Here is a 129,364-nt window from a genome sequence, read left to right on the forward strand (position 1 = left end):
GGAAGTTCGACACAAAAACCCTCTAAAAATAGAGAAGCTCTGGCAAAAGCAGCAGCCCCTCAGCGTGCATCCAGCGCACTGCGGGTGACGCTGAAAGCCAGCTCCCGCGTGCTGGGACAGGGGCTGGGGCGTCCCGCGGGTGGCTGTCCCACCTCCTCGGCCTTTGCAGATGTAAGGCACGTTCCTCAGGTGGGATAAGACCTCTTACAGGGACGTGACGCTGCCCTGAACCCTCGAAAGGGTGACCGGGATGACTGCGCACAGGACACCCCGTCCCCGCAGCATCCCAGCAAAAAGGAGGCCGGGGGGGGAGCGAGGCCCCCCTGCAGCCCCTGCTCACCTTGGGTTGAGTTGGACGCGAGCCCCATTCCCGTAACTCCCAGAGTTAAGCACGTAAAATGTTTTTCAGTCCTCCTTCCCCCAGTTGGTGTCCCAGTGGCCCCCAGCAGGGCCATGCCACCAGGTCCTCCTGCAGATGCTCCTGGGCTTTGGGCCAAGAAGAGCAGAGATCAGCCTTCCTCCCCAGCCAAACCCTATGACCTTGGGTGCAAAACCCGAACTAAGCGGCTTTCACACCCCGTCTCACCGCTGTGCTTCTGCTTGTGGGGAGAAAGTGTGTCCATGCTGCGGAAAGCCAGGTGGCCCCCGAGCACAACGTGACCCCGATGGCAAAACCGGCCCCAAGGCTCGTCCCCGCGCTGCCCTGGAGGAAGTGAATTAAGATTCGGGTGAATGAAGAGACGTCAATCAAGGCACGGAGGGGAGAGCCCCGTGGGCGAAGCTTTGCAGGTGCCTGGGGAGGGGAAATGCTGCAGGGAACGACCGAGACATAAATCTGATGGGAGGGATGCCGGGACGGAAATTAATCGCAGCCGCAAAGGAGAGACTCGCCGACCACGAGGAGACTGAGACACCGCTCACGGGAGGCTGCGGGGTCCCCCTGCACCCCCAAGAGGAAATCCAAGGGGCTGGACCCGCACGATGCAGGAGGAGGCACAGATTTACCCCGTGCATCACGCAAAGGCTCCTTTTCCTCTTGCTTCCCCCGAGGTCGAGCACGTGTCCGGGTGTTTTTGGGGTATGGGTGAGCCCATGCGCTATTTCGCTTCCCTGCAAGCTGCTCCTGTGTTCAGCTGCATCCCGTGACACCCACCACGCTAAGGAAGGGAGGCTGGGGGTGATGAGGACAGCCTGGACCCCCTCTGCCTGGGGAGGGTGATAACGGGATGGGGGGACGTGGCACGGCCCCAGCACTGCTCCAAGACAGACCCATCCCAGCCCACCCGTCCCCAAACACATCAGCACAGTCAGCAGAGGTGTGATGCACGTAAAACCGCTCTCCCAGGACAGGTAACGCTCGTCTCCTGCTGATCCAAAGCTCCTCCACACCCAGGGCTTGGTGGAAGCCTTCACCAGAGGGTGGCCACATTCTTCCCCTTGCACCCTGGGCCACCAGGCGTGGGTGTTAAGGCGGACGCGCACCGTGCCGTAAGTTCTGCTACAAACCCCTGCAGCTGGAGAAGCCCTGCGAGCAGGGACGAGACATCCCACCGCCACAAAGCTCTGCCCAAGCCCCTTTAAAGCACCCAGGCAGGTGGTTGGCAGCCAGCCCAGAGCTTTCAGGGCTCTCCACCTGCCCCAAGACAGCACCACACCGCCAGCACCCCTCTGCCAGGGGGTGCCCAGCAGGTAAACCCGTGCTGACGCCCTGCCGCCTCCAAGCAGGGCTCCGGAAACACTTCGGCCGCGTGCGCCCATCTCCTGGCTGAAACCAAGGCAGACCCCAAGGGTGGAAATCCCTCCCTGCACTGCGGAGGTACCAGCCACATCCATACCCGCTACGGATGCACGGGGACACTTAGCCCAGCACCATTTGGCATGGGACCCGTGGTTTCCCTCCCCACCGCAGGGCTGTCCGTCGGGCCACTCTCCCACCCACGGCCTCAGGAGCGATTATTTCTGGATGCAGTCCTCCTGGCTCTCCCTCAAAACCAGGGCGACGGCAAAACCACAGCCCCCAGAGCTGGACAGCGAAGGGGAGGGACCACCATCTGGGGTCGGGGCAGCTGCAAAGGTTTTGTTGGTGGTGCTGGGGAAGCCGGGGCCAGGCTGGGTTTGGTGCCTGCTGTCTTCAGGCCCCGTGGAGCTGGAAGCGATGCGCCTGCACGCGGGGACAGGCACGTCTGCAGCAAGCTCACACCGAGCATCAGCTCACAGCCCTCTAGAGATGGCTTTGTTGAGGACAGACACGAGCACCCCCTCATTCCCACACCGCCCCAAACCACTGGGTTTTCTCCATCCTCCAAAAGGGACGGGAAATCCTTCACTGCCACGCGCCCTCTCCTCTGGGAGCGCAGCTGGCGGAGGCACGCAGAGCACGGTCCCTTCGGGGTGAAGCTCAGCATTTCTTTGGCACCTGCGCGCCCAGCCGGGCACTTTCCAGCCCCTTGGGGCTGTCGGCGTGCACGACCACCCCAATGCACCGCACACCCTGCCCGTGATTTCAGCAGCAGCAGGGTAGGCCAAAAGCAGCCCTTGGATGCTGGGTGTCAGAGGGGTCCGAGCCTGCTCGGAAGTAGCAGCAAAACGCCGCCAGCGAAGCTCAACCTTTCGACTGCATCTGCTCAAACTACATAAATGCTGCATAAATGGGTTTAGAGGGCCTTATCTGATGGGATAATCATTGGGTAGAGGAGCGAGGCTGCGAGGAGACAGCTGGTGAGCCGAGAAAACAGACACTGCGCAGCTCGAGCCTTTGGCTGGGTATTTTTAGTCCCGCGGGGCTGCCAGGCGCAGACTTGCTGGAAACAGGTTTGTTGCCAGTGCAAACGTACTTTCTTTACTATCCCTCCCCCCCAGAACGATGCTTTCCCCACTCTTTGGGATGGCAAACCAGCGCAGCCACGTCCCACCTACCACCCGCTCGGAGAGGCTGGTTTGCAGCGGCAGTGCCTGGGTGTGGAGCAGCCGATGGAGAGCGCGGATTTTTTTCTTGCCCCTGGGTGGATTATTTGCTCAGCACGACCCCGTAGCGAGCCGTGCTGCCGGTGGGATGCTTGGCACCCACCCGGTGCCCCCCAGGGAACCCAGGGAGCGCCCCGGCTTTCCCTCTTACACCAGGATGAGAAGCACCCCCAGCACCTAGCCAGGCACAAATCCGCCTGCGCACCGAGGCAGGCGAGCTTGTGGTTTTTCTCTGAACAGCTTCACTCTCATCTCAAAGGAAAGGAAAAAAAAAAACAAAACAAAAAGCCTTCATGGCTCTGTCAGCAAGATCATCACCCCAGCAGGCAGCTGGCAAAGAGGGTTTAACGTGCACCTTGGAGGCAACAAGCTTGCGGAGATTGATCATCGCATAAAAACGTCAGTTTGATCTTTTCCGCTCCTAGAAAATCCTCGTCAGCCGCCCAGCCCGGCCTCGAAAGAGCAGCGCGGCGCAGCCCACACCAGCACCCGCAGCTCCCAGCACCCTGGGGCTTCCCCTCCGCACCGCCCGGCCGAGGAGGGGGCTCCGCCGCCCCGACCCCTTCCCAGCCAGGCCTGGGAGGAGGAAGGAGGGTGAAGCCCTTTTGCTGCAGGCTTTTCCTCGCAGCAGGTTTTTTTTGTTTTTTTTTTTTTTTTTTTAACGTTTTCCTTGCGATGCTGCGTTAAACATGGTTACGGGGACGGGCTGTGAAAGGGTCGTATCCTGAGATTTCCGGCAAGCCCGTCCCCCCATCGCTGCTCCTGCCGCTGGAGCCGTGTCCTGGCTCGAGTGCTGCCCACCCTCCTTGAAGCCGGGCGCTGTTTTGGAGCAGCCAGGGCAGCTCGAGCCACCGATCCCCCCCACCCGGCCCTGACCCACGGGACAGGCTGCGGACAGCGAGTGGGGACATCTCCATCAACATCTCTGCCACAGAGCGGCTTTCCGTTTCACCTTCGGTGGGAGATGTAGTTAGGGGCCGAGAAAACGGAGATTATTCCTGGGCATGAGACAAAGGGGATGCTGAAATGCCCTGGCTCAACAGTGGAAACTGCCATGTTAAGCACGGCAGGTACAGCCTCATCCCGGCGCGGCTCCTGGGTCCTAACATTTACTCCCTTGCCTCAGGGGAACCACTGGGGCACACTGTGGCCTCTGGGGACCTCCAGTCCCCAGAGAAGGACAAGGAAGATCCAATATACGATGGGGCCCACGTGGCGGTGGCCCCCCCACGTGCCCCAACGCAGCCCTGCTGATGGCAGGGTACTGCGCAGATGGTCCCCAGCTGATGCCGAGGACAGCCTGTGGCCAGGACAGCCAGGGGTAAGCAGGGAAATGGGGGATTCTGGCTAGAAACCAGGTGCCAGTTTTTTAGCGGTGATGGATTAGATTCGCATCCTGAAGGGTGAGATGGGAGAGTCACCGCTGCCGAGCTCTGCGCTACGGATGTGACTGAGCCCTGAGAGATGTAGCGGTGCCTCCTCTCCTGCCTGGCCCCAGTCCCACGTCTGGCAGGCACTGGGATCAGAGGTGAGTGAAGGCTTTTTGCTGCATACGTGTGAAGTCACCCGATGTCCCCATGCCTGCAGCAACGTGTCCTTCGTTCCCCTGGGGTCACAGCCCAACTCAGCCCTTGCTGGGGACGCAGCAGGACAGGGCACTTGGGCAGCGTCTTCAGGGTTTGGAGCCTGTCTCAGAGATGGCAGGGAAGCATCGGGTGCCCCTAAAGCACCAAAGGATCCCGCAGACAATCAGAGGACTGCTGCTCCCAGCATCTCACCTTAATGCTTGCACTTTTGCCCTGAAGGCTTGCTCCAAGCCCAAAAAGCGATTCCCATCCTCAGCCTTTGCTTGCTCCAAGCTGCTAAATCACAGGAGAAACAGGGAGGCAAAATGTCCGGATCTGGCTGTTTCTTTGCAGGGAGAAGTAAAGTGTTGGTATTCAACCGATATTTATAGTTCCCTGTGGGAGGGGAGGCATTACACACAACTTCCAGCGGGTATTTTCAGAAAGCCACCTGCTCCTCGCCATTGTGCAGAAACACAATTGTTCCGCAACAAAAAGCTCATCGGAGCATGAGCCGAAATCTCCGCAGCGTCCTGCGGGGCAGGCACGGGGTGCGTGGTGCAGAGGACGAGCACCCCAAGAGGGGCTGGCACCACACCGTGCCCAGCCACAGGCACCGATGCGCAGGGCACGGCCCCTCTCGGAGAGCATCATATCGGTCACGTTACGGTTCCTGACTCGGCCTCTCTGTTTCTGGACGCAGAACGGTCTCTGTGTCCTTGCCTGACCCCAGAGAAAGGCGAAATCTCCCTTTGTTGGTAGGAGGAACGTGGCACGGGAAGGGACTGCTGGGGCAAAGACACCAACACCCAAACCTTTGTGCTTTGGGGTAAGATGACAGACGGGAAAGAGAACTGGAGGGGCTCCAAGCCGGATGATTCCTCCAACAAGTGGGATCCCGACGCCTGGCCAAGAGACTCAGCGAGCCCAGGCTCACTTCAAACTTCATCCTTGGCTCTGCACCAGCCAAAAACCCAAACAAGGGGAGAGAGAACAACACGTCTGACGTTACTGCTAAACCTGTGAGGATGCCAGCGTGGCCAGGAGCTCACAGGGGAACCCAGCAAGCGATGAAGCAAGGAATATTGTCATTGCAGTAAGGCCACGAGCTGGATTTCACCCTGCTGCAGACCTGCTGCTGAGGGGTTACCCAGAGCTATTACAAACGCCAGCCAAATCCCCCAGATCCTACTCCCACAAAAAAAAGCCACGACGCTGGTTACGATCAGTTCCTCTTTCTGTTTTTCTGGTATCCGGTCTCGCCATCCCCACCGCCCCGCGTGCACGTGGCTGGGTCACTGGTTTTGAGTTTGCAGCCAACACCTGCAGCCCCTGGGAGGACAAAGCTGGCTTCGCTCTGACTTCTGCTTCCCTCGGGGTTAGTTTAAACAAGCAGCGGGGGGAAATGCAATCCTTCGTCTCCTCCAGCACCAGTATGCTGAGGTGAAGCAGCCCCTGGAAGCAGTGGGATCCCAGCAATCGCACTGCTTTCCAGCCCAAGGTGGGCTCAGACTTCTCTGAGAGGGAACGCGCCACGGGGAAGCACTCCGCAACCCCACGGGGAAAATCCTGTGCTTGTCACAGAGGCAGCACCGCTGCCAAGTCCCCTCGCCTTTGGGAGAGGGAGGCTTCGTGCCTCAGTTTCCCCATTAGCAGGGGGAAATCCTGAGCTGCTGTCGGCAGCAGGGACCGAAGGGCAGAGCCATGGGAGTGACACCGAGACTCAGAGGGGTGGCTGGAGACTTTCTGTGATTTCACGCGGGGTTTTGCCACGGGCACATCCCTCCCGCCGCCGTGACGTTTTCGATGAGGAGTCATTTCACCCGCCAGCCCGACGCCCTGGAGCTGGGGGCCGTCCTCCTCGCTGCCAAACCAGCACCCACGCGTGCTAATTTATTCAGCGCCAGGGGAAGAGCCACCAGCACGAAGGGAGCTGCTGAAATCTGTGCCACGGGTGCGCTCGAGCCCTGAGAAAAGATAGAGGAGCCCCCCCCCCCAGCCAGATGCCAGTACCCGTGTTAATGCTGGCAACTGGGGCTCGTGTCCTGGCCCTGGGGAGGTGGGAGGCTGCAGCCTGGAAGAAAACCCCGCTGCAAATGCCACGTGCATCCCGGATCAGTGGCCTCTCACTGGCATCTCCTCCACACCCAGGTGCATCGTCCTCCTGCTGAGCACAGGCTGCAGATTTTCGGTTGAGGAAGAGCCCAGGGATGTAATTTGGACAGCAAAGTGGCAACCCGGGCTTTTAATGTGAAATTTGGGAAGGATCAGCACGTATTCAGAGCTAGCAGTGGACAGACTGGGGAAGTGCCCAGTGCTGCTGGCTCCGGTTCGGACTGCGGCAGATTTGGGAACACATCCTTGAATCTCACCCGGGGGGGTTCCGCAGCCAACGCGGCCTGAACGGGAAAAGCGACGGCCCGGGAGCACGACCACGGTGAGGCCTCCAGAGCTCAGCAGTTCACCACCAACCGCTTCAGCATCCAAGCAGAGATAATGGCAGGGAGACCCCAAGCCCTCCCCGAGCCCCCCATCCCACATGCAGGCAGTCCAGGGGCTTCCCCAGATGCACCAAAACACCACTTTCCTCCACCCTCCCAAAGCACGGGAGGTTTGAATTCTTCCTGTCCAAGAAGAACACCAACGTCTTGGCTCGGGCATCGGACGACCCCAGCCAGAGGCACCTCGGATGGTTTCGGTAACCCAGGAGATGTGGGGGCTCCCCCTGGCATTCACCCCCTCTGCTTTCCCTTCCTTAGGCTAAGCGCAGGCTGACACCATTCCCCCCCTGGGTTTCGCTTTAGCAAGTTATTTAACCCGTTTGCCGGTGGCAGAGCTAACATGAAGCACTTTTTGCCCAGCTGCAGACACTCCTCGGTGGGGAGCGGGACCCCAGCGTGATGCTCAGCTCAGTGCAACCGGGCGCCAAGGCTGGCGGGGCCAGATCCAGTGCCAGGACAGCTCCACGGAAAGGAAGAAAACCCGTTCCATCTCCCCACACGGTTTGGAGGGAGCAGATGAAGCGGGCAGAGGAGCAGACAGGGCAGGCCCGGGCCCGGGAAGCAGCAGGCAGAGATGCAGCTGGACTGCACCATGGCCCCCGTCTGCCCCAGCCCAGGCCAGAACCCCCCCGATCCCGCTCCTGCACACCCGAGGGCGCCCCGACAGGCACAGAGGGCGCAGGCAGCCGCGTGTCAGCTCCTGGTGTCGCATCCCTGAGGTTTATGGCGAGTGACACAGGCAGAAGCAGCCACATCCTCGGGCTCGCGGGGACATGCGAGGCCTCGCGGGGACATGCGAGGACGGCGACATTTAAAAGGCGGCTGGGGGCAAGGCGCAGACACTCGAGCTCCGTCTGCTTCTGTGTAACCCACGTCAAGCAAGTCCACGTCTCCAACCCGCACTCCTCATTATATAAAATCAACCCACAGACGAAGCTCCCGGGCACGCAGCCTCCAGCCCCAGGGGCCAGGAAAGCGCCGAGTGCCAGCCCCAGCCGGGCAGCGCCGCGTGAGGGTTTCATCTGCAGCCGCCTCGCTTTTCAAGCCCCATTTCTCGCGAGGAGGTTTTGGTGGTGGCTCTGCCCCTGCGTGTCCCCAAACATCCCGAGGCACTGGCTCACCGTGCCAGCAAAGTGGGCTTCCCAAAGGCTTTGGGAACCGAGCTGAGAAGGGAAATCCAGGTTGGTGCCCTCTGGGAGAACAGAGGAGGCAGCTCAATCCTTATCAGCCACCAGGGAAACCACAAAGAGCACCTCAAAAATACCCAAGCGTGGAAAAGCTCCAGCTGGAGCTCGCTCCTCCTGGACTGAGTCCAGGAGGAAGCGATAACAGATAAGTCCAGCTCCCTCCGGAGATCCCAAGTTCTAGAGAAGACGGGGAAGAATAAACCAGCCGTTGTGAATGTCACCAGCTGCTGTCAGAGCCAGCTTTCAGCAGAGCCCCAAGGAGCCCAGCTCCTCCGGCCCCCTTCTTCCCGTCTCTCTTCATAAACCTGCACCCCCAGCCCAGCTAACGGCCCCCAGATACCCCGTTAGCGGTAGGAAGGTTTTCCCGGTGATCCCAGCACCCACCTGCTCGGCACGGTCCTGAGGGTGCCTTGTCCTTGATCCTGCGCTCCGCACCCATCAAGGGGTGCCCAGCGTGGGGCTGTGTGAGCAGAGGGACCAGCCAGAGGAAAGGCTGCAACCCAGCACCGTTCTCCCGGTTTGGGGACTTGAAAAAGCAGCACAAGCTTCAAACTGGGGGAACTAACACAAAAATTGCTCCAGAAAGCACGGGGAGTGCCGTGGTTTGCGTGTCGTGCTTTGCACCGGGGTAGCAGCTCTTCTCTGTGCCGGCAGAGCTCTCAACGGAGCTTTTATCATCACAGAAAGCAGCAGTGGGCATTAGTTCAGCTCAATTTCCAACTCGCTCCCTCTTAAAACGTCAGCTCTGCAGAGCTGAGCGAGCACAGCCCCGCACCCCGGGGGCAGCCCGGGCGCGGACCCGCCGCAGCAGACCCCTGCACGTCCCACGGCAAGGTCCCACGGCCGTGCCCCGCTCACCCCGAAAGGCTGCAGTGGTGCTGGCCCCAACCGTGCCGTCGTCACGCCTCCGTCCGCCACCCCAAAGGGCACCCAAGAAGCATCCGCCCCCGTTACGCAGAGCGCCTCCACTTTGCGACCCCCCCCGCAAGCACCCGGAGGGGCTCCTGCACACACGATGTCGTGTCCATCCCCGAGCGCTCGTGGCAGAGGTGATCCCAGCGAGGAGGCGAGAGCAGGATTTGGCCAATCCACGCGAGACATCACCAGGAGAGGAGGGAACTGCCTTTGCAGCTCAGTGGGGCTTTTAAGGAAATTAAATGCGGGTTATTAAAGGCGGGCACGACTGGCTGGAAAAGGCACGTGTGCGGTGGTTCCCGTGCTGGTCCCACCACCTGGGCAGGGCTCCTGGGGGCACCTGGAAATGCGGGGGCCAGGAAACCTTAAAATCCCTAGAGGGGGGACGAGGGGAAGGGGCTGAACCCAACGCCACGCACCGTCTGTGCTCAAGCCAGGCAGAATGTTACAGCTCACGAGCTGAAAGGATGCGCGGGGGGCTGGTGCACCAACAGGGTGGGTCTGGGGGACGCTGCAAACTCCCTAGTGTGAGACTGCTGTAACGCAGAAGGAGTCACAAGAACAAGGGGAAGAACGGTGTAAGGGGGATGAATGGACAAAATAAGGGGCCAGGCGACAAACGCGGAGTTCCCAGCTCCGCCAGGACAGAGCAAGGACCATCAAGCACAGCAGCTGAGACACGGTTAGTAAGTTTGGTGACAATGTCTGCGGGCAGCTTTACGTTTCCGACTTCTCTACAGCACAGTTTTGGATTCTGGGCATCCTACAGTGCCCAGCTCCACCAGTGCTGGCCTGGGGACGGTTCACCCCAAAGCAGCCTGTCCCCAGGACCCACCGTGTCACCACCGCAATGCCAGGGCTGCGCCGCTGCGGTGCTGCGGTCCCTCCAGGCAACGCAGGAGGAAAAAGTAACACATGCCAGGGGCTGGTGGGATGCTCAGCCGGGCAGAAGTAGCTGCAGCACCATGCCCTGCCCCGACCTTCCCAGGCTCGGATGTTCCCTGCAGCCTCCAGCCCACCTGAGAGGACCTCTGCCTGCTGTGAGACACGGGCACGTCGGCCGAGCGATGCTCAGGACGCGCACAGCTGGCAGACAGAGCTCCCCGACCGTGTCTGCACGAGGAAATGCCCCGATTCCTCTCAGCCAGCTTTGGAAGGGGCCCGTTCGGACAGCTGCAAGCTCTGCCCTGCTGTAACGCAGTGATTCAAGGCCAGCTCATCCGAAGCGAGGCTCGCTGCCCTGTTTCACCGTGTTAACACCCACATCAGGACCTGGCAGACACCAACACCTCCCCGACGCAGAAACCCACCCAGCGCAGGGGGCTCAGAGGGACGGAGCTCGTCCCGCACTCGGGACCCTGAAAATGTCCCGTGGGGTTTTTAAGGGCTGTCCTCCGCAAGGGGCTCGGCCCTGCTGCAGGACCTGGAGGATTTCAGGCTTGGCGAGCCTCAGGCGCAGCACTCAGGGCACCTCTGGGTCTGCACACCACGTCCCTGAGGCATCTTCATAGGTCCGAGGAGGAAATCCATCCACGCATGGAGCAGACATGGAGCTGAGCCTTTGCCAAGCCCGAGGGCTGAAAGAAGATCAGGACTAAATCTTCCAGAGGTGTGGGGGAGTCCAGTTCCTGAGGCCCAAGAGTGGAATACCTGCCCAAATCGGGCATCACCATCTCCTCTGCCCCCTGTGAAGCACATGGCCACCCTCCTGCTGTGTCTGGCCTGGGGAACATGAGGCAGGAGAGGGCTTCTGGGTCAATCTTGGTCTCGTGGAGGGGAACAGATGGGTCTTCTGGTGGGACTGACATTCTGAAAAGCAATTACACATGAAGACGTCCCCAACAGACTACGCTGTGCTCTGGCCCAGGGCCCGAGTCATCTTGGGTTTGGATTTTAATTAGGCCCGTTTTGGGTATCTGTTCTCTACTTCCCTCCAGATAATGATTTAATTATTACAGACATGTCTTCAAATTAGCAGCTTCCTCAGTGGATTATTCAGCTGGGATCTCCTCAATTACAGAGCCCATCTCACTGCCATCAAAAAAAGAGGCTGAAGAGAGCACAAAGGAAAACCGAAACCCTTCCTGGAAAGAGAACCCACGCGAGCACCCACCTCCCGATCAGGGGCCACTGCCGAGCCCTTCTCCTCCCTTCATCCGTCTCACAGTTGGTGAAGAAGCCTGGCTTCAAAACGCACCCCGAGCGCTTGCATGATGCGGGGGAAAGGGAGAAAGGGAGAAGGAGAAAGGGACGCCCCAGCAGGCGGGACACAGAGCTGCTGCTGGGCGTCCCCTCTGATGGGACCGCGTGTTTGGGGAGCCCCCCAAGGAGAAGGGAGCCCAGGGGGACCTGGCGAGGACCTCGCTCGCTGCAAGGCTGCCGGTGCCGCGGTGGTGCCTGCCAGCACCACAGGGGCGAGGGGAAGGCAGGTGCCTGGTGGGACCAGGCAGAGGATAGGGCACGGCCCCGACAGCAAGCCAGGTCTCCTCCTCGGGCAGTGGAACCGGGCAGGGGCCATGCCGAGGCCCAGCAAGGCTCCAGCCTCGCAGATGAAGGCTGAGGGAATAGCAGAACCGCTCGCCCAAACGAAATGCCAGACACACGTGGCACAGCAAGGGCAAAACCTTCAGAGCGTGGCTCTGCAACACGACGTGGTGCCGACAAGCAGTAACTGACCCATGGAAAAGCCAAGCCCCCGACTATATTGCCGAGAGAAGAGCTGCTTCTGCACTCCAGGACCTGGGCAGGGCATCCCCACGCTGCGGGGCTGCCCAGCGTGATCCCTCTCCCCTTGGCAGGCCAGGAAAGGAGAGGACGCACCCACGAGGGTGCAAAGCTCCAGCCCCACACCGAGACTCCCTTGGGTTCTTTTCCACCAACGCACTTGAACTTTCGACTGCAGGACCCCCAGGATTTCCCTTGCCGGTCGTGCTACAATCCCCACGCTACAGCCAGGGAAGCAGATTTTGCAGCAGCCGCTGGAACAGCGCTGCCGCCTCTCCCTGCTGCGATGGTAGCAGGGGCCGCAGCGGGAAACCTCCGCTGGCTCCTCTGTCACTGCAGCTCCCTCTCCAACACACGAGCTCAAACCAGCCGCAGCTCCTGCCGCTGCAGGAAGAGCCCTCGAGCGCAGCCACGCAAGTCTGCGGCTGGAAAGGCAGCCCAGGGCTCCCTGCCTGAACGCAAGGAAAGCAGGCGGGCAGCAAAAATAGCCCAGCGAAGCAGCCTGCGTCCCAGCTAACGGGGCTCCCCGCCAGCGGTCACAAGCCACGGGGCGTTTTGAGCTCTCCACCCCATCAAATTTGCTAGGAGAGACCGGCACATCTGAGGGCGAGCTGGGTGAGAGAAAAGGCCGTAACGACGCAAACCCGTCAGCTTCATTTCCTTCAGAAACTGGGCTAAAGAAGATGGGAGTGGAAGCGACACAAAAGAGAAAGAGAGAAGGATATTCATTAACCCGATCAAGCCTCCCGGAATATGATAAGAGCGGCAACAGCAGACACCTCCCCTCTGGCTGAGGACAAAGAAAGGCTTCCTAGTTATGAAGAACAGGAAGAAAATCGGAGTGGAAGAAAGGAAATGATGTCTGAAATGTCAGACGTTATTAAAAAGCCTTTATCTACAGCGAAACGATGGGTGATGAGAACAGGGATACGATGGGGAGCCCAGCAGCTGGAGAAGCAGCGAGATGGGGAGGGAGCATCCGAGAAGGGCTCTGCTGCCCCCCAAAAGCTGCCCTGGTGACTCCGGCAGGGGGCTGACCGCTGGAGGTGCACGTGGGGAGAAACGTGAGGACCACGGGGTGCCCAGGGGCCCTGCCAGCCAGGAGGGCAGCGGGCAGCAGCTCCGAGGAGCCCCACGGCGGCGTCGACCCACGGCGGATCAGGGACTCCCCACGGAGCCTCTGTGTGAAATGCCCCTGTGTTTTGAAGCACCGAGGCCCTAGCCCTTCTCCCTGCCACCCCCCCCTCCCCGGCCACGCCGCCTCTGCAACACGTCGCGAGGTCCCTGCTCTGTGCACGGGCGCTACCTCCCCTTCCCAGGGCACCTGCGGCACCGCCAGCGCAGCAAGAACCCGCCTCTGCCAGCAGCACGAGCTGAAAAGCAACTCGAGCGGCCCCTCCGGCTTCCCTGCGAGCAGCAGCCAGCGTGGGGACACCCACACCTGCGAGCCCCTGGGGGCTGTCCCCCCTCCCAAGGAGCCCCTGGGGCTGTCCCCCCTCTCCCAAGGAGCCCCTGGGGCTGTCCCCCCTCTCCCAAGGAGCCCCTGGGGCTGTCCCCCCTCTCCCAAGGAGCCCCTGGGGCTGTCCCCCCCCTCCCAAGGAGCCCCTGGGGCTGTCCCCCCCCTCCCAAGGAGCCCCTGGGGCTGTCCCCCCCCTCCCAAGGAGCCCCTGGGGCTGTCCCCCCCCTCCCAAGGAGCCGAGCCGCAGCATCCACGGCCGAGCAGAGCCGCAGCCGGTGCCCAGGCCAGGCGGCCTCGCGTGGCCCCGGCTTTTTCAGGCCGGCGAGAGGAGCGTCTGGGCCGGATGGGTGGCACGCAGCACTGCGGGCTCTCCGGCTCCCACACCGGAGCAAAGGCAGCTCCAGCCCAGCCCAGGAGGCTCAGCCGGAGTCGCTCCGCTCTGGTTCTCCCAGCGCCGACACAAAGCCCCTCTCCTGCTCGCGGCCGCCGAGATGAGCTCGGCCCTCCCCAGCCTCCCTGGCGCAGCGACGCGAGGAGGTTTGCAGGCAGGAGCGGCTCAGCCCCCCCCCCGCCGCAGCCTCCCCGCCTGGCACCGCTTCCCCAGGCAGCCGCGAGCTGCGTTTGCGGATAACGCCCCCCGAGCGGAGACCCCGAGGCGCAACACAGCAACCTCCCACCCGGCGAGCGCTGGAGGCAGGCACGCACGCTCCGAGCCTTGCCTGGGCTCCGCTTTAATATATTCACAACATGGCCAGAGGTGCTCTGAATCCGACAATATTCGCTGCTCGGAAAACAGCAAGAAGCCGGGGCCAAACTGCGAGCGTCGCCCTGCCACAGCAAGGTCGAGGCGGGCAGGACGCCGGGAGCTGCGGCCGCACGGGGCACGGACTCCTTTGAACTCGGGCTGTCACCTTCAGAGGCTGATAGGGAGATGACAAAGCCGTCACAGCGGCCACCACCACCTTCTCCTCCTCCCAGCACTGCCAGACTGTACGAGCTGTCCACAGGCAGCCTGCTCGGGTTACCGGTGAGAGAAGCACCCGTCCTGTGCCCACGAGTCCTCGCAGGTGTGCTTTGGGTATCCCCAGGCGCGCTCGGCAGCCGCCCTTTGCAGAGGATCGGCCTCAACCCAAGGCGATGGGGACGGAGCAGGGCAGAGGGAGGCTCTGCATCCCCCGGGGATGATCTGCAACGTCTCACGCTTTTGGGAATGATGCCCGTGACAACACGGCATCAGCTCTCCGCGTGTCCACACCCGCCCTGAAGGACAGAGGGGGAAGAAAGCTCGGGTCGAACACAGCAGCTTGGGAAGATCCTTCTGCTTCCTTCTCCAGAACAGGCTTTTGGCATTTCAGGGCCCACCAGGACGGCCCACGGTGGAGTGGAGAAGGAAGCAGGCAGAAGTCCAGGCACTGAGCGACGGGGGGACCCGAAGCAGGTCTGATGGACCAGGGCAGCGCTTCCGATGGGTCCCTGCATCTGACCCCACACAGGGCAGTGGCAGCACCTCCCCGGCACCTCCGGCAGCTGGATTTCCTCCTACTCACAGCAGAGGGAAAAGCAAAACACGTGGCCAATGCCCGCCAGCTCCAGGGGGATGGTGGTTCGGGTCCTCACCTTTCCAGCCTTCCAAAATCTTTTTTTTTTTTTTTTTTTTTGCAAGACTTGGGGAATTATCACTGCTTGCATCCGTGGCTTGACCACACTGCAGCAGGGTGTAGGAGTCGTGGCTACCAGCCAGCCTCGAGCCTATGCCCACCCACCGCTGCAAGCCGCAATTACAGGTCAGAGATGACCTCACCCAGCAGCGTGCTCGTTGATCACACGGACAGGAAAATCCTAATACCTTCAACCCAAAGTCTCCAAAAAGAGCGCACCTACTCGGAGCATCGCTGGTGTTTTACAGCTTCAGCACCTCTCACCTATGCTGAAATTCAGTTTTCCCATCTACCACACCCTCTGCAGCTCCCAAATCCCCCGGTCTGTGCCACAAAGCTGCCCGCAGCTCTCCAGTTTGCTGCTTCACCCCCAGCTCACGGCACATGACACCAGCTCTTAGCTTCACTCGACGAGTTCTCCCTGCCCTGCCAGGAGGCCAGCGAGGTCAAGGGCCTAAAATCTGCGGGATAAAAGCCTGCCTGCTTCTGAATTACACAGCAGTCTGCCCAGAGCCCCGCGCAAAATGAAAACCCCAGCACGGGCTCTGTGTTCACCCATCGAGGAGAGACCCAGCTGCTCGCACCGAAGCCATCAGCCCCCTTCCCTCTTCTCCCCACCTCAAGCCGGACATGCACATGCAAATCATATATTTACCGCAAAGAGGAAGGAACAGGCACGTGGGACACACAAGCGGAGGGTCAGCAGGGATGAAGCACAAAGCACCGCGCTTTCTGACAGCTCCTGGAGCACGCGGCGATCAGAGAGCACCCGGACGGGCCCCTGCCTCTGCTCTCCTTGCCGCAAGGGGCTGGGAGGGCTCCCGCGATGCTCGCAAGATGGGCTGGAAGGGATTTGGGGAACGCCTTTCTCATGCCTTTCCTGCGATGGAAACAGCCCTGGCTGGCTGCTGCCAACACGCCTGGGCAGCCCTTCCCCGGGAAGGTCACCAGCAGCGACGGCATCTTCTGTGCCAACAGCTGAGGGCCCCTTGCTTTGGTGACGGGACGAGTTTTGGGGCGTATTTTGCTTGATGTGGAGGTGCCACATCAGGGATGGGTTTTTCCCCTCCCGGGTCCTGCTTCCCCAAACAGCCCTGAGTAAGAAACCTCGCAGCACAGAGCCCAAGTAATAAACGTTCATTTACTCTGAGGATTGACAGAGCTGCTGCATTATTTAAACGCCAGAGCTCAAGAGCAGAACTTCACCCTCTGTAGCGTAACAGATGTCCTGCACTGAGCCATGCAGCAATATTTAAACAAAAAAATGGTGGCTGTACAATAGCCAAGTCATTTGGAAATTAAAGCGCTGGTATTTTTAGGCAGCAGGAGTATGTGTGGGAGAGATCTCAAAGTGCAGGCTGATGCCATTTGCTGCAGGGCAGTTAGAATTAGATTTATTGACGACGTGTGATTTGAAAGCGACACCAGCGTTCACGAAGAGCCATGCAGTGATCAGCAATGCTGGGGCTTATTTCAGCTTCATTTTAAGAGACAAAATATCTTTATATGCATGTAAACAAAAAGGACATGCGGAACAAAACCCATTTCTGCTTGCAGAGATCCTCAGATTGCCACCTCCAAAAACGGCCACTACATAACTCTTGTAACTAAATTAACAACAAGCAGACGATCAAAAGAAAAAAAAAGCGCTCTTTTTTTAAAATGGCAGTCCCAAAGTGACGGCAATAATCTAGTGATTATCACCCAAGTTGTGACGCTGAGGAATAGGAAAGAGAAATCTCACCTCTCCATCAAACGCCAGCCGCTTGCTGGGTGGCACACGTGGATCTCGGGCAACGCTGACGAAGCAAACCCCTTCTGGACCCAAAAGAGAAGCCTTCTGGCCAGGGGAGCTTGCCATGAAACATTTAAAGGGTTGGGACAAGTTCAGCCCTGCTGCTGCACCCGGGGATGGAGGACACCAGGTCCCCAGCAGGATTTGGGAGGCACGTCCCCGGGGATGCTGGCAGTGACCCGTGCTGGGGAGCTCCCGTGGATGGTGCCGGGATTTCAAGGCACGATGCTTCACCACGCCCCGGGGGGGGTCGGGCTTGGATCTGTACCCCAGGCACCTTGCCAGGAGGGCGCAGAGCCCGTGTGGCCCGGCTGCGGGGCTCTGGCTGCTTTGAACAACCGGGTGGGCTCGCAGGACACCGAGCCGCCCAGGTACTTTATGAGAGCTCGCTCCCCAGAACGAGGATGTCATCTCGCATCCACGCCCCGAGAAATCAACGCTCTCACAAGGTGCTCGTGTGTACGTGGGACAGTCGGGGACCAGAATAACTTCCTCTCCTGGCTGAGCAGCGTGTGAATAAATCAGCCAAGACAAAAATAACCTCTGGACCTTTTTCTGACTCCTCCCTGCAAAACAGTTGAGGGAGGGAGCCAGAAAGAGGTTGAGATGTGGTTCGTACAGCTGCCAGGCACTGGATTACAGGGAAGATTAACTGGATTTTTGAGGCTGTAAACTTTGTACGAGCCCATCTTTCTCCTCACTGTCTGCAACCCCTGGCACCGCGAGGTCTTGCATGGCGAATAGTACCAGACACCACCAAGAAGCCCATTAAGTTCGTGATTAAAAGCTTCAGATCAGGTTTACGACACGCGTGTTAACGGCTTGGCAAGGCTACAAACGCCCTGCCCGGTTCTGGAAGCCAGAAAGGCCGGGCTTTGGCAGGCGAGGCTCCGTCCGAGGACGCACCGCGCTCACGAGGCTCCCAGAGAGGCGAGTGCTGGGGGCAGCAGGCGGCCGAACGTCCCCCCCTTCCCCACGCTCCCACCACCCAAGGCACAGCCCAGCTCCCGCCTCTTGGCTACCAAACCCTCCGGGCGCCGCAGCAGCACATCTTGAACGACGGGAGGTAAAAGCCATCTAATGACGGAGACGATCCATTTCTACCAGGAAAGCGGGGAAGGCAGAGCTTTAAACCAGCAGATGAGCAGCGATTCGGGTCCCTTCTCCCCCGAGCTGTCCCACCCCATCCTGACCGTGGCCCCGCTGCTCTCCAGGGAGGCTGGATGGGAAGAGCATCCCTCCCCGCCGCCCGGCCCCGCGGCGCAGCGCTCGCTATTTAAAGAAACCGGCCGCACGCTGCCAGCATCTCACCTCCCTGCGGAGGAGCCGGGCCCATGCCCGGCGGTTCCTGACGTGGCACTGCCTCTGCCACCCGCCGGCACGCAGCACCGGGGGCTCGGCACCGCTGAGCGAGGCTGGGGAGGCCGCGGAGAAGGGAGGCATCGCAGCAGGCAGCGAAACGCCCCGGGAACTGCCCTCTCCTGGAAATCCGTCGCAGCGGGCAGGGGGATGAGGGAAATAAGCTCTCATCTGTCACTTGTTTTCCTTTCCTCTTTTTTTTTTTTTTGTGTGTGGGGTTTTTCTTTTGTTTGTTTTTTCGGTTTTTGGGTTTTTTTTTGATGCAATTAAAGGCAGCCACCCAGCCGGTACCTCCTTGCGCCTGCTACGAGAAGCATGGAAGAAATTGAAAAATGGGAGCTGAGAAAAACCTGCATTTCAGACAAATTCCAGCCTTGCCAGTTCTGCAGGATCACAGCGCTGGAGACAGCGACCCGTGAGCTGATTTAAAACATCAGGAAGAAAATTCAGGAAAAGGAGAGGCGACTTTGAGCAGACAGGGTCAGGCCCTTCTGCCCACTGACTTCTGGCCCTGTCTTTCGGAGAAGTTTTGGCACCCAGCTCCTGGCTCCCCCCACCTGAGGGAAGGAAACCACAGCGCTCCGGTGCTGCACAGGGGCCGGCGGGGCTGCTCCCAGCACAGCTTTGCCCAAAAACGACGGAGAGGGATGAGAACCCACTTCATTCCTTAGGGTGCCCTCACCGTAAAACCTATTCCGATGGCTTTGCAATGTCCCCACAAGGATTTCAACCTGCCTGAGCACAGTGCAAACGGAATTCGAATCTGATTATATCAGAACTCTTTTTTTTTTTTTTTTTTTTTCAGCAGAGCCCTGAACCATTTTTCCCTGCTTCTGCTCCAGATGGGCCCCGATGCAGACCTGGCCCTCCACGCTGCGGCTGCGGCACGTAATTTGTCCCTGCCTCCTTCCCAAATGCCGACTCGTGGGAGAGCGCCCACGCGCGCGCCCACCTCCAAGCCTTCTGGCATCGTTCGCTCACGGAGAGTCCCCGCAAGTGCTGAAAGCTCCCTCAGGAGCCCGGCTGGGACCCACCTGCAGGGTCCACACCCGAGCTGTCGCCCTCGGCCCCAGCTGACCGTCACCCCCACGCCTGGCGCCCACATTTCACACAAAGCATCTGTAAAGCGGGGGTGGCTGTTGCACTTAGAACCGCTCTTGGAAGAAAAGATGGGCGAAGGATCCAAACCTCCTCCGTTTAACAGCCTGGAGACCTCCCAGCTCACTTTTGGGAGCCATCTGGGAAACCTCAGACTCAGCAAAGCACCCTTTAGGAGAAAATTAATTGTAAAATACGGGCTTCAAGGTTTGCTAAAGAATCCGGTACCTTTCCGCATTGCTGGAAAGCGTTTAAACGGCACCTCCCAGGCACTGACGCCAAAGCCATTCCCCGTCCCTAGGAGTGGAGACCTTTGCAGTTGGGTCCCTGGTTGTGTTAAGCACCCTGCGAGGCTCCAGGGCTGTGTCCCCTGAGGTTTGGTGCCAGCTCCCACCTCTAACACGGTGCCAGGCTCTTCCCAGTGCCACCCAACCCTGTCACCCGCCCCTCATCCTTGCACCACCTTGCACCTCCTCTCCAACCCCACCACCCAGAAAGGACAAGGCTTGCACTACAGGCCCTCAAAAGACACAGACATGGACTTTTTCAGGGTGTTTTTAACTCCATGCACCTCCTGAGAAGACTGACAACAGGCAGGGACCCAAAGCTCCAGCAGGCTCAACCCCCAGCTTCTGCACTTCAGCTGCTGGCGAGCGCCGAGGCGCAGCCAGACCAAGCCCCCCAGCGCGGAGCGAGACCCGCCTGTGCTCGCCGCACAGCCAGAAAGTCGCACGGAGACGGACGAGCCGTTTAATCCCACATCTGGCGAGCTACAGCTGATCCAGGCAGCCAGAAAGCCAGACCCAACCACCAGTCCCACCACCCGTGCCTTGGGAACTGGCCGGTTTGGGGGCTCCCTGCCATCCTCCGGCTGGTGGCTGGGGTCCTGGGCAAGCTCCAGGTCTGTCTCATGGAGAGAGGCAGGAGGAGCCTGCATCAAAGCCGGAAAGTCACCCGTGCACCTGAGCACCAGCAGGCGCCACCACCAGCCACCTCTGCTCGTGGCTCCCTGACAAATCCCCATGGAAGCCCACGGACATCAGTCCCATTTCCCAACCAGCACCCCCCTGCGATGCCCACAGGGACCAACACGTCGCGGCGTCCTCCAGAGAGACACCTGCGTCTCCCAGAACAGCAGAGCTACGAAGACACCAGATTTCCATCTCCTCGAAAGCCCGGGCAGCGGCGCAACCAAGCTCCCGAAGCACACGGACCCGTTCAGCCAGGTACCAACCTCCAGCTCACGCCTTGCCGCCGTACCACCACGACGCGGTGGCAGGAGAACCTCGTTCCAGCGCACGAGCAGATGGTGCCAAATACGCTTCAAGCGAATATTTTGCCAGCACCGACTTGGCCAAAACAGGGCCGTCCCCGTAAGGTTTTGCAGGGCTTTAACAAAATCCGGCTTCCTAAGCCAATTGCTGGTGTAATGATGCAATTTGCGGGATAAACAAGCCCCTGAAGGGCTGGTGTTATTCAGGAGAAAATCCCGGTGTCTGGAGGCAGCTCGCCACGGCCGACGGGAGGATGGGAAGCAGAGCGAGCACAGCTGGAGGTAGCCAGGCTGGCTGCTGGCTGCTCGCTGGACCGATCCAGCCCCGGGCTCGGTGATAACCCCCCCGGTGCTGAGCTCTGGGCAGCACCAGCCCCGTGAGCATCCTCCCAGCGAGCATCCCCATGCGCTGCTCCAGCCCGGGGCTCGGTGTCGGGCGGATGCTCGCAGGGAGGGTGCTCGCGGGGCTGCTCCAGCCCTGAGCTCGGCCCTGGGTGGATGCTCGCAGGCTGGAGACGGCGCTGAGGGAGGCAGGAGGAAGCGGCGCTGGGAAATCAGAGGAGGAGAAGGCCACGGGTAAGGACCGGTCCCATCAGGATGCCACCCCATAAGGCGGGAGCACGGAGGGGGTAAAATGGGGCGGTTTGGGACCACAGCGGGGAGCTGCTTGGGGCAGAGGGCGGCTGGAAAGCAGGGAACTCCCCTCCCTGTAACCGCTCCTGGGTTACAGCAATCGCAGCCCCCCTCACCCTGCAGCCGCAGGGGGAGATGCGGCCACCCCTCCATCCCTCCTGTCCAGCGGGGATGGGGCAGACCCCAGCGTGGGGTCCGTGATACGGGGTGGGGGGCAGAGCCACCTAACCCCGCGGCTCACGCATCTGGCACCGTGGTGACAGCCCAGCCCGGGGGTGGGGATGCCAGCCCCCGACTCACACCCTACCCAAGGGAAACGGGGCCGCTCAGCACATCCCTGAGTCAGGAACCCCCCCCCCCCCCAGGGAGCATCGGGGTGGGGAGCAAAGCACCCCCAGCTCGCAACACCCCCGTGGCCCTGGGGGGGGGGGAGGGGGGGGGCAGCGCATCCCCGCACGGCACGGCGTGGCAGAGCATCCTCACCCCAACCCCACCGCGGAGGGGGAACGGGGAGCGGCAGCTCCAAGGGGGGGGGCGCGGAGCATCCCTCGGGGCTACCGAAACCCCCCCCCCGGGAGGGGAGCGGCACGGGAGGCGGGGGGGGGGGGCGCAGCAGCATCCCCTGCCGAGCACCCCAAGGAGGGGTGACGGGGGCCGAGCATCCCCTGGCCGGCCCCGGGGGGGGCTCAGCATCCCTGGGGGGGGCTCAGCATCCCTCCGAGGGGCTCAGCATCCCCCCCCCATGGGCGGCGGGGGCCCGGCCCGGCCCCGCCCGCACTCACCGAGCACCGAAGCCGCTGGAAGCCGCCGCCGCCGCCGCCCGCCCCTGCGTCGCCGTCCCCGCCTGGCCACGCCCCCACCGGGCACGCCCCTGCCTTGGCCACGCCCCCAATCGGTACCGGGGGGGGGTCGGAAAAGATGTGGGGGGGGGGGGCAAGGATTTGGGGCTGGGGTCCTCCTGGGGAGGGGCGAGGAGTTCAGTTGTGGTGTGGGATGAGGCATGGGGTCAGGAGCCTTCTTGGGGCTGCAGGAGCCTTCCTAGGGGGTAAAATCCTTCCTGGGGGGTAAAATTCCCTCCCCCCCCCGCGCTGTGGGGCAGAAAATGCCCGGGGGGGGGCAGTTTTCCCCCTAAGGGAGTTTGAACCCCTTTGAAGGCAGCAGCCCCACGGTGGGAAGGGCCCCCCCGGGGTCCTCACCCAGCCCCACAGCAGCAGAGCTGTGGGGTGCCCCCCCCCCCAGGAGGGCAGCTGAGCCCTTGGGTGCCCCGTAACCCCCCCAGGAGCAAAGGAGGGCTAACACAGCGCTGCGCCCAACAAGCCCGGTGCATGGAGGCTTCGTTAGCAGGTGAGCAATTAATTTGGGGCCTCTTAAAGCCCAGGTGGCAGCTCCCCACCTTGTGGGGCCACCACACCCGGAGCACCCCGGGGGTGCCCTGCTCAGGACGTGGCAGGGGCTGGGTGCGGCCATGGTTGGCGGTGCCGGTTCCTTTATCACACAGGCACACGGAGCCCATTTTTGGGGGGTTTACCGGATAATTTTGGGGAGGTCTCAGAAGATAAACGCCACCAACCTGTGGGGTCCACGGCCAGACTTGGAAGCAGCCACCTCGGTGCAGCTCTTGTCCCTGGTGGGTGAAACCTCCTCCGTTTTCCACGTGCCGGAGTTTTCCAAGCCAATAAGAAGTCTACTTCTTAAAAATAACGCCGTGATCCAGTCCCCACATAACGATGATGAATCGCGTCGTCCAAAGAAAACATTTTCAAGTGCCTAAGCAACCAAGGAGGTAGGTAAAGCCATTAGCCTCGGGATCTGGTTGTATCAGCTGCCCTCCCCCTTAATTCGTATCAGCTGCTCCAAAAATAGAGGGATACGAGTAGAAATCTCATTTTTGTCAAGGAATGACCTTTTCTGTCAGGGAAAATCAAAACTCCTCTCAATTGTCAGATACGCTCTCTGCTGATAAAATGCTCTTAACGTGTTTTAGGAAACTCTGACAGAAACATGCTGGGGGCTGTGTGGTGCCCACCTGGACAGCACCAAGGGCTTGTGCCCTCCGCCGGCCTCATGCTGAGCACGGCCCTGTCCCAGCCACCCTAAATTTGGGGGGCAGAGCACAGGGCCCCCCCCTCGCCCCACTTAGAGGGAGGGTGCCTGTAGGAATCCCGAACAGCACCCGCTCTTTGCAGCGCCTTCGCAGTTCCCTCACCAGGAGGCGGCATCGCCAAGCACCGAGGATTCAGGGCAGCCCTAAAAGAAATGGGGACGGCAGCAGCGTCGCGCCCCATTGTGGCGGTGGGGCCGGGTGCGGGCTGAGCCCCCCCCCGAGGTGGTGGGGGGGACCCCCGGGGTTGAGGTCGCAGCAGAATGGGGCTGGTGGAGGCCCTGGCTGTGGGGCACCCCGCAGTGCTGGGGGCACAAGGGACTGGTTACTGGGGGGTGGGTACCCCAGGGGTCCTCGTTATTGGGAGGACTGGACAGGACTGGAGCTGGGGGGGGGTGGCTATCACCACAGAGGCCCTTGCTACTGGGAAGATCAGTTAGCCCAGAGATCCTTGCTACTGGGAGGACTGGTGTGGGGGCTGTCACCCCAGAGGCCCTCGTTACTGGGAGGACTGGAGGGTGGGTGTCACCTCAGAGGTCCTCGTACCTCATGACTGGAGGGCTGGGGGCAGCTCCCTCATTACTGGGAGCACTGGGGTGGGGGCAGCCATCCCTGAGCCCCTCGTTACTGGGAGGACTGGGGGGGCCAATTACCTCAGGGCACTGTTACTGGGAGCTCTGTTGTGAGGATAGCCATCCCAGAGCCACTCCTTACTGGGAGCACTGTTGTGGGGGCAGCCATCCCAGAGGCTGTCGTTACTGGGAGCACTGGGCGGGACTGGAACTGGGACTGCTCCCACTGGGAGGACCTCTCACCCCAGCGCCCCCCGTCACTGGGAGCACTGGGGGGGGTTCACCTCACAGGTCCCCGCACCTCACGGGGTGGGGGGGGGGGGGGGGGGAATTACGTCATTAACAGGGACCGCTGGGGGGGGGGGGCAGGCGGAGCGAAGTCCCCCTCCCTCCGCCATGACGTCAGAGCGCCGCGCGGGCGGGTGACGTCACGCTCTCGCGAGGCGGGGGGGGGGGGGGCGGCGCTGTCCCCGCGGCCCCGCGGCGGCCCGGGGCGGGACGGGCCGGGCCGGGCCGGGCTAGGCCGTGACAGGACGGGCCGGGACATGGCCCCGCGCGGCCGCCCCGAAGCCGCCGCCATGCCCAAGCGGGGCGCCCGCAAACGCCTCAAGTTCCGGGCCGACGACGTCTGCTCCGAGCGCGGTGAGGGCCTGGATGGGGCCTTGGGGGGGGGGCGGGGAGCGGGGCTGGGCCCTGAGGTGCGGCCCGGCCTCGCTGAGGGTCTTGGGGGGGGCTGGGGGCGGCGGGGGGGAGCCGGGCCCTGAGGGGGGAGGCAGGGAAGGAGGCGAGCAGGGCCCCCTCTGCTGGAGGCGTGGGGTGAGGAGCCCGCCCGGCCTGTGAGGAGGGGGCCTGGGCCTGGAGGGCGTGAGCTGGGGCTCCTTTTCCTGCTGTGTGCCTCCTGCTCGGCCCGGTCCCCGTGGGGAGAAGCTCCTCGAGGAGGGATCGGGCCTCTCAGGGCCTCGTCTCCCCTCCCTGTAAGCCGTAACCCCCTGACACCCCGTCTCCCGACTCTTCCCGCAGTGACCGTGGCGGATTATGCTAACTCAGACCCGGCTGTCGTGAAATCCGGACGTGTGAAAAAGGCTGTGGCCAACGCGGTTCAGCAGGAAGGTGAGTGTGCGCTGGGGGTCTGTCCTCCCCTGGGCAGGGCAGGAGGGAAGGCTGCCTCCCGTCCTGCTGGCCTCCGTGTGCTGTGGGAGAGCCCCCCCGCCCCCTGGGCCCGAGAACTGCCGGTCTAGCTCGATGCCCGAAAATGAGTCTGCATTTCTCTGTCAGATGCTTAGGAGCCTCGACGGGTTGTTTTTGCAGAAAGCCAGCCACAAACCCAGCAGAATTGCTGAATTTTCGCTAGTGCCTGAAATGGAAGCCCTTTTTTTGACTTAATATTGGGTGTTATCTGCAGTTTGAAACAAAACAAGAACAACAAACAAAAACAAAAAAGTCTTTATTACCTTATTACCTTATACTAAACCGTAGATAACTTTTTATGACATACAAGTCTTTGAACTGGAATAAGGTTATGGTAGTTCTGGCAAATGGTGCTCTGGCTGCAGTGAGGTCTTTTGAGAGCGTTGCTGTTGTTTTCTTGCAACCGTGTAAGCAGGCAGTTTCCTGAAAATGTGTTGCAGTATTTTGTTATCTACTTCCTTCTTGTTTTTTAGCTGCTGAGAGTAATGGGAACGTTCTGGACTAACGCTCTGCTTGCTTTAGAACAGTTGATGTTTAGGGCTCGACTCTTAAATGTAGCTGGTCTAAGGGGTGGAATGGGTTGGGGGTGAGTGTTATTGTATCAGCAGTGACAGCTGAACTCTTTATATGGGAAAACTCTGGTTACGTTGTTGTAATCTTAAAATTGAAGGAGAAGGTGCTCATTGTATGAGTGCCTGTCGTGGGGGAACGGTACAGGGTAGTGATGCCAGTGATTATCCTTTCTACTCACTACTTGTCAAGCTTTTCGTATCAGGGCACCTCCCATTCTCTGCAGTAGACTGGGGGCTTCCCTCTCCCTGTTACATCTCCCGTTCATCCTTACATAGGCTCTCCCTTTGAGGCAGCGTGCTTCAGCTTCGCAGGCAGCAAACCGCGTCACCTTTAACGTCTTGCCCCCTGCTCTGAGTCCTTGCATCACCTGCCCTGTGCAGCTTAATCCCGCTCCTAAACTCCTGCATCCTATTTCTGGTTTGCCTTCTCGCTGTCCGGATGACTCCAGGTCACAGCAGTCCCTGCCCACCCCTTTCTCAGGGCTTTGCAGAGTCATTGGGGCTTCCCCTTCCTGAGGAGCTGATCCTTAGGCCCCCTTCTCGCCATCCCCGGGGCTGTCCTGAAGCCTTTTCTGCTGCAGTCGTGACCGTGCTGCAATTTGCCACCGCTTGGGGACAGCAGGCAGCAGACGCCCCGGGGAACTTCGACCTTTGGCCTCGCTCACCTCTCGTCTTTCTGGCTCCCAGCAAACATCGCCCTGCCTTTGGCTGCCAGGAGGCGAGGAGGGGAGCAAAGGCCAGGTGGAATTTTCCTGAGCTTTTTTCCTTCCCTCCCTAACCCCCGGGGATGGGGTAGGATTAGTGCTGTGAGATGAGGCGAGGGTGCCTCTCTGGCAAGGTTCCGATGCAGCGTGACTCAGTGTGTGAACAGACTTGTGTTGTCAGCCCAGGTATCGTGTCGATCTTTCCTTCCTGGAGTGTGGCAGTGTCTTTTTCTGAACCCTTCTCTGACTCCTGATCTGCTGTCAGCCTCTCTCGTTTGGCTGTTTGATGGCCCAACTTGCTGTCGCGTGTTTGCCATCTGTTTCTCTTTGGTTTTGCCTACAAAGGGTCACGTAGAGAGGGCAGTGCTGTTTGACAGCGTGAAGGATATCGCTACCACCAATGCGTACGGTTTTACAAAGCGTCCAAAAAAAAAAATAATTAGGTGGGGGACAAAAAATGGTAGAATTGGTTTAGCAAAGCACTGCAGCCCTCTGCTGTGGCTGGGAGCCTAGGGATGCAGGCCCTTTTCCTAAACTGCTCAAGCTCTATCTTGAGACCGTCTTTCCATCTGCTGCGTTGCCATTGCAGAGCCTCGCTCTGTGGTTAGAAATGAGAACGCTTCTAGCCTAGGCTTGTTCCTGGTCAGTTCCTTATCTTTTTTTTTTTTTTTTTCCTGCCACTTTATCCCTCTAATCCAAGTAGGGCTTCTCGCTCTCAGGTGGCTCTGCTGACTGTAACTGCCGTGTGTAAAACCCTCTGCGGGTTCTAGGGGGTTTTCTAGGTTAGAAAACTTAGAGCAGCACAGGCCTGCTGGGGGTGGCCAGGTGCCTCTTGGTAGAAGTCCTTTTCTTCATCCAAGCACGTTAGGTAGAAAATCAGCGTTCCTAAATGTGTGTAAGCCTGTATCGCGCAGGCTACTTGCAGAGCGTTCATCGCCCTGGTCTCTTTGTGACAGTGGCTCATGCAGCTGGAACGTAGGGCTGCACCTTTATTTTTCCAGACTGTGCTGTTACTTCCACACACGTGGATTCTTCTGCCCTAATGAGCCCTCAGTTTACGGATCAACTTTGAAAAAGAATATTTCCTGACAGTGATGCATCTAAACGCCTCCCCCAGAGGCGGCAAAAGAAATACTGTATTCACTTGCTGTTTTCCTCATTAGGCCGGAGTCTTTTCCCCTTCGCTAAGTTCTAGGACAAGTGGAATTCCCGCGCACTTGGCTCCGAGTTGTTTTTCTGATGGGTTGCCTATCTTCAGCCACAGGATCTCTTTGTCCCGCCGAGGAGGAAGCACACCTTCGGTGTGTTCAGGGGACAGTTACAGCGTGGGTGGTGGCTTTATACAGACTGAATGGTGGTCATGCAAGCGTGCTCTGGTATGCAGGGCAACACGTCGTTTTCTTCGGAGTTGTAAACAGCCTCAGCTAAAGCAGTAGGATCATCTGCATGATGTGCTGGTGATTATCCGCGGTGGTAGTTCCTTAAAACAAGAGGCTGAATAACTATGTTTCCAGTTCATTCACCTGTGCTAATCTTGCTCTGACAAGGTAATCCTTAGGCCTAGGATTTACTTGCTTGTGTCACTAGAAGGCTTTAATGAATTTAGGTTGCTGTTTCTTAGCAGTGGCTTTGGTTCCACTGAAGTGTCTCCTGAACTCAGATTGCCTTTTTCTCTCTGCTGGCATACTTAGTGTCACTGTTTGTCATTCTAGTAAAATCCCTCTGTGGCTTGGAAGCTTCTTGCGTTCCTTCTGAGGAAGTTCTCTCTGTATCTGGAGAGTCTTGTGACAGCAGCGATGAAATGGACACGAAGGAAAGCATCAGCGGACGAGCTGCATCTAGAAAAAAGAAGAGCAAAAGGCACAAAGGTATGGTATGGCTGCCAGCCTCCCCTGGGGTGCTCTTCGTGGGCTTCCTTAGGATCTTCTGCATGCGTGATGTTAGTGACTTCTATTTACAGGCTACTAATGCGGCTCTTCGGGGGATTCTGTAACGCATCATTGTTTAAAAAATAAAAAAAAATGCCGGGGGTTAAATCTACCCCATTTCTCCTGAGAAACCTGCCGTGACTCAGTCAGATGTGTTGCCTTTTCACTAAGGCAGACCTTGGGGTGTGAAATTAAAGCCTAAGAGCTTGTTGCTTTCAGCAAAATTCTCTCAGCCTTGGAAAACTGCAGCTGCTCTTCAGGAGTTGTGAAAATTTGCCACCGGACACACGTTGCTGTTCTTCGGTGAAAGCATGTAGGTGAAAGCAGTGTTGCTTTGGGGAGGAGAAGAAAAAAGCACCCACAAAAAAGCATTGCCGCCCATGATGCGTTTATTGGCAGGATCCAGGCCCTGTTTTCAGGATGTTTCCAAGGCTGCAGTTTGTTGCAAATGGGCTTCGAGGTTTTTTGTTTTGTTTTGTTTGTTTTTCCCCAACAACTGAGTGAATTTGGCCCTAGTAGCATCACAATGGATTAATTCTGTTGCTGTACTTCAGCAGTTCCACTTCGTGCAGCTGTATGGAAAGCAGTATGCCACAAACAAGTCTGACGCTCATTTGCTGCACTGTGGCACCCTGCAGAATTTTCGAACAACAGGTTGCTTCTGCTGAAGCACAAGAAAGCAAGTTAAGCTTTCCTTAAGAAAGGAATTTGAACTTATTAATACCGATACGAATTTGTGCAACATATCAGCGTCCGTTAAGGACTGTAGATGCGCGGTGTTCCCCTGGGTTTAAGAGTTTAATCTGTTACAGGTGAGTGCATCCAGAGCTTTCCTTGGCAATGGGGGTTGCAATTATCACAGGAGCTTATTACCCTTTGTTATTAAGCTGATAGCTGAAGGTTAGACTTGGCACCCTTGGGTTCTTAAACGCCTCCTTTATGCCACTTGTTTACAAACCTTGTGGCATTTTTTTTTCCTGTCAGCGCTTTGTACAAGTTATGTTCTCTTTCTCATAGCATTGCTAATGCCTAGTATTGTCTAGCCATCCATGTTCCATTGAAAGTATTTTATCTCCTAAACCTGGAGCAACGTTTGTGGAAGAAATGGTGGTGCTAGCTTAAAAACACTGCAGGAGTTAAATGAGTTTGTGAACCTCCAGTTTTGGTGAAGCGGTTCTGACACCTCTGAGAAGAACGGGCCATTTCGTTCATCTCTGAACTGCGTTAAATGTTTGCCATCTCAGAAGATTTAATTAAAATGTGGATTTAAGGAGAGCAGCTGATAAGCCGTTAGAGGTGCAGAAGGGAATTGCGTGCCCTTCCTTGCAGAACTCCTACAAAAATCTTTTGACCCTTTGAACAAAGGAATTGACAACTGCGACATCTTGATGTTCAGGGACCTCTGGTGTGAGGTGTACTTTGACCTGTTAAATGAACCACTTTGATTAAAGAGGCCCGAGCTTCTTTACACTGTGCCTGTATTTGCCAAGTAGCCTTTGTTTTTCCACTTCTGTGTTGTTTTTTCATTGGGAAAGGGTCAAGTGCTGCAGAGGGGTCCAGAAAGGCTGTGGGATCTCCGTGGATCTCCATCCTTGGAGACAATCACAGCTTGGCTGGACAAGATCCTGAACGTTCTGTGACACGAAACTGGTGTCACTCAACCTGCTTTGGGCTGGGCTGTTCAGACTGGAGACCTCCAGATGTCCCTTCCAGCGGAAGTTATTCTTTGAAGCTGCCACTTTGCACTCTTGTGCAACCAGTGCAGCAGTGATAAGCGATGGCATATATCCAGCAAAGGGAGGGTGTTGTGGTTGCACAGGTGGACGAGCTCATACTAACCAAAACCAGGAGCGGTGACAATGAAGTTGTAGTCGCTCGGGCTTGTTTAGATGACTGTGTATTTATACCTGCTGCAGTTACTCACCCTGTGCTAGCTGTATTAAAGTATGTGCCTCTAGATGTGATTTGGTGAAGAGGTTCTTTATTACACTAACGCGCCTTCGTTGTATTTAGAAGACCCCGACAGTGACGGTGGAGAAGAATACCCCATTGACATCTGGCTGCTGTTGGCTTCCTACATTCGCCCTGAAGACATTGTCCGGTTCTCTTTGATTTGCAAGAAAGCCTGGACTGTTACTTGCACTGCCGCCTTTTGGACCAGACTCTACAGAAGGTGAGACTCTAGAGAATGGTGTAACTATTTGTAGGAGCCTTCAGTGGTGACCGGTTCTCTGCAGAGCTGTAAATAAGGGAATATTTTCCTGTAGGCTTGGGAGCGTAGTATTTGCATATTGAAGTGACGGTGTGGGCCTTGTTTGGGAAGCTGTTGTGCTGTACCGCATCCGCTTTGGAAGCGGATCTGCCTGTGATACGTTCCTGTATGCTTCGTGTAAGATCTCAAAGCCTTGTGCGCTTTTCTGCTTGCAGTAGTCTACACGTTCCTGTTCAAAACCGTGCGCTTTGTACGTAAAGTGCTCAGAAGATGCTTGCAGTAAGGTCAGTGCCGTTACCTTAAAGGCAAGCAGTCGTCACTGACAGAAACCTTGCCCTGCCTCAAGCTTTGATCATGGTCACCTTCCTGTATCTAGGATGGCATGAAAGAAACTAATGCATTTAGGAGGTGTCTCGGTGGCAGAAATAAGTTATAAATGAAAGAAAAGAAGAGCAAAGGAGGTCACAGTTGGAAACAAATCCTTCTGTCCAGGTGTGCGTCACTTGGACTTTCCTTTGGGACAGAACACTTTCTTTACATTTCTCTATCTGTTGCACACGAAACACAAGCAACGGGAGTACAGAGCCCATCATAGCTATGGTCATCCTTGCCCCAGTTTTTTTTCTTTTTTTTTTTTTTTGAGTGAAGTTCCCTGGCAAAGTCATCTTTGGCGTTTTCTCTGATCGCAGTGTGGCTCTCGAGCTCAGTCATTCGCGCTGCTCAGGCAGTCGTCTGTAATCACGCAGGGAAGCTCAGCTAACGTGAGTCCCAGGGAACCTGCGTGAATCTGCAGGCCTTTGCCTATCCTACAGCTCAAATACCAACTGCTCTGTCTGGGGAAGCTGTCTGCAAGGGAATTACTGGGGAATTGTAACATCGTGTACTGACGTGTGTGCTGGAGCCCTGACTGATACAGGTGAAGTCTTTGAGACTGTTCGGTCGTTCCACGGAGAGCGGTGCAGAACCCTTGCAGACCGAGTTGACAGCGGGTCCTGTGATCAATTCGGGGTTCAGTTTTCTCAGAGCTCTCTTCTGCATGTCTTCGGCATTCTGAGCCCTCAGTTTGTGTTGGCTTTGTCGTTGGCTTTTCAGGCACTACAGCCTGGACGCGTACCTGCCTCTCCGCTTGCGGCCGGAGTCCATGGAGAAGCTGCACTGTCTCCGTGCGTGCGTCATCCGGTCGCTGTACCACATGTACGAGCCTTTTGCATCTCGAGTCTCCAGGAATCCAGCTATTCCAGACAGTACTCCCAGCACTTTAAAAAATTCCAGAGTAAGTGGGATCGCTAAGGAAGTGGGTTGTGTCTGAGATGTTGCTTTTCTGTTTTTATTCTCTTTCTAAAAGGAAAATAGACATTTAGAACCGTAGAAAAACCCAGGCTTAAGGGATTTTGAAAGGTAATTGGGTCCAAACTTTTGTGGGAAGCTTGGGAGGTAGGATTAACTTGGACTACTGACTTGTGTAAGTGCATTGGTTACCTGTGTCTGCACAGCTACTGCTGCAGAGGATTTTATTTACTCATCCGGGTGCCTAAGTCCTACTACAACAGCTCTGTAGTTGTCAAAAAGGCGCTTGCTTCCTTGAACGTCAGAATTGCTAGGGATATTTGCAGCTCTTCCTTCCTCTGTTACAAATTTGTTGCTGGAAGGAGGTGACAGGAGGGTCAGTGTTGATATCCACTGCTTTATTCGGACACTACCAGTCAGAATACGTCTCTTCTCCACAGCAGGCAGCTGGAGAGATAAGAAGCAACACAGATGGCCACTGAAAGGGAATGGTTTCGTACCGCGTTCCTCTAGGTCATGCGTTGTCTTTGGTGGCTGAGCGGGGGAAGGTAGTGACGTTGAGAGCATGGCAAACGTGCAGATCAAATGTCTGCTTTGGGACTGGGATTGCAGTTGTGTTGGGCTGTAAGGGGTTTGTCACTGGTGTGGGTAGGCAACCCCACTTGCTGTCAGAGCTTGGAGCACTTCTATATCCATTCCTCTTAAATTTCTATCGATCTTTAACTCTGATACCCCTCCGCGTTTCTTGTTTGCTTTTAGCTTACAACTGTCTGATACTTTGTGGACAGCGTAAGCAACAGTGTGAATTCTCCACCTTCCAAACCAGTTCAATGAGGTTTTTGGAGCCAGACAGAAGTGCCTTTGGTTCAACAGTTGTACAGTTTTCCATGCAAAATAGAGCAACCCCATCTCTCTGGGTGTAACATCCCTTCTCTCTTCCTTCTTCTCTCCCTGGAAAAACCATCATACCGCTTAGGGAGCGTTGAGCGGTGACGCCAGCAGGTGGTGCTGCAGAGCAGGAGGAAAGCACGTAGCTCTGTGCGCAGTCAGCTCTGCATCCAGGGCTCTTCATTCTCTCTGATTCCCCACTTAGGGTGTCATCTTTCTTTAAAAATAAAAAACAAAACATTTCTAGGAAATTCTAGCTTACCTTTAGCACTTCAGAGTCTTGTTTCATGGCATGGCTGCTGCTTGGGTCTGATAGTGTGGCTGTAAGAGCTAGAAGCCCTGAGATGGTGTTGTAGGATTGTTATCTTGGAAGTGTTCGTGTTGACATCATAACGGCTTTGGTGCCCCCTGCTAGTGCTTCTACTGTACTAACAGTTCGAGGAAGATTCTTGAAGTGCAGTCTTTTACAATTCAGCTTTTAAAAAAGGAAATTAGATGGCGATGAGGCTTTGTTTAGGGCAGTGGAGGTCTGACCTAACCCCTTGAAGCACAGAAGAGCTGTGCCAAGCCCAGTCTTGCTGTACTACTGCATTGCAAGACGCTGAGCTCCACATGTGTTGCTGTGCACTGACACACCTAAGCACGGGGTTATGGAGGAGGATCTGGCATTGCCTCCCATGTTCTTGCTTTCATGGGCTTTTGTTACCTTTATGGGTCACTGAAACTAACGGCAGACGCCTACATAAACTGCATGTGGCGAGAGGAGACCCCAGTCCCCCATGTTATCGAATCTAGCTTTTCCTCTTTAATTTCCTTTTTTCTTTCCCTAGCCTAGCTTGTGTGGGACACTGGAGCCGTTATGGTGTCAGCAGAAGTGTTTGCCCTTTAAAGACACCCCCATTAATTTTGGTGGAGCGGCAGGCCGTACGGCGCGTCTGAAGGGCAGGACGGCTGACCCGTGGACAACATCCTCTGCCCCTTAGGAGGTACTGACCGTTTTGTGCTTCACTACTTGCCTTGACCAAACAAGTTGCTAGCCCAGGCCGTCTGTGCAGGTGACCGACAAATGCCGCCGATGGCGGAGTTAAACTCAGCAGCACCTGCACGCCTGAGGAAAGAAAAATCTGGAGAACGTTACCTGCAAAAAGTGAGGGTCACCTTCTCCCAGGTGGAGGTTACGTGATGCACGTTTCTGAGCTTGACTCCCCAAAGCTTTGCTGGTCACCTCTTGAAGACCGTTGAGATAAAGAACTTCTAATGACTCTTACGGATGTGACTCAGACTTGAAGTAAAGGGTCTTGTATCGCCTGTAGCTGCTAATTACAGAGGCCCGGAGGTGGAGGATGGCTCTGGCTTTGTTTCATTTGGGGTCGCTCTATACTGGATTTAAAGTAAACGTGTGCTTCCCCCCATCACCCAGCCAGGCCTTCTTGGTGCACAGGAGTTGGCACATGGGTCACGAGGAGTTGTTGTCTTTATCACTAGTACTCTTCCTTTTCCTGCTGACGCTGCTTGAAAGGACCAGATAAGACCAGCTGTGGAGGGCTGGCAGCTGTGGTGTAGAAACATGGCCAGTGATGTCTGCATCGACTCGCCAGGTTGTTGTGTTGGCTGCTGAAGGATAGTCGCTTCCACTCAGTGGTAGGCAGGGAATTTCCCTCCTCCTTGTTCTAATGCAGGAGTTCTGCTGCGACTCCTGCTAGGAGTAGTGCTGCATGCTGGGATGGAGCCTGTGGACCGTACGGTGGTAACTGTGTTAAATTAGAGGACTCTCGGTGTATGTCTGCGTGGGAGGGCAGTGCTGGTTACCTCAGGTGTTGGAGGAGGTACTTCTCTCATTTCCTTTTGAAACAGGAGCAGTAGGTTGATTGAAACTGCTAACTGGCAGCGTTTTTGTGCTCTGAAGTATGGTAGTGCCTAGTGACAGGACTTTCTTTTGACTCTTAAGTGGCTTTGGACCTTTATCATCTGTCACCTCGAAGGTCATACATCAGTCTTGGCATTTCCCCCTGGATTCTCTCCTTCTTGATCCTTGTTCTAAGTGGCTGCTTTGCTTAGTCTTGGTTGGAGTCTGGTTTATTGGGAGTTCTTGGTGGGTGCAGGAACCAGGTGAATCTGTACCACTCGTCTCTGCCTTACCGACGGGACAAATTGCACAGAGATTTCTGTTTAGCAGGTCAGTGGCTACGAGTTGTATCATCCTGCCGCGCTGTGAATTGGCCAGCTTGAGACTGGGAGACTTAAACTGCTGGGTGTGATCTCTGAACATAATTAATTTGAGTAAACGGCTCCTAACTGTTCCTATGTAATTGTGTTTGTAATTGGAAGTCTTAATGCTCTGCTAAAACTTATTTAAAGCGGTGCCTTCAAGGGTTTCATTGTTGTGTATTTCTTTTTTTCTACCTCAGTGTCTGCTTTTCTGGTGCAAAAAGCTTGAAGGGAACAGACAAGAAGCAATGTGGGAATTCAACTTCAAGTTCAAAAAGCAGGTATGAAAGCCGAACTGTCATGAAAGAAAAATCAGAACAGCTCTGACTTTTTTTTTGAAGAAGTAATGATATTTCTGAGTGGTAGAAGGGAAGGTGGAAACATTTTTTATGAGTTCAGACAGTAAATGGAAACTCTGAATCCCTTGGTAAGCTAAAACTCATTCTGAAACTACGCTCGGTTTTCGGTCTATATTACCAACATGTGTCGAGTCCTGTGCTTTTATTTTTGCATTTGATATTTTATTTCCTCGTTGATCCGCTGTAAGATGTGGATTATTTGTCACCCTAAAGTAATCTTATCTTTGGATCGTCGCTACTGATTACCACTAGAAAACAGACTGTTTAAGTCGAGTGGTCAAAACGTAGATCCAAATCTGAAACTGCTTGTCTTACAACCCTGGAAATTCCGCAGCTTTCCTGTCTAAAGAAATGGTGCTTCAAATTCCTTGTCCTGAGCGGTGGCTTTTTGTTGTTTATGTAACGCTGCCCAAATGTATGGGAATGTGGTGAGAACCTGCTAGTCAGAACTGGTGAGAAGAAACCAAAGGCTCCTGCTTAGCTAAATGTCTCTCTTTTCTTTGAAGTCTCCCAGATTTAAGAGCAAATGTTGCAAAGGTCTTCAGCCACCTATTCAGTATGAAGAAGTCCATACAAACCCCGACCAGGATTGCTGTTTACTGCAGATCACCACCTTTAACTTCATATTTGTGCCAATAGTCATGGGTATGACGTTTACCTTGGTAAGTGGTTGAGAAATCCACCACACGGTCTTTGCATGTGCGGTTTTTGAAAGGAGAGGGAAACCTCTTGGTGTTGTATAAATCCTACTGCCGCACCAACCGGACAGTTGTGGGAATCTCGAGGTTAATGGTCAGAGGAATTGCTAAGGATCTCCTCAGTTTAGCTTCTGCAGATCCATCAGCCCTTCCCTGTTTAGGGGAAGAAGCTGAGTTTGTGTGCGCGCGCAGCAGCTGGGAGCAGATTAGTTGTCAGCACCACAGCAGGGAAGAAGTGGGGAGGCAGGAGAAGAGGTATTCCCTCATTAATGAAGTCTCTCGTTGCCTCAAGGCAACAAATTCTGAGAGCAGAACCTGTATGAGCAAACGCTCAGAATGTGTCTGTGATCCCTGATTGCTGGGAGAATCGGTGGCTTTAAAACCAACGAGCTCTGCTCCAGATGGAGGTGTTGTGTCAGAACGGAGCACGGGTGTGGTTAGGTGTGGGACAGCACCTGTGTCTGCTCTTGTAAGTCCTGCAGCTTTGTGCACGTTTGGCCTGTGCCCAAGCGAGGCTCAGGCTAGCCTCACCTAAAAGCAGAGCAGTGAATCCGGACTTCCTCTGACAGCCACTTGCTTTCACACTCACTTCTGGCATTGTTATTTGGGGTTGCCAGTCAAAGAGGACTGGTTTGAATTCAGTGTTTTGGAGTCGGAGTGTAACTTTCCCAGCACGTGAAGTACACCGGATATATACAGCTTCGTTCTTAGCAATTTACGTTTACTTTTTTTAATTTTATTTTTTTTTTAATTCTTCTGTTTATTCATTGCTTTGATTTTCCGAAATGGTATTTTTTACTCCTTTCAGGTAAATAATTAAATCTAAATTGCTTTGTGGAAAACCTACCTGAAGGGAGTCAATCGTTCTTTATCAGTTCTGTGTTTTTAAATGCTGATGTAACCAAAAAGAAGTAATTTTGATACCTACTGTCAGCGATCAGTCTACAATTATCTGGAAACAAACGTGTCTAGAATCTGTCTGCCTCCTACAGCACCTCCTTGTCTCTCTCCTTGCAGTTCACCATCAACGTGAGCACAGACATGAGGCATCATCGCGTGCGTCTGGTCTTCCAGGACGCCCCTGTCCGCAACGGCAGGAAACCGCGCCTTGACCAAGGAGTGCAGGTTGTGCTGGACCCTGTGCATAGCGTGCGGCTCCTGGATTGGTGGCACCCGCAGTACCCCTTCTCTCCAAAAGCTTAGTGCTCTCCTGCGTCTGCAGCAGCCGGCAGGCGACTGCATCTGACAGGCTGAAGAAAATTTCTAGGAACCAGGAAATCCTATTTTTTTCTTAAAATAAATTCTGCAGCCTCCTTGAAAGTGGTCGAAGCTACTGAGCTAGTCTGTATGTATATAACTTCTGGTCAGTGATGAGCAGAGCTGAGTGTAAAGCAGAACCTATTTGTAAACACTTTTATGTAAAATTCACGTTTTATGATTTGAAAGGAGCTCCCTGGAACTGTTCATTTAAAATCCTTTTGGTGCTAATGAAAGTGGTCCTGTTTTCTGTTGTTCAGGAAGAAGCAGGAAGTTTTGCTTTCGAGCTTTAATGTGACCAGAAACAGTTGACAAATGAGATGCATGGGGTTTTTTACTGCCACATGATTGCATTCAAATGCAGTGTGATATTTCAGAGTCTGAAAGCAGTAAGCAAAGCAGCAATGATCAACAATAATGCTGATTCACAGTCCAACAGATGTTTAAAAACCAGCATACATGATCAAACAAAGGCGTTCTTTCAAAGAGGATTTGTAAGGCAAAGGTCTTTCCTGAGTGTAAAGATATTCCAAGTTCTCACAGTGATGTTCCCCTTTGAAAAGAAGATCTAAACTTCTAAAACTTCTCAGAGGTACTTCTTCAGGTACTTTTCAGAGAAGATGGAGGGAGAGGAGATGCAGGGGATAAACTAACGTAACTTGAGCAGCTGTGGAGGACTTGAGTCTGTTTTTTGTCAGAGCAGTGGAGCAGTGTTGGCCTGTTGACACTGGAAAGCCCAGAAGCAGTCAGCGATTTAGTTCTTGACTAAACAAATTAATTGCCGTGAGGAAGAAGAAGCCCCGAAACTTTCTGCAGCCGCTGTGGCTCTGGGGTGCTTGTTAGAATGGTAGAATATCCCGAATTGGAAGGGACCCACAAGGATCATCGAGTCCAACTCCTAGCTCCACACAGGACCAAAAATCAGACCCTGTGTCTGAGAGCGGTGTCCAAACACTTCTTGAACTCCGGCAGGCTCAGTGCCATGACTGTCACCCTAGGGAGCCTGTTCCGGTGCCTGACTGCCCTCTTGGTGAAGAACCTTTTCCTAACGTCCAGCCTGACCCTCCCCTGGTGCAGCTCTGTGCTGCTCCCTCGGCTCAATGGTCACCGGAGAGAAAAGATCTTGTTTGAGGAGGGTGTGGGGTGCTGAGGCTGGGCCTGTGAGGAGCAGCCGGTCGTGTCCGGAGTGAATTGGGCAGGAAATTCAGTGGGTGAGCATCTTGCTGCTGACAGACGTGGGTCTCCTGGAGGAGTGGCAACAGGCAGAGGAGGTGCTGGAGCGTGGGTGAGTAATGGCGGAGGCAGTAACCCTGTACTGAGTTCTGTTGTCCACCAGTGACTGAGCTTATCAGTCCTGTCTGACATCAGATCCTGTCTCAAGCAGGGGTAACAAAGCATTTCTTGTCTGTTGGCCATGTATTCTGTTTGGTGAAGCTCCTGGAAAATAGAGGGTGACTGGAAGGAGCGGGAGTTCTTCATTTAATATGCAAATAACCCACAGTCCCTGTGTAGCTGCCTGGCAGGAGTTTCTCGCATGTGCTTCTGCCACAATGTAAATCACCGCCAAGGACATCTGCCCCAGTCTTGGATCTACATTAGAGCTCTGTGATGTTGACTTCAAACAAATGCATTTGGGAAAACTCCTGCCTCAGTTTCCCTTTTTCTCTGCTGCTGAACAAGTATTTTGGAACTGACAGGTTAGTTACAGTGCAAGAAGTGTGTTACAGCTGAGATAACAAAGCGGGTTCCCATGACAGTGGAGCTTGGTCTGCCCTGCAGTTGCCTTTGGCATGCAAGAAAGGAAAGGGTGGCTTTTAAGTGCTGGGGCTGCTGCTGCGGGGGGATTTTCCATTTAAGCATTGTGCAGTACGTGCATGTGAAGTGGCCGTGCGGAAGGAAGCTGATTCAGGACAGTGCGTGAGTATCAGAGTCGTCTTTGTGGTGGGGCTAGGGATCGCTGAACTCAGCGACAAGCCCCTGGTAGTCACGCGGTGTAGTTCCTCTGCTCGAGAAACTCCTCCAGCAGTACGTGCTCCAGACCACAAATGGCTCTCAGCCCCGTAGCTCTCCCCCCGGCAGCTGGGCTTGTGGCCAGAAGGGGCGGTTTGGGGCACGGCAGCAGGAGGGCAGGGCGCTTCCTGTGCCCAGCAGGCTTGTGGTTTGAAATTTGGATATTGAAATGTGGACGAAGAACCCTCACGGGAAGAGCCGCCCTGCGGTCTGCGCGGGGCGGGGGGGGGGGGGGGGCGGTGAGGCGGCAGGGGTGCTGCGAGGCCGTGCTCTGCCTGCCCACGCGCGGAGCTGCAGGGCACGAAGCTCCCCTGCCCAGGAACCCCTCGTGCAGCTTCCACGGCGAGGCGAGGGGCTCCTGGCCAGACCTCAGCCCTGAGCATGGGGTTTTCCGCCCCTTGCCCCCCACATGCAGCCCTTGCAGGAACACTCTCCGTGCTCTCACCAGGGTGGGACACGAGTGGGGTGAGCTCCTTCCACTCGAGCTCGCCAAAAGCTTTGTGCTCATCCCTCTGCCTCTCGTCTGGGTCACCAGCTGCGAGTGATGCTGTGACAAAACTGCTCCCTGCTGGGGCTCCGGGGAGAAGCTTGGGGTGAGGATAACACCCGCTGGTGGTCAGCATGGGTCCGTACTGCGATGTCCGGTGCCCCGATGCTCTCCCTGGTGCATGGGGCCCTGTTTTACCTCCGCTTTGTTCCGCTCGGGCTCCTGAATAATGAAGGGCCGTAAGCTGATCCGGCACGGCGCTCGGGTTTCCACACGGAGGAGGTCGGGGAGGCTCGGCCACCACCACGGCCTCACCCTGCCCCTCGCCTTGCCGGGGTTGAGCGTCAAGCTGGGTGCTGCGGGGTCGGTGGCCATCCCCTTGTGCCTGGCCTGGGTTTTCCTTGCCACTGGTCCAGCTCTGTGCCCCCGGTAATTCAGTAGGCGAAAGGTGGGAGAGCCCAGCCCCGTGCTGGTTGTGCCCGGACGCCGTGGCCCCCTTCTGCAGCGCCCCAAACGGCCTTTGGGATTCCCCGCAAAGTGCAAGGACAAGAATGGGGCCAGGCTGCGAGCGAGGGGACCTGGCACTGGGGCTGTGCCGGTTGCAAGCCCGGGGCTGGGTCCGGGGCCCCACTTCCTCCTGCTGGGGCAGGAAGCACCAAGCCCCGGTTTGTTCCTGCGCTGGGCTCGGGGCCGTGACAAGAACGGCCCCGACACCTCCTTCAGTTTGCGGCTGAGCAGCAAATCGCTGCCGGCCCCGCTGCAGCTCCCCTGGGCCTTCCAGCACGGGAATGGCCCCGCTCTGAGAAGCCAGGGCCGGTCTGAAGGTAGGAGAGGTCCTGGCCAGCGAGGGGGTGAGGGAAGGGGGATTGTGCTTCGGATAAATGCAGTGGGAGAGAAGCGGGGCCACCGGCACGTCGTCATGTCAGGGGGTCGGGACGCGGCTCTGGGCTGGGGGTGCTGCAGGTGATCGGCACTGGGCACCGTGCCCACGAGGGCTGCCGCGTGTCTTGCACGGCTCAGGGGAAGCAGTGGCGATGCGGGGACGGACGGAGGGTTGGCGGGCGGAGGAGCTGGGCTCCTGCTGTCACAGCACAAGGGAAATGAACGGGGAGCAGCAAGGCGCGACGGCTCTGTCAAGGCACGGTGCGATTTCCCCACGGCGGGACCCAAGCAGTGGATTCCCAAAGGAGTTTGGGGTGCGGGGGCCTGGCGAGAGCCCTGGGGGGGCCGTTCCCACCTATGGCTGTGGGGCCGATGATGGAGCGGGCGGCTGCATGGGCTACAAGCGGTGTCACCGTAGGATGTCCAGTCCCGGGGGAGGCTGGGGCTGCCCTGACCCCGCAGCAGGGCTGGGGGCCCTTCGCCCAGCCTGGCTCGTTCGCTGAGCTCTCGCTAGCACGGGGCTGAGGCCGCCCGCGGACGCTCCTCCTCTGCTGGAGGCAGGTGAGGGCTGGGGTGGGGCTTTGCAGAACGAGAAACCAGATCCCGGCCAGAGAAGCTGCGGACGGCGAGCCCGCACCCACACCCCAGGTCCCCACGTGCCCCGTAAGTCTGTGCCGTCCCTGTCAGATCATCCGGAGCGGTGCTGGGGTGCGAGCGGTCGTCCTGGGGGCCGTGGGATGGGGCTGCACGGGAAAAGGGTGCCCGGGCACGAGGGCAGGGCGCTGGGGCTTCCCCATGCTGTTGGCTGTAGGGGCCAGGTCGGACCTGGCTGTCCCCTTATCAAGCTGCCCTCGGAGACCCCTCTTGCTGCAGGGAAGTAGGAGACCTGTGTCGATCTAAAGCTTTGGCTCCAGGAGTTCTGGGGTGGAGAAATGCGTCTTTTCCCCTCCTTCCTCCCGCTGGGCTGACCTTTGAGCAGGGAGACCCGTGGGGCACAGGGCAGGGCCCTAGGCTGGTTCCCAGGACCAGCGGCGCCCTGTCCCACGCAGCCCCGAGCGGCTGGGATTTGCCCTCGCGGGGCTCGGTGCTGCCCCGCTTTGTCACTTCCTCCGCTCGTGTGAGCAGCGGTTCCTGGCGCTGGGTTAAGCCGTGCCCGTATCTGCCCTGGGCACCCCGCCGGGCAGCGGTGAGGGGCGCTGAGCCCTGCCTCGGGCACCCGGCCCTCACCCCGCTGGGCGATGCAGCCCTTTGCCCTGCCTCAGTTTCCCCAGCGCCACGGGGCAGCTGCAAGCCCCGGCTGCTGCCGTTCCCTGCGAGCAGCCCGACCTCTCCCAGTGCCACAGGCGGCAGCCGGGAGCATCCGGCCTCTGCTCGCAGCCTTTGTGGAGCGAGGCCGCGCGTTTCCTCCTCCTTCTTCCTCTCCGCTGCGGGACGGAGTCAAGGCCGCTGCTGTCGTGGAGCCCGCTTGGCCGCGAGTCTCCTGACAAAGCGGAGGAGCCGCGACGTGCCCATGGCACCGCGGCGTTGTCCCTGCTTGTGCTGATCTCACCGGGCTGCCGGAGGAAAAAACGAGAAGTAAAATTAGGGAGCTAATCATCATTCATTCGTTACCTTCTGTCCTCGGCTAAGCCTGCAGAGCGGGGCGATGCCGGAGGCTCCAGGAGTGTGTGACCAGGGGGGACCAACCGCAGGGACCCGTTCCCTGTGGGCTCCCCTCTCCCTGCTCCCCACCAAACCAAGCCGTGAAGCCGTGCTCGGGAGGCTCTGGGGCTGCCCGGCAGCGCCGTGTTTCCCACCCAGGACCCGACGCTGGCAGCCAGAAACCTCACAGAGCATCAACAGGAGCAGCCCCGTGCAGGGTCGGGTGCCGAGCCTCGGCCTTCCCAGCTCGTCCCCTGGCTTCGGTGGTGAGCTTCCAAGTCCCGCAGGGGAAGGAGAAGCCCAGAGGCATGGGGAAGAGCTGGCTGCAGGGCTGGCCCAGGGCAGGGAGCACCCCAAATCCCGCTGTGCTGCGCCCTGGGCCTTGGAAGAGGTTTCAAACAGCTCTGAGAGCTTTGAAGAACCGGCGATAATCAGAGCGCAGCCATCGCGGCGTCTCCTTTGTCCCCTTCCCCGACACCCGCTGGGTTCCAGCCAGGTGAAGCGGCTCCTCTGCTCCCCTGGGCCGGGATGGGGCTCGTTAACGCTGCGGTCAGCCAGCCCTACAGGTGGGGAGCCGAAAGGGGTGAGACAACAAGGCTGACCCCGATAACGTGACGCCTCGGCTGACCCCAGCTGTGTCAGCTCAAAGGCTGAGCTCCCAAGGGCCCGGCCGAGGAGCCTGGGGGGCGAGCACCCTTCGGAGGCTCCGCTTGGCAGGAAACCTTGAAGCAAGGAAGAGGCCGAGGGGGAAGAAAAAAGGGAAGAGGCCGAGCTTCCACAGCCCAGCGGGAGCAGCCACGGTCCCCCCCCCCCAGGAAGCAGGGCAGGCTCAGAGAGCAGCTCGGTGTGTTGTAATTGCTTATCTCTGAGTAACGAGCAGCGTTCCCGGGTGAGGTCAGCAAGGACGGCGCTGGCTGCTGCGGCGGGGGGGCCGTGCTGTGCACTGACCCATTGGGATGTTAACACCCCCCACCAAAGGATTTTGGGGGCCGAAACCATTTTTTTTTTCCCCTCCAAATAGTCGGGGCCCAGCACCTGCTCCAGGGCAGGGCTGCGGGAACAGAAGTGCCAGCCGCTGCGGTCTGGGGAGTGTGGGCGTGCTGGGAGCATCCCCGGCAGGGCTGGGCGAAGCGCCCTGTCCCCTGCTTCAGAGGCGATTCGTTTCCCCGTCCGTGCTTTGAGCAAGGCTTCAACTTCCCCCGGGAGCTGATGCAGTTTTAGAGAAGCCCTGGGTGAAGCCTGGCAGCTCCCGGCTTTTTCCTGCGCTGCCTGGGAGGGCTTTTCCTCCGCGGGTCCGTGTTGAAAGGCGCTTTCACCCAGACAAGCGGGCGCACTGTGAGCGCTTTGGATGCGCACGCCGCATCTGCCCCGCAGGGCTGGGCGCTCGCCTGCTCTCCGGTTTCCCCTTTTCCAGGGCAGCCCCAGTCGCATTTATAATGGAAAAAACCCAGATAAACACAGGAGCCTTTTAGTCTCCTGCCACGCCTCTGCTGCGAGGGAAAATATCTTAAGGGCAATGTTGGCTCCTTGAAGGTGACTTCCCCCCCACCCAGGGACAGGTTTCTTGTCATTCCAAGCAAGGGACGTGGCTGGGCAGGGGTGAGCGTGGCTGCTGGCAGCTGCCTGGGATCAGCGGTGGTGGCGCGGGTCGGAAGGGCAGGAGCAGGGGCTGGGGGCATTGCCTTGTCCCTGCGGTGCTGGACGGGCAGGAGGGTGCCTCCCCTCGGGTCGCGCTGTGCTCTGATCTGCCTCTTCCTCCCGCAGGCCTCAGCGGGCTGGCCCGGTGCTATGAGATGCTCCCCGAAGCGCTCCCTCACGGCTGCACTCGCAGCCTTCGTCGTCCTCCTCCTCTTCCTCCTCCTGCGTAGGGACAGCTGGCAGGAGCAGGAGCCCCTCGAGGTGAGTCCTGCACCGGTGCCGCCCCCCTGGAGGGGGCACTGGGATGTCCTCCAGTGCACAGCCCCTGCCTCCCTGCCCTACGTGGATCCTCACGGCTGGTTCTGCTCCCTCCCTTGTCCCGTGTCATCCCCAGCCCTGCCTTCTGCCCTCCCTGGTGTTGCTCTGCGTGCTTGGGGCTCCCCCAGAGGAGGATTTGGGAGGGTGGATGGGGGCTCTCCCTTGCCCTTTGCTCCCCCCACCTCGCGTGCACGCGTCCGTCAGCAGCCCGGGCTCTGAGCTGGCCGCCTGCGGCTCCTATCCAGGTGGAGTTTACGGACCTACCCCCAGACACCGCCCTGCAGATGCTGAAGCCAGAAGGGGCCCTGCACATCCTCCAGGACCTAGACAACCTCTCTGCGCCCCACAACGTCTCCTACCACCTTCTCGCTGGCTCCCTGTCACCCCGCAAAAGTGAGTGGCTCTGGGACCCCGGGTTGGGCAGGGCTCTGGCTTTGCGGATCCCTCCCAGCAGGAGGTGGAGCTGGTGGGGCTGGGTGACTGGGGCAACCCCCGGGTGGGAGATGCGCATCGAGCTCTTGGACAGGTACGCAAAAAGCAAATCATGTGCCCTGGGAAGGAGCTTAGGGCAGCCCCGTGCACGTTCATGCCAAAACCAGTGACCCAACACAGAATCATAGAACGGTTTGGGTTGGAAGGGACCTTAAAGATCAGCTAATTCCAACCCCTGCCACGGGTGGGGACACCTCCCACTGGATCAGGTGGGCAAAGCCCCATCCAACCTGGCCTTGAACACCTCCAAGCATGAGGCATCCGCGGCTTCTCTGGGCAGACACATGCACTGTGCTGTACAGACCAGGAATGAGAGAAGTTGCAGCAAATCTGAACAAAAACCACAACTTGTCATTGGGAAAGGCACAAAATTGCCTCATCCCAGTGTGGTCGCATCTTCATGAGGTTCAGAATGGGTTAGAGACATTGCTCCCAGGAGACGTAGCTGTACCATGAAGGCATCCCAGCCCCGCAGACTGTATCTGCACTTCCTTCCCCATGTTTTGGGTTTTTAAGGTGTGTTTTTTTTTTTTTTCCTAAATCTTTCCTCTTTGGAGGAGCCCCTGACTTCTCATCCTGTCCTCTCCCTGCCCGTTGGTACAGTTTTTGGTACCTCCTGAGGTGCTGGTGGCTTCAACTCCAGGAAGGACCCTGAAGGCCTTGGACATGAGGCCATAAGTAGGACTAACTGCGTGGGTTGGCTATGTGGAGAGCTTTTTGGAGCCCCCTTCTTGTCGGAAAAATCTCCCCGTGGCGCATCCTGGGTCTCCCCCTCAGCCTGCTGATGCCTTTCCTTTGCCTTGCAGAGTTCTTGGCGGTGGGGCTGGCGTCAGTGCGGCGGCCACGCGGCTACTACCTCCCGGCCACGCTCATGTCCCTCTTCAAGCAGTCAACAGAGGAGGAGCTGCAGGAGATGGTGGTGGTGGTGCACCTGGCTGACAAGGACCCTGGCTGGAATGCCCGGGTGGCCGCCGACATCACCCGCAAGTTTGCTCACCACATCCTCCTGGGCCGGCTCCTGCTGATCCACGCTCCCCAGGAGTTTTACCCCACCCTGGAGGGCCTCAAGAGAAACTACAACGACCCGGAGGAGCGGGTGAAGTTCAGGTCGAAGCAGAATGTGGATTACGCGTTCCTTCTGGCCTTCGCCGCCAACCTGTCCTCCTACTACTTGATGATTGAGGATGACGTGTGGTCTGCCAAGTCCTTCTTCACGGCCATCCGCAAGGCGGTGGCCTCCCAGGAAGGCACGAACTGGGCCACCCTCGAGTTCTCCAAGCTGGGCTACATCGGTAAGCTCTACCGCTCCAGTGACCTTCCTCGCCTGGCTCGCTTCCTCCTCCTCTTCTACCAGGAGATGCCCTGTGACTGGCTGCTGGTCCATTTCCGCCTCCTGCTCACCCAGAAGGACGTCATCCGCTTCAGGCCCTCCCTCTTCCAGCACATGGGCCTCTACTCCTCCTTCCAGGGCACCGTCAACCGGCTGGAGGACGACGAGTTCGAGGCCGATGCCATGGACCTCCCAGACAACCCGCCCGCAGCCTTGTTCACCAGCATGACCGTCTTTGAGAACTACGAGCCCCTCAAGGCTTACAGCGCAGCAGGGGGTTACTTTTGGGGGAAAAGCCCGGGAGACGGCAGCATCTTCTGCATCGTCTTCCAACAGCCAGCCCGCATCACCCGTGTGCGGGTGCGAACGGGCTCCAGTGAGCGCCAGGGGGACTTCTTGCGCGCAGGGGTGCTGGAGCTGGGCCGGAGGCGACGGGCCGACGGCCGGGACTGCTCTGCCTACATCACCGTGGGCACCTTCGAGAAGGGGCTCTTTGAGCGGCGGGGGCTGGAGAAGGGAGTGCCCAGCCCCGTGGAGTGCGTGCGGATCCGGGTAACCGAGGGCCAGAGCGAGTGGCTCATCATCCAGAGCATCGACATCTGGACCGCGGCAGACACCTGACCGCGGGGCGCTGAGGCGATCGGATTTTGCACTACGAGGAGCTTTATTTTTCTCAGCCCCTTTTCGGATGGGGAATTAAATTATTCAGTCCTGCCGGTCCTGCCTGCTGTCTCCAGAGGGATGGCAGGGCAGCGAGGAGGTGGATGGGGTCTGCCCGGGGACCACCGTGCTGGCCTGGGGGATGCTGCAGCAGGCAGTGCCCAGCCCCAGGTGGTTGGGTTCTGCTGTGGGGCTGCAGCCCCTGTTTGTAGGGCGAGAGTGATCCACGTCTAGATCTGCGTGGTCTGCGTGCCCAGACAGAGGTACCAGCTTCCCCGCTTAGAGCAGGGCCCTGCTTCCTTTGCCTCCTGGTGTCCTTCGTGGCACCTCCTTTTCCCTGGGGCCCCCCCGACCCAAACTCCCCCCCTGGGATCCCAGAGCCCTCTAACGCTGTATGGGGCCTGGGTGCCCGCAGGGCAGGCAGAGCGGTGCTGTGTGAGGGACACGGTGGCCGCATGGCTTCCCTGGGTGGGCAGTAGGAAGCATTTCCTCCTGGGCAGGATGGTGCAAGGGACAGGGCTAATCAGCTAATTAATCAACCAAGAGACTAATTAGCCAGGCAGCGGCATTTTTTGCAACCTCTCCGTATCACACCGTCCCCATCTTAGCTGTCTAACCCACCGCTTCCTGATTTCTAACCTGCGGCTGTTTTCCTCTTATCCCATTTCCAAGCTGTTCCAAGGCCAGAGGGCAAGGGAGGGTGTGGGGGTGCTGCTGCTCCCCGAACCTCAGGAGCAGGGACTCGGGAGTCTGGGTGCTGGCAGCAGGACCCCTGCCACTGGGGATCGCTGATCTGTGCTGCTTCGGAGGGGCACCGGCCACCAGATGGACCCATCGGACCGGCGCAGTCCTTGCACGCCACCCAGGGCAGCTCCCACCTCTCAACTCGTGCTCGGGCCCTTCAGGCAGCTCTTCCCTCTCCCTGCGGCGCAGCTGGCAGGGGCAACGCGCCGTGTCCGTGAGGGATTCACCCCCAGAGGGAAGGACAGGGGGAAAAAGGTAACAGAAAATATGACCTCAGTATAATTCAAAGCCCTGGGTACGTTTTAGGCGAGCATGGTGCTAAAGGGTAGCTGGGGTACACGTAGGCTGCTGGAGCAAAGCCCCCAGAAAGCTCCTGTTGGGATTTGGCTGGCTGGATCAAAAGCCGCTGGCCCTAGTGTGCAGGGCAATGACCAGCGCCTCTCCCAGTTAGGTTTTTAGCAGCAATTGCTCAGTTTTCAGTGAACATGGAGGAAATGTAAACTGCTCGAGAGCCCGGCTGCAAGCACAGCCCGGTGCGAATCAGTTCCAGGAGCTGCTCGAGCCCAGCCCAGCCCTCCCGCACCACCGAGCAGCCGAGTGCTGTAACCGCAGCCTCGAGGCCGTGCATCAGCGGGACTGCTGTAGCTTCTCCCTGAAAAAAGCCAGCAATGGAATAGGTCTTTTTCCGCGTTTAATGTAGAGATGCTACATGATAAACTTCAGCACCTTCCTGACGTTATACATGTTCTCACTGGGATACACGCTGCAGAATCACCTCATTTTCCTCCACCAGCAGCAGTAGTCAGAGGTCTCTGAGAATTCTGAGGAGCATAGGTGTGACCTGGCCAGGGGCACGAGACCCAGGCAGGCAGAGCTCCAGTAAAGCCTTTGCCCTGGTTCTCTTAGACACAAATGCCCCTGATGCACTGTGTGAGTACCAAGCATTACAAATGTGGGTCCAATCAAAAAACTTTCTCCCCAGTGTATCTTTATCCACTGCTAAAGGAGGAAAACAGAAAGATAAATCGGCATTTTTACCTGGTGGTCTTTTACTTGTTAATGTACTAATCAGGTTTTTTTCTGCACAGAAGCAAGCTGCAATGTCAGTTATGCTGGTGTAAGCCTGGAGAAACTCCACTGAGCAGGGTGGAAATCCACTCAGGTTACACCAGAGTACGTGCAAGCAGCAGCTGAGGACTGGCCGGGACCCCCTCCTCGTCCTCCCAGTGCAACACACGTCTCAGCACCACAACACCCAATTATCATCAGTGCAAACTACCGAGGGAGGTGGCTCCTTTATCCTGGAGCAGCACCACGTAATTTCTTCCACATAAATGATCCCATTAGTATCCCAGGAACAGTAAGCCAGCTCCCAGCACTCCACAAGACCCCTGGTCTCTAACGCGGGGTGTGGGCTGATGGAGACTGTGGCTGGAGCTGCAGCCCCCGCACGGGCCAGCGCGTGAACCGGAGCGGCAGCACTGCGCACGGCCGTTTTCATGCAGCCACGGGCCAGCAGGCAGCGCAGGTCTCAGCTGAGCTAAGGTTAAGGAGCCTCTGGGGCTCCTTATGTAAAGGGTAAGGGGACAAAAACAGGGACAAGCACTTTGGCCTGCTCGTCTCTAAAAAGAGGGTAAATCGGAGAGGGTTAGAGCTCGCAGTCCAGCACCACGGCTGTCCTGAAGGGTGGCTCGCTGTCCATCTCTACCGGCTGAGCTGCCCTGCCTCTCAGGAAGTGGTGCCGCACAGCTGCTCCTCTAGCTCAGCATCTTGTGGCGGTCGAAAACCGTCTTCCTCTGCTCCTGCACCTGGCGCTTCCAGCGCTGCTGGGCTCCCTCCACCCTCTCCAGCACCGTGTTGGCTCTGGCCCCGGATGGGGTGGGGGCCGCGGCCAAGGAGCGAGTGTCCTACAATGGGAAGAAATGGTGAAAAAGGTCAAAGCAAGGCAAGCCCCAGGCAAATGCAAGTGGCAGCTTGGCTCCGGGAGAAATTTCTATCAAAAAGCAATCTGGGGCTTGAGTTGTCCTGATGAAGAACTTCATTTTCAGAGTTCCTCAATGCCAGCCCCCCAGCTCCAGCTGGCTCCCACAGCAAGCCCCCAAGAAAAGTCCTCAGGAGAGGAACTGCCCCAAGCCTAAACCTCTGCTGGAAATCCACTGCCAGGGCCTGCAGGGAGCCACACTGCAAAAGCTGTCACCCCTCTGAAACGGGGCCAATACCTGCTGTTGTGCTTGGCGTGCTAGCTTGCACAGTAGCTGCTGCTGTGTTTCTCAGTTAGTTCTGTGGGACTTGTTCAGCCCTGCTGTTCAGGCTGCTCCAAACATCCATGTTTAAGCTGCAGCAATGTCAGAAGGCCCCCTGGATACGCATCCATTGTGGCACAAAAACACCAAAGCAATCCTAAAACCTATCCCAAGGAGTTTACAGTCCAGAGTGCTGGAGTAAGATAAACGAGATATCAGGCATCTAAAGCATACACCTACATCTAAATACGAATTATTCCTTTGGAGCAGCGGAGCAAAAGCATACTTTTAGGATACAATTCATCTTCTCCTGCAGGACCTCCTTTTTTTCAGCAGGGGAAGGCAATGGATGAACTGTGCACTTCAGAGCAGCTACTCCTCGCTCACATCAGAGTAGGAAACAACTTGCCAGATAGTTTATACTTATAACAAAGTATAAACACGACAGCCTGATCCAGTGTTTTTTTCACAGACTGGGAAAGCAGAGCATCTCCAAACACTGCAGCTTCCTTCAAACAGTGACTGAGCTCACTGCAGCTGCTAGGGCTGATCCCACACGGGACCAGGGGGAGCAAGCATGAGGTCAGGCTGTCTCCCTGTCTGCCGTTCTCTTCTTCCATCCCACCACCCCATCTCCACCATGAGTGCAGCCACCCACTGCATGCGCCAGCAGCACAGCCTCACCTCATTCTCCTCCTCGTTGTGCAGGGGCTGGGTGTAAGTATCTGGCTTCCGGATCAGAGGGTCCACCAGCACAAGGAAAGCCATGTACAGCAGCAGCGCCCCAACCACGGACAAGTAAATGATGATGATCACCTGCAGTTAAGGACAGCGCAGTGAAAAGGGATCAGTAGCACAGATAAGAAGCACCACAGAGGCCAGGAAACTCCCTTCACAGCTACCTCTGATGTCTGATCTCTTCCCTCATTCTCACTTTGCTCACTAGAACGTCCCGCATGCTTCTTGCAGGAAGGGTCCAGAAACTCACAACCCATGCTGATCTCCCTGCACTGTGTCAATTACAGACACGCTGCACGTGAAAGGACACCAACAGGATGGGCACCCAGTCAGAGCTGCGCAGGCACATCCTCACAAGGAGACTGGGCTCCCACTTGCCTCCTCCCTACTGCCAGGAGCGTTCCCGACTCAGACACGGTGCCCCTGGTGCTACCACGGTGTGTCAGCTGTGACAGCTTTGTTGTCCCTTGCTGGGCTCCCCTCCAGCACCCACCCAGCTGTGCCCGGGATGGCGTGGTGTCACAGGGAGCAGACGCAGTTACCTTGATGGTGGTGGTGCTGCGCTCCTCGTACTTGCATTCACACAGCAGGCAGTACGCCTCCACGTCGTTCCCAGGCACCGGCATGGGCTCCACAACATGTAGGCAGTTGCTGCAACACAAGGAAGCCAAAACCAGCAACAGGACAAGGTGAAACCAGTGCTCTGGGGAAGGATACTGGGGTCACTTTGTCCCAGCTTTCCCATCTGGCTGATAACGCTGACTGGAGTTCCCTCACAGCTCAGCTAGTCCAAGGTTCCTGGGACGGATTGCCACAGCACCTTCTGCAGGGCTGAAGTCCAGGTGAAAGGGACTGGAGGGTATAACCTCCATCTGCTGAGAGGCATGGCCTGAGAAATCATGCCTCCCACGTTCCTGAATCTCTGCTCAAAGCATGCCCCTCGCCTGGGCTGAGCGTCACCTACTGAAACAGCTTCCTCCACAAACGCACAGGCAGCAAATTTCTCCCTCAGCACTGGCTGGAAACTCCAGAGTGTTTCACGGAACGACCCCTCAGGCTTCAACATGCAACTCACCAGTCCTTCTGCGACACGTTCTTGTTGTAGATGTGCCCACTGATGTTCCGGTACGGGGGACAGATGCACTTGCAGCGGATGTCCTCCGAGCTCTGCAGAAGCACGAGGAGACAGCATTAGTGAGTGAACATGTGGGAACAGTTCTGGGCTGCGGGAAAAGACGGAACATTCTCTAACAGAGATGACTTCATGCCACATCCCTTATTTCTGGTCTGCTTCTTTCGCATCAGTAACTTTGAAATCTTAAAACATCTTGAGCACCTCTGCTCCCGAGACCAGGTGGTCTTCAAACAAATTTTAAAATGCAAACTCCAAAACAGGACATAAGGCAGGGCAGAAGCCACTATATTATCTAAAGCTATGAATGGACATTACAAATATATACATGGGCACTGACCTGTTACAGCACTTCTTACCTTTGCAAATTTTCATAAAAAACCAGTTGTTTCTCTTCCATTTTTGTGCCTGTTGTACTACACTCAGTGCTTATGTCAGAAGCTGTTCACTCACCTTGCTGGCTTGTGCTGGAGGAGAAGGGACGCAGCTCAGCAGAGCGATCAGCAGCATGGAGCTTGCACATTTCCAGGTGCACTGGGCAAACATTGTGGAAACCTGAGGAAATAAAAATTCACATCCAGGATAAGGGATCTTGTCATTCAATGCAGCCAGAATGAGTTAGTTTGAGCCTTCTCTTTTCACCCACTTAACTCTGTTTTAACCAGGAAGTAGAAGTTTATCTCTGTATCTAAAGAGCTTCCACCACCTATTGCCATGCACCCAAACTACCTTCTGCAACAAAATATTGCTGAATTCCCGGCAATTTCACACCCACAACTGCACATAACCTCCTGTATCACCCACAGACCAAGGGTAAGCTAAAGAACTACACTGGGGCCTCACTGCTGAACTGCCCAATAAATGTAAATCATTCACCTTCCGATGCCAATGTTTTGCCTCTGCAAGGGTTAACGTATTTTCCTCTCTTGCAAACCCTGCCAGAAGTTCCTTTACCTCAGGGAAGTAAAGTCCTATTTTATTTTTGTTTGGAATTATTTCAAGTTGTTAAGTATGCCTACAAAGGCATAGATAACGTTTTTCTAGAGGTGTGTGTTTGCACAAATCCAAAGGAACATGAGTTCATTGCTGCAAAAAGCAAAGTTAGCCTCTGAGGGATGCCAAGGCTGGCACTGACATTTGCAACACCGGCGTGCCTGGAGGCGAGAGGCGCTGCAGGCCTCATGGTATCGCCTTTGTTCTCCCACGTGCCTGGTGACAGGACGAGGGGGAATGGGCGAAAGTTGCGACAGGGGAGGTTTAGGTTGGATGTTAGGAAGTACTTCTTTACCGAAAGGGTTATTAAGCATTGGAACGGGCTGCCCAGGGAGGTGGTGGAGTCACCATCCCTGGAGGTCTTTAAAAGACGTTTAGATGTAGAGCTTAGCGATATGGTTTAGTGGAGTACTTAGTGTTAGGTCGGAGGTTGGACTCGATGATCTTGAGGTCTCTTCCAACCTAGAAATCTGTGTCTGTGTCTGTGCCTTGGGGAGGGCTCTGAAAAGCCCCTTCAGCAGTTTTCATCAGGGAAGGTAACTTGCACCTCCATTAATCAGCTCCATTCGGCACACGTTAATCCCACACCTAACCCCAAGTACTTATATTTTGTGAGCTAACACGATGGACACAAGCCCATTATTAGTATTTTCATCTCTGTAGTATTGCATCACCGTTTGCTTTATCTTATTTCGATACTCTAAAAATTAAGGTACCTAGTTCCCATTAGATTTGATGGATTATGAACACCAAGTTCCTCTCGTCTTTATCTAAACAAAACACCAGCCACTAACAAGCTGATCTGCCAAAAGCCACAAAACACATTCCAATCTTGTGAGTTTATCACAGGATTTGTTAACCCTTTGCAATCCACTTAGCATAAACCTCCTCAAACCACGGCTCTTTGGAGATATCCCATTTTTAAGCTCTTCATCAAAAACACCGGCTGAGGTACGACTGCCTTGGGTTGCAGTTTACATTCCCCGTTGTACTCCCGTGTTTTTGAACTGCTACCCATTTGGATTTGTAACGCAACAATGGAGCCTGCTCATTTAAGTTCAGATCATCGCAACAACCCCAAACTGTTATTTTTAATACAAGCAGGGGAAAACATGTGATTTATTACACGATGTTTACCAGGAACAAAATAAAAGCTTGGAAGGAAGCCTAGACACCGAGTCTAGCCATCATGAACTGTAAAGCACTGGGGACAAGTCACACATGGTTATTCCCCAGACTGATGGAACACGTTCAAAGGGGCACAGGCACACCTGCCATAAAGGTGTATATGTCCCTTGCGTAAAAAAGCGGGCAAGGAGGGCAGGCAGCTGGGATAGCTGAGCAAGGACCTCCTGGTCAGACTGCGGTGCAAGAAGGAAACGCACAGGCAGCGGATAAGGAGTTGGCTTGAAGGTCGCACCCAGAGCGGTGGTCAATGGTTCTACAGCCAGGTGGAGACCAGTGATGAGTGGTGTCCTGAGGGGTCTGTCCTGGGATTGGTACTGTTTAGTATCTTTATCAGGGACGGAGTGGGATCGAGCACACCCTCAACAAGTTTACCAAGCTGAGTGGTGCAGTCCATACACCAGAAGGAAGGGATGCCATCCAAAGGGACCTGGACAGGCTGGAGAAGTGGTCCCACGTGAACCTAATGAGGTTCAACAAGTCCAGGTGCGAGGTGCTGCACCTGGGCTGGGGCAATCCCAGACATGAGGACAGGCTGGGAGAAGAACTCACTGAGAGCAGCCCTGGGGAGAAGGACCTGGGGGTTCTGGTGGGCGAAAAGCTCGACATGAGCCAGCAGTGAGCTTGCAGCCCAGAAGGCCAACTGCATCCTGGGGTGCACCAACAGAGGGGTGTGCAGCAGGGGAGGGAGGGGATTGTCCCCCTCTGCTCTGCCCTGGTGAGGCCCCACTTGGAGCACTGCGTCCAGGTCTGGGGCCTCCAGCACAAGAAGGATGTGGGGGTTAGAACGGGTCCAGAGGAGGGCCGCAGAGATGATCAAGGGGCTGGAGCAGCTGTCCTACAAAGAAAGGCTGAGAGAGCTGGGGCTGTTCAGCCTACAGGAGAGAAGGCTCTGGGGTGACCTCATTGCAACATTTCGGTACTTGAAAGGGACTTAAAAAAAAAAAAAGAGAGCAACTCAGTCTAATGACAGGATGAGAGGGAATGGTTTTAAACTAAAAGAGGAGAGATTTCGATTAGAGGATAGGAGGAAACTCTTCACTCAGGGTGGTGAGGCACTAGCACAGGTTGCCCAGAGGGGCTGTGGATGCCCCATCCCTGGAGGTGTTCAGCATCAGGTTGGACGAGGCCCTGGGCAGCCTGATCTAGTGGGTGGCGTCCCTGCCCATGGCAGGGGGCTGGAACTGGATGACCTGAGGTTCCTCCCAACCCAACCCATCCTATGACTCTACAAAACATCTTGTTTTCCACTCCCCTGTGTTCCTTCCCAATGCCAAAAGCACCCAAGCCCAGACCAACACCCCACAGCAACGCCAACAGCGGTGGAGAAGAGGGATGCGGCTGAAGGCTCTGATGGTGATTGAGCAGCGCAGCAGCTCCTCCTCCTCACCACCACCACCACCACCACCACCACCACCACCACCACCACCACCACCACCTCCCCCCCTCACCAGAGCCCCTCAGACCCAACCCCGCCCTGTCTCGCCCAGCTCCCCGTGCCCGGGGCTCCCCTCAGCTCCCTGCCCCGGCTGCTCGGCCCCGGCTGCGGGTCCCCACCGCCGCTAAAGGGGGCGAGCGGCCGCGGGGCTCCCGGACACGGCAGCCCCAGCGGGGCCCCTCACGGGGACCGGGCCGGGACGGACCCAGCCTCCCCCACCTCAGCCGCCCCCACCCCGGTGCCGCCGCCGGCCCCTACCTGGCGCCCGACGCCGGCGTCCCCAGCCCTCGCAAGCCCCGCCCCCGCCCCCGTCCGTGCGCGCCCATTGGTTGCAGCGTGACGGGCAGCCCGCGCGGCCAGTCAGAAAGCAGGCCGGCCCGCCGGGGCCTGAGGGGGGATTACCCCCTCTGCCGCCGGGCCCTCAGAGCCGGGGGGAGCGGGGCTGGGCGTGGGTGTATGGGGCGTTATCCGCACGTTTTCTGCTTTTGCTCTGTTCACACCAAAATGTTGCTCAGAAATGTGAAAAGCTGGGCTGTAGCAGGGCTCTAGCATCTGGATTTGACCGCTGTAGCGGTGTAAATTACATTTAGGGTCGTCGAGGTCTGCAGTCCCACAGCTCAGTGAATTGGGTTTAATCCCGATTAAGCCTCCTGCGCTTAAACCACAGACCTGTTTTTGCGCCTTTGTTATGCTAAGGAGGATGTTCATCGTTCCCAAAGACCACGGGGCCTTGTGGTTGTTCAAAGGGGATGTTTCAGAGACCTGGCTGCCGGGGGCTCTTGGTTGTGCCCCCTTTTCTGTGGCAAACCAAGCTTGAGGTTTGCAAATAACCTGGGCTTTGGTGCTGCGTGGGACTTACGGGTGGCTTTGCCCAGCCCTGAAAATATCCCACTATTCACCCAGGTACGGGAATTACTGATCTAAAAGCATATTTTCACCCTATGGCTATAATGTGCAAGATGCTGCCCTTGGCATGGCCGCGTTCCCTGCACACGTTATAGGATCATGGCCTATGTCAGCTGGACTGATCCAAGTAAATACCCCATGAGAATTAGCCTGGGTATTAGATGCACAAGATACTTCTAATTCTTTTCCCTACTCCAGAGCTGCCAAACGGAAGAATCCCTGTGGTGCTAACTCACTGCTCTCGCTTCTGAGCAGAACCTTAGGCCTGGCTGCAGGATGCTGCCAGCGTTGTGAAATAGTTGAGTTTTTACAGGCTTAAAGGCCAGATGACCACAGGGCTTTCATGTTACTAACTTTCCCAGCAAAATTGATAAGGACGTATTTTTATCTTCTCTGACATTTCTGTTGTCACAGCAATCTACTCTTTGTTCTTCTGCAGCATAAAGACATGTATCAGTGCTTCTCGTGGGGCTGGAGTAAGCTGGATAGACACTTGAAGAAAGCAGCGTAACCTCGTGACAAGATGCCGAGTAGTCCTGCTGGAGAAAGTAAAGAAATGACCCAGGCAGCTGAGACACTGAATGCAGGGACCAGTTTTTCAGGTGAGTGCCTGTGTACCTCCTGCTAGGGAGTGCCTCAAAGATAGGCCCACCAAACACAAGATGAGTTTGAAAGTTACATTTATTTCAGCTTCAAGTCCCTTGTTCAGGAGGCTGGTTTCCTCTGTGTGCCTGGGCTTGTATTCCGTGGTGCAAGGGAGATGTTTCCTTTGTAGTGACAGAAGGGTTCTCAAACACATGCATCCAGGAGACTCTTTCCTGTTCCTTTCCTTGCCGACTTTCCTCCTGCAGCCTTCTTGTCTGCCTCAGGGAGCTCAGACACAGCCGGCTCAGTTCTCTTCTGTATGTCATCCCTGTCGCTGTGTTTAAGGCCCAGCAGCAGAAGAAAAAGAGAGCATTTGGCTGTGGGCAGCAGGATTTGCTGCTTTATGTCTCCCAACCCGCTGTTCTTAGCCTTGGCCTCATTCGTAAGTACAGTGCTATACAGAGCCAACAGCTGCAGTCACGTTTCATTGATTTCTCAGTGTGTTGAATGCAGACAGAGGTGGGTCCTGAACTAGAGAGCTCACCGTGAATTCTGAGTAATTTGGGTTGAAGTTAGCCACTGAAACTGCAGAGATCTGTGACTTGTACAGTGGTCTGGCAAGAGGCTTCACTGTAATTGGGAAAGTGTGGGATTAGCAATGACTGTGGGGCTGTACATTCCCAATTTCTGCCTGACACTTGAGCAGCAGACAGGTGAGAGGTCGCTCAGAGGAGCTTTCCATAGGTGGTGTCCTGGGAACAGAGGCCAAACACAGTTTATCTGGCACCGTGGGAGAGAGAATCAGAGATCGGCAGACGAAACAAAGCAACAGATATGTAAAAGAAGGGGAATGCATCAGACTTGGCCTCCAATACCCTGAGCTCTCCCCTTACTGATGTAATTAGTCCTTACTGGTATTCGTGGTGTCAGCTTTGAAAAGACAGGTGGCATTTTTGTTAACATGGCCTGCAGCTGAGGACACACTATAGCAGTTTGTCCTTGCTCTTTCTGGAAATGGGTGTTAGTGACTGCACTGTAAACCTTTTTCCGGAATGATGATGGAGTCACATCAGGTGCCAGATATCTAAAGGGCAATTTAATTTAGATCGTAAACCAACAGATTTACTTGTAAATATCCTGGAGATATATCCTACCATTACAAAAAACATCCTGTAATTCAGGGGGAAGACACTTGATCTGCAATAAAACGATTGTGTCTTTGTGTTAAGCACAAAATGAAATTTGTTCTAAAAATGCTTTCGTAATTGTAAACTGACAACAGAGATGCAAGGGTGCTTGGGCACTGGGCCGGCTTCCTTGAGCTCTCTTTCTTGCTCTGAGTGGTTGGTTAGACCGAGGAACGGCAATTCTTTTTTCTCTTTTTGCTGTGAACTCCCTTGCAACTCCAAGAATGTTCATTTTGGTGACATGCCTCAGTTTTCCCAATCAAACAGTACACAGTAGTGCTATAGGGTTTCTGTGAGGATGACTGGAGAACCTCTTGTGTGAGTCAGCAGAATTTCTTGTGACGGTGTGTTAAGAACTCAGCATGAAAGACCTGATGATCTCAAAACCACATGTAGAAACTTCTTAGAGACTTCTGAGCATCTGTTAATGAACAAATATTGTCAATCACAGGCAGGAGAAGCTGGTCTGTGCGTAGGGGTTGACAGAAGATGTGGCTTTCCCAGCATGCAGGGCTCTGATAACCCAGGAGATCCAGTGTCAGGACGTCTCTTTCAGTCATGCAGAGAGAGGCTGGCGTTGTGAAGGTCCCTCTGTCAGGCATGATCTCCCATGAGATGAGCACGGGGCAGAGAACAACCATTAATGTAACAGCCATGAAAGGATAGTCCTGGACCATGGAATTTGGTGTTGGGTCTCATGGCCACCAGCTGTGGAGCAATTGCTCACTCACACCTTGAAGTGTGATGGTGAGGAGACTCGTAGCATGGTGGCTGTGTGTCTCTGGTCTAGCAAGGGGGAACAACCCTGGTATGGCTTTTGTCCTGAATTTTGGCTCCTTAGTTGTGTTTAACTGTTTTGTAGGCTGCTTCTGCCCCTAGATTGGAAAGCATTTCCAGCCTAAATATCCACAGTCTACAAACAGGACAGCAGAGAAGAGAACACTTGTCCAAGTTCAACCAAGCCTCTTGCAGTGCTGAGGCTAAAAGAGAGCTGCTACATCCCAGGGCAATGCTCTAGACGCTGGTGCACACCGCTTCCCTCTGCTTGAGTTCAGCATGCTTTCCCAAGTAGAGAACAGAGGTTATAGGGAAGAGAATTGGCCAGAACTACTTGTCATGAGCTGCTGCACTGCCTGCAGACTGGGGGAGCCTCTGTGGTGATATAGCTGTATTGTGAGCCACGGAGAAACCTGAGAGGTAGCCTCATCAGATGGGTGGGGGAATGCGCTCCTATGGAGCTGGGCAGGTGGAGACCTTGCACAGCCAGACATAGAATCATAGAATATCCCGAGCTGGAAGGGACCCGCAAGGATACAGCTACTTCTCATCTTCTAAGCCACCAGTGTAGAGCACAGCCTGCAGAGGTGGCACTTACAGCACGTTTGGGTGTAAAGGTGTCTGTGAACTGTCAGTGGCAGCCTTCTTGCTCTCCTCACACTAACGTGTGCGTGATCTGGAGAAGGACAGGAATGAATAAAATTAGGCTGAATATGAGAGATCACACTTACGGGACGGAGCAGCTGCAGCCTCCAGGGACAGTCCTTTGGTGTTTGCTTTGCACCCATCGCTGCACCATGGAGGCTTCTCCGTAAGTCCCCTCCTGACTTGGCAGAGAATAGAAGTGGAGCACTGGAAGAACATTGCAGTTGGCACTCTGTTCTCCACCAAGATTTTTGGTGGAATGGCACAAAACACTGGAACATTTCAGCATAAATCATCGGTCATAGCTAACATGGGTTCGTGACGTGGAAGTCCTGTTTAACTAACTTAAAAACTATCTTTTGTGGCAAGGTTACCCATCTAGTTCACCAAGGAGGAAGCCGGCTGATGTAATCTTTTTGGATTTCAGCAAAGCTTTCAATACTGTTTCTCACAGTATCCTGGACGAAATGTCCAGCATGCAGCTAGACAAAAACGTAATGTGATGGGTGAACAGTTGGCTGATGGATTGGGCTCAAGGGGTTACAGTAAGTGGGGTTACATCAGGCTGGTGACCTGTGGGGTTCCCCAGGGCTTCATTCTGGGGCTAGTTCTCTCCAATGTTTTCAAAAATGGTCTGCATGCAGGACTCGATTGCATACTAAGGAAGTTTGCAGATGATACTAAACTGGGGGGAGCTGCTGACTCCCTCGAGGCTGGAGAGTAGACCTAATCCACTGCTGTTTCTGCAGCTTTGGTACCAGCTGTAGAGAAGCACATATAGTTATGATCAATTGTAGTGACATATTAGTCGCATTATGTCATTGCCAGTCAGCCCGGCTGTGCTGAAATTAACCCAAAGTGCTGTATTTCCAGCTGTTCTTCTGGGTGACTCCTATCCGTGAGGGATTGCCTGTAGTGTGGGATTTCCCTGTACGTGATTTTTTCTGGTCAGGGTGCTCCCCAGAAGGCAGTGACACTTTTGTTAGAAAATATTCCATCCTGTCTAAATTAATCTTTTTGTTGCTAATTTTGGAGGTAATCAGATAGCGTGGCAGGCAGTGCTCTCATCACATATATTGGTTGTATTAAAAATAGGATTTAAAAAATAATTTCTTGGGCCCTTTTAAGCTGGTCCTGGATCTTTGTCAAGAGGGCTCCATACTGCTCCTCCCCCAGCATTCCTCCCTCTCTGGAATCCTGCTTCGTTACGCCTTTTGGGTTAGCCTTGCTTGCTGCCATAGATATTATTTCTCATATTATATTTCACCTTCCCCCTCTCCACCTCCCATTGCAGCTACAGAACAGGACAATCCCTTATCCCAGTCTCAGCAGGACAGGAGGGGATAATGTTGCTGACAGAAGACTATACGAGGCAATTAACAGCTTTTACCAGCCACTGGACACTAATGGGAAGGCAGGTTATTCCATACTTGTCAAGGAGCCACAGAGTGCCTCTCCTGCTTGGAGGGGAGCACAAAAGGGCCTGGGCAAAGAGCAGCTCTGCACTACTGCTGCTGTGGTTGCTTTCTGCTTGGTCAAGGATTTTTCCAAGTAGGTTCCAAGGCAGTGCTTTCTGATAGGAGTGGCCTGTGCAAATGTGACACACCACCACTGACCGCTCCACGTCACTGGCGTGTGCTCTGGACTGTTCTGGGCTTCTGTCTCTGTGAAACAAATCGTCCCATGGGCAGTAGGAGTAGGCCAAAAATCATATTTCCCTCCATGGCTCTTCTGGGATCAGTGAAAAAGCGTAATGCAGAGCAAGATTCGGCCTCTGGACTTACTTAGGAGGGATGGAGGAACATCAGACTGCATCTGGACTGATGAGTGACCTGCCAGACTGCCCCGGCCTTGCAGGGCCTGGCCTCGACTTTCTGGTGCTGCGTTGTTTATCTACAGCTAGCTCCCTCCAAAGGCCTGCCCTGGCCTGGCAGACTTGTTGTGGGTGGCAGCGTACATCCTCCGTTTCTCTCCTAGTTGGTCCTATTTATAGGTTTCAAATGATGGCAGGTGGGGAAAGTGAGACATCTGAAGTATGAGGGACTGTCACCGAGAAGGCAGGGATATTTATTTGAGTTGATGAAACTTGTTGTCATTGCACAGTACCAGGAACTCTGCGTATGTGTTGGGGGTCATCATTTCCAGAGCATCGCTGGGCCTGTCATGCAGGACAGAGCAAACAAAACATTGTTAGAATGGAAAGAGGGATTTCTGCCTAAATAAATTGTACCCAGTTATCACCACCTGGACAGCAGTCAAAACACCAGGAAGTTTCTCCTGAGGGCTAAGATAACATCTCTCCCTTGATGTTTTGTTAGCAGTCTGATCTCCCAGAGCAGTATCATTTGGCTTTCCTGCGCGCTGAGGGTGAGCTGAGGACAACCCACTCGGCCGTAAGTCAGATGGGCTGAAGCCTCCCTGGTGATTTAAGGCCCATGGAGGGTGTTCCCATTGTTGTCTCCACTACTTCTTTTGTCATTATTTTATCTCCACAGGCTTTCTTCCTCAACTGCAACAGAAACAGGAAAAACCCTTCTGGAAACTGATCTTGCTGTGATGGGCAGGTTTCACAGTCCCTTCCCAGTCTCAGTGGCTGTTTCAGCACTGGGGAACACTCGTTATTCCCCAGTAGTAAGGGGAATGGCCAGGTTGTCCACAGGAGTGGTGGCCAGGTCTGCAGGGTGTCCCAGTGACTGGGATTACCACAATAAGCAGCTGGTAATGGTGCAGGGAGCTGTGATCCTGTAAAATTTCTGCCATTTTTTTTCTGCCTGTTGTCAGAGCTCTAGTGTGCCAGAATTACCTTAATCTCTAAAAAAACTAGGGCTTGGAGTAGAGACCTCTAGGAGTCCCTTCCCTTCTGTGATTCTGTTTTATGACACAGACAGGATTTGAGGCATTGTACAGGGACCGGTGACAGCGCCACTCTGTAGATGTCTTTTCCAGAAGGGATTCATTTCAAACCCAAGGCAGCAAATACTTCGGTGTCTCTGCAGACTCATCTTCTGTTTGCCCAAGAACAATGTCATTCCCCTCAAGACAGGCAGATAGTTGCAAGGTAAATCAGTCTCCACGCAGGCACTCATACCTTGAACATTAATATCCAGGCAACCTGAAGCCCAAGTAGCCTCAGTCAGTGCTACCACTGCTTCCTGGGCCACCTCCACCACAGCTGCTGACAACAACACAGCTAATTCTGCTGGCTGAAGGTGTTCTCTTGCTCCCCAGTACCCAGACAGCTTCTACCGTACTTTAGAGAATGAGGGCTGGAGCAACAAAGCAAACAGAAAGGGACTTCATTTCTTTGTGGGTTTTGTTTGTTTTGCTTTTCTTCCCTCCTTTCACAGATATTTCAGTGGAGGTGCTGAGTAAGAGTACCTTTTAATGCACACTTATCTGTCTATGTGTGCCATTTCTTCCTCAGCCCCTTTCTGGGGGGATTTGTTTACCTTCCTCAAAGGACTGATGAAGTACCTTGGTGCTGGTCATGCAGCTGAGCGTGATGAGGAGCTGGAAGAAGCCAGCTGGCAGGACATTAATGGAGCACTGGTTTGTGCTCTGAAGGCAGCTCTGAAGAGGCCAGATGAACATGGCACCAGATCAAACCAGGGATCTGTCTACTCGAGGATCCCTCCTCTCGCAGTACCCAGGGTGATGGCCATCCTCGTGCATCATCCTGGAGGTTGGTTTGACCTCCAAGCTCTTCTCTCCTCTTGGGCAAGTCCTTCAGGGCAGCAGTCCCAACCCACCCCTCATTCCCAGCCCCTTGGAGATTCCTTTCAGGCCACTGTTTTTGTGCCACCCAAACAAAGGCTGTCAAAAGCTGCAGTCACGTATGAGGATGGAGGGCAGTGACAGACAGCGCTACAGCAGGAAAATCAGGTGCATCCTTTCCTGGTGCTTCTCCTCCCCTAAGACCTTTATTTGCTGAGTGTGATAAAGCTGGAAGTTCAAATGGGCTGTCAGAGCTGTGTGGATGGTGGATGGCTGCTGCAGCTTTGCAGAAGTTAAATGAACCTATGGGATGCAATGTGTAGGAGGGATGGTGTACACCCAGTATTCTATCCTGAATCGCTGTCTTGGGGTGGAACAATTCACTGATCAGCAAATCAGACCTTCTCCTTCGTTTCCTATCCTAGGTGCTGGCAGCTGAGCTTGCATAGACAGCAGATGCAGAGACAGTGGTTAGTGCTGCAGCCAGGCTCGGCTTTCCTTGTCTAAATACGTTGCTGTAGCAGTGGTGTTGGGCAGAGGGAGAGAAAGAGCCCTGAGGAAGCAGAGGAGAGAGCAGGTATGTGCCCCTTCTCCACAGCCTCCTCCCACTGTGAAGGTGTTTATCCTATTGACAAGCGCTGTGGTCCTTTCATAACTGCTGCATTAGCGGAGGATCAAGTAGCACTTAATGGGAGCAGTCTCCCTCCTAAAGTGTGATTGAAAAGGTCACCGAGGTGGATGGGGGAAAATATTTGCAGCAGGCTGACATAAGCCTTGGCTTCTGATTGACAACAGGTGTATGTTTTAAGCGCTGCCCTCCCCGTCCAGCATTTTTGCTGCCCTCCCCTCCCTCCTTCCACAACGTTGGCTGAATGTTTTGCAGCGGCGCCACGGAGCATCTGCCGAGCTCAGTGGGAGGCACATGGGGTAACACAGCCCAGCCACAGAATTCAGGGAAGAGGTGATTTGAGGCCAAGTGTTGCTTTCTGAATTAGCAAAATCAAGGAAATCAGGCAAACTGTAAACGAAGCTTTCTCATGAAACTGTCCCAAGCTGAATTGTTAGGTCGAACATGACTAGGCTCTTCTTTCTTATGGCACAAAATATATAGTTGATTTTTTTTTTTAATATAGCTTTATTACTCGAGGCTGCTGGTTTTGCTGGGTTTTGCCTCTCCCTGCTGCTGGCCCTACAGTGGGTTTGATGAAGTGAAGTTGCCAGGTCTCAGTTTACCGACATTTTTAACACCCTCAGTTTGTCCAAGCCAGCAGAAATCTTACTACTGCCCCTGGCAAGCCTGTCCCTGAGGTCACGGACACATATTGATTGCTTTACATGTCTTCTCACCCTACTCTCTTGCTGCTTTTGGTGTCCCATCTGTCTTATATGGTTTCATCTGGGAGAATGCAGAGCACTGAATCCAGGCCAAGTTGCTGATGACAAGCCAATTAAAGACCTAGCAAGAGAGGAGTACCTTAATGAAGGAGAAGTGGGAGGAAGGGCAGTTTGCCAGGGCTGTGCTGTGACAATCTCGCTTTAGGAGAGCTAATTGTGTGTTGTAATTGATGGTTCAAGGGACCTATTCACTACACAGACTGTAAGGCAGAGGAACAGAGAGCTCTTTTGATGGCATATTCTGAAAGGCTTTGGTGGGATCACAACTTCCAAGGGCGAGTTCATCTTCCATGGTGCCAAGCAAATAGTTTTAACACGGAGCTGCACAGTCTTACACTGCTCTAATAGGTGATCTGGAAAGTATGCTAAAGCCACGTCAATGGAGACAAAAAGCCTAGAGCAGGAATCTTCATGGGACTACCAGTGGTCATGCTGAAGGTCAGGTGCTACCCAGCAGCCCTGACCACGAGCCAGTTCGCCTCCCTGCAGCATACGGTGCGCTGGGAACAGCCAGCGTGAACGGGAGGTGGATTCTGGCACTGGCTGCCGGAGGTGCTTTGCTGGATTATTTCATTAGGAACGTGTGCGCTGGAAACTTGCGGGGTAACGTGACGTTGGCCCAGCCCATACTCGCAGGGAGTTGGTGTCAAATGGCCCAGTTACAGCAGCGTGCTGGTGATGAGGTTGCTGACAGATCCGCATAGCAGGACGCTGGTCTCAGGGCACCATCCTGTGTCTGCTTCTCTTCTTCATCCAAGTTAGTCAAAGCAAGGCACTCCTTCACCTCTGGGAGATGCTGGAGTGTAAGGAATGCTTGCAGATACTAAGAGAATTTTATTGCCCTTTGGTTTTGCTTCCTGGCTCCTGTTTCCATGATGCGTTCCCTTTCTGAATGGTGGCACTGAGATTCCTTTTACTGGCAACCAAATTAACTGGTAACTAATTAACTAACTCACTAAGCAGGAGGGATGAATTGGAGAGCCTCTGGATGCAGTCTCTAGCTCTGAAAGGGAGTGTGGACTGGCAAACAGTTGTATCAGGTCTTGTGCGTTTTGTCCTCAAGTTCAGAGGAGGATTTTTCTAGTAGTTGCCCCAGGAATGAACATGTCTCAAGTTAAGCAAGTCACGCGGCTGCTCTGTGTTTCCCACCTCCTCGGAAACAGTCTGGGGTGTAACTCATGGACAGTGTCATGGCCCAGCAAAATGCTATTAACCATAAAGCACCGTAAAGTACCGTTGTTATTGTATCAGCTGTGTTTGCCACAGGCCTCTGCCAGGAAGGTCTGTTTGCAGCAGAGAGCCCCTGCCCTTGAAGCCAAGTGCCCAGCAGTGTAGTTACAAATACCTGCATTCACACCGTCCTCCCTGCCCTGCGACCTCTCCTCACAGCTTCTAAAATTCCTCTCACCAGGGTGGTTATTTCCTTATTATTGACACCTGTTTGGACAGACAGGCGCACTGACCATTTACAGAGCCACCAGCACTGCAAGCTTTTATGCATACCTATATAAAGAGGTGTTAAAACTGGCCATGTGTAATTTATAGTCTGCAGCAGGAGACTCAGCCCACTGGACGCAGCACGCTGGAGCATTAGCTCTGCTGTCAGCTCAATTGTCAGCCGGATGCCGAAGGAGTGGATACCCTTTGGGTCACAGCTTTCCGCATTCTTGATCACAAGTCAGCAGAGTCATGAGCCTTAAGACAACTGTTGTGATTCTTAGGCTCTGAAGCACTCAGCAGGTCCTGATAAAATGCTCTTACACAGGCATGTACACAAACACATGCACACACACACGTGCGTTCCGAATGACGGAAGAATCATCGCTATGACTGGCAGTGAAGACAGACACAGAAGTGGTATTTCTGTCTAGATCAGATACCAATCTGTGATTTCTACCTTAAAGATATGGAAGTCTTGCCAGCAGGGAAGAATTAGGACCCTCAATTCTAAGGGCTTTGATGGCAGGGGTGTTGGTAGCTCTCAAAATTTGTGTATAATGCTGCCTTGTTAATTCAAATGTATGCTTTGTCTTACTTAAAGGTTTCTTCATTGCTGGCCAGATATATAGGTGCCCTGTCATACGGAGCACAAAGTTCACTGTAGTTTGGCTACTGAAGGAGAACGCCCAAGGATAGGGACAACAAATTGCCAAAATAACTGAACAGAAAGTCACTCCCAACTGGCATTTACTGCAGCCAAGAGTTTCCGAGTCCAGTGTCTCATGGCCATTTGTCCTCCCAGATTTGATTCCTGACCTTAGAAAAGACCTCTGAATTTGAGTGGCAGAAAGCTGTGTCACAGTCCCTATTATAAAATTTTAAAAAATCCATGTTAATTTTGTCAGATGCTTCTGCTACTTTATGCTAACTATGAAGCTGTTTCAGACCCGGCCAGATCTAGTGGTTAAAAATCTGGTTTTCCTCTTTGTGGTCAGTTATTTTTATTTTTCCTTCTGTCACCTTGTCCTCCCTTTTGGCATTTATCTTCATCAGGTTTTTATTATCTTTTCCCCATCTCTCTTTTATTGGACTGAACAAGTCAAGCTTCTTCACTGTTCTTTAAAACAGCTAGCTCTCTACTACCTTGAGCACCCTGTGATCCCGTCTCCATATGTCTTCCTACTTAAGCAAATAATTCTTGAATGTGTATGAACATCCGTGTTGCCTATATTCTGGTGGAGCCTTCAGAAGGTGAGATGGCTTATGGCTCATTGCCCTTTAGGGAGCAGCAGACCCTCGCTGCTTCCTGCCATTTTGGTCCAGGAAAGCATCAGCTCACTGTTCCGTGGTCGGAGTGAAAACAGAAAACAAGAAGAAAGAAATAAATTCATTTGTGTTAGGAATGTAGAAAGCAAAACAGAAACTGTCACGGTGCTGCTACAGATATCTCTGGCGCTGCTGGTCTAGTAGTGTGCCTGCATCTCGAGTGCAGTCTGTGCTTCTGTCTGCCATCCCTGTCTCGGACAGGATATGAAGGTGAACTGCAGTTCAGAGAGGAGTGATAAGGGTAATGAAATGGACACCCACCCATGAAGCAGATAAATGGAGGTTTCTTTTTAAAATGCAAAAAGCATGGTGGGAATTGCATCAAATAACTGTACAGACTGGAGTGGGAAGATGAACAGAAACTGACTGTTAATTGGTTTTCGTTCTCCTAGTGGAAAACAAAACAAAAAAAAAAAAAGTGAGAGCTAACAAAGTATGGGGTCAAATAAAACAAATGAAAACGGGGAAGCACTGGGGTGTAACCAGGGTGTGGAGCTCCCTTGTCGTACAAATATGTCCATAGACCTTTCCTCCAAGAGAGGCATGTTTGTATCACCTATGCAAGGTCAAAGAAACTGATCGCTCAAGGTCTCTTCCTCACTGAAGGCAGATGAGAGCAGCTTGTATCCTCTCCGAGCATGCACAAATTTATTCTTAATAATAAGCTAGGGCTTCCCAGTTATTAATAATAACTGATATCAGACTGCAGCATGTCAGCAATTCTTCACAGAACCTTAATGACAGACCTCATGGTAAGCAAAACCATTAGAAGAGAACTGTTGCCAGGAATCCTAAATCACTGACTGTGGCATGCTAAGGTTTGGATGCTTCCCCCTTAGCCTGCTTTATAGGGATAGTTTGTCAAGATTATTTTTGACTCTCAAAATTTCCCTCTTCTGCAGTGATTGCCCTTCTTTCTTCATGGTTGTCACGCCTTTGCAGATGTGCCTTGTTACCCCACCTTCACCTGGATCTTTGTTGTATTCATGGTTGCTACCCCCTTTTATCCCTTAATCCATTTCCACATTTTTTTAACAAATCAAGTTCTCTCGGTTTTGCCCTAGTACTTGTACACAGAAACTTCATTTGACCACCTCATGTTCACTTTCTAAAATCAGTACAGTCCTTCTACTTGCTATAATTATTATTTCTACACGTTTCGTTAACATGAATTTTATTCTTCTCCATCTTCAGCCCCTTAATGAGTCCCCGATTTGTTGACTCTCCACTGTAATTGCTCCAATATGTCCATGCCTTTATCACCTCCCACAACCTGCTGGTTTTGCTCTTGCTAATGCAGCCCGGGGTTGCTGTTGGCCTTTGCTGCAAGAGCTCACTGCTGACTGCTCTTTCGTGTATTGCTGTCAGGTCCTTTTCATCAAAGCTGCCTCCCAGTCAGTCCGCCCTCAGCCTGCCCTGCTGCATGGGGTTGTGCTCCAGGTGCAGGGCTTTGTGTTTGCCTTCCGTGAACTCCAGGAGGTTCCAGTCAGCCTGTTTCTTCAGCCTGTCCAGGTACCTTTGAATAGGAGGCCCTGCTCTTCAGCTAAGTGACTGCTCCCTGCTTGGATTTTAGGTTTAGGATATGGGAAGCTTCCCACAGCTGCTGTCAAGGTCTGAGCTCAGAGTCCCAAGTTTCCAGCGGGGTTTGGCTAGCCAGCCTGATCCTGTGCTTGTGCCTTTCACTGCCTTTGTATCCCGAAGACTTTGTCGCCAGGAGAACTGTCAGACTTTCTCTGTGAGGCCTTTCCTGAGACCTCTAACAGTGTTCCCACCCTCTGCAATGTTGTGTTCCTTTCTCTTAGCTGCCATGGGTTGCACCATCACAACTCCCTTCCCATGGGGATTCTTGATTGCAGCCCCTAACACCTGAATGCATCCCAAATACAGTGGATCCTGATTCACATGGGGCTGTTCTGCACAGCAAAATCCTCTTGTCTACAAGGTGAAAGGGCTGAGGTCGTGTCCCTTCATATGGGTGGCATTTCTGTCTGGTCTCCACCTTGCCATTCCTCCAACCTGTTTTGAATCATGAAGTTGAGCGTCCACAGAGACAACACGCTGCTACAATGAGCAGTCTGGAAAAGGACCTGGGGTCTCATAGGAAGGGACACAGAGGTTATGGTGAGTTACATGACGAATATGAACCAGCTGTGTGTGCTTATCATGAAGCTAACTGCATCCTGGGCTAAATCAGAAGGAGTGTGGCCAGCAGGGTGAGGGGTGGTCACAAAGATGACAGGGCCAAACACTTCTCGGTGGTGCCAACCCATATAACAGGCAGTGGCCACAAGCTGCAGCTCAGGAGGTTCAAGATGGACGCCAGGAACAGCCTGCCCTAGGCAGCTGATGCAGATCTGGGGCTTGTCATCAGACAGCATGAACGTCTGTCCTTGGTGGAGAGTGGTTGGGTGGGTGTTAACAATCTGGGGAGAAAGCCACAGCTACCCCAGTGGGGTGTTTAATGCCCTGCCCTGAGGAGGGGGTTGGACTGGGGACCTCCAGAGGCCCCTCTCGCTGACACCCCGTGAGTGACCACCAGTGACCCAGCTGCAGCTCACTCTCAGCTGCCCAGTTAGGCTTTTGGGTTCACTAGGGGTTTGCTTGTATCTAAGTCTTGCTCTGACCTTGCATCTATGGAACAAAGGTTAGAACCATGTGATATAGAAAATAATAAAGCCTTTTTTTATAAGTACAGCAGAGAGCACTGCAGGCCTCAGCTGCTCTGTGAACTCTCACAGCTTTCCTGCCACCTTCTGACCAGGTCAGCGTGACTGGGTGCCTGGGAGCTGTTCAGGTGGCTTTGCCCTGATATGCTGTATAGCTTAGTGTGAAAGAATATTCATTCCTTAGGTGAAACGTTTAAGGAACTGCTAGAACTACTAGTGTCTGAAAGAGGCTTCAATTCTTGGAGACTTATAAAGGCAAACTGGGGCTGTCCCTCTCCTTTTACCCTCTGGTTGAGCTCAGAAATCAGCTGACATAGTTAAGCTGACAGTCATTAAATTTATATGTCCTTTGCTCCTGTCATTCTGTCCTCCTGTCTGATCCGGCAGTTTGGGTCTGTTGACCTTCGTGGCATGTAGCAAAGCCAGTGTATCTTGGCTTCTGTCTCAGACGGCTGTGGCTTGTTGCTTAAGGAAGTTTATTTCTCAAGGATATAGTCATAAGTCAGCAATGTGCATGTTCTATTTTTGTAGACATACCTAGAGAGTCAGGAAGAAGGCCAAAACTCTTCCAGAGGAGACAGACAGCAGATCTCAATGTTCTTATCAATGAGATGTAAGTTCATAAGCCACAAAGAAGTTACAAATTGTACAACAGGATAAATAAAGAGAGAGGACACGGAAAACAAATGTGCCTGCATGGTGACATGACACCAGAGGAAGACAATGATAAATACGTAAATACTTTAGGAAGAAAAAGCTGTAATTCTAGGGTGGATGTACAGGACAAAGAACCAAAGCAAATTTTGAAAACTGGGTATATAGTCCTAATACACACAACACATAGAAATACTGTCTTCATATTGTTGAAGAAGGTGGGCAGCAGCAGTTAATGGTTCATTTGACTGCTCCCTGCTTTTTGGAATCCTGGGCTGCTAGACATCTTGTTCTCTGTGCTAGGTTGCCCCTCCTGCATCAGCAGCCTCCCACCTCTGCTGCTGATGGTTTGGGGTGGAACCCAAGTTCTTTATTATTGTCAGGAAAGGAATGGTAAGGGTGGCCAAGAGAAGCATCTCGCTTGTGTATTCCTCTTCCCAGTGGGGAGTGGGAAACTGTCAACGTGACCCAGCTAGCCATGAGGATCCAGGTGGAGTCCAAAATTGTAGTGACACTGAGGAATACAGGCCAGCCCTCACAGATGATAAACCTGAATTTTTTCTCCTTCTCTCCTTCACCACATGCTGCGTAAGCAGCTCTGCTCCTTTATGGTCACTGCGAGGAACAATACTTTTGTTCTTTTTTAAACCCCTTCGAAGTAGACACACTCGTTGGGAGAAAAGAGGAGAGTAAGTGGTGAGTGCAAAATGGGATATGCCTGAAAAATAAGCTGAATTAAACTGGAAAGCACGTGAATGGCTGCAGGATGACCCATTTGCTGTCATGAACATAGATAGCTCTGAACCATCTGATACTCTCACATCTGTCAATCAAAAAGAGATTGATAAGGACATGCTGGGCTTTGTATAGGCCCAAACTGCAAGCAATTTGCTTGCCATTCAGTTTGCCTCAGAGCAACAGACCAGCTCCCTCTAAATTCGAGGTTAACCAGGGCCTTTGCGTGGGTCTTGTTTCCTCCTGCTCAGCTTCTGGCACTGGTGTTGTCTGCCTGGCCACCCATCCCAGAAGACAGCCCTCCCTCATCTGTCACCCGTTTTGACACAGGATCTGTCTCTGACACCCACTCCTCCTTTCCTCCCTTCTCCTAATATTGCCATGATGTATCGGCACCCCTGACATTATCCTGCCCATTTCAATGATGCATCTATCCATCCATCTGCCATGAAAAGTGACCTGCTCACTATGTCCCTCCGCCCTTCAATCAGACAGGAGCCTGCCTGTCTGTCTGACCAGAGGCAGGCAGAGTGTGCTTCATGGTTGAAAATACAGAGAGCGTGAGACCTGATGTCACCAAAAGCAATACTTAAAAAGTAGCTCATGGAGACTGTCAGAGGACCAAGCTGTAAACTGGGCTACAAGGTACAGTATCATCACACAGTTCCTATTCAGAGGCTCTGCCTTTCCCAGGCAGTTGCAAAAATATCTGTGTTGTAGGAAATAATATTGCAATGAGACAACCGAGCTCAATGTGAGACCTTAAAGGAGGGGAAGGTGATTTTATTTTAAAGCAAAATATTTTAATTCACTCATATACACATGTACCCTCAAGGACCCAGGTGCTTATATCCCAGTGGTCGTCCCAGCACACAGGCACCAAGACGCAAGCATCGAAGTGACTGCTGTGACTGCATGGAAGGCTCCAGGTACTCAGTACCCATTAGTCAGGTCTGAACATTTCAAACTGAGGTGACTTGCAAAATGAAGTTTGGGGTCTTCAGGAGCCCTGAAGTATTGGCAGGATTTATCATCTAGCACTATCAGGACTAGGCCATGTAGCAATCTGATCATCATTTTTTGGTGGCATCTTTTGTTAGGCATCTAACATGGTCTGTGGTGGTCTCAGGCTGAGTAACTGAGGACATGGACGTGCAGACTTGTTACATTGGCTTTGATGATCACCGGAGACTGTTGCCATCACTGTTCCTGCTCTGTTCACCTACAAGTGCCGTTGAGTGCACCTGGTCAGTAAGGTCTCTGCCCTGCTTCTTCAGCCCCTTCCATCATGGAGCAGCTCTGTTTTTCCTGCTCTCTGAATTCCAATTCTTACGAGCATTCCTGTGCTAAGGTTCCTGGCATGGCCTTGTGACTGGTAGTGAGCAGTAAAGGCCTGTGGCAGAGCCTGTCACGTATTAGGTCACCATCACATGGGAGAACGAGTGAGGGAACTGGCTGCCATAGGGTGTTTGGGGGGAAAAAAGCTCAGCTGCATTCACGATGCAGTAAAGTCCCTCACAAGGCCAGCACGAACCCCACAACTGTCAGCCAAGACAGTTATAGGGTGACATCAGACCTGCTTTGGGCCCGAACCCAAGAAAACATTTGTAGGCTGGGCACTTACCGTCTTGCTTAGTGTCATCTGTCCTTTTCTGTGCATACAGGCAGGAGGTCAGGTTACCCTGATAGCAATCAGAGCTTACAAGGGCAGGCTTCTCTCTGTTAGTGGTACTGGGCCAGGTGAGCTCCACTGATTCTCCTTAGCCACAGGCAGATACTAATTCCACTTGAAGGAGACTGGAAGAGGTGAATCAGAAACCCAGTTTGGTCATTCCTGCTGTTTAGGTTTTGGCCAATTTCTTTTATGTGACTCTGAATGCTTGGAGCATGCTCATGTTCTGCTGCTTTCCTGAAGAGACAATAATTGATCCAGTGGATGCCAGTGGGGGAAAGGGACATGCAGTGGTTGAAAAAGCAGCTCTGGTGGCAATGGTCCTTGGTTTGTCTTGTGGCTGAACTCCCTGGAAGTCTCCAAGTGCTCTTGGATGCTTCTATGACTCTTATTCTCTGCCTCACAGGTGTTCATTGCCTCTTCAGAAGGCCTTAGGTCAACTAGGAGGGGAGTTTGACTTTACTCCCTGGGCTTGGGTAATGGAGAGGTGTCCCAGCCCTTCACCTGGTAGAGTTTCTCTCTTTGAACCATGTCCAATCCATGTCTGGGTGCATATGCTGAGCTCCTGACTGTTGGCTAGGTCATTCAGCTAATTGGTTTTCCAGAGAATCTAGCTACTGGACATCAGCCCCACCACAGGCAAAAATTCCAGAGATTACTGGAATAATAGACCACTTCAAAATAACCTTTGGTGCCTCTGAGCCATGAGAGATGCTCTACTGCCAGGCTGCATCCTGGTTTTGCACAGAGCCTGTGCTCTGGATCCAAAAGAGTGTTGTAGTTACTGTAGGACATCCATCAGGACTAAACGCTGGGAGTCTGAAAACTGTCTGAGATGTGACATCTGCATTCCTCTTAGATGGGGGAATCCCATCCCAGTAGTCACACTGGATTTGTGCTGGACATCCCCACTCTACCAGCAGGATCATGGCCTCGTTGCACATTCCTCAAAAACCTTGGAAGAGTAGCTGCACTACAAGAAAGCAATGCCTGTAGCATTTTAAAGCATTTTAGCAACTTGCCTTAGCTGTCCGAGGTATTATACATTAGGCAACTTGTACAACTGTCTCTTAGTGTCCATGTCCACTTCCTTGAGACTCTGTGTCTCTTGAGCATAAAGCTTGAGAAGAGCACAGAGTGAATTGTATTCTTGCTCTTTCACAACAAAGGCTCAGGGTTCTCAGGATTAATGCACTGGTTGCCCATTTCTCTGTTTTATCCTCATTTGATTGAGAAGTGAGATTTTTGTGCTTTCAATATAACTGCTAACAGACAATTTAATGACTGGGTTGCAAACATAGAAGTGTAGAGGGACAGGGCTGGTTGAGCTGGCTGTGCTTTAGGATAATACTCTGTGGGAGAGTAACAAAATCTGTCTATGTCGTAAATAAACCTGAATAGCTTATTTTGGCAAAGAATTTTCATTCCTGACAGATGCAATTTTGAGACAACCAATAACCACTTGCTAATCTAGGATGAAATACTGTTGGAATCTGACATCTTCAGGTCAGCTCATAGAATTTGGTGGGTTTCCAGTGGAGTCGTCTCTCACATGTCTAAAAGGAAATAATCTTTATGAGGGCTGTCAAAGGGAAGGGAATGCCCAGGCTTACAAATCATTGAAGCAAGTTATTGGAAAGGGATGTGCCAGAGGATTGCTAAGTAAAGCACATTACATAAGGCTGCCCTTTGGGTTTCTGAGGTCTGGTAACTGGGACATTTTCAAGTTTATCAGACTGAGTTTAGTATCTCCTGCATTGTTAGTACTTCCCTACTTTTTGAGGCAGACCTTTTGCATTTTGCTGGCTGTAAATGCGCATGAAGATGTGTAAATGTGATTCTTTGGGATGTGCCACCTGCACCTTAATGACTTAAATCTGTTACTGTATTATCTCAGCAAATTGTGGGACAATCCAAGCTATCTCACCAACAAGAAGAACTCTCAGCGATTGAATGGGGAGGTAGGAAATCCTCATATCAGCTGGCCATTATGATGGCCAAGGAACTGAGGAGCTCACCTCAGAAAACTGGTTAATTTGTACTAAAGGAGTTAAGGAGCGATAACGCCATTTGGGTTAGTTGATTTCTTGGGAATTACATAAAATGCAAACATTCTGTTCTCCTGCTACTTCATCTTGGTACCTCTTGCTGTGCTTTCTTTATGATTCGTTGCTTAGCCAGTCTTGGTGCATTGGAGGTATAGTTTTACACAGCAGGGCAAGGGGCCCATTGCTTGGTGTGAGGGGGCTTACATTCATAGAATCCTAGAAAATCCTGAGTTGGAAGGAAGCCTCCAGGATCATCAGGTCCACCTCCAGGCTCCACAAAGGACCAAAAATCAGAGCCTACGTCTGGGAGCATTGTCCAAACGCTTCTTGAACTCAGCTCAGTGCTGTGACCACGTCCCTGGGGAGCCTGTCCCAGTGCCCAACCACCTCTGGGTGCAGAACCTGTCCCTAACACCCAGCCTGACCCTCCCCTGTCCCAGCTCCATGCCGTCCCCTCGGGTCCTGTCACTGTCCCCAGAGAGCAGAGCTCAGCGCCTGCCCCTCCGCTCCCCTCGTGAGGGGGCTGCAGGCCGCCATGAGGCCTCCCCTCGGCCTGCTCTGCTCTGGGCCGAACAAACCAAGGCACCTCAGCTGCTCCTCACACGTCTTCCCCTCAGGCCCTTCACCATATTTGTAGCCCTCCTTTGGACGTTCTCTAGTAAGTTTTATGTCCTTTTTGTACCGTGGTGCCCCAAACTGAACACAGTACTGATGGTGAGGCTGCCTGTCACTGTAAAGGGGTGTACAAAGCTATGTGGATAAGAGAGACTTCTCTCAGCCATCCAGCTAGGGCACAGGCTCATGCTTTTCACCTGCAAGCTAATAAATTCATATTACTAGGGTAAGCTGGTGCTGTGAAGTGCTCTCATTCCTTCACTTATATTCATAATACTAACTCTTCAAAGAGTTCTTTAAGAAAGGAGCATTTTTTTAGAAGACCTGTTCTTAAATGAGCTTGGCCACTCACTTTAACTAGAGTTCAAATTATCTGATCAATTAGTAACCCTAATCATTCTTGAGATTTGTTTCAAGGCAATTAAGCTATAGTTTCCTTTAGAACATACAGGGCCATTCAGTTGTATGAAAGTTTTTAATGAATCACTGCGAAGAGGAAACACAATCTGCAGAAAAAGCACCACTCCCAAACTACTTGTCAAATATTGAAGAATTATGTTAATATCAGATTTGTCCAGCACCCTTACTGGTATGGACTGAAATAATAACAAATAGGAGACAGGTGCATCAGGTTCCCGTAAAAAAAAAAAAAAAATCATCTGGATGTCTCACAGGCTAACAGCTCTGTGACAGGCTTCCTCTACTAGAGGGAGAGGGCGAGAGAGAGAGAGATTAAGTGTGAGAGAAGGAGAGGCAGAAGTCGAGACGGAGCAGCTGAGGAGGATCCCAGGGACCCAGCACTGATCCCACAGCTGAGCACTGACTGCAGAAAGGACACGGGAGCTGCAGCTTTGACAGCACTCCGAGTAGAAGAGGACCTCTTGGGGGACGTGTGTAGGTCAGTGCTTTTTACCTGTTTCAGATGAGTAGCTGTGGTTGCTGTTAGCTAAAGGCATGTTTGAGCTCCTTGTGATCACTTTCGCAAGGCAGAAAAGCTGACCGCTGGGGAATAGTGGACACCACTAGTTCTATATCCACATAAAGGAAAACTCTGTGACCTCTTTGTGAAATTGTCGGATTCCTGGGGCAAGCAGGGGTTGAAGGGGAGAGACATCCTCTCCTTCCATCATGGTTATTTCTTTCTATTTCAATTATTTCTCTGTTGGATGCTGGCATAATTTTCTAGCTCTGGGTAAGACTTATTTTATTCTGACAATTGAGTGCTGGATACAGTTTGACAGAGGACAGCCTTCAGAAGGAATGGGACAGCATTCCCAGCAACGGGAGTCCTCTGTCACCTCTGTGGGTGCCAGGCATTAACTTGTGCAGGCAAAGGACAGGCAGGGCAGTACTAGAACAATGTTGAAAATAATATTCAGGCATCCCGCAAAGAAAGCGGGAAGGCAGTGTGTGCTGTGGCTTCTTGGAATTTCAGAGAGATTTTCTGTAATATTTGTTTCAGTGACAAACTTCCTTGCATGTGAGGGTATGAAATATTAAAATAGTTTGTAATGTGAGGACTAGGCATTTCTCATCTGTTGCTACTGGCAGCTTGGGGAAACAAATCAGAAGTGGGGTATTTATTAAGCGCTCTTTTTGCATGTAAATTTAAAGTGGGGGGAATGAGAAGAAGTCTCATAACTTGAATCCCTTGTGGCATCTGAATAGTGCAGCTTGCCTTACTGTGCAGCGAGTGCTTGCTCGAGTGTTGGTGCACGCGGAATGGTTCAAACATACCTAGATAACTTTAACTGGTGCAGAAGATGTTTGGCAAATCCCAGTAACCATATGGGGTCACATGAAAGCAGCTAAAGCATACCTTATTCTCTATAGTCATTAAAGAGGACAACGCGTTTAAAATATAATTTTCGTTAGTGTCTCAGGGAGGGGTGAAAAGTACTGAAGTCTGATAAGTCTGGTAGTATGTTGATGTTTAACCACATACTTGCTGAGTCCATGTTAAAAACCCCTATTGCCATCTATTTTGTTCTCCCAAACACAAAACAGTAAGCAAATTCCAAATACTGGCCAGCTCAGGCATTGGAGCATGCAGCAACGTGAATCAGGAGGGCAGCTACCACAAGAGAAAAGTAGGAATATCAGGTTTATAGGCAGCCAGGCTCCGTTTAAATTGTGGATTGTGCTAGCAACCCCCTTCAGTCAGTCATGGATGCAAACAGATTAAATCAGTCCTGAAGGAAATAGTAGGCATTCTGTACGCCGTGGGAAGGAGGGAGCTAATCTGCAGTGTGAAAGCGGAGTACTGGTGCTTCTTGAATTTGTTCATCTGCTTTTAATCTTTTCCGTATATTGAGTTGCATTTCAGTGTGTGAAAATCCATCTAACTGCAGTGGGTTTAATCACGGCTTTGTATGAACAGTGATGATGGACCTCAGTTTGCTGGTAAACTGGGAAACTGGCATCTTGGATGTGGGATGTAAAAATAACCAAGGCTTTGGGCCCTAAAATAGTCCCTTAAATTTCTTCTGCAGTGTACAACATGGATGATCTGGTGTTGAGGGGCTGGGTTGGGCATGGACATCTGCTGAGATGGAACCGTGAGTTTTTGGGGCACCACATTTATATAAAATCAAATACGAGTCCAGAAGACTCATCTGGGGCAGCCATGTGCATGGTGCGACTATTGCTCATCCTGATGCAGGGTGTTCTCCTGGTAAAAACAAAATGCTGTTCTGTGATCCATTTGATTCCTAGCGTGATCTGATGGAAAAAATGTCTCTTTACACGTACATGACCAGCGAGACCAGTACTGTCAGATTCACCTGACTGAATATGGTACATAGGGCTGCAGGTAAATGATAGCCTTTGCTGAATTTAGACTTTTATTCCATTTTCTATGCCCTTGCCCATCCTTAAATTAATGCAACTTTTCTTTTTCATATTGTATTTTCGAATATTATGTTTGTGAGAATCTCACTGCTATTATGCCAAAGTGGATGTTGTACCTGACTTTTGAGCTTTGTACATCATGACCCACTGCTTATCTCTGAATATTTCTGCCCAAAGGCCCCACTGACATCACCCTGACCTTCAGTGCTGTGACTGACCAGATACCCATGCTGCCAAGGATGGTGTGGCTTGGCCAAGTGGCTCTAATGGGAGATGAGCTTTTGACCTTGGTTGTCTGTTGGCAGACTGGAAAATCTATTCAACTTTTTGGACTCTTCAGGTCTTAATTTCTTTACTTCTTGCTCTGTCTGGGCCATGTAGTAGGCACCAATAGTCTCTAGGAAGAGTTGTGCCACTCATCTACCAATTCTGACTGGTGATTTTATATGTACCAAAGAGGATGGGAATTATAGAGAAAACGCGATTCTTCCAATCTTCTCTTTCTAATTAAAATGTACTTTTAAATTCAGTTCTGAAATATCTGTCCTGCAGCTGTTGCCTCTTGACACTTCATCACTGCCCTTCATTAAGGGAATGAACTTGCTTCCAGGGAAAAAAGCACCCTCTTTGCATTGAAAGCGGTGACCGCTGATGAATGTACAGGGCTTCGTTCTGACATTTTGCAGGTTTTCAATGGTATGTGTTAGCTTATCCACTGGCATGCAGGGGTTAACAGGACTTTTGGGTGGGCGGGTGGAAAACAAGCTGTGAAATGGAAGAAGGTCAGCCTCTTGGAGGGGTTTACTCAGTCACAGATGGTTTTAAGTTATCAGTCCCTTATAGGAGAGGTCTCCATCCCTTCCCCCCCCCTCACCCAGTAAAACCTATATGAACCAGGGCTGGAAATAGGACAAAGTCCTATCAAGTCCAGGTCCAGCGCACCAGGCAGAATTGTGGCTCTCCTGGTGCTTGCTGGAACCTGCTATCTATATAGCTAGGAGTTCCTCAGCCGTTCAGGCTGACTCCAAGAGCTAAATGCGATTTGAGACTAAATACCATTGGCAATGCAATTTTCAGTGGGGAGTGTATGTAGGTAGGGGAGCCACAGTAAGCCTCGCGGCTCTGGATAGCTTACGTCCTCTAGTTGGGCTAACTCTGCTAAGTGGAAGGCTCTTGCAACAGCTGATGAGAACTGAATTCAGGTTTCAGTAGAAACCAATCAATGGGGCGCATCCCATGGCTTACATGAAGTGTTACCGTCTTTAGAGACTTGTGAAGCAGCTGTTTTTATTCAAGGTGCTCACTGTTAAGACTACAGTGCCCGAAGAACTGCGTGATACAACTGCTGCCCTACGCCCATGAGACTAACATCCAAGGAATTATTCTTGGGATGATCGTTAGTCAATGAACAGGTCATGGGAAACCCACTAGGACACTGCTAGAAGGTGGTGTCTGCTGCTGTGTGAAAGTGTTTTTTCAGCAGCAGATGAAAGGCATTGTCTTAACTTCTTGGCTTGCTTCTACTTTTTTACTACTGTAAATATAACAACAGATGTAAAATTGAATTGTCTTGGCCCTAAGATCACCTTGAGCAATCAAATTTCCCTATACTGATGTTGTTTTCTTATGATTTGGAAAGGTGTAAATATTGTCACCAGCCATAACTGTCAGGAAGAAAGAAGGAACGAAGAAACTTACTCCAGAATTTCATTTTCCCATTTCCCTTTTAAATTGTCAATTAAAATGATGTTCCCTAGCCCTGCAAAGAAGCTCTTGACCAGGTTTGAGCAACCCGGTCTAGTGGAAGGTGTCTTGCCCGTGGCAGGGGGAGTTGGAATTAGATGCTCTTTAAGGTCCCTTCCAACCCAAAGCATTCTATGGGTCTAGGATTCCATCCCTGGATTGGAACAGTTGACAGATCGTGCTGCCACCACCAGCGTCTCTGCCACTAGTCTCAGAGAAGCGATCTTTCAGTGGAAATGGTGCCCTTCATGATCCTTCTGTCCTTGACCTATCTAACGCGAGCCTTAGCTACAGGACCAAATTTGTACTGTATGTTCCCTTCCCATTAATTACAGATTTTAGAATTTGTAATCTGGTAGGACACCAAAAGAAACCTTGTTCTGGTTCTGCTAGCCATGACAGCATGTGAACCGTGGACATCATGGTAAGAATACTTCCTTTGCCAACTACTGGAGCCAGCCCTTCTTCTCAGAGTTGAACGTGGGGATCTAATGTTGTATGGTATGGATTGAATGCAATATATGGTTGACAGTGCAAAGGAAAAAAGATTGTTTGCTCTCAACCAAAAATGAATGAAAGGGGAGTTTCAGACAGAGCAGACCTGGCTGCCTGTGTGTTGTGCATGCAGAAGATAGCTTTCAGTCTCAGACTGGCCATCTCTGTGGATGCAACCAACTAGAGAGAGGTGCCTTTGCTCCCAAGTGGGCTTTCTGGGTATAGGAAGGAAGGTTAACAAGTTGCAAAGGTAAATTGGAAGCAAAGGATTTTGGGGCACAATATGGTGCGTTTCCAGGGAAAACCTGCCAATGGAAATAAGTAGCCTTGTTGCTGCTCGTGGGATCAGGGATCGATCTGTGACTGTGCTGGAAGCAAAGACTGCAGTGGGAGGTGTCTCTTTGGGCTATGGCAGTGAAGCTGTTCTAGGAGGAACTATTTCCTTCAGACCTCTCAAGAATCTCCCAGTCTGTATTCTACTATGAAGACCAAGCCCAGGCTTGGTTTCCCAATGCACAAATGCCAGAATCCACTGTTCTTACTTCTCTGCTAAGGAATTTTGAGCTCTCCTATGGACTTTTGACCTCTGAGAACCCATCTACTGGTGTGTCCTGCAAAACTTGGACGTACAGCTTGTCCTTTCCTTGAACAAACCATTGATCCGCACAAATGTTTGTCCCTTGTGGCACAAAGTCTTGACCCAGCTGGCACTTGGAAATGCACCATTGCCGTGACTGATGGTCGCATATGACCAAGCTGGCCAACTGCCTTGCTTGAGGCTTGCTGGGTTAAAGTGTGCCTCCCATGCTGCAGTGGGAGTGAAGTGGGTGTATAACCAACACAACTGCTCGCAGTGCAGTGTAGACATCCCGGCCAGGCAGCTACTGAGCACAGGCTTGCCTTCCAGGAGAGCAGAGAGGTGCAAAGGGGACAAGAATGTATTGTTTCTTCTACCACTTAGTGATATTTAGGGCAGACTAATAAGGGATGTGGCTTCTTCCATACAGATCGCGGATATCTGTGACCAAGAGACCTCTTGAACAGCTTTGAAGAGCTCTGTCATCTGAGCCAACGGACAAAGCGACCGTGGTCCTAGGAGGCGCAGTGTTGAATTAAAGCACTATCAGCTCAGAAGCTCAACCCGTAAGGTAGTGCGTTTGGTCATGCTGTCACTGAGATTTGTGGGGGGGTGATACAGAGCTGGGGGGATGAGGTGCAACCTTCACTGTCATGGTAGACTGTGTGTTGCTGTGGTCTGTGAATTGCTCTTAAGTTTTCTGGGAATGGTGGTGTCCTACAGCGAGCACTGATTTCCCTGGTTAGAAGGCAGGCTCTAGGAGACCTGCTGCAAGTTTTCCCATGGAGCTAACGTGTGACATGTAGCACAGGTATGCTCTCTTTTCTACCATTTGTTATCTTGGAGGCATTGCTTCTTGTGACAGCAAGTATGGATAAGTTGTTTTTTCTTCTGAACATTTAGTAAAACTGGTATTTGCTCTGCAATACTTGCTGTAAATTCATCGACTGTATGAAAATGTGTGTCTGTTATGAAAGAAATTATGGTATCTGGTGTGTGCATACATAAATTGTAGACAGCATGAGCAATTGCTTACATTCATAATCCCTGAGGCAGAAGAGAAGATCAAGCCAAATATAGATTTTTCCGAAGGAATAAGTCACATAAAATCTGATCCTTGGGCATTCCTCCTCGCTCTATACAAGGCCTCCATTCATCACAGGAGTACTTGTGGCATTCCCCCTCTGTGACCTACTCAAAAGTTTTCATGAAATTGCACTTCTTACAGTTGCTGGCCTTCAGTTTTGCGGCTCTAACAGGAGTATGAGACTTTGCTTTAAAAAATCATCTGAAATGGGAAGGCTCAAACTCAAAATATCGTTTAATGTTAACAAACAATCAAACAAAGCCTACCCAAAGCTAAAAGAGAAATTTTAGGTGGGAGATTCTTCTGGATCTGCTAGTGTAAAACACAGTTTGGATTTGGGATTGAACACACAATCTGAACATTCACGGTGTTGGAACTGTCCTGATTTTTATGAATTACAAAGAGAAATAGAATGCTGCATCTGTTGCTGATTAATTTATTATAATGATTTAAATCTTCTACTGTGGTCTGTGCTAATGGCTTTGTACCCCACCTGTGCTGTGCTTGCACCAATAGTAAGTCCCGTGCCCCTGGATCCATCACCTGCATATGAATCGCTTGCTTGCTGCCTGTCACTTCTCTATAGGTTTGCCTAATTTTGCTCACCAGTCTTTGCCAGCAGTTATGTCATAACTCGTCTGTGTTCTACTGGCTGAACCCCATAAATAACTACTTGTAACACCACTAGTACCACCAAATCCTGTGACTTCCAAATGTTTTCCTTATTCACTTAGCTGATTTATGGCCTATCACTAGTGCCCAGTCATAGTACAAAAGGGAATGGGCTCTTGCACTGTCTCGTCCAGATAGATTGATGGATACACAGGATGAAAGGCAGACCTCCCATCCCTTCAGGCTGTCTGGTTTATTTTGCTAGTTTAAAAATGATGTCAGTATCAAGTGTTTGCTTCTATTCTGCATTCACAGCAGTGGAAGCTTTGCCACTGTCTCCAAAGGGGACATCTCCGCCCCTGAAAACCAGATGGATTTCTACATGGGATAAGAAACAGCCAAGTCTTATCTTGGTTATCTGAATGAGGCTAGCGGATGAAGTCCTCTGTTTTTCAGAGGACTGAGAGTGTTGAGCTAATTCCAGCATTAGCCCTGTTATGCTAGGACTGTTGGTGAAGAGCCTTTCATAGAGGAGGGGTTTGCTGCCCTTTGGAAGCATTTGTCTGCCTCTTTTGACTAAACGGCAACATCAGCGATCATCTTAGTGTAGAGAACTTTGGTTCAGGCAACTGTGAGTGGAGATATAAATTCTACCATGACAATTTTTGGAAGGTTTTTGCTGTCTTTAATTTCTTTAAAAAACAAACAAACAACAACAACAACAAAAAACAACTGTGATTTATTTTTTTCTGGGATTAAACTGAAGTCAAAGTAAAACAAGGTTATTCATGGAATAAGGGAGCAGAAATTTTAGAAGTAAGCAGGACATATTCTGAAAGTTTTTGTGCCAGCTGATACGGTATTTCCAAATCCACATTTAACATGGAAGACATTAGAAAATATGACGTGGTTGGATTAATTCCGCTGAAGGAATGTTCTCTTGCATATCCTGGCAATGTTATTTTAACTTTGCAGTCAGTGTGTGGCATTAGGATGCTTCCGTCTCACCCTCCAGAAGGCAAGAATTCACAGGAGTTTAAGGACTCATAGCAGCTTATCTTTAATCCATGTCAATTTCTGAAATATTTAAGGCCATGTTAACTCAGCAGTTTACACACAGTGCATATTGAGAGGATGCATGTATGATGTCTATTACTATATGTATGAATATCGTCAGTATTTTTATTTTTTCAGCTAGGTTTGAGTGTAGCCATCTCTTTATAGTTTGGAATTATGTTAGCATATGTCCACAGTCACACCTGAAAACCCCTGATTGACTTGACACATGATAACATAAGAAAAAAATAAATTTCTTAACGGCTTTGGACCTGAGGAGCACGTTCGTGTTTCAGTATAGATGCTTGTCAGAATTGCCTAATGTAGGAGGGAAGAAATCTTGAGAAGCGAAGGGCGAATGTAAGCCTAACGTAAAGAGAGCTTAGGGGAATACTGTTGCAAGCTAATGACAAGTAGTCACGTTTGTGTAGAGTTAGACATTTCAGCTCCTGGAGTGGTGACATGTTTAGGAAGATGCAAGACTGTGAAAGGCAGTAGGGGATTATAGTGTTTGCTATTAATACAGTTCAGTACCTTGGAGGACAAATGAATACCATCAGGAGATGGTGATTAAGAGTCTCTGAAGAGCTCTGCCACTTGCTGTGCAGTGCCTTGCCTGGTGCAACCTGGAATCATCTTTTGATCATTTCAGTTTTGCATTTTTCCTTCCCACGAGCTGTTCATTCCCTTCATTTGCAATTTTTAAAACACCACAAATAGATTTTTACAGTAGAAGGTATAAGATAATGCCAAAATATCAGTGTTCCAGCTAGTGTGTGTGGATATGTAAAACTAGTGGATAGTAACACCCACACCAGACTGGGGTGGTGTTAGAGGGGACTTGACCATCCTTCACACAGTCCCACGTATCATTTCCTGTTTCTATCATTTTACAGGCATTTCCACTAAATTTAGTGAGGCTAACAGAATGATTTTCCAAGTAATCAGTAGTGATCCTGTAGTTGTTTGAGATTTGTATAGTGTGTAGAGCCCTAAAATGAGATATATGTTAAAAACAGCAGTAGAGCCAGTGCTTTGTTGTGGAGAGATGTCTATGTTCTTATTTGCAACTTTTTTTACCCTCAGCTGAAACCAGGTTTCACATGGATAACACAGCTCTGAGCCAAATGTGTAATAGGGAAATGCCAGGGTCCTACCCAGCGTTTTCATCAGGTGTAGTGTGGCAATACATGGTTGCATGAACGTCAGTTGATACAGGAAACAGAAAGAAGATCAAAGGTGTGCTGTCAAAGTCCCTCTTCCTTTTAAAACTGGTAAGGGTTGCAGTCACAACACAGTCTGACTGTGTTGAGCAAAGGAGTGCAGACGGGTAAGCAGAGACATAGCATTAATCCCGCATGGGAATCTAATCTAATTGCTCTTTCAGAGCTGCAGTAACTCTATAGTTTCTGATCATCTCTCATATGACAAGAAATCTGCCTTCACAATTTGCTTGCAAGATAGTGATGTGTTACATTATATGCTGTCTGCTTTATAAATACAGGGAAAGAGACGCCTTTGACAGAGGGTCACATGAGTGATCCATAACAATAACTAGTTAATGCCAAGTTCACACTTCACCATTTCCTTCTAGAGTAAGTACTAGTTTATAGTCTGCTCTCAGGTCTGTTGCTAATTTAGACGAGCTTACTTAGATCAGGATGTGCTTCTGCTTCATGCCCCAGTTTAGACATCCATCTCTGTGGCTTTCTTCTCAGCAACTGCTCTTGCCATCCATCAGAACTCACCACGTGAGTGCCATGTGGTGTAATATTTGCTTGAAACATGAGAGGAGGTCTTTGGAGGAAAGCCAGATGACATGTAAATGGACGATGTGTCAGAGGGATGCTGTTAGATGTGTTTGTTTTCACTTTAGCCCCACTAGCCATTTTCCTACCTGGTTTGCATCGTGCTTATGGTTCAAAACTGTCATGATGTGATTTGGAAAGAGGTGGCAGAGCTATGCTGGCTGTCAGGCATTTCTCAACTGGGATGCTGGGATGTAGCAAGCAAGGAAGGGCAAACTGCATCATAAAGGTGAGCAGAGTTAAGGTCTTTCATCGCCTTTGTGAATTGTAAATAATGAAATGTTTTGTCTTCGCAGGAGAGCCTGTAGCCTGTTTGTGCTGACCACAAGCAGCTGAGCACAGCATCATGACAAGCCATCGGGCAGGTGAGAGAACAGCCACAGCTGTGGAACCTATCTGGACTAACCCTGAGAATAAGCCCAACTTGCTTTTGGTGTCGTTTGGCAGCTAGGTGTCTGTCTCTCACCACCACCAGGAGAGACACCAGAAACTGGCCCATCAGGTTCTGCTGACCTTTGCAGTAGGGTTTTCCTCATGCCAGACTTTGAATTTTTATTTGGAATTATGACTGACGTAAAAGCATTCTGTCCAAAACACTGCTAGGCGTGTAAGCTATTGTGGCCCTGGACTGATATCTTGATTGCAGATTTTCCCACTTCAGCCATAGCTGTGCAATAAGCCCACACAAAATCACAGACCTTAATGCTCCAGCCTGTGGATACATTCCCAGCCTGAAGTACAAGAATGGATGGTTCCTTTCTTGTCCAAGTGGAGCAGAGCAGAAACACTCCCTGTTCTACAGGGAGGTGATGCAGATTGCCTGACCATTTCTAAAACATAAACGCATTATCTTAATTGAACGTATTTTTCCTTGCCTTTCTAGTGAAATCCTACAAGAAATCTTCTGTCCCAGGAGTAAATATTGCCCAATTTGTGGATAAGATTCCAGAAGGATGCAGTACACCTGACTTTGAGCGGAAACCTGTCACTCTAACATTGCAGGAAGGTGAGATTCTTAAAAAAAAAAAAAAAAGTCAAAGTCACAGACCCCCAGGCTTGATTCTGTGTCTCCCCTATGTCAATTTTCCAGATTAAATCAAGCTAGTTTCTAAAGAGATTTGACTAGACCACAAAAAGTATTGTGTGGCCAAAGTCTACGTACTACTTAGGAAAGTTCCATTAGTACTGCTGGAGCTCTCCTGAGTTTTAACTATTGTATGTGCAATCAAAATATGGCTCCTAATGTATACAACAAATCCTGTGAATTATTGCAGGAAGATCTCAAGGTAAGTATTTTGTAGCAAAAGGTTAAACACCTTAAAAAATGTTCATTGGAACGGGTTGCCCAGGGAAGTGGTGGAGTCACTATCCCTGGAGGTCTTTAAGGAGAGGGTAGACGTGGTACTTAGGGATGTGGTTTAGTGGGCAATATTGGTGGTAGGTGGTGGATGGTTGGACTAGATGATCTTAGAGGTCTTTTTCAACCTTAATGATTCTATGGTTTTTATTTTCCCGTTTAACTAACTGGATTCATGAATGTTCAGCACAAGATTAGCTGCCTTTTAAAGTAAGAGGAACCGCTGGTGCTATTTAGGCTGTAGTTCTCCATCAAGAAGCAGTGCAAATTGTGCATAGAGGAGGCAAATAATGAGCTAAGGTGCAAAATCAATGGGAAGCTTTCCGGTAATCTTTCTACCCTTACAGCGAGTATCTTTTTGGAGTGGATAGCCTGCGTAGTTCGTGTAGCACCTCCTTCCTCACGAGCCTGAACAATTTCTAGCACCCTGGATTTCAGTGTTGTCACACCCATGTGTCGATTTCCAGGGGCCATTGAAATTTTAAGAAGGAGCACAGTGGCCTCTAGTGGTGCATCCCACCTCCACCACCTGCCTTTTGCCTGCGAGTTTCAGGCATTAACTGAATCAGTGGCCGGTCATACTTTCTATGTTATTTCATTCAATGTAGGTTCTGCATGGTCCATATACAAAATATTAGGGCGTTAAGGTCATCCATTGCATAAAGAGAATTCAGTGTCTATGCAGATGCACTCTGAGTTTCTTTAATTTTATTGTAGCATCATTTCATTCAGTGCATGGATTAGCTGGTACTCCAAGCTGTTACAATTTGACAGAAGTATAATCAATTGGATTCAGACTTTAATAATAGTTCTGGTACTGCAATCTTGGAAAAACTGTGAAGAAAGATTCTTTTCGTAAGAATCTGTTGGCTGCATGGCCAACAGAGCTTGATGCATCTTTTTTTTTTTTTTTTTTTGCTGGTGACTGCAGAAGTGTGTGGGAAATATTGCAAGACTTTCTGGGGAGACATTTTAACATTGTTGGTCATCTGAAGACCAAAACTATTACAAAGGAAAGATAATAATCATTTCCTCCCTGAGCAACATCCACTCATCTCCTTTTCTGTTCCAGTGTGACACTCCCACTTACCTACACATGAGTCACTTCTCTGATTAGTTGTTTTATGTCTCCTAAGACTTTGAAGCTGTTGGAGATTTCAGTGGTCAGCTGCAGTATACTCAGGTTATTAGAGGAGGAGAGATGGAGAGACCTCACAGGTGAACCCCATTCTCTTCTCCCTTCCTTGTCTCTTCAAATAGCAGAGCCTGTGTGTTTGGAGTACAAGGGAATTAGTCCCTTAGTTCAAGTCTAGGCTGTGGCACTTTTCCCTATGTCAATAATGACAGGGTTTGTCTATATTCAATCATAAAAGGTCTTTAAATGGGGTGTTAGCCTGCCAGCCATGACTGCTAACACCCTCTAATCATTTCTGTAATCAACAGAGCTATAGCAAGTTCAGCTTAGATGTGCTACTGGCACAATTTTGGTCCATACCAACTTGTACACACTACCTGTATGATAGCCATTCTCCTCAAGCATGTAAGCATGTATTCCCTACTACTTCTTACTATTAAGAGAGTTGAAAATCAGACCAAGATAGCAAAAAAAAAAAAAAAAAAAAAAAAAAAAAGGAAAAAAAGGAAAAAAAAGCTTTCTCTATCCACATGGATGTGCAATAAAAACGCGGGGAGAGTCCGTATTTGTCACTGGTGAATTTTAAAGTTAATTTTTAAATCTCTTTGAAAGCTGGTGAGTTAGACAAGGTTATTAGGTTATTGCAGGTATCTTGCATTAAATGCTCAAATTCCTCCAAATTAAATTGGTAATTTAGGCATTCTCCACAGAGAGAACCAAAAGAATTATTTTTAAAGAATGTTTCTGTCCAAAACAGCAGAGGTAGCTCACTCTGAGGATCACTTTATTGATAACATAAGGAGCCTGGCATGAGAATCCTTATGCTCAAGCTTGTCTTCAATAACTAATTTCTTGCCTCTTTCAAAAGGTAAAAATGCCATTTTCAGAGCAGTGGTCAAAGGTGTTCCAACCCCTGAGGTGAAATGGAGGCGTGCAAAAGGAGAAATGGACGATCCTGACAAATATGAAATATTCTTCAATAAAGTTATAAATGAATACGTTCTGAAGGTAAAGATCAAATACTGTGGACAGGACACACAGAGCACAATGAAAAGGGGAAGCCTGCAGTGGGCTGTCGGGGTGGAAACATCAGCATCTAGCAAAAGTGGTTAGGTAATCAACTACTGGAAAAGCCTAAAACACAGCTCAGGACTGAATTGCATCACTCCACCCATATAATGATGATCAAGATGAAACAGGAAGAGAAGCTGAATGTCAAAATAGATGCAGATCGCAAATACTAGAGATGATGACATTGTGAGAATTTATTCTCTTAAAATGTGCCAAAAGAGCAAAATGGTCTAAATATTTCACAAATAAAAGAAGATATAGATATCATCAGATCTGAAATAGCACAAAAGTCAAATGAGCCATTTTTGGAGTCATTCTGAGAACAGAAGAAAGATCTGAAATTTCACCAAGTAGCTGTTTTATTAGAAGTTGAATAAGTGAACCACAGTACATGGCTGCAAGCTCTTACTATGTTCTTCTTTTTAAGATAAATAAGCTCACTGTAGACGACACTGATGTGTACCGTTGCTTTGCTGTAAATGAATATGGGGAAGCTACATGCTCTGCTGGCCTCAGGATCATACAGGGTAAGACTGACTAGTTCTGTAGTCCAAATATCCTGTTGTCCCATGTAATTGGCTTCACTGTCCCTTGGGGGTTGGGTGCCCAGAGCATTGTCTAAGTATCCTTGGCGTGAAGGGCTATTTTCTACCTCATTGAGGACTGGAGGTCTTCTGCAACTTCCCCCACTTAGGTGACTCCATGACAATACAAGCTTTAAGGCAACACAGAAGAAGATGGATATTGTCATCAATGCACCAGACCATGCCAAGAAGCTCTGGATTTAGTGTTAAATTGGCTTGATCCTCTTTTTTTTTTTATCATGTTGGACAAGTTGGTCAATCTTCTTTTGTTAGGGATCCATCTCATGTCACTTCAGATGTCTATGGTGCAGATGTCTTCACCTGACCAGGTTCTCTAGTTCTCTTCATAGTCAGTGGAGAGAAATAAGCAATTCATGAGTAAAATATAACTAACCTGCTCTGGGAGTCTACTTGAGCAGGACATGGATTATATTGGATGTGTACATTTCATCTGTCTGCCTATAACGTAATTTTAAAAGGCAATTACCTGCATTTGGTCAGATAATCCTTGCACCTTGGCTCCCCATCTCTAAAGCAGGAAATTAGTATTTCTTACCATTACTTAAACTGTAAGCTTCAACTGTAAGGGCAGAAACAATCTCGTCCACTGCACAGACTATCCAATAAGCACAGAAGCAATTGTAATAGAAATGTTGCATTATAGGTGGGGATGACTAGGAATCAGTGTCAAGCTAACAACGAAATCCAGACTAGAATTTCCTCTTGTACTGATGACAGATGCATAGATTTTATGGTTCATAGGCTTACTGATGTTAGTCTATGTTATCTTGTTCATCTTATGAATTGCTTTTCATTTGTTTTCTCTTCTAAACTCTCAGTTGGCTTTAAGAGGAAAGCACAATATGTTCCTGCTCAGTCTGCTGATGGTGAGTTATATATATATATATATATATATATATATATATATATATATACTTTTTTTTTTTGCATTCCAAATACTTATCTATCTAGTACATTTTTTACTTATTCTTCTTCATTGTTCTGTGAAAGAAAAACAGGAGGTGGGGAGTAGCAAACACAAAATGAAACAGTTACATTATTAGCATGCTATCAGAAAAAGTGCTAAAGGCCTTTGAGGAAGGAATAGAAAAACATTACCAGGACCTACCTTCCTCCCTAGCTTTATCAGGGGAAAGAATTGTTTAATCTTGTATAGACATTATAGCAGAAACAAAGGAAATATTATGTAATTCAATCTCCATTCTGAGGAAATAAACAGTAATATAATTCTTTAGGAGGCTCTCTGTCTTTTATGGCCTTGAAACTTACCCAAACTTGTTAAATAAATAAAATAAAATAAAGTAAGAGAAGGTTAATGTATCTCTAGTGTTCTGTGCGCACTTTCTGCTTGCTGTTTACTTTTGGGTAAAGTGACATTTTTAAACATGGCTTTGAGCTATTACAAATAATGATTCCAGGTATGTGCTAGAAAAGGATTTTTGGCTGTCAAATTCATCAAACATGTTAACGTGGCTGGAAAATTGTGGGTCTCTAGAGTGTCCTCTCTAGAAAGAGAGGAAAGCTCCGTAGAAAGCAGTGACCTTTCATGACACTAAAAGAACATGAGTTTGGCAGATGAACCTGTAAGCTTTCCAGCAGTTTTTTCGTAAAGTATAAAAACATCACCAGAGGTAAACACAGAATAGTGGAATGGTCTCCTGTTGGGGGCTGTTTTGCATTATCTTCTTTTGGGGACCGTATCTTTGAGTGTTGGGCGTCTGATTTTTTGTTGTTGTTATTTTAATCCCTCCCTCTCTGTTGTGTGTCGTCATCCCCCCCCCTCGTAACAGAATTGAAGAAGAAGCTTCAGGACCTCAGGAAGCTGCTGAGGAAGCGGTAAGCCTCCGTATAATGAAGGCCATTTTTACACTTTTACATATATGGTAACTTCATAGACCTTCATGCCAATATGTTGTTTCCAAAGTTGCTGTGAGACAGCATGTGGACAGACATATCAGAACAGTTTGCTACTATCTGTGAGACAGATAAACACGAGGTACCAACCTTGCCTTGAAGTGTATGTTCCTTTGCACTAGAAGATTTTGACTTTAAAAGGTCTGTTTTTCCACTGCCCCATTTTTAGCGCACAAGTAACTTCATGGCTGAGTGGCAAATCTTCATGTAATGATCTCTCTGGGCAATCAGGGACTGAGCCCTGGTTCCCATGCCATCTGCAGTCTGCCATGTGCCCATTGCTGAGCTCCCTTTACTTCCCAAGCAGGAAACCTCAAAGACTGCCTAATGGGAATGATCTCTGGCCTATGTAAAATCCTGAACTGTGCCGAGAAGTAATTTGGGAAAGTACAGGTTGGCCTGGGCCAAACTGTGCCAGCGGCTCTGATAAGTAATTGTCCAGACTGCTAAATTTACAGTGCTCTATATGTCCCAGGGCAAGACTATTCCCTGACACCGTTTCATTTGGTAGTCTAGATACAGAAAGCCTGTGCCAGAAGAGTCTTATCCTTTCTTGTCTATATGTACAGGAGCAAGTGAACTGCAGAAATGATGGAGAGTAAACTGAAAGAGGATTAAGTGTAGAAAAAAGACATCTTACTGTCTTTCAAAAATTCTTGATTTTTTTCCCCCTGTTTCTAAGGGCCCCAGTACCAAAACAAAAAACATTGGATAAAGAAGCAATCTTTCAACTGTTACTACACGCAGATAGAAGAGATTATGAGAAAATCTGTATTAAATATGGAATTTCTGACTTCCGTGGCATGCTGAGAAAGCTTCAGGAGATGAGAAGGGATGCAGAGAGTGAACAAGGAGAGGTAGGATAAACTGAAAACAATGAATGCACTGATTTTTAACAAGGTGCCAAGTCCTACAGTTCCTCAGTAGCTTCTGAAAATGGGCTAAACCTTCCTAAATTGCATTGCAGATGAAAATGTTATTGTATGACAGGCAACGATTTGTGACAATGTTTTAAAGTCCTACTTCTATATTGATGCAGATGAAAAAGCTACCTACTTTTTTGGAGTTGACTTCATAAATTTTAGGGGATAGTGAACTTAGGATAATCCTTTTATTGAACCACATAGCTAAATTCTGTATTCAGTTGTCTGTGATAAGAATTCCAACACTGAATTGGTGAGTTATATGCCTGAGAGTCAAAATTGCCCGTCGCATACAGAGTATGTAGAAACCTGGACAGGTAGAGATTGTTTAGCATATGAATGACCCAGGCACAGCATGTACAACACAATTTGCCCACCAGAAGAACCTCTGGACATTTACAGGTGCTTCTTCTATACACAAAGTTAGAAGTAGCTCTTTTCTGTGCAGATAGAAGGTAGATTTCACATTTGTTCAACAACTTAAGAACTTCTGTCTTGGCAGCTGTATCATTTACCAAGTTCTTGTATCTTTCTTTGCAGTTAATTCACAGTATCAAAAATATGCAACATATCAAGGTCAACAAGGATGGAACTGCTACATTTGTCCTAGAGATGGACCTGAAAAATAGTAACAGCAAAATTTATCTGCTTAAGGTAAGGCTTAAGATGAGTCGCCCAGGTCGTAAATCACTGTAGTTGTCTGCATTAAATGCTTGATCCACTGGGCAGCATCTGAGAGCAAATAAGAATCTTAAAGTAGTCTGTCTATCACAGAATCATTGACTGATTAGGGAAAAGCATTGGTGTGGGGGTCCAGGTAATCTTTGGTGGTGAATATCACTTGGGATTTATAGATCCAAGTACAGCGGAAACATTTCTGTCAGTTACGGACATCCTTTTTACTTCAAGGGCTCTTCAGATAAGAGTAAATTCTAACAATGTCTTTCAGGCTGCAGAAATTCTGCAGTCTCATACCAGAAAGACAGACTGATTTAATTCATTTGAGTGTTATATTCCATTCTAATTTATTTCTTTGATAAAAGATATCAAGGAAGTAAAACATCCCATCCATTTATGTAGTTGTGTTGCTGTGATCTTCATGTGATCAGAGTTGTGGATGTTCCACTGGAAGATACATTTCAGTAGAACTGCAGTTAGTAGCTTTAATGTAGGTAAAAATTGAATTCATTAAAGAGGTCAGGCTAACTAAGAACTTGTGAATTGAATGCATAACATGAGACTTATACAACCACAACATGGAAAAGGTAACCTAAATGTATCAGAGACTGGAGAGTTGTGAACTTGCCTGCTTATCTATCTTTGAAGTTGCTGAAATCTTTGAAGTTACAGTGACTGTGTTAGTTAAGCATCAACAACTTACTTGCGCTTATTACCACTTTGCCTAGTTTGAGAGTCAGATGCTGTATTCTGTGCAGGACTTACTGCACATGGTATTGCTTGTGTGTTATATAAACAATGAGCACTGTCCACTTACAGCTGTTTACTTTAAACAGTAATAGAGTGTAGACTTCTCTCTTGCCACTCATTGATATCAATAGCAAAAATTTGGCCTGATTTATTTGAAATGCCTTGTGCTAGTTGTGTGTTGTCTTTAAGAGTATGTTGTTTCTCTTCCTAGGATGGTGAGAGGCTCAGATATGGAACAGGGGATGAATACAGAAAGCACTACCTGAGGCGGATTGGAAAAAGGTATAATTTCATTGTCAACGATGTGCAGCCAGAAGATGCAGGCTTATATCAAGTCAGAGTGGAAGAAGTACCTGTTTTCTCAACTGAACTGGATGCTGAATGTAAGGATTTCAGTTAGATATATGTGATCTGCAGCTGTAACAAGAAATTATTTTTGCTGGAAAGTTTCATGTAGGAGCATACGCATAGCTCAGCAGTCAAAGCTGATGACAACAGAAGACTTTTTTGTGTTGCTTAATAATGGTTTGCTCCTTATGACAGGTGAAAAACATCTGGAAGGTGATTATGTGGTATGGATGTTGCATTTGTTGTCCAAAGGACTAAGTTCAAGTACCCTTTGGACTTCTGGATGGCAGTTGACAAATTCCTTAACTTACCCTATGCTGTAGTTTATTTTTGTAAGCTCAGCATAACAACTGTCAACCTCAATACTAGTATCAGGATGCTGAAATACATTAATGACTACAAATTACCAGCACATCACAGTGATGGATAGTATAAATGCTTATACTGAGATAATAAAGACAAAAATCTACCTCTCTATACTGTAGAAGTGGGCACAGGAGCATGTCTCAGTCTTTTTTTTTTTTTTTCTGCCTAAAGTAGTGTTCACAGGCATGGCAAGTTCCTGTCTTTCTTCCTTCAGCTGCAACAAGTTTTCTTCTGAGAAGACAGAAATAACTCTATTTCTTTTCTGTAGCCTTTGATTTGTGTTTTTTCTTTTTTTTTTTTCCATTCCAGCCATCCCTGTGAGATTTCAGCAGCCACTCAGTGATGTGCGTTGTCCTGAGAAGGGAAATGCTGTCTTTGAGTGTACCCTACGCAGTCCTTGCTATGATGCTGTGTGGCTACATAAAACCCACCCCCTTGAGGCAAGTGAGAAGCACCAGATCTCCATGACCCCTGACGGTTTGACCCATCAGCTTGTTATCAATGATGTTGTGGCCTCTGACAATGGCATGTACACACTCGACACTGGACTCTGTTCCTCAAATGCCTATCTTCTTGTAGAGTGTAAGTGACACTATATTTTTCCCACAGTGTTGGCCTGAAGCATGTAAACAAAATAATAATCCTCTCACTGTCTTATTGCTCACTGAGAAACAAATTGTGGAGCCTCTAGTTCCTAAATTGTATCTGTAGAAATGAAGGTCTGTTTAGACCTTCTTTTCTCTTCAGATGAGACAATTTATTTATTTTTTAGTTATGACAAACTCTGTTGGTTTATTTCCTCTCCAGTTACTATGAAGTAGTATGTTCTCCATCAGTTACCTAAAAATGCTCCATACCCTAGCATGTGTTTTTAATGAGGATGCAGCATACATACAATCAAGGAAATTTAGAGGGCATCTTGCTAGATGGTATTTTCTTTCCAAAGTAGGGGTTAAACAGGTTAGAAGAAGCTCAGAAGAAGATGGGAAATATGCCTTCCAGTGAAAGCCGATTCAGGCTGGGTATGAGGAAAAGGTTCGTCACCTGAGGGTGGTCAGGCACTGGAACAGGCTCCCCAGGGACGTGGTCAGCAAGCCTGACAGAGTTTAAGAAGACACGTGATTTTCTGTTCTGTTCTGTTCTATTCTGTTCTGTTCTGTTCTATTCTATTCTATTCTATTCTATTCTTCTCAATGTGGTCCTCTGGGGACCCAGAAGTTGGGCTTGATGATCCTTATGGGTCCCTTCCAACTTGGATATTCTATGATTCAATCTTCACTATGATTCAGATTAATAGTTAGCTGGCTTATATGTTTTGATTCTCAAGTGTAGTTGTTTCAGTTTCTTTTGAGTTCCTGCTGCAGCAAAAGCTGGTGTACTTCATAAAGACCTTTTTTGGTAACCCTTCAGAAACAGGGCAGGTTGCTGAGTATGACATAAAAAGCAACTGCCTGTGGACTTCATTGAGCTGTCAGTGCTCTACAGAAATTATATCTAGGGTGAAAATAAACACAGTCCATGACCCACTTTTTGTCTCAGAAAAGTCTGAATTATGGGTTTAATACAAAGCTGTTCACAGAACCGGAATCTTTAGTCTTCAGGTTGGAGATCTCTCAAGTGCCAGGATACGAAATGTGCAAGCTGCCACAATAGCCATGAGATTCTAATTGAAGGGTGGGAACTGATGACCAGTCTGGGTGGGGGATATTCTGCAATTCCTTCAGGGCTGGAGGTAGAAGGCAAAAGGAACCAAAGAGTCCCAGATACCACTTAAGTCCCTCTAAATTGGATCTACCATACTGGGTTTGCCCTGATCTCCCATTTCTTCTTTTTTTTTTTCTTAATTTTTCTTAATTTTTCTTAATTTTTTTGTTGTTTGTTAACTAAAAAATATGTAATATATATTATGTATACATATATATATGTAATATAATGTTTGTTAGCTAAAAATAATTGTTGTCTTAACTAAGAAATGTAAAGTTATGTCTTAGTATAGCAATGGAAAAAAAAGGTTTTTAATTGAATTTAAGTTCATTTAAATGTGTTATGTTTCTGTGTCTTAGAAAGAAATGATAACTTGCTAATGAATTTTCTTTGTTGATGCAGTACATGACGTTGATTGTTGTTTTTTCTCTCTTTTGCTGTAATTTTTTTTTCCTTCAATCAAACAATGCATCTTCAATACAGATCCCAAAGGAAAAAAGAGACAGGATGAAGGAGGTGAAAAAGAGAAATCTGACTGGCGGAAAGAAACATTGACAGATAAAGACGGGGCTAAGAAACCTAAACGCAGAGAACATCTTAGTGATAAAGATCATCTTACGGATGCTGGCATGGAAAAAGATGACTGGTACAGAAATGGCCAAGAAGGCAGTCAAGGCTACTCTACTGATGTTGATGAAGGATATATATTTCTGGGAAAAGAGGGGCTACGCAAAACGTACAGAGATGGAACAATGGGGCCCGGGCAGTTTTCTGGAGCAGAGAGAGATGGAGAATCAATGACAGATGATGACAGTAACAGACTAAAAATTTTAGGAGGGAAAAAAGGTTTAAGGGCTGTACACAGCCGGGATTCTATGACAGGTAGAGCAAATACTGATGATAGAGCAGGAGGAGCAGATGAATGGTGTTCTGTGGATGGCAGAGATGAGGGTATGTTGGATGCAGTTGATATTGACATGGATGATGCAGAAGGTATGGATTCTTGGCATGACAAAAATGATAAAGTAGGTGATAATAGTTCTAGAGCTGGCTTTGGTGGTATCAAGAGATTAGGTGCTACTGATGGAAGTTCTGTGTTAGATGGACTTGATCCTGATTCAACCAGCGTGGGAGACAAGCATTCCCCGTATGGTAAGGATGATATGCTAGGTGGGACTAGATCTGGTAAGAATGCTGCAGGTACTGAGACTGCAGGAGGAATGAGATCCCCCTATAGCAAGGATGGTCTCCCTACTGTGGCTGGTGTGAATGGAGTCGGTATAAAAAGAGAAGGAGAAACAGGGGCTCTGTATGGCAAGGATGGCTTAACAGTTGATGCTGGTGGTCATGTAGGTCAGGCAGGAAGATCTGGCTTGCTGTATGGCCCAGGTGGTCTCCCAGCTGGAAATGGGGCTAGAACTGGTGCAGGTGGCAGTTCTGCAGGAGAAATGGGGGTACTCTATGGTCCAGATGGTCTACCAGTTGGGGCAGATGTTAATGACGCTACTGCAGGTAAAATGGGAGGGTTCTACGGTAAACATGGACAATCAGGTGAACCTGGGGCTGGAGCTGGAAATTGGGATAGAGCTGATGGAGCCGGAAGACAAATGGGATCACCCTATCAAAAGGACAGTCTCCCGTATGGAGCTGGGGCTGGTGGGGCTGGTGTAGGTGGTTTGGGAGGTGTTGGGTCTCCCTGTGGAAAGGATGGTCTTCCATCTGGGACTGGTGTTGGTGGTGCTGGTGTAGGTGGCTTTGGAGGTGTTGGCTCTCCCTATGGAAAAGATGGCCTTCCAATGGGAATGGGAACGGGGGCTGGTATTGGTGGTACAGGTGTAGATGGCTTTGGTGGTGTAGGATCTCCCTATGGAAAGGATGGTCTCCCAGCTGGAGCTGGTGTTGGTGCAGCTGGTGCAGGAGGAATTGGCTCTCCTTATGGAAAAGATGGCCTTCTAGTGGGAATGGGACCTGGTGCCAGTGGTACAGGTGTGGATGGCTTTGGTGGTGTAGGGTCTCCCTATGGAAAGGATGGTCTCCCAGCTGGGGTTGGTATAGGTGGTGCAGGAGGTACTGGCTCTCCCTATGGAAAAGATGGCCTTCCAGTGGGAATGGGAACTGGGGCTGGTATTGGTGGGGCTGGTGTAGGTGGTCTTGGTGTTGCTGGATCTCCCTATGGAAAGGATGGTCTCCCTGCTGGAGCTGGGGCTGGTGGTGGTGGTGCTGGTGCAGGTGGTTTTGGAGGTGTTGCATCTCCCTATGGAAAGGATGGTCTCCCAGCTGGAGCTGGGACTGGCATTGGTGGTGCTGGTGTAGGTGGTTTTGGAGGTGTTGGATCTCCCTATGGAAAGGATGGTCTCCCAGCTGGAGCTGGGGCTGGTATTGGTGGTGCTGGTGTAGGTGGTTTGGGAGGTGTTGGGTCTCCCTATGGAAAGGATGGTCTCCCAGCTGGAGCTGGCGCTCGTATTGGTGGTGCTGGTGTAGGTGGTTTTGGAGGTGTTGGATCTCCCTATGGAAAGGATGGCCTTCCAGTGGGAATGGGACCTGGGGCTGGTGGTGCTGGTGCAGGTGGTGCAGAAGGTGATGGTTCTCCCTATGGAAAGGATCGTCTCCCAGCTGGGGCTGGTATTGTTGGGGCTGGTGTAGGAGGTTTGGGAGGTGTTGGTTCTCCCTATGGAAAGGATGGTCTCCCAGCTGGAGTGGGTGGTGCAGGTGCAGGTGGTGCAGGGGGAGTTGGTTCTCCCTATGGAAAGGATGGTCTCCCAGCTGGGGCTGGTGTTGGTGGTGCTGGTGTAGGTGGTTTGGGAGGTGTTGGGTCTCCCTATGGAAAGGATGGTCTCCCAGCTGGGGCTGGTGTTGGTGGTGCTGGTGCAGGTGGTTTTGGAGGTGTTGGGTCTCCCTATGGAAAGGATGGTCTTCCAGCTGGGGCTGGTGTTGGTGGTGCTGGTGTAGGAGGTTTGGGAGGTGTTGGTTCTCCTTATGGCATGGATGGTCTCCCAGCCGGAGTGGGTGGTGCTGGTGCAGGTGGTGCAGGGGGAGTTGGTTCTCCCTATGGAAAGGATGGTCTCCCTGCTGGGGCTGGTGTTGGTGGTGCTGGTGCTAGTGGTCTGGGAGGTGTTGGGTCTCCCTATGGAAAGGATGGTCTCCCAGCTGGAGCTGGGACTGTCGCTGGTGGTGCTGGTGTAGGTTGTTTGGGAGGTGTTGGGTCTCCCTATGGAAAGGATGGTCTCCCTGCTGGGGCTGGTGTTGGTGGTGCTGGTGTAGGTGTTCTGGGAGGTGTTGGGTCTCCCTATGGAAAGGATGGTCTCCCAGCTGGAGCTGGGGCTGGTATTGGTGGTGCTGGTGTAGGTGGTTTGGGAGGTGTTGCATCTCCCTATGGAAAGGATGGTCTCCCAGCTGGAGCTGGGACTGTCGCTGGTGGTGCTGGTGCAGGTGGTCTGGGAGGTGCTGGGTCTCCCTATGGAAAGGATGGTCTCCCAGCTGGAGCTGGCGCTGGTATTGGTGGTGCTGGTGCTAGTGGTCTGGGAGGTGTTGGTTCTCCCTATGGAAAGGATGGTCTCCCAGCTGGAGCTGGCGCTGGTATTGGTGGTGCTGGTGTAGGTGGTCTGGGAGGTGTTGGGTCTCCCTATGGAAAGGATGGTCTCCCTGCTGGAGCTGGGGCTGGTGGTGGTGGTGCTGGTGTAGGTGGTTTTGGAGGTGTTGGATCTCCCTATGGAAAGGATGGTCTCCCTGCTGGGGCTGGGGCTGGTGTTGGTGGTGCTGGTGCAGGTGGTTTTGGAGGTGTTGCATCTCCCTATGGAAAGGATGGTCTCCCTGCTGGGGCTGGGGCTGGTATTGGTGGTGCTGGTGTAGGTGGTTTGGGAGGTGTTGGATCTCCCTATGGAAAGGATGGTCTCCCAGCTGGAGCTGGCGCTGGTATTGGTGGTGCTGGTGTAGGTGGTTTGGGAGGTGTTGCATCTCCCTATGGAAAGGATGGTCTCCCTGCTGGGGCTGGGGCTGGTGTTGGTGGTGCTGGTGCAGGTGGTTTTGGAGGTGTTGCATCTCCCTATGGAAAGGATGGTCTCCCTGCTGGGGCTGGGGCTGGTATTGGTGGTGCTGGTGTAGGTGGTTTGGGAGGTGTTGGATCTCCCTATGGAAAGGATGGTCTCCCAGCTGGAGCTGGGGCTGGTATTGGTGGTGCTGGTGTAGGTGGTTTGGGAGGTGTTGGATCTCCCTATGGAAAGGATGGTCTCCCAGCTGGAGCTGGGGCTGGTATTGGTGGTGCTGGTGTAGGTGGTTTGGGAGGTGTTGGGTCTCCCTATGGAAAGGATGGTCTCCCTGCTGGGGCTGGGGCTGGTGTTGGTGGTGCTGGTGCAGGTGGTTTTGGAGGTGTTGCATCTCCCTATGGAAAGGATGGTCTCCCAGCTGGAGCTGGGGCTGGTGTTAGTGGTTCAGGTTTAGCTGGTGCAGGGGGAGTTGGTTCTCCTTATGGGAAGGATGGTTTCCCGGCTGGGGTTGGTGTTGGCGGTGCTGGTGTGGCTGGCTTGGGAGGTGTTGGGTCTCCATATGGAAAAGGTGTCCTTCCAGTGGGAATGGGAACTGGGGCAGGTGTTGGTGGTGCTGATGCAGGTGGTTTTGGTGGTGTAGGGTCTCCCTATGGAAAGGATGGTCTCCCAGCTCGGGCTGGTGGTAGTATAACTAGTGCAAGGGGGGCTGGATCTTCCTATGGAAGAGATGGTCTATCAAGTGGTGCTGCAGCAGGAGTAGTTCATTTTCCTTTTGGAGGTGAAGAAGTAACGGGTTCACACCACGGTCGGGATGCTGGGCTGAGCAGTGTTCAAGGATATGGAGGTGGAGCAGGAGGAGCTGGCTTATCTTCAGAGGGCAGGGGTGTTGGTGGCTCTGCCATACAAGGTGCTGGGTCTGCATATGGAAAGGATGGGGGTTCAGCTGGAGGCAGGGGTGGAGAGGGTGGTGTTGGCAGGTTGGGAGGTGATGGAAAGGAGTTACATTCAGCCTGGGGTACAGAAGGTATGGCAGGAGCTGTTGGAATGGGTGGCAAATATGGGCTTGATTCACGTCCCGGCAAATCTGCACGAGGTGAAGCTGGAAAGGGAACTGCTGGTGATTTCAGAGGGCCAGGCCACAAAGGCTCATCCCATAATGAAGAATCAGATCAAAGGGATGGTAGGGGTGAGGACAGGGATTTAGGACAGTTAGGCTCCCGTTATGGCAAAGATTCTGCCGCTGGAGGGGCAGGGGGCAAATCTCATAACAGATTGGGTGACGGGGGGAAGCCAGGTGTTTTCGGTCAAGGTTCACCAGGTTATGATCAGACATCAAACCTTTATGGTGGACCCTCCTCAATAAACCAGAGAAAACAGCTACCCAGCCTTGATATTAAAACAAATGATTTCTTGAAGAATACGGAAAGTACAGAAAAAAGAGGACATTATCGCCTAGATGATCTGAGAGGTATGTGTTTAACCGATTACTTCTGTATTGCTGATCCTTGCGTTTTGATACTAACAAGAGCAAGTGCTGGATTCTGCACGTGGGTTGGAGCAACCTGGGTTTTACATACAGACTGGGGGACGACAGGCTGGAGAGCAGCCCCGCAGAGAGGGATCTGGGGGTTCTGGTCGGCAGCAAGTTGAACGTGACCCAGCAGTGTGTCCTGGCAGCCAGAAGGGCCAACCGTGTCCTGGGGTGCATCAGGCACAGCACGGCCAGCTGGTCGAGGGAAGGGACTGTCCTGCTCTGCTCTGTGCTGGCACAGCCTCACCTCGAGTATTGCATGCAGTTTTGGCTGCCACAATATCAGAAGAACTTAAAACTACTACAGAGTGCCCAAAGGAGGGCTACAAGATGGTGAAGGGCCTGAGGGGAAGACGTGTGAGGAGCGGCTGAGGTGCCTTGGTTTGTTCGGCCCAGAGCAGAGCAGGCCGAGGGGAGGCCTCATGGTGGCCTGCAGCTCCCTCACGAGGGGAGCGGAGGGGCAGGCGCTGAGCTCTGCTCTCTGGGGACAGCGACAGGACCCGAGGGACCGGCATGGAGCTGGGACAGGGGAGGGTCAGGCTGGGTGTTAGGGAGAGGTTCTGCACCCAGAGGGTGGTCAGGCACTGGGACAGGCTCCCCAGGGACATGGACACGTCACCGAGCCTGCTGGAATTCAAGAAGCGTTTGGTAAATGCTCTTGGACAGAGGGTTTGATTTTGCTAATTGTGAACCGACTACAGAATAATGTCTATAGAGCTGACTTGTTTGGATACTGGTCTAACTGTAGTTTTCAATGCAGCGTATATGGATAGATACTATAACTGTGGTATGATATCTAAATCATCTAAAACAGGTATCATTCGTTCATTCAAATAAATTATTCAAATCCAAATGGAAGAGACTTGAGTTCACAAACATTATTTCCCATATTGTTTTAAAGAATATGGCTTTGTTTCTTTGACATTGTTCCAATTTAAAACATACTATTTCTCTTTTCCATTGATTTTGCAAAGATTTGGTTTCTGTGAGTTCTGGGAACTACTCTATACCCAATTAGGCTGCGTGTGCACATAATCTAATACAATCTAAAGAATTCATTTTCTCTTGTAACAGGAGAGATAACAAGTTACATATAGTGAAAGAATAATGTGTATGCAGCCATTTAAATCTTATCAGTGGCTGCACTAGCAAGATAGCAATGTCAAAAACTGTAAAAATGAGAAATTTTATATATGTGATGAAAAGGGAGTACTTGCCTTGTGGACCTGCTGACCGAGATAGAATTTATCAAGGCCACCATAACATAAATACAAATCAGTAAGTAAAACCTGCAAAACTGGGAGTCGATTAGGAAAGAGTGAATAGAACTGGGATTTTTGTTAGAGAGGAGATGAGGATGTTAACACGGATGAACTGGGGAAGGGAAAGATGAATGCAGGGGGTGTCTGGAGCTGTTCTGGAGGACCGTTTCAGCAGCCCTGTAGCTGGTCAATGCAGAGGAAAAGAACAGTTAAGAAGGACATTGTACATATTCTGGAGGAGCCTTTTTTTTCCCCTCTGGCTGTAGAGGGAGACAAGACAATTAGCATAGACTTAAAACAGCAAATATGTAGATGGATAATGTGATTTGTGATTAATGCATTTTTGATTAGGTTGATGTAGGGACTATATTGCATGCAGGCCAGCTGGCATGTCCCTTCAATGCCATGAGTTTATGCTAGCCGGCCCATGGTGTCATGGTTTAAAAAAAAAAAAAAAAAAAAAAAGAAGCCCATCATGATACAGTATGTGTATTTTTAAAAGCTCTCTTCTCACATGCATGTGTATTTTTGTGTACATTACTCTCTGTCAGTGTAAGACAGAATTAGCATCCTTTCAACATTTTCTTTTCTGGACATTTAGCACCACGCTGCCATGTCAACAAGCAGTTAATTGATGTCCGAGTCCGGAAAGGGGAACCAGCTGAGCTGTCTTGCGCTGTCAATAAAGAAGATGTGACAGCAATCTGGTTTAAAGATGGATTAAAGGTCGGTGTCCTGTAGCTACTTTTTTCTTTGGCTAACAGTGCTGTGCTCTCTGGCTCTACCTCTTATTGAGTATCATGTTGAGGTGTCTTTCCCTCTGCCAGTCTTACTATGGTCTCAGCATGGCCCTAGAAAACTTCTGCAGGAGCTTGTTTAAGCTAAAATTCCTGTTAGAAACTGACTGAGATTTCTTTGCCTTCCTGCTGCAAGATATGTCCATTCTTGCTGACAACAGGAGGCTTTGTGTTTTCCATGCTTTTGCATGGGTGAAGATGACATGGGTCTTTTACTTGAAATGGAATCCTTTTTCTTTTCTTTGTTGCATGAGAAAAATATGCAAAAAATATATAAATAAATAAAAAGGATCTTCAAATGATCTTCAGGCAGGTATAACACCATAAGTACTCTTTCAAATTAGTGCTTAAAATCAAGCATAGATATCACATTCCATATCCCGAAAGATCATAAAAGACTAGTTCAAACTGTGGGATCCATAAGATACTGTAGGATTCCCAAGATGTCATCCTTGAGCCTGGGCTAAAGTGTCAGCATTAAGAATAGAAAGTGAAGGTTTGGAGATAATGTTTAAGATCAGAGGTCAAATTAGAATTACCATTTATTTTAATGGTCTTTGATTCAAGCCTTTGTGGGGAATATGGTGGTGAAGTAGTTACCAGATAAGTAATCCCAGAATGTTATTGTAATTAAACACACATGACATTCATAAATTGTTTCAATTACATTTCAAATTTTTGCCTGTTTGGATTGTCTTTTTATTTTTTATTAAGCATGGGTCCCTGTGTTTTATCTTGTAGTTAACAAGCATGGATGGAGTCTTATTTGAAAAGCAAGGTCTAGTCCACAAACTAATTTTTAGCAAAGTGGAAGATATTCATGCTGGGAAATACAGGTTTGAAGCTGGAGATATAAAAACTGAAGCTTCAGTTTTTGTTGAAGGTGAGTGATGCAATACATTCCCTCAGGACCTGTAGTTGGTTATTGAGTCTTTATTATAATAACCATCAATATGGGAAATGTTTTTGTTACTGGTTGGTGCATAAAAATTTAACTAGGGAGCCTTTATGACTACCTTCTACTACTAACTTAAAGATTGTGGGTGCACACATATGACTTTATCAAAACAGATTCTTCATTCTTGTGTGTGTAATATGTTGCCTATGCAAAACTTGCTACAGTGAAAAGGACAGTACGATATCATGAATACTTTGTGAAAATTATCCTGTAGCAAAGTTGTATGCATGTGTGTGAAGTGCTGGGTGTAACAATAAGTGTGAAGGTCAATTAGTTTGCAGCATCATGAACTTCACTTTTTCAGGTTGGATAAGTCCCCAAAGAACCAAATAAATATATTTTGTAATATATGTTTGAAATATACAGCAACAATGAACGCAGAGAAGCCCTCCCCTCCGAGGTTGGCCTTATCCTCTTTGAACTGCAGTTTTTAATGACCTTGTATTATCTGCTTAGATCCTCCACAGGTTGACAAAGTTCTCCTGAAAAACTTAACAAGTGTTCCTACTGTGGCCAAGGCAGGGGAGAAAATAAAGATCAAGGTCCCTTTTGAAGGCCGGCTGCCAGTTAGAGCAACATGGCTAAAGGACAAAATGGAGCTAGCAGATGACTCTAGGATTCGTGTTGATAAAACAGACACCTATACTATGCTGTCCATCTCCAACACTGAGAGAAAAGACCGTGGGGATTACAAAGTCAGGCTGAAGAATGACAGTGGCATCTTAGATATCGACCTAAAGGTTGAGGTAACAGGTAAGACCCCGTAACATCTACAGTGGCTTTTATTGTAAGGCTTAGGAAGCAGAACCAGTAACACTGGTCACAATCTTATTTAGAACTACTGGCTATTCCAAGATGAACAAGGCTGTGTAATTTTCCAGTAACTTAAGATACAAGCAAACGTTGTTGACGCGTTTCTTACCCTTTAATACAATATGACTCTCATCTTGTTTGGTTTTGGACAGCCAAATCTGACTTTTGAATGTTGGGAAATTGTGGAAGATAGGACTACACACAACAGGCAGATCTACAATCAGATTATCAAGGCCAAATTCCATCTTACCATAAATGTCTGTGCTCTTTTGGAAGATCAGAACTGATGGTGTACTTTATAAGTGAGCTGTCTTGGTACAATTTGTATGAGAACAATCAGCCCATGGAGCAAGTGCATAGCTTCCTACACCCTTATGAAAAGTTAGAGGAGTGGATGTTTGAAGAGGCAGTTCAGGTGCTTGACCCTCATTCTGCAACTAGTCATATGTACCATCAGAAATTGAGTGTCCCAGCTGGTGAGCAAGACAATGTCTGCTCCAAACCCAGGAATGCATTTGGATCTGGAGCTAACTTGCTTGTGTTCATCTTTTCAGACAAGCCACAGCCACCTGCAGGACCCATGAAAATTGTAGAAAGCTCTGCAAATGACATCACGATTCAGTGGAAACCCCCAAAGGATGATGGGGGCAAACCAGTGCAAAGCTATATTGTTGAAAGGCAGCAGGTAGGCGAGGGCGACTGGGTGGCTCTTGGGGAAATCCCCAGGAGCTGTACTACCTTCACTACCAACAAAGTGGAACGAGACATGAGCTACTACTTCAGGGTGAGGGCTGTGAATGCAGAGGGAACCAGCGATGCCCTGGAATCAGAAGAAGTAAAGGCTGTCAGTAAAGGTAAAGAATAACCTTTTGTAACTGTGTTCTACAACCCTATGGGAAATTGATTATCAAAGCTGACATGAAAGGAAACTCGCTGCATTTTGGATGTTGCTACAGATCTAAACCTCAATCATGGCTGTGAACTCTTCACAAAAATCTGTGCTTGCCAGTTGTAGCTTGGGATACATTTAAAAAAAAAAAAAAAAAAGAAAGCACGGCCAGCAGTTTGAGGGAGATGGAGTACTGCATCCAGCTCTGAGGTCCCCAGCACAAGAGAGATGTGGACCTGTTAGAGCAGGTCCAGAGGAGGTCCATGAAAATGATCAGAGGGCAGGAAGCACCTCAACTATGAAGAAAGGCTGGGAGAGGTGGGGTTGTTTGGTGTGGAGGAGAGGACTCTGGGGAGACCTTGTTGCAGCCTCTCAGTGGTTGAAGGGGGCTTGTGGGAAGGATGGAGAGAGTCTTTTTGCAAGGGCATGTAGTTATAGGGCAGAAGGTAGTGGTTTTGAATTGAAAGAGGGTGGATTTTATATGAGACGTAAGGAAAAAATTCTTTGCTTACGAGGGTGGTGAGGCACTGGAACAGGTTGCCCAAAGAAGTTACGGATGCCCTATCGCTGCAAGTATTTAACACCAGGTTGGATGGAGCTTTGGGCAACCTGATCCAGTGGGAGGTGCCCCTGCCCATGGCGGGGGGAATGGAAGTAGATGACCCATTGTGTAACAATGTACATGCTTCTCTCTGTAGGCTGAGGGCGGAATACTCAGTGGTGATGACCACAGGTCATTCATGAAGAGAAAATTCAGAAAATAAGCCCCATGTGGGATCCTGTTTCTGTAGGGAACAGCATACACAACTTCAGGTCTCAGTCATGTTTTTAAAGCACATCCATACAAATACATTGGGGAAACGTGGAAGAAGAAATGACTCAGAACACTTCCTTATTTTGCAAGAAAAGTGTATCTGCTAATAATGAAATACTGTTCTCTTTCTAGCTACACCTGGTGCCCCAGACCCCCCTGAGATCATTAGTGTCAGCAAAGACACCATCACAATATCCTGGAAAACACCTCGTAGAACTGGCAGCTCCCGAATCGTGGGATACATCATTCAAAAACGCAAGAAGGGTACCATGACCTGGGTGCCAGTCAACAGTGTACCCATAGCAGGTAGGTAGCTTACTTAAATCCTGGAACAGGATGGAAGACCTGAAAAAAGCCAAAAGTTCTGCTGGGTTCAGAAGGTAACATGCTTTGCAGCGTTGCTGCCTTCCAGCTCCTTGCTTTATGTGTAGTATCTTTATACTTTTCCACATCAGTGTTTTTCCTCTTGAGTTCTTGAGCTGCTGATTGTCCCTATTGCAACCATATTAACCCTGTCTGAAATTTTACCTTTTTATCTTGTATAGCTCTTGGATTATAAACCTTCTCCAGGCATTCAGCTGTATATAATCTTTTCTAGATAGTGTAAGCCTATGGCTGGAGAAGAATGTAGAGAAGCTTGCTGCTGCATCCTGGGTTGTAGCTCCTTTGTAGATAAACTGATGTCTTCAATCTCTGGAACTGAAGTCTTAATTTCATGTGCAGAACTACTGTCCTTAATCCTCATGGTAAGAACTAGGCAGGCAGGAACTCAGAAATGCAGGGAAGGTAAAGAAACACAAGTGGTGTAAATAAGCTCCTAAATGTGTTTGGACTATAGCTATCAATTATCCATCAGGTGCAGGCTAGGACCCCTTACCTGGTAGTACAGAAGAGTTTAGGTTTATATCATGAGGAAAAACAACGGATATCCTTTCTGTAACTTAATAGCTCTCAGAGTCTGTTTGTTTTGAAAGAGAATACAATGAACACATCTCAGTAGTATGTATGCACTAGGATAGGGAAGGGCAAGGGAACGGGAGACAGCATTTATACTTGGCTCCTCAGAATTACTCAGTCTGTAGTTCTGCATGGATGCAGTAAAGTAGAACATTGTTGTCCTTCCACTTCTTGTTGGGGTACTGCTCACCCAAGCCAACATGCTTGTTTTTATTCTGCAGATAAGAAGCTGAAAATGACCAATCTCAAGAAGGGTCTGCAGTATGAATTTTGTGTGGCAGCGGTCAATGCTTCTGGTGTAGGAGATATCAGTGCACCATCACAGCCTGTCTTTGCTCGAGATTCCACAAGTAAGTGAACAGCTGCTATCATTCTGGCTTGGGAATATGTAAAGCTGAGTGTAGACTGGGGATGTTATTGCACAGGCAATATTTGTAAGTGCTTTGTAAAAGTATATGAAGACAAAGATCAAATAATTGGGGAATATTTCATGGCTGAGAATCCTCTGTCTTCATGAGGAAGGAATGGAAGGGTTTCCTGTGTGATGCTTCAGTTAAGATAAGGCAGATGCTCTGTGCAGGAGCTATGTGGTGTGGAGAGAGATTCAGGGTGGATTGCGAACCATTTCAGGATTGTTGCAGACTGTACTGCATGGCTCACTGCAGCAGGCACCTATACACCTATATCCAGCTTTGAAGAACTGGGACAAAATGGAGGCAAGATAGCAGGTATCTAGTGCACTGCAAGAATGTTGGGGATCTCAGGAAGTGACTGAAAAGTTGGGGGTGGGAGGGTGAGTGTAGCAGGAATACTAGAAAAATAGTTTAAATAAAATTTATCTTTTCAGAACCTCCAGGTCAAGTGAGGGACCTCGCAGTGACCAGCAGTGACAGCACTAGTGTCACCCTAACATGGAAGAGACCCGAAGTAAAAGATGGGAATGATGTGAAAGGCTATGACGTGGAGGTACGGTCTTCTAACAACCTCGACTGGACCAGATGCAACGTTCTTCCTATAGAGATGACCAGTTACACAGTTAAAGGCCTGAAAAACAAGGAGCTGTACTTCTTACGTGTGAGAGCCCTCAATGACTGTGGCCCAGGAGAAGCTGCAGAGCTTGAAGCTTTCACTGAAGCTGATTCCAGTGTTGGTAAGTCTAGTGGGCTGCTTTCAGCATGAGCAAGATTGTTCTATAGGTAACAAGATGAAGGCAAGGTCTGTAGGTGGCTGTGATGACTTTCTTTGAAGTCCCAGGCTGTAGCACAGGTACAAGTACTACATTGCTCTTCTAGAGTATGTTACTTGGTTACCTCATCAAGAAATTCTGAAGGTAAAACTGTATAACAGACTGTGTTTAGCTCCTATTATTACTATACAAGAACCCTCAAAACTGTATTTCTATATGGATTTACATTTTGCGCACCCCACCCCACCATGGAGCTATGCCACAGTCATGATCACCAGACAGAAGCCACATATATGTTACATTGACCTTTTGTTTTTTTTTTTTTTTTTTTTTTTTTAAATTGAGAAGTAGAGTTTTCAGTTTATTTTTTAGAGGTAGATTTGGAATTAAACATTTTGATTCATTCTCATTTAAATTGCAATTATTATATATAGTTTTTGTAAACTTTATTTTCCTTTTTCTGTTTTCTAATTTGAACACAGCCTTTTCACTTTTCTTTACAATCTGTATTTTTTTCCTATTGTTTGGGAACATTGCAGAGCTACAGAAGATAATTCTGTGTGGGATTCATCTTCCCTCACTTGGGTCCTAAGTGAAAATGTCTACTTTTGGCCTATTCACTGAGACTTACTTTATAATCAGTTAGTAAATAGAAAAATATAAATCCATCTGAGAAGCATTTTTTTCAGTTTTAAATGTTTTTTCTATAAGGTATAAGCTGCATTCTGGAGTTGCCTCTCTACTTATGGAAAGTCAGCCTCTCTGACTACGCTTGACTTATATGAATGCGGCCAGAGTTAGCTAAAATGAATTCCAGTCTGCCATTTTATCACTTCAAAACTTTTTATAAATTAAGAAAATCTGAAAACATACAAAAAACAGTCACTTAGAAGAATTTTTTCTTTGTTCTCTAGCTTTTCCAAAAGATCAGGTTCAAAAGGTTACTGAACTGAAACATGGAAATCAAAGGAATTGTGTAGGAAAAATGCTAAATACATTAGTATGTTATGTTGACAAAAAGAGAAAAGGTGAAAAAAAAATGTTAAAAAATATTATTTCTAATAAATTCAGGCCTATTTCATGAGTATGTTCTCATAGCTTGCTGTTTTATTAGGTATTCATAACTTGCTGTTTTATTAGGTCATGTGGGAAAATGAAATACAAAGAATTTTTAGGAATGTCAAAAATGCTCCGTCAAACTGCTCTTGTCATAAGTGTCCACTGCAGTTTTCTTTTCCGTGAATGTCATTTTAGACAAGAGATCCATCATGTGATGGGGTGAAGAGTAAATTTATCCATGATTGAGATGTCACGTATACAAACACTGTTGTGAATGTAGTTTAACATCCTTCCCTCTCATTTAGTCATAGTGCTAAATAAACAATAATAACATTTGAAAGGTGTAATAGCTAGCAAGGAACTTTGGTAGTGAATCAAGGAGCTTTTTTTCCAAAGTACCCCACTGAGTTTATCAACAGCCTGCAGACTAGCTGTTGGAAAGGCTAGCACATGCATATGAGTTTGTCAGCCAGCGACTGTGTCATAACAAACAACTTTTTATTGCAATCACCGTCTTTTCCAGTTTCTCCTAGGTTCTTAATAGATGACACAGTGAAAAATTTCCTGATTATAAAAGCAGGAAATGCTATCCGAATGGATATTCCTTTCGAGGTAAGTTTTCAAATGTAATTCAGAAATCCCCATCTCCTCTTTTTTTTGTATGTCAGTAGTAGACACGAAAACTGAGCTGTTGTTTTCTTGGCATGGAATTTTGCTTACAAGACACTCAGCAAATCCTTTAACCTGCCTGTGCTGTGTATACTTTCTGTATGAGGAAGACGACAACAAGAATTCAGCTGTCACGCTTGGTCTTAGTGGTTTATGAGACTATGGTTACTCAGTAACCTCAGCAAATAAAGCACTTGTAATGCTGTCCTTCCAACATCCTCAGTATCATCTCAGTCCAGTACTGATCCATCATACTTAGTTTAAAAATCAGTTGATTTCCCCCCATCTCCCTCAGAAGGCATTGGGGTAGCTTTTGTGGCAACAGCCTCATGACTGTCTTACTAAGCAGCAGGACTTAAGCCCTATTCCTCAAAAAATAGGCTTTCACTTGCAGAAGCCCTCTCTGCTTTGACATAAGCTTGGAACAACACAGGTAAAGTCTAGGTTATCAGGAAAAAGTTGATGAAGGCAAAGTGTGCTTATTTCCTGGTCTTGCTCCAACTCATCTGCTCCTTTGGAGTATGGAGACCAAAGATGGAACAATAGAAATTTACACTTTGAGGATTTTTTTTTCTTTCCTTTAAAGACCAGCAGATATTTTTTAAAGTAGAAAATATTAACTACCAATGTCATCTGTTTTTGCCCTAGCACACCTTGTTCGATATAGGTATTCGTGAGCACCTTAGTACAATAATGTTCTTACAGGAGATAGGAAGAAAAACTTGCAAAGGAACTCTTGAGCAGCTCTGTATCCAGGGCTCTTAGATCCATCTCTGATATTTGTGTATGTTGCACATCTATGCAACACAGTTGAGTATTTGGGACAAAATAATGAAGCTGTAGATGTGAAGATATAATTTAGAGGCAAAGCAGGTAGGCTGTAACTGGTACTATTCTTCACAGGCGTCTCCAGATCCGCAGGTGACCTGGTTAAAGGATGGGCTTCCTCTTTCAAACCGGGCTACAATAAGCACCAAAGATGGTACCTCCCAGCTGCTGATTAAAGCAGCTGAGTTGACTGACAGCGGCACTTACACCATTGAGCTCAAGAACGGGTCAGGGAAAAGAGAAACATTCAGCTTCCAAGTTCAAGTTACAGGTAAGTCATTAGCATGTGTATTTAAGTATAAGTACATATGCGTGTACAAACAGATTTACAGTCGGTAGTGAACTGAGTTCAGCACAGTGAGCTCTGATGTGGTTAAGCAATGCAGGCACCAGGAGAATGAATACAATTCTCCATAAGATTCAGTCTGTCCACTATGTGGTATCACTTGGCCCAGTCTGCAGGACAGATTAGGACTAGACCTGTCTACCAGAGTGACTGCTTAAAGAGATCAGGTCACGCAGATGAATAGTGTAAACCACAGGAGAGAGGCTCATGCACTTTTTAATGGTCTAAGCTTGGTCAGCAGCAGGCTGTATAACCTTTATTCATAGCTAGAACAACTCTTTAAGCTGTCTCATTAAGAGATGAAAAGGTTTAGCTATACCAACCCTCATCTCTTCCCTCTATCCATAAAGAGGCTGTGGGTCTAATGCAGCAGAAGTTCAGTTAATGGCAAATGCATATAAAATGGCTTATGCATCTGGAGGAGGAATTGAATTTTGTTCCTTCTAACGACCAGGATGTTTACTCAACCCCCAGACATAGAATATCTGGTGGCTCAAACCTTTATTGTCCTGTACTGTGTCACTTTCCCTACATCTTTAATATTACTTGTCTTCATCTGACAGATATCCCACAAAACCCTGGACCTATTCTACTGCAAGAGAATGTGCCAAATGCAGTGACAGTAACCTGGGAGCCATCAGCATCTGAGAAATGGGAAAGCAATCTCTACTATACAGTTCTGAAACGTGAATCACAGAAGGGCTTGTGGCACGTGGTGGGTGACCTGATCTACACCAACAAATTCACATACACCAAAGTGATCCCAGGCCGTGACTACTACTTTAGGGTTGTGGCAAAAAATGAGTTGGGATCCAGTGGTCCATCTGAAACTGTGCAGCCTTGGAGAATTAAAAAAACAAAGGGTAAAACAGCTTTTACATGTAGCTATCTGTGTAACAATGTTGTTGTGCTTTGTTCCTGTTATTGTTTCTAACACACTATATTGAAATAGGTCTCTCCTCCTGTGAACGTTTATTTGCCCAAAATGAGAGTGCATAAAAATAACCTAAGAAATTCCAGTTTGGCAGGGAAGGATTGCCCTTTCTGCACAGACATTGCTGCAAACCAGATAGAACCTTTATTTTCAGCCCTTATTAACAGATAATTTGTCACAGAATTAGCATCCAGCAAAATCTAAGGCGTAAGTTTTGCAGAAACTAAAGTTTCTGACTTCGAGGTTAAGTTCTGACCAATTTGAGAAGAAACACAGATTACAATCCACAGATGTGTGGGGTCTCTGGCTATTTGCAGTGCAGAATGCCATGTGTTAAGTCCTTTGATATGACTTCTATCTGAACATGAAGCAGTATCTGAGTTTGTATGGTGTTTTTTTTTGTTTGTTTTTTTTTTTTTACCAGCTGAAGTTCATGTCAGACCACAGAAATACAGAGGAGTTAATCAAAACCAGCCCCCGAGATTCCTCGTCCCGTTGAAGCCTCATGTGGTGACTACTGGGAGTGAGTGCCGTATGAGCTGTGCCGTTGCAGGCCACCCACCTCCAAAGATCACTTGGTATAAGGACAGTAGAGACCTCTCCAGTGATCCTGCCTATTTTGGCACAAATGACTTTGGTGTCTGCTCCCTGGTGATCCAAGGGGTCTCAAAAGCTGATGAAGGAGAATACATGGTTGAAGCCGCCAATGAATTGGGCCGTGTGTTCACCCGAGCCTTCCTCGCTATTAAAGGTAACAATCTTTAATACTTCCTTTCTTTCCTCCTGTATTCTGAAGATACACACCATCGCTGTCAAGATGCCTTAAAAATGGTAGTCATACAGCTTTATTTACTGACAGGAGCAATCTCCTATGAGACTGTGTGCATTTGGCCTGCTTTATAGAATTTTTAGTTAACCTACTAAGTGATCACTTGAAACAGATATGAGGAGGCAGATATGAAAAACATTTGATTTCTACGTGAGCCCAGAGACCTTGCTTGATCTTGAGAAAAAACTTTTAGAAAGAAATATCCCATCTTTAATAAGATGTGGTTAAACCCAGCAGGCAGCTAAGCATCACACAGCTTTTTGTTCACTCTTCCCTAGTGGGATGGGGAAGAGAATCAGAAAAAAGGTAAAACTCACAGGCTGAGATAAAGACGGTTTAAATGGATAGAAAAATAAGGTAAAAAAAATAATAGTAATAATAAAAGAATATACAAAACAAGTGATGCACAATGCAATTGCTCACTATCTGCCAACCAATGCGCAGCCAGTCCCTGAGCAGCAGCAGCAGCAGCTCCCCCAGTCAACTCCCCCAGTTTTATTGCTGAGCATGACAACATATAGTATGGAATATCCCTTTGGCCAGTTTGAGTCAGCTATTCTGGCTTTGTGTCACCCCAGCTCCTTGTGCACCCCCAACCTCCTCACTTGCAGGGCGATATGAGAAGCTGGACAGTCCTTGACTTAGTGTAAGCACTGCTCACAACAACTAAAACATCAGTGTGTTATCAGCATTGTTTTTCTCCTAAATCCCAAACACATCACCATACCAGCCACTGTGAAGAAACTTAACTTTATCCCATCCCAAACCAGGCCATAAGATAACATCTAGGTTAGATTTCTCTACAGTGCAGGATAAAAGATTTGTGCAATAGCAATGCTAGGTGAAGCAGTAAGGAAGAAGGCCAAAGGCAATGAGAAGGGAAGAAAGAGAGCAATGAGATGTAAGTTGAACAGGGTCATTGAGGATCCTGGCATGAATGCAGAATGAGTGTAGTTGGCTGAGGATGGACATCCGGTGAATATACTTATGGGTAAATATCATTAGCATTTTCCTCGGTTCATTATGGAACATCCTTTACTTTGAGTCAAATATTTTCATTTTAATGCAATTCAAGACATCTCAGTAGAACTGTATGAATGGAGAAACAGGTCAATTAGATCCCTGTAATGCTTTTTCAGATATTGATCCTTCTGACCCTGTAACTTTTCAGGTTTCCCTTCCAGTATACGTTTCAGGTTGTCTTCCGTTACAAAATTTAGCTCTACTTCTCTCTTTCTCTTATTTTCAGACTCCTCCCTGTAGCACGAACTTCCTGAAAACTCTGCACTCCTATGTGAATGAGAAGGTTTTCATTGAGAACTGGCTTTGTACAAAGGCCACATATTTATTTTCAGATGTCCATTATAGTCTGAGTGTTTTCCAGATCCAGTAGTTGCATTTTGAACATGATGCTGCATTGTAGTCAAAATGGGGGGGAAAAAAAAGCTTTAAGAGAATTGTATCTTTTGATAATGGTCGTGGCTTTCCATTATGACCCTTAAAACACAGATGAGAAGCTTCAGGAACACAGAAGATGAGAGGAAACATAATTGGCCAAAATGAAATTTTGGATGGAAAACACAGATGTGAGTGACCATTCTGCCACAGCACTCACTTGCTGTCAGGCTGCTGCAAGAATATTTCATGACACCAGATCTCTGTGAAGCTGGCCTTTTGGCCTGTGGCTTTCTACTCCAGAGCACTCATTTTGGATTTCACCTAACTCTCAGCAGGTTTCCTAATTCTGGTAGAAGCAGTTCTGCATGTATTCTACTACCAGTCGCAGCTATGTATATTATTTCCCTTAACCTCTGAGTTGAAGAGTATCTGTGTACTAGCTTTATCTAGGCAAGAGAAATTCTCAGATGAGGCTAACGCAAGGTAGTGCTACTGGCAGTGAAAATGCACTGATGAGAATGAATGGAAATCTAGAACCAGTTATATTTGTTTGAGCAGATCAATGCTGCACTTAAAGCTATTGTAGCAAGTGCTATAAAAAAGGATGCAGCAGTGCTGAACTACCATGTTAGTGTCACCTTTGAAATGTAGCTGCTGCATAAATGTTCTTTTTGTTTATATTTTGTACAATGTTGTACAGACATAACAACCATGAAATTAAACTATAGTTCAGTAAAATCTACCATGTGTAAGTGGTTATTTCTGTAGAAAGAAGCCCAGGCAGTTCCCTGCATGCTCAGGTAAGAGCAATGCAACAAACACGGGCAGTCAGCAAGAGAAGCTGGTGAGTGAGCTGGTTTGAGTCAGTGGACAACAGCAACGTGGTGCCTCCTTCCCCTGGAATTAACTTCCAAAGTGGAAGAGCAGGCACTGCTGGGGGGGTATGGCCTCGAGTATGTGATGAAAGATCCTGTTAGGGCAGAAAGCGAGCCCTCATGCAGGAGTCTTCCTCAGTGTAGGTGTGTTTGGTGCATCTGGCTGAATTGCAGCAAGAACTCTGACTTCTGTGGTCTTCGGTGACTTAGAGAACACAATCTGGTCAGTTGATAAATCAGCAGTGCCTTTCAGTGCTATTTTCTGAGCACTAATGTCAGTCCTGGGGATTCTCAGGACGTTCTTTTTAAACTAGTTGATTTTCACCTTAATCCCTCCTTAGGTAAAGCATTTGTCTATGCTTGCAGATCACTGTTGGTGGCCGAGGCCACCTGACCCTGTTTCCTCTTCTGCAGGTTCCCATTGTCTGCTGCAGATGTCCGTGCCCATACACCCACCCCATACAGCTGTATGTCCTAGCTCCCTTCTCTACAGGAGAGTGCTGGTCAGGGCTATGGGCCTCAGCTTTCTGCTGAAAGTCCTCTAAAAGGAAATGCTGCTGCAGTCCCACCTCCATGTGCACCCTAGAGGCTAAGGGGTGTTTGGATGATGGTCCTGTTTGGCTGGGAGGCAAGAGATGGAGTGGGGACTTGCGCTGGTGTCCTGGGGAAGCCTTTCCACACGAAGCCTTTGAACATCCCCTTTTGGAAGGATGACTGCCTTTCTAGCTGCAGGGGTTTCACAGCCCATCCTCCTGGCTGGGCAAGATGGGGATGGATTGACCCTTGGCAGCACTTGGAGCAACAGCTGCCCGCTTCTGCACCCCTCGCCTGGAGCTGGCTGTTGCAAGAGGGGACCTGGATTGCCTCAGGGGATGGCAGTGCTGGGCAGGGAGAGGCAGCCTTTGGAACTGCCTCCATCCGTGCTCCTCCCCGACTGCACAGCCGGTCCCATCCCTCCCTCTCCAGGGAGAGGTGCTATAGGACTGCACAGCCCTCCAGGGACTGTGCAGAGAGGGTTTTCCAGAGTCTGCAGGCCAGAAATTCCAGCTTCTTCAGAAGCTTGAGACATTCCAGAGCCCTGCCATCCTCCACAAGGCTGTTAAAAGAGCTGCCATTGGCATGTCTTACCACTTCTTAAATTGCTGGACTTCCTGGATGATGAGATCAGAGCAGGAGTATGTTCAAGGGTGCCCTGGCAGCCTCACCCCCAAATCCTTGAGGATGGTGCCCTTCTGTAGTTTCCTGTAGCTTAGATCAACATCACCACATCTACTTCCCAAGCCTGTCTTCCCCTTTGCTCCTACATGGAGTCCAGGGGTGCTGTTCTGGAGACGCACTTCAGGAGGCAGCTGCTGTGTTGTGTTGCAGCTCCTGGGGGGAGCCTGCTGGGGAGAGAACAGCCATGGCTACCCTCTTGCATGCCCTGCTGTGTTCCCTTCGTGCCATGCTCTCAGCTCTGGCAGTGTGGCTGCAGAATGGAGAGCTCTGGCTGCAGTCTGGTTTGCATGGACCAAGCCCTGTGCTCAGTACCCCAGGGGCAGCATTATGCACTGCAGCAGGATAGGGGCTGTGGTTTCACCTAGGTCCAGCTCGATGTCCTGTTCCAGGTAGGAGAAGTCAAGGTCTAACTCCTCCAGGCTGCTTTCAGTCTCCCATGCCTCCCTTCTCTTTCTCAACCTCAGGTAAGAGCAATTTTTTTTTCTCTTTTCTACTGGTTCCCATTCCCTGTCATCAGCCAGGCAGCGAGTACGCTACGAATTGGCAAGCAGGGTGTGAAAGAGCTGCTGTTCGCCATCCCCGGCCCAACCTCACAGTGCATTGCAGCCACGGAGCGTCCTATCTGTGCAATTGCACTGGAAGTCTCGGGGGAACAGCTGGCCCGTGTGAGAGGGATGAATTTGGCAGTGATCATATATCATTGCCCATTTCAGAAGGAGGCAGTCCCAGAACAGAGGATCCTGTAACACCTGCACCAGTCTGGGCAGGGAAGGATGCTTTGTGCCGGAGGATGCTGGTTTGGGTGGTGTCCCTCCTGGGGAGGGTGAGCGGGGACCCGGAGGGGTGGCTCCGTGGTGGGGTGCAGTGGGTCAGGGCCATGGGTGGGATTGCCTCAGTGATGCTGGGAGTAGGGGGAGGCTGAGGGATGGCTGTGCACGGCTTGCTGGATGCGGAGGTACAGAGGACCTGCTCTGCAGATCACCTCTGCTGCTTTTGCTGAAGAGAAAAGGAAGCAGATCTCTTCCTCCACCAGGTCCATTTGGGGAAGGGCAGACGTGGGGTGGGATGGAGGACGAGCTGGACACGTTGCTTTCTAACTGTCTTGGATCTGCTCTGGCTGCAGCTTCCTCCCCTGGAGTACTGGGACAGCCCGTGGGCAGGGACGATGCTCCCAACAGGGGATGCTCTACTTCTGCTGTGTTCCCAGTCCTAATCCATCACCATTGCAGGTCTGAGATACTGTGGGTTGTGCAGGTGTCTTCACCATGTCTCTCTGGCCCTGGAGGTCCCTTATGTATTCTATGTAGTCTGTCAGTACCTTTTGAGCTGTAACCTTCTTTCTGCGTTAGCACAGGCAGTCTGTTGATGGGTTGGAGGGGTGCAGGCACTGACAGCTGATGTTGTCTGGGTTTGTCACCCTTAAATACTGTGACGCCTGGCTGAAGCTCTGCTGCAATTGCAAATGTGAAGAAGTAAAACTGGACACGGCTGGAGTATTTCTAAACCCTCTGCAATCAGGACATGTATCAGCAGTGATTCAGCATCTGATGGGAGTCCAGCAGCTGCCCTGTCTCAGCTGAGCATTTGCTGTGATTTAGGCGGTGGGTGCAAAGCTCACCTCGCAGGGCACTTCCCAGACACGCTCTTTGTGATGCCACGTTCACAACAGAGTTGTCCGAGCGGCTTCTGTTTGTAGGCGCTTTTCCTGTGGGCAGCACATCGAGATGCGCAAGATGCTCAAGCTGTGTCTCAGCCCGAGGGGACCTGTTGGTAACGCTGGCAGTGCAAAGCTGGATGGAGGTGTTGACCAGACCATGTTTTCCTGCCTAATCTTACTTCTGGGCCTGATAAGATGAAAGAAAAAACACCACCACAGCAGGGAGGATGTTGTTAGCTGTTCGCTGCTGAAGTCAGGTGAGGTGAACGCAGCGAGGACTCCATCTCTTACCACTCAACACGGTCTGTGGGCCATGCCATCAAACCAAGCGCTGCTCTATCTGATGGAGCTCACCATTATTCGAGGAGTTTTATTTTAAGCCAAGACACACAGGCAGCACCAGCTGGTAAAGGAGGATGCTGTGTGTGTTTGGTTTCTCTGACAGCAGCCTCAGGAGGTGCCTTGATTCACGGAAGAGATCCTGTTAAGCCATGAGGAGCTGAGGCTTTTGCACAAAGATAAAGAAGTCATCTGAACAGCTGTGCAGCTCATCTGCTATTCTTGCTGTACAAAGGGATGTCAGAGACCTTCAGCTTCACCCCTTTCTCTCTGCCCAGCCCTGGTGCCTCCAGAAGGAGTCAGACCTACCTGACGAGCTCAACCAAAAAGAATCACGGTGAAATGAAACCCAGCTAAACTTGACCACGTTAGCAATCTGTAATGCACTTGCACTGGCTGACGCCTGCTTTCCTTAGCCTCACCAGTGACACTGGCTCCTCCTCACCCTCGGCAGGCACAGCCTTCTCCAGCAGATGCACATTTACATGACAGACCCACAGGCACTGACCTATGAAGTCCTGTTACCCTGCAAATGACATTTCCTCTCATTTGCTCACTCCCGTGCAAGCAAAGCTGCTCTCTGACCCAGCCCAAACCCCTGGTCTGAGCAATGTTGCTTCCTCCAGGGTGGCCCCAGTAGCTGGGGTTTTGAGAGCTGTCGGCTTGTGCAGATCTTTGTTTTCAGTGCCTACAGCTCTGCCTTTCTCTCCCACTTGCCTGCACACAGCTGCCTGCAGCCCCTTTGCCAGGACAGTGGCTGCCTCCCCCATTGCTGCTGCTTTTGCTTAACCCTTCACAGCCGTGCAGGCAAAACTAGATTTCACCGCCCTCTTTCCCTTCCTCACCCTCCATACCACGGCTCCTTCGCTGGCAGCAGCAGCCACCCCGGCTGCCCACATCTCTGATGTAAGGCTGGCAGCAGGCTGTGGTTGTTTTGCTTCCTCCCGCCGCCTGCCTTGCCTGTGCCTACACCTGGCTCTTGGCTCTTCTGCCTTGGTGTGGCACGTAGTGGCCTTTGTTCCCGCCCGTTGCATGGCGAGCAGATGAAAGCCGACCGTGAAGCATAATTTATAGGTAGCTTGAAACACAGTTTTGGCAGGGCAAAGCACGCCAAAAGATGAAGCAATGCCTGAGGAGCTGCGCTCATACTGCTTATCAAATGATGCTTGAAAGGCTCGGTAATGCAAGAGGAGGGTTGAGTTGCTCAATTCCAGCAGAGGATAAACTGTCTCCATTAGAGGGACACGTGTTTGGGAGCAGGGAGCTGATAGCTTGCTTTTGAAAACTCGTCTGGCAAGGCAAATCACACCTTAAGGAGTCTTGGTCCAAAGGGCGGCGGGGCTGCAGAAGGGCGCCTGTGCACATGCCTCAACAGGGCTGCTCCAGCTCCCCTCCGCCCTCCCGGAGCACTGGCATCACCACCTCTAAAACAATCAAACGTGAGCAAGCTTTAGGCTGGTGATCCTGAAATCTCTGTGCAGCAGGACCTCGGTGCTGTCACGCCCCACGGGGCTGTGCGCTGGCTGCGCAGCACCAAACAGCCACTGCAAAAACCTCACGGCTGAGCCAGCCCTGTCCATGCAGCGTGCAAGGACCACGCACCCTGCAAGCTTCATTTGCCTCTTTTCACACTGGTTGTATCGTGGATGCCCGGAGCATCCCTGTCAGTACTTTTCCCTGTTGTCTCTGCCATGACGTGCCAACTCTCCTGGCTGCTGGCCCTCTGCAGTGGAGGGGAAGGGCCGGGTTGTGATGTTGTAGGGCAGGAAAGAAGCTCAGAAAGTCCCATGGTCCTTCCCCTGCTCCAGTGCAGGACAGTGTGACCAAGCCCTGCTCAAATTGTCCGTCTTATCTTAAAGAATTCCAGTGCTGCAGCATCCCTGTGTTACGGGAACACGAGGTTCTTGCCTCATATCAACAGCAGTTAATTTTTTTTTTTCCCTTTAAGACTCCTTTTTCAGCCTGCTGATAGGAAATGTGCAGGACCCGTCCTCCCCATCAACCGTCCCCAGCAGCCAGGATAGGTCGGAGTCTGGCTGCAGCCTCCTGCCCCCCTGAATGACACCAGCTGTGAAACCCTGGGACGGTGCTGAGCCTGTTGGACACTCGTGTTTCCCATGTGGGAAAGGCCAGGTACTGTGGGAAGATGCTGTGGTGCTGCAGAGGGTGGGGATGTTGGGGTTTGGGTTGCTGGGCTAGCTGTTGGGTGTTGACACGCAGATGCCATGTGCTGTGCCAAGGGTAAGCAGTGTCCCCTCCCGAGGAGGTTCCCCTCCTCCGAGGGGGTTCCCTTCCTCCAAAAGCTCCCAGTTCGTCGCAGCAAGGTGCCCTCTCTGCGCCTGTTCAGTTGCCCGTAAAGTGCAGGGAATTCCCAGGAGGTGAGGTCTTGAGTAGAGGTGTCTGGAAAAATTGTGTTAAAACCCGTTTCTGTACAGAAGCTTCTGATTTTATTTTACCAGTTGACTTAAATCGGAGGTTAAAACTTATTCAGAGCAGCTGCTAGTTAATATCTACAGAAACATCCTTTTTGGTTTTCTAGATCATGCATTTGTTTAAAATGTCAGGCTTTTTTATTAAAAGAGGAAGACGGGGCACTTTGATCTACAGAAGGAAGGTAACCAAACCTCAGCTGGGCAAGGACTGGGGAAGCCTGAGCTGCCTTTGGAGTGAGCCCTGTTTTGAACATGACGTTGGACTCAGGACCTTTTAACATCTCAAGCAACCTAAAACTTTCTGTGATTTTCCCCAACGGAGGACAGTGACGCATACATGCATGCAGTAGCTTATTGCATCCCCCTGAAAATATGGGATGGCCCTTGGCAATGGCGTATCTTGCTTGGGCAACCTAGAAAATGGTAGGAGCGGTCGCGAAAACCACAGCCTGCTTTCACCAGGGCCTGTGGTGCACAGGACGTTCCTGCACAGATGGCTTGGTTAGTTGTTTCCATAATAAAACCAGGAGAGGTGTGTGCCGTTCTCCAGCAGCGTGGCAGGGGGCATGGGATGCGCTCCCGTTGCCCTCCTTTGTTTTGAGTCATGGCCAAGACTTCAGACACAACTGAGGGCTGAGCACCATCTCACGGGATGCTGCAGCTTCTGTCCTTGTTTCCACTTTGGATTTGCCAGCTGGTGTCGCAAAGTCCCTCCGCGGTGCCCGGGGCTGCTGGGATGCGGAGCAGGAGCTCAGCCAACTTGCCGGGAGGCTGCATAAATCACGTCCTTAAACCAAGGCTGTGCGGAGCGCGCACCTCCTCTGCCCCAAGCCGGGTGTCGGAGCTGGGTCAGGCAGCCCCACTTGTCCCTGGTTTTTCCAGGACCAGAGTGGCTGCACATACAGAAAGGACCACAAAAATTTAGCCCAGTGCTTCAGCCCATTTCCAATAAGGAGGTGATTTTGCATGAGGAGAGAGGCAAAAGGGACTAAGAGGTCACAGAAGGATCAGTATCAAGTGCACAGGTATGACTTTTGTGGGTGAACATCACCTCGGACATCTCCTTGCCCTGTCTCTATCACTACTACCCAAAGACTATTTGCGTGCCCACCTATAAATTGGCTTTGGAAATCATTTTTCCCCATTTAGTCTGCAGGTGGACATGTAAATACCTGTCCACATTGAAACCCAACTCACCACAGACTCTTCCTGGAAAGCAGACACGAGTGAAACATAACCCATCCATGATACACAGATTAGCCTCACATATTGTCTCGAGATAAATTCGCTACTAACCACCAGTGTTAGAGGTTTTGCTGTTAAAATAAATGGTACCCTTAAGAAATAACGTTAATAGCACAACTCACATAAATCTATTGATTGGTGCTTTTATTCACAGCAATTTTTGTTAAACAAGGCTTCATAATTTAATTAGGAAAAGGACTGAGCTTCTAGGTTGTCTGGTTCATCCTTCAGGACTGGGCTTATTATCATCACCCTCTTCTTGGGAAGGGCATTGGCGCAGCGGGCTATCCAGCTGCGTCCCAGGTCCTACCAGGAGAGCAGTTGCCAAAGATTTGGGAAGGTCAAGGCTTCAGTGGAACTGGTGAGCTGGGAAGGAGGTCATGAACCATTGTGGCAGCTGCCCTTGCTGTTCTGGCTGCAGCTTCTGCCAGCTCTTTCACTTCTTGGCCTTCTCCTTCCCCAGGAGAGGAAGAGGTTCAGCTTGCACATGCCCTTGAATCCAGGCTTTTGCTAACCAAGTTCTGCTGGCTGCACAGTGCCCGTACAAGCAACGCTTTCCTTTCCCAGTTTATGTGAGAAAGCCTGAGCATTTTATCTGTGCTGCTTGTGGGCTCAAGAGTCTTCTTTCATGTGGAGAGATGTGGATGGGACCAAAGCTTCGTGCTCTGTCACTTTGGCCTTAGCAAAGGCTTTCCATGGGGCACCGGGGGGTGCCGCATCCAGCAGGAAGCTGTGAGCTCCTGCAGCACCCGAGGCTAGGACCTGGTGTGCTTGTGTCACGCGGTCTGCAGAAATGGACAGCGTGATAAAGATAAAACCACAACCTAAATGTAAAGCTGCAAAGCCTTTAACACTAAGCTGAATGCATCCATCTCATATCCATCTTTTTGCATTTCTTTTGAGTTCCCATCAGCCTGGGTCCATGCCAGGTGGTGAATTGTGTTCTGCCAAACTTTGATTGCAGTCCCAAAACTGTGGGAGTGCCCATCGTTAGCTGTGGACACCTTAATTGCAAAGAGCTACTGCTGAGTATGGAAAGCACAAGGCAGTGTCTGGGAGCAAGGCTCCACTCCTTGGGGATGTCCTGATCCCACCCAGGCTCTGATGACCCCAGGGACTGCAGGGACATTGCCACAGCCCCTGCATGTAGGTGGAGGAGCATCTCCAGCAGCATGCTGCTGTGCAACACCCAGCATGGGGCAATTAGGGGTTGTGCAGGCATTGGGGCCTTCCCAAAAGTAGAGAAGAGGATGGGAAAGCAAAGTCCTCCAGCAGCTGCTTTTCCAAAGGTGGGGATGAGCACAGCTTTGATGTGACCAACAAAGTTCATTGTCACCCACTGTGTCTCCTGGTGGGCAATACCATTAGGATTAATGCTGCAGGACACTGTGTGCGCAGCACCAGCCCAATGTTTTCATCCAGACAGGACTTGTGTACATTGACAGTTGCAGACAAACCCTCCTGGAGTTCAGGTAGGAAGAGCCTGGGCCTGAAGAACCAACAGTGAGATCCCTGATAACTGGTGATCCCAAAGCTCGGGCTGCTCTGTTCCACCCTGAGAGAGGACAACCGTACCTGTAGCACCCAACGTTGAGCATCACCTTTGTGCTTAAGCCAGGATGAAATAGACGGGACTCCCTGATGCAGGATTTGGGGAGAAACCAGACCCAAAACCCTGCACCGAGATGTTCCTGTGGAGGGATGGGAAAAGGCCCCACCAGCACAGCAGCACCTGCAGCTCCCTGCAGAGGGATGGCGCTGCCCGATGTGCATAACCCCAAACCCTGACGGGGAACGCGGTGTTCGCCGCCCTCCTCCGCACCCACCCGCAGCCCGTGTTCCCCATCTGCTCCCAGGGGACTGGCGTGCGATCGCCTTCCCTGCCCGCCCCCTGCCGCAGGTTGCTTTAACGAGTCGGATGACGCTGGGAAAGGTTGCTAAATCATTACATAAGCTGGTCTGCGAGGTGTCCTCCCCCAGCAGAAATGCAGGGGATTTCACAACGCCGTGGAATCAAGGGCACCCTCGCGCCATCTACGTGCTTGCTCCCTGCCTAAATTTGGCCCTGTCATCTCTGTTCCTTCCATGGAGGGAACACGCTCTCCCTTCCCCGCAGCGTTTCTGAGCTGGGTCAGGTTGGTATGAGCACAGGGAGGCGAGGAGTCCAGGTACCTTCTTGGATGCGATGTCTATCTACCTTCTCCACTCACACCTATGTGGCTGTAGTCACCCCCCTGAACTGTCTTATGGTGGGCACAGGCTCAAGCCCTCAATTTTCTGCACAGTGCATTCATACCTGCCTGGCAGCATCGCCTGTGGAGCAGATGCCCCCCACCCCATCCCTCCCTCTGAGCACTCCTGGAAGCAGCACATGCCTCTGGCAGGACCTGACGTGACCACATTCAGGGGGCACCTCCCCGGTAACACTCATGCACCCCACAGAGCCTCCAAAACACACTCTTAGGTTATCTCCACGGTTGGTCCATGGCAGTGTGGGCTCTTCTCTGCCACCTGAGTGTGGCTGCCCCAAGCCCAGCCGCCCGCAAGCAGTGACCCCACTGACAACCGGCTCCCTCTGGACTTGCCAGCCATGCCGTTTGCCATCTAGAGGCAAGGGAGTCACTGGTCAGGTCCTTGGGTGGGCCTCAGGACCCTCAGAAACAGAGCAGACAGCTGAAGCTAGGGAGAGGCTACCACAGAGTGCCGCCAGGTCTTCTGGCCATGGGCAAGCAGGGTTCGCTGTCTTTTGGTCACCATCAGCCTGCAGCAGGAGCCCAGCCCATCCTTGCTGGGGGCTGGATGTCCTCACAGGCAGCCAGGAGACCTCTGCCCTGAGCCTGTGTGGCCGGACATGGTGGGGCAGCAGCACGGCACAGATGTGGAGACCAACCTCACGCTCATCTCGACAGCGTCACATGCTTTCAAGGGAAGCCGTGCAGCAGCCACGGGTCGTGAGCTTTGCCTTTTGGCTGCAGGTGACTGTAGCAAGGGCGGGCTTGGCCAGCAGTGCCCCAGCCATGAAGTCGTGGTGTGAAGCACCCCCAGCAGTGCGTCCCCTTCACAGAGACGGGTGAGGAGGAGCCGGGGGCTGAGTGCACCCTGAGCTGGACCTTGCCTGGCAGAGAGCACCGGGTGGAGGTGGCAGGACATCGGCAGCTCCTCGACCGGTTTGGTAGAGGCTCCTCAGGTGAGATGGGGACACAAGGAGGTGAAAAAGCAGGAAACCAGGAACCTGAGCCCCTGGAAGTCCAACTGACAGCAAGGGCCGGGTCTGGGTCTGCTCTCCAGCCTTGAGATGGTCAGGAGTGGAGCACAGGACACAGGAGGAAGGGCTGCAAGGTTCAGGCAGGGAAGGGAAAGCTGAGAGGGGTCTTACAGTTCTCTGCAGCTACCTGGTGGGAGGGTGCAGAGGAGATGGAGCCAGATCTTCTGAGGTGCATAAGGAGAGGAAGAGGCACCAGGAGTGAGCTGGGAGTTGGGACATTCCTCTTAGATACTTGGAAAACAAATTCACTGTGAGAGTCACCAAATATTGGAACAGAGGCTGGAGAAGCTGCTGGATTTCCATTAGACCTCAGCTGGACAAGGGCTGGAGCAACCACAGCTAGGCTGGCCCTGCTTTGGGCAGAGGGTTGGTCCCCCAGCCAGAATTATTCCCCGTGCCTGTTACAACACACCCGAACGATGCGGGGATTTCTTTCCCAGCTGCTTTGTCTCTGTTACGGAAGGCTTTCAGCTTGGTGCATGCAGCCTTGCAGCTGCTCTGTGTGAGCTGTCCTTCCTTTTTGTGGAGAGAGTGAGGTTCTCCTTCCTTTTATCATGTAAGCTCCAATCCACAGCAGGAGACCTGCGGGGCTCGGGGAGGTTACCAGCTCTGCCGAGAGCCCGGCTGCCCTCTGCCTGCTGCTGTCACCATCCCATCCTCCCACAGCACCACCCCAAAACGACTCAGTGCCGTGTGTGCGAGGAGCCCAGGGAAGGTTTTTCTCAGAAACACGGTGTCCGCATGTCTCAGCAGGCTTCTGCACGGCTCCCCTCGTCTGGGCTGCTCCGCGCACGCTTTCGGCTGGATCCTGGTTCCCCCGGTGGAGCTGAGCTCTCCACCTGCCCCAGCCCCGTGGCGCTTTGTGGTCCCGCAGAAGGAGAGCCTTTCATGAGAGGCTGAGTGAAACTAAGGCTTTGTGCATTTGAAGAGCAGGTTTTCTCCTGGAGAAACCTTGCCAGGCTCTGGGAAGTCTCAGCTGTGCTGGGTGAGGCTGAGTCACCCCTCAGAAAATGGCATTATCCTGGGAAATGTGAGAAATTCCCAGCACCATTACATCTGTCCCTCTTGGTGACCACCCACCCCCAAGGAAGAAGCAACCCCAGGTGATAAAAAGTCACAGCAGGGCTGTCCATCAGCAATTTGGGGGCTAGCTATTTTTTTTTTTTCAAGCTAGATTTAGATTTTGCGGTGATCTGTAGACACCTTCAGTTCAGGAGTGCCTGACAAGTTTGAACAGAAAACCCTGCACCACTTTGGGAGCAGCATTGGGCCAGCGAGCCCTTTGATTGCAATCAGCGAGTTGGCAGGAATCCCAGGAACTCGCACAAAAATGCTTTGAAGAGGCCAGATGCACAAGGTGTGTCCCTGTGAGCATGTGGGGTGCGGAGCAGTGATTCACAGCATCGCCATGCGATGCTTGGTGCGCGCACATGCAGCCGCTGGACTGCAGCGACGGTCCCCGTCTCCCTCCGATCACCAGCTGCCTTTTTTATTTTTTCTTTTTGTTAATCTCTTCAGTCTTTCGCCTATCCTGCTCCAGATTTGGCACAGTTTTTTTTTCCCTTTCAGCCTTCCCCTGCTGCTGCCCCGGTGCCTGCGAGCTCCAGACAGAAAGGCAGACAGGGAATTTGCTTCAGGCGCTTGCAGATGCAAGCTCTGCTGCACTGGGCTTGCTGGGGATGACACTCACCGTGCCCTGCTAAGTAAGCATCCCCAGCCCGTGATTCAGAGCAGAAGCAGCAGTTTGCATAGAGGTGCAATAAACTCCTTTATTTAAGTACCTTTTGCTCTTTTAGAGATGGGATTGGAGTCAGTTGCAGAAACCTGGGAGATTCCCTCCCTTGGGCTAGACTGTGCAAACTCGCCCCGAAGAAACCATTGTTTCTTGAAAGCCTCTGTAAGCTCCCTGTCCCCAGCTCCCCAGCCCAGCTCAGCATTTTGGGTGAGTTATGAAACAGGGCAGATGCTGGAGCACAGCATTTGTATTATCCGCCAGCAAATGACTGGATGTGATAAACACTTGGCTCTCCCGTGCAGGGACAGGGTGAGGGCTGTTCCTTGCCGTGGGGAAAATGACATTACAGGTTTGCAAGAGCTGGGCACTTTGTTGTGCAGAAGCCATCTGACGCTGACAGCCTGTCATTGATTTGCGAAAACATCGTTTGGCATCGATAACAAGTGTTCAGGAGAAACAAGTAGGACACAGGAAAGCAACACCCAGGTATTGCTTCGCTGTTCCCTATCCAGACTGGAAGCGCACAGACATATCTCCACTCTGAAAATGAGCACAGGAGCAGCAGAAAATCCTCCTCCATGTACCTGCACATTGGCAGTGGTCTTGGGCAGTGCTCACCCAGGCTGGCCTCCCCTGGGCATGGCCTAAACGTCCAAGCTGGTTGGGTGATGGAGCAGAGTGAAGCTGCTGCATCACTTGGGTGGGACGCTGGGAACCTTGGGGAGGGGAAGCCAATGATAATTAGGCTCTAGTTGCTCTAGGTCTGAGTCTCATTAACAGAGTTTGGGTTTCTGCTGCTGGGGTTCACTGGAGAAGCACCCTGGAGCAGCAGCAGGTGTACAAAGCTCATCCTACCTAGGAACAT

General features: G+C 50.7%; 4 protein-coding genes across 8 annotated transcripts; 3 read left to right on the forward strand and 1 right to left on the reverse strand.

The window, feature by feature from the left end:
- Nucleotides 1-24,275: 24,275 nt before the first annotated feature.
- Nucleotides 24,276-37,177, forward strand: TMEM183A (transmembrane protein 183A). 2 transcript variants are annotated; one of them, XM_035561490.2, is made up of 8 exons: nt 24,276-24,446; nt 24,825-24,914; nt 27,981-28,136; nt 30,213-30,369; nt 31,501-31,681; nt 34,992-35,072; nt 35,657-35,812; nt 36,866-37,177. In XM_035561490.2, the coding sequence occupies exons 1-8, from the start codon at nt 24,350-24,352 to the stop codon at nt 37,049-37,051; spliced, it is 1,104 nt and encodes a 367-aa protein (XP_035417383.1). In that variant the 5' UTR covers nt 24,276-24,349; the 3' UTR covers nt 37,052-37,177. The 2 variants fall into 2 exon arrangements, with proteins under 2 accessions (XP_035417383.1, XP_035417382.1); XM_035561489.2 differs by having other exon boundaries at nt 24,278-24,446; nt 30,210-30,369.
- Nucleotides 37,178-37,317: 140 nt separating this feature from the next.
- LOC118255363 (alpha-1,6-mannosyl-glycoprotein 4-beta-N-acetylglucosaminyltransferase-like) lies at nt 37,318-46,619 on the forward strand. 4 transcript variants are annotated; one of them, XM_035561486.2, is made up of 4 exons: nt 37,318-38,390; nt 43,890-44,024; nt 44,327-44,474; nt 45,380-46,619. In XM_035561486.2, the coding sequence occupies exons 2-4, from the start codon at nt 43,914-43,916 to the stop codon at nt 46,522-46,524; spliced, it is 1,404 nt and encodes a 467-aa protein (XP_035417379.1). In that variant the 5' UTR covers nt 37,318-38,390; nt 43,890-43,913; the 3' UTR covers nt 46,525-46,619. The 4 variants fall into 4 exon arrangements, with proteins under 4 accessions (XP_035417379.1, XP_035417380.1, XP_035417381.1 ...); XM_035561487.2 differs by lacking the exon at nt 37,318-38,390 and adding an exon at nt 38,672-38,802 and having other exon boundaries at nt 45,380-46,580; XM_035561488.2 differs by lacking the exon at nt 37,318-38,390 and adding an exon at nt 43,552-43,658 and having other exon boundaries at nt 45,380-46,580.
- A 1,362-nt stretch (nt 46,620-47,981) lies between these two features.
- TMEM9 (transmembrane protein 9) lies at nt 47,982-55,346 on the reverse strand. The gene is made up of 6 exons (XM_035561492.2): nt 55,295-55,346; nt 51,874-51,975; nt 51,364-51,455; nt 50,831-50,939; nt 50,235-50,366; nt 47,982-49,214 (listed from the first exon to the last, which is right to left on the reverse strand). Exons 2-6 carry the CDS (start codon nt 51,964-51,966, stop codon nt 49,065-49,067), a joined length of 576 nt encoding a protein of 191 aa, XP_035417385.1. The 5' UTR covers nt 51,967-51,975; nt 55,295-55,346; the 3' UTR covers nt 47,982-49,064.
- A 7,949-nt stretch (nt 55,347-63,295) lies between these two features.
- Nucleotides 63,296-114,271, forward strand: IGFN1 (immunoglobulin like and fibronectin type III domain containing 1). Its single transcript, XM_050715350.1, has 28 exons — nt 63,296-63,427; nt 81,497-81,637; nt 85,926-85,994; nt 86,513-86,635; nt 88,990-89,129; nt 89,620-89,719; nt 90,616-90,663; nt 91,588-91,633; nt 92,394-92,568; nt 93,175-93,288; nt 94,274-94,445; nt 95,086-95,358; nt 96,964-97,607; nt 97,689-98,391; nt 98,467-100,482; nt 100,636-101,031; nt 101,191-101,931; nt 103,858-103,982; nt 104,795-104,936; nt 105,468-105,764; nt 106,379-106,678; nt 107,660-107,833; nt 108,706-108,834; nt 109,332-109,634; nt 111,253-111,341; nt 112,302-112,497; nt 113,136-113,435; nt 113,931-114,271. Exons 3-28 carry the CDS (start codon nt 85,976-85,978, stop codon nt 114,269-114,271), a joined length of 8,106 nt encoding a protein of 2,701 aa, XP_050571307.1. The 5' UTR covers nt 63,296-63,427; nt 81,497-81,637; nt 85,926-85,975.
- Nucleotides 114,272-129,364: the final 15,093 nt, after the last annotated feature.

Source organism: Cygnus atratus, chromosome 24, assembly GCF_013377495.2.
Source record: "Cygnus atratus isolate AKBS03 ecotype Queensland, Australia chromosome 24, CAtr_DNAZoo_HiC_assembly, whole genome shotgun sequence".
Classification (NCBI taxonomy): Eukaryota; Metazoa; Chordata; class Aves; order Anseriformes; family Anatidae; genus Cygnus; species Cygnus atratus.

Excerpts from the sequence above, each read along its gene's own strand:
- IGFN1 (XM_050715350.1), top strand. Across the intron at positions 97,608-97,688 it reads TTGATCCTGATTCAACCAGC|ACTGCAGGAGGAATGAGATC; the intron begins GTGGGAGACAAG and ends GCAGGTACTGAG. Across the intron at positions 103,983-104,794 it reads GGTTTAAAGATGGATTAAAG|TTAACAAGCATGGATGGAGT; the intron begins GTCGGTGTCCTG and ends TTTATCTTGTAG.
- TMEM9 (XM_035561492.2), bottom strand. The coding sequence starts at position 51,966 with ATGTTTGCCCAGTGCACCTGGAAATGTGCAAGCTCCATGCTGCTGATC. Across the intron at positions 51,456-51,873 it reads CTCCAGCACAAGCCAGCAAG|AGCTCGGAGGACATCCGCTG; the intron begins GTGAGTGAACAG and ends GTGCTTCTGCAG. Across the intron at positions 50,367-50,830 it reads GCAGCACCACCACCATCAAG|GTGATCATCATCATTTACTT; the intron begins GTAACTGCGTCT and ends CCTTAACTGCAG.
- LOC118255363 (XM_035561486.2), top strand. The coding sequence starts at position 43,914 with ATGAGATGCTCCCCGAAGCGCTCCCTCACGGCTGCACTCGCAGCCTTC. Across the intron at positions 44,025-44,326 it reads AGGAGCAGGAGCCCCTCGAG|GTGGAGTTTACGGACCTACC; the intron begins GTGAGTCCTGCA and ends GCTCCTATCCAG. Across the intron at positions 44,475-45,379 it reads CTCCCTGTCACCCCGCAAAA|AGTTCTTGGCGGTGGGGCTG; the intron begins GTGAGTGGCTCT and ends TTTGCCTTGCAG.
- TMEM183A (XM_035561489.2), top strand. The coding sequence starts at position 24,350 with ATGGCCCCGCGCGGCCGCCCCGAAGCCGCCGCCATGCCCAAGCGGGGC. Across the intron at positions 28,137-30,209 it reads GAAGAGCAAAAGGCACAAAG|AAGACCCCGACAGTGACGGT; the intron begins GTATGGTATGGC and ends CGTTGTATTTAG. Across the intron at positions 30,370-31,500 it reads TGGACCAGACTCTACAGAAG|GCACTACAGCCTGGACGCGT; the intron begins GTGAGACTCTAG and ends TTGGCTTTTCAG.